Source organism: Strix uralensis, chromosome 29, assembly GCF_047716275.1.
Source record: "Strix uralensis isolate ZFMK-TIS-50842 chromosome 29, bStrUra1, whole genome shotgun sequence".
NCBI lineage: Eukaryota > Metazoa > Chordata > Aves > Strigiformes > Strigidae > Strix > Strix uralensis.
The window spans coordinates 1436374-1562169 of record NC_134000.1 but is presented as its reverse complement, the minus strand read 5'-3'; the positions used below and the strand labels follow the sequence as shown (position 1 = coordinate 1562169).

The window sequence follows — 125796 nt, the reverse complement described above, 5'->3', positions numbered from 1 at the left end:
TCCTCTGTATAAGCCGCACTGCATAGTGTCTGATTCACAACATAACTACAAAACTCTCCAGGTTTCCACACTGGAAGTCCAACCAAACAAGTGCGGAATGGATGGCTGATACTTCCTAAAGCCAAACAGAGTGATGACTGTCCTGTCAAGTTGGCCAACGTTACCCACACATTTTCCCTTGGCTGATTAAACCTCATCAATGCATCTATTGCTCCACTTAGTGTGAGGATGTAAAGACAAATTATACCTCTTTGTTTCATTGTTTTACCTTTTTCCCTATTGTTAGATATCGTCTCTGCATCTGTCCCCACCTACGGGGAGTAACCTGCATCCATGTAGGGATAACGCTATGTATGAAACATTCAGTCTGTAAGTGCACAGATTTTGATTCTTGCACTAGCCGCTGACAAGTATAATGACTCCTGATTTTCCCACAGATATAGACACTCTTGAGCTGGCTGTCCTGTGAACCTTGCAAGTGCCCTCAGTGGATTCTCATGAATCCATGCATTACGACAATTAATGCACCTTGACCCAAAATATAGCTGTGATTGATGTATCCAATATCTTTTCTCACACCCCCCACAGAATAGTTTTACCCAGGCCTTATGGTCTTGACTCTGGCAGCCTAAGCAAGCGTGACTAACACTTGTCACACTAACATTTAACCACTCAATAATTCTCCAAACGTCTGACAGCGTTGCCCAGTAAAGTGGATGTCCGAGTAGACTCTCAATCCCCGCTAGAACCGGCTGAATCTTCAGTCACTGTCGATGAGCTTGTCTCTCTTCCGGCGTCATTGGGAGGTGCGGCAGGTTTCGCCCATCTCGCTGGAACCCATGCGGTGCCTGTTGGTGTAGAGACACAAAGATATCCCCTTGAAATGACAGGTGAACAGTCTTTCTGGGTCTCGTACTCAGATTCAGTGTTAGCAGGGTCAGGCTTCCTGTGGATCCGAAGCCTTTGTTTCCGCGACTCTCCTCAGTCACTGGTCGTATTGTTTGAGTCACTTGTGGCAGGGGCACCAGCTGTGCAATCCGTTGTCCCTGTGCAATCTTTACTGGTGGATTCAGTGTATATGCCATAATATAGATTTCACCTTCATAATCTGCATCGATAACTCCCGGTAAAACAAATAGTCCACATTGTGATGCCGATGATCTTCCTAATAATAAATCTCCCATGGCTCTCCCATTAATGATGATAGGTCCTCGTACGTTCGTAGATATTGTTTGAGGATTATTTGTTAACAGGGTAACATCTACTGCTGCTGCCAGGTCCAACCCGAGACTTCCCCGGGTGGCGGGTTGAAGGACTGCGCTGCGGCTGCAACTTTCGTCGTCGCGCGGCGGCCGGCGAACGCGCTCCGTGTGGAGTTTCCCGACCGTCTGCGGCAAGCCCCCTCATTATGGGAGTTGGATCGGCAAGTTTGACACCATACATTTCTGGCTGTACAACTCTTTCGTACATGCCCTGGAGCTCCGCATCGGTAACACCGCAGCTGCCCCTTTTGAGGTGTTTGCACTCTAATTGCTGCCGAAGTCTGGAGAGGCGCAAGGGCTGCCATAACCTGACTTTGAGTAGCCTGAGCCTGTTCTTTCATTCCTTCCCCTAATTTCTTTATTGCCTCTACAAGAAAAGCCTGAGGTCCAGTGGGTATCAATGACACCTTTTCAAGTGCCTCCTCTACAGTCCAATTTGCCCCTAATGTATTCAGTAAACTCTTTGTAGCAGGATTGCCATTTTGTAAAATACATTGTTTTAAGAGAGCACCCTGCATGTAGATAGGTACTCTTGCTCTTTCAATTGCATTTACCAACTTATCTACAAAACTGCCCAAAGTCTCTTCTCTCCCTTGCTTAATCCCCATATACATTGGAACTCCGCCTGGCTCTTTCACTTGCTCTATGGCTTCTCTCACTAACCTCATTGCCTCTCTCACCTTATCCGGACCGAGCAATGCTTGAGCTTCTACTCTAGCATAAGGTCCTAACCCCATTAATTCATCCATTGTGATCCCTTGTAATGGATCTCCTGCTTGCCGCTGTACCGCTACCGATTCTAATACTCTCGCTTGCCAATGCGCATTAAACAACAACAACTGACTAGGAGAGAAAATTAACTTTGCTATACCCCGACAATCTGCAGGCAAAAGAAGTTGAGTGCTCCAGAGATAATCTAACATTTGACGAACCGGTTCACCAGTAACACCATAAGAACTCACTGTAGAGCGCAATTGTGACAAAAGCTTCCAATCTAATGCCGTAACAGTAGCATTTATTCCACCAGCTGGGTTCGGCTGAAACTGAACTGGAAAAGCCATTGCAGTCGCCATCTGAGTCATCAACTCATCCCCTTTTTCTAACCCCTCTCGTGCCAATGCATTCCAAGCCCGACACCTTTCTTTAGCGATCTCTATCCCCAGCCCATCTTCTGAGCCAGGAGTAGAATTCTCGCTTTCCGGCGTCACAGTGTGGCTGGACGCGTCAGGGCTACTCAGGGCAGGGGCGGGGGGAGCGGTAGGGAGAACTCGTTCTGAGCTTTCCTGTCCCGTCTCTTCGGAACGTAAAGGTGGTAAAACAAGCTCACGAAACGTAGGCGGTAATGGCCACCTAGTTTCCTCCTCCCCATATCTGGTGTTTTTCTCTTTTGCCGCAACTGCGCCCTGTGCAGCTCTTTTTTCAGCCTGATACCTTAGCAATTCATTATGAACCACCCTCCATAACTTTCCCAACTTTTTTGCTGTCTTATCATCGTTCAATGTTAATTCCCATAATTTATCTCCAAATTTTCGCCATTCCGATAACTCATGAACTGCATGTGGATTAATAAAACAACCTTGCTCTACCCCATAAGCTAAAAGCCCCTGAAGATCCTTTTTTACATCTATTCCCTCAACCCGGCGTTGTGTCAGCCAGGATGCAAATAAATCGTATGCTGCTTGCCTGTCCATACCTGAATTTTTCCGTTGCAGCCTTTCCAGGTCTCGGCAGCACGTATCAGCAGGGTTCACCTCTTATGACACCCAGGGCGCGGGCCTTTTCTCTTATTTCAGTCGCCTTTCGCCGTCCTCGCTGCTTAAGGACCTGAACCACCTTCACTGGTCTTTATCCTTCGTGGCGCCTTATACGTCCTTTGGCACGTATCACGTCGGGGTCACCATTTGTTGAAAGAACGCAGAGGGAGCCCAGCCATCATTTAATGCACAAAGGCTCAACTTTATTAGTACTCACACTTCTTTTATATCTACAATAATCAGTTCATACATATTGCAAAAAGCGAGCTCCCTATAGGTTGCTAAGGTTAGATACCTTGGTTGCTAAGGTTAAATACCAATCCCACCCCTTATGATTTCTGCAAGGCCTTCTACATAGTCTTGCTTCTGTTCTTTGTTCTTCTTTGATACTTTTCGGTATTTTCCCATCACGTCGCCGTTGTCAGCAGTTCCTCGGTGCTGTGCCCTTTCTCACGTAGCCAGTTGTTAGCAAACTGCTCCACACTCCAATATATCCCAGTATGTGCCAGTGCCCTGCACTACGTCCCAGTAACCCTCCCAGTGCCCCCCACTATGTCCCAGTGACCTTCCTAGTGCTCCATAATATATCCCAGTATGTCCCAGTGCCCCCACTATATCCCAATAACTCTTCTAGCACTCCCCAGTATATCCCAGTATGTCCCAGTGCTCTGCAGTACATCCCAGTAACTGCCCCTGTGTGCCCCAGTATGTCCCAGTGCCCCCAGTACATATCAGAGACCCTCCCACTGCCCCCCACTATGTGCCAGTGACTCTCCTAGCGCTCCCCAATATATCCCAGTATGTCCCAGTGCCCTGCAGTACATCCCAATAACCCTCCCACTGCCCCCCACTATGACCCAGTGACCTTCCTAGAGCTTCCTAATATACCCCAGTATATCCCAGTGCCCCCCAGTATATCCCAATAACACTGCTAGCATTCCCAAATATATCCCAGTATGTCCCAGTGCCCTGCAGTACGTCCCAGTAACCATCCCAGTGCCCCCCACTGTTGCTGTTGAGACGGACACGACAAACACCGAACTGTGCAAAAGTGGCTACTTTATTGTTCTAAGAAGCCCTTTTATAACTTTATGAAGAGTATGTGTCCATATCTGATTGGTTTAATTACAGACTAACAGTTCATGGTTGGATGAGCTCTTCTCTGCTGCAATCTCGATACCCTTCCTCTCCTTGCGGTCAGGCAGTTCCAGTCTGGCAGTTCCTTACTCTTGTTTACGCAGCTCCTCTCAGGATGTTCCAGCCTCTGAAGGGTACGTGGTTATCTGTTCAAGGTCAATATCAAACTTACATTCTGATCCCTCGGACCAGCCGAGGTCTCCCATAGTACCAGTACTGGTTCCCAGCTCCAAGCACGGAAGAGATGCTGGGCGGCTCAGGCCGCATGCTCTGCCCAAGCCAGAAGGTCACTGGGGCACAAGGGGCAGCCCTGGCTCTGAGCTCAGGGGGGAGCAGTGGGGGAGGCTCCCACGCCCCAGCCTTACCGTGGGTCCTGGCTGACGGTGGGATACAGGCAGGTACCCCTGCAGTGCACCTGGTACAGTCGCTTTGTCCCCAGGACCTCAAAATGCAGCGTCTGGTCAAACTGCCCCGGCACCGTGGAGCTGAACTGGACCTTCAGTTCCACCTCCCCGTGGGCAGGCACTATCCACCGGCAGCTGCTCAGCCTGGCAATTAAAGAGGAGGCTTCAGACATTGCTAACGAGCAAACGAGAGAAGGAGGAGGCTCATGGACTCGCCATCCCGTGGAGGCACCGGCAGAGGGTCCCTGCGGGGCTGGGGATGATGGAGCCCATTTGGCAAGATGGACGTGAAGCAGAGGGATCACCTCCTCCCTCACAGCTCACCTGACGGATTTCCCCCGGGATGGGACCCTGTCCACGTCGCTTTGGTACGCCTCGGGGGGCCGCGTGGGTGCTCCCGTGCCCGGCGCCTGGAGACCTCTCCTGCCCCGGCTGGAGCTCCGCTTCTGCCTCACAGCCTCCCGCCTGCCCGCGGCTTTCTCCTTCCCCGACCGGCCCCTGCTTGGCGTGACCTGCTCCTCTGACACCTTCACACCAAGGGAGAGAGGAAAGGGAGAGAGGTGAGACCTGCCCTGAGACACCCCCATCCTGGAGAGAAAGCTGCAGGTTTGGTAACAGACAGGAGAGAGAATAAACCACCAACCCCCTCTGCCCATGGATTTGGTCTTCCTTACGGGACTTTGTTTCGCCTACAACACCCCTCCTTGCCCAGGACCCTCTCCTCAAGGGAAGTTGAAGGTTTTAGCTGATTTTTTTTTTCTCTCATCTCACAGAACTGCCCTATGTCTCAAGCAGAGCTGTCTCTTTTAAACAGACAGGAGGGATGCCTGCAGACACGGGGCCCCGTCATGTCTTCACTGCCCTTCCACAGTGATCCTTTTGCATCCCACCCGCCCCCCATGCCCCCATCCAGCCTGGCCCCTGCCCTGGCACCTTCACTGCAGGCACAACGGGGACATCCAAGAAACTTCGGGTTTTCTTCTTTCCTTCTGCAGTGGCACCTTCTGGCACCACAAAGGCGAAGTGCTCGAGGTCTTCTCCTGCTGCAGGGACCATCCGCTTCTCCGGGTAGCGGATCACAGAGTAAAAAGCAGTAGGTGGAATGGGAGGCCCCGAGGGACCCAGTCCCAGGTCATCCAGGATCTAGAGCATAAGAGAAAACCCTGTTTATAGTCCCGTCGCCTTCATCCTCACACTTCCTGAAAGGCACCGAGCTTTTGGCAATGGGTTTTTTTATTTAGATGGAGCACAGTGCTTTTTTGTTCCCAGTGGGGTGGGCAGGCTCCAGAGCAGTGCCAGGACCTACAAGTGGGACCTAGAGAGAAATCTCAACTCTGAGTGACTCGGCTGAAGGAAACAATGACCAGGAGTTGCCCTGCCCTGGGACCATTTTTAATGATTTCCAGACTGGGAAACTCTCCAAACAGAGAGGATGTTCCAACAGAGAACCCTCCCTCTTTCCACCCATCTGAGGGATGGCAAGAACTTCCCCAGCCACGTGGCTGCTGTGAAGCCATTGTGGAACAGCATCAGTGGCCTGGACAAGGCTCTGTGCTGCTGTCACCTGGTGGGACACAATGCACCAGGGCCCAGACCACGGCAGGCTCAGCATCTGAGCCTCACAAGGGCTTTACCTGCTCTGCCGCTGGCAGCTTGCCACTCTCCAGGATCGCCCTAGTCACATCTGCCGAGCTCAGCACCTGGATGTCCAAGCAGGGCACCCCGACGTCCTGGCCTCTGGCTGACCCTTCTGCATCTTCCCCTTCCAGCCCAGATAACTTGGAGTCCTCAAGAGCCTTCAGTTTTTCCAGACGCTCCTTCTCTCTGTCCTTTCGGCTCCCCTTCCTGGATAGATGCTGGCGCTGGCCTTGTACTTGGTGCTGCACCACCTCTTGGTTCAGAGGGGACAGCAGGATACCCTGAGCCCTGTCCCAGGATGACAAAATATGTGTGACATCCCTCTGCGATGCCTCATAGATCTCAAACCTCAGGGCCAAGTTCTTCTCGCTGTCACTCTGCGCCTCGGTTTTGGTTTCCCCCTGTTCTGGGTCTGCAGGTTGCACAACCTCCAGGGGGCAGGCATCTGTCGGGGGAGCCTTGCTCTGCTTTTTCTTATCTTCCTTGTCACTTGCAAGAGAGTCTGGGTGCTCCTCTGCAGATCCCTTCTTCTCTCCCCCCTCGGTGACATCGGACAGGTTGCCGGTGGATGCGCTGGTGTTGCTAGTGGATGCGTTCGTGTTCTGGGCAGGAGGAGCAGGAAAAAGCGGTGAGCATTTCAAAGCACCAACTCAAATGCTGTAGGACAGCGGCGATCTTTGCAATAGCACCCCACGCCTCATCTGAGACCTGTGCTAGGTGCTCTACAAATCCCAATTCAGAACGCAGCTGGTACCCAGTTGAGCTCAACTGAAACTAAACTCCCCAGCACCAGACTGATGAGGAGTCCTGCAAACCAGCTGAGAAACAGAACAGCTTCCCCAACCCAAACAGGGACCTTAAGACACCCCCTTACTCCTGTGCAGTCCTCCGGGCACGTTTCTGGTGTGCTGAGCATCCATCCCTGTGTCTGGCTGACACTTTGGGAAGTCTGGCTGCTAATGAATACCTAAAGGGCCTGGTGGTATCTCCTGCCAGACAGGTAGCAAAAGACACCACATCCCAGGCGGGTCATGGCTCAGAGGTGTAAGTCACATGCAGAACGGGGAGAAATGCTGGACTAAAACTATCTAGGGCTTGGAGTTATGTGAAGCCATGACTCAAAGGCAGCACGACCCTAGAAGAACAGCTCTACCCAACAAACCCATGTGAAAATACCCCTGGTGAAGCAGCAGCACGATCAAACACCGGCTGCTGTTTCCCAGCACAGCCCCGTGTGTTGCTGACGGCCAGGTACCCACCCCCAGCACTGCGGGTGGCTGCTGGCTTCGCCAGGAATGGTACGGCTCAGCAGGAGGGTCCCCAGGGCTTTCACTCATCTCTATAAACACAACCACCCACCTGCCTGACTCCAGGCTGGCTTTTCTTCCTTGAAGCATTTTCTTTGTCTTTTCCAAGCTTTCTCTTGGCCCACTTAGACAACATCTTCAGCAATTCTTCCTCCCTCAAGCGTTCTAGCTCCCACCGGTGCTTTTCCTCAAGCTCTCGAGCCAGCCGCTCCATCTCCCTTCAGCAAGACAAACAGAAAACATCCCCGAGAGTCACCACCAGAAATCTGGGCTCGCTGCAATCCCAGCTGGCCCCGCACTTCATTCACTGACCCTAAGGCCAGGCACAACTGTTAGACCAGCTCTGTGGACTTCCCTCAACCTGGGGAGGCTGGGACATCCAAAGTGAGGGAAGTGGGAGGGGACCTCCAGGGCCAGCCAAATCTAGGCTTTGCTGTCACGAGGTCTAAATTGCACTACTTCTCCAATAAGGTCCACCTGGACACCTCCAGCATGCTGCCAAAGACTGATCCACCATTGCTCCAGACTGGAGCCTGAAGCTCTCAATATCCAGCTCACAAATCATTAAGCCAGCTCACCAATCACTAACACCTGCTTATCCCTGCACCAATACTTGGCTTATCCAGCCCTTCTCCCTGGGCACAGCCTGCTCCTTAGTGAGACTAGCCATATCAATCAGAAAGCAAAGGCTGCAGTAACTGCCCTCCTGCAAAACAGGCTCCAAACAACCAGGTTTCCTGCTGGAACCCAGCTGGGACCATGGGAAACTTGTGCTGCCTGTCCTGGAAATCACAGTTTGAAGCAGCCCTAGTGATCTCCTCCCAGGGAAACAAACTTCAGCTGGGGCTGAAAGAAGTGCTGAAACACAGGCTCTCTTTAAGCAAGTCCCTCCCCAAGTTTCAGGCAGGGGTTAATAGAGGCTTAAGCTTATCCTGTGTATCCTCTTGAACAGGGCTGCTTTGCTGGATCAGAGCTTCTCCCAGGCTCACCTGCTGCTGCAGCTGAAGGTGAGCTTTTGTGGCTGGTGTCACTCAGTAAGGAAAACCCTGGGAGCTCAGCAGTGCAAGGGCCTCACCTACGGCAGGACTGGGATCCAAACCAAGCCAGCACAGCTGCGCCTCACACCAACCCACACCACAACCCCTCTGGTTTGGTGAAGAAGGGCGATGAAGATGAGAATGAACATAATTAACTTAGAGACACTTGTAAGCACAGTGGCAAGGGAAGCACAGAGCCCAGCTCCCTGCAGCCAGTGTCGAAGCCGAAGGGCTCACCACTAAAACGGAGAGAAGATGTTCTCATCTCACCGGAGGAAGGTCCCTCCTCTGCTGGGAACCAGGGGGGTGGAACTGGCAATCCTCGTGCTGCTGGTAATTAATGCTTTTGGCCTTGGTAACCCCTCTGAGCACAACCAAGGTCTCCGGAGCAGGGAAACCCTTTGGGGACACTATCCTGGGGAGTCACCCATAGAAGGCTTACAGACCTTTTCTTCTTCTCACGCTTGACTTGCAGTATACTGTTATCAAACTGAATTTTCTCCTCCTCGGTGAGGGCATCATACTCGTCCTCTTCCATCTCCCAGAGACGTGCTTTCTCCCTCCTGGAAGCTTCTTCCCGCTCCCGTCCTTCAGCACAGACCAGAGAAGAAACCATCAGTGCCTGCAAGCAGAGCTTGCTGCTCTGGGTGAGCTGCCAGGATTCACAACTCTGTCCTGACCCAGCCTATCATCCTGCCAGGAGATACTGGCGAGCTCACATCCCTGCTTCAGAATTCAGATAAGCCCCAAACTATCACTGGTCAGTGAGTTCCCATGCCTTGCCTGGCTCACATGCACCAGCACTGTGGACAGCTGGCCAGTGATTAGTTATTGAGCCACAACAGCTTGCACTTGTGCCCAAGCTTTAATGTTAGAGACTGAGGTCAGCCTCAGCATTGCTGTATTTTAAGCAACTGTGAGCTGAGTGCTGGCTACACTGAGGCAGAAGGTGGAAGGATTAGTAAAAACATCTCTTACAAGTTCTGCTGGTAACCCAGATACACACGGGTAAGGCTGAGGGCTTGAGAGAGAAGATTTCAGAGTTACGGAGACGAAGAGTCTCACCTTCCTGCTCTTTTGCGGCCATCTCCCTGGCTTTCCAAGAAGCATAATCCTGGAACAGGTTCACAAAATAGATGTGAGGCCGATTTCTGACAGCTTTGAGCAGGCAGAGGAGAGCAGACGCCGTGTTGTGTGCAAAGGGGGTCTCCAGGCCATCAAACACCACTCCCTGGTAGCAGTCGCTCAGCTGCAGATAAAGTCGAAAAGGAAGAGAAAGTCAGCTGTCGCACGCATTGGGCTCTCAGCTAGTCACTAAAGCCTGATGTCAGAGATCACCAGCCATCACAGTTCCAAGTGCAGCAGCTCAGACAAGCTCTGATCTTTCCCCACGCTCTGCCAACTTACGGCATCTGCAGCTTCACCCACGGATCCCTGCACGCAGCCCAGGACTCCTCCAAGAGCAGGCACAGCCCTCCTCCTCTCTGAATTGTACCTCGCTGCCTGTCTCTCTGTAGCAAGAATGTACCATTTGCCCCCACCCCACGTACCTGCAGCCTTTCAGAGAGGATGGCCACCAGCAGGTCCTCGGGCAGCACGCAGCTCCTAAAGCCCAGCTCTCCTGATGTGCTGCCACTGATGCTCAGCTCTTGCTGCGCAGGAACGCAGGGAAGGGGAGAGAGGTGAGAACTTGATGAGCCCTGCAATGTTGAACACCACAAGAAAAATCAACCACTTTGGAAACCCCCAAACAATTCCAACTGCTGGGCTTGGAGCTGGGGTTTCTCACTAGCAGGAGACTAGAACAAAACTGCAGGCCAGCAGCTCCAGGGGACCACGCTGGAGGGTGCATCCATGGCCAGCAGAGACCCAAGCTCGCAAGCCCCCAGCGCAGCATCCCGCAGCTTTGCCCACCGCTGCAGCCACGTTAGCCAGGACTGCACTTTGCCAACAATCTGTTAAGATGCCGTAGAGATTTTCTGCCAGAGCACAGGGTTTCATTCCCACCCCAAGCCATGCCCAGCCTGCCCAGCTGGCTCTCTGCACTATAGGCCCCTGCACCAGGCTCTGGGTGACACAGAGCCTCCACTGGAAGCGGCCCCTTCACTTCTCAGAGGCAACAGAAAGGTCCCAGGCATTAACCAGTGCAGATCGTGCTTCACCTGGGAGCCTGTCAGATCCATCAGATGCTGTTTCTGGGATTGGGGTGTGGGGCCATCTGTCTTCTTCTTGCCCACTGCAGCGCTCACCTGGCCTTGGGACCTGACGGACCGCCGGCTGAGTTTGCCCACAGAGCTGGACCGTCTCATGTCTAGGCTGCGCTTGGCCTTGGTGCCGAACTGCAGGCTGAGGGACACATCTGCGTTGTGACCTGTGGAGGGGACAGACGCTCAGTGGGGAGCAAGCAGGCACCTTCCACTCCAATGGGCACAGCCCTGTGCCCTGGCAGGGACACGGCCATTGTTCCCCAGCCGGCTGGGCACTAGCAGCACCCATCTCCAGAAGCAGCTCCTGCCCTGCTTCTCTTATTAGCATGGTAAAGCACACCATCTGATACTGGATTATAAAGCCAGAGAGTTTTTAAGGCACAGCTCTGCGTCCCTCCTCACAAATGTGCACGCAGGTGACACTGCACAGTAGCTCCCCTATGGATCAAGCCAAGGCTCCACCCTCCAGGAGCATCATTTCTGTACCTTGCACCCATCCTGCATTCTCACATGGAGATGGTAACATGCAGCCCTGCCCCAGCTGCATCCCCCATCTCCACTGGAGCTAAATCCTCCGCATGGGATAACCCCACCCAGGGCCCAGACCCTTCTTCCTTCCACCAGCTCCCAACCCAACCAGGTTCAAAGCTGAGCAATGCAAAACTTCCCCCACCAGAACCAGAGTCTGGCCTCACCCTGCAGAGCGCGGGGCACCAACTGCCCAACCAGATTTTCTAAAAGTCTCTGGTCTCAGGTGGAGAACAGCACCACATGCACGAGCTGTGTGACCTGACAGTGTGTATAGGAGAACCTCTGGAGAAAAGAGCTCATCTGCAGCGTCTCATCTGAAACTCTGGGAGGTTATTCTTCCCTTCTTCTCTTATTCTTCCCTTCCTCTCATGTTCCTCTTTGAGTGAAGCCACACTCAAAGTCAGTTGTCTAGTGCTTAATGAGCAGCTTCAGAGGGCTTCTTGGTTGTTAAAGTGGGCAGCAGTTCTGCCTGATGGCCACGAGGAGCCAGCTGGATTCAGCTTAGAGGAAATATAAGAAAACCCTGAGAAAAATACAGGTGTGCTACACCACTCCTAGGAAAAGGAGTATGTGCTGAGAAGCCCAGAAGCAGCAAAAGTGCCCCTGTCTGAGCCCTTAAAACAGAGATTATTTTTTTTAATAACACGAGATGCTTTATGAAATGGCTTTGCATTTCTACATGCTGCACCCATGTTCCCTAGGAGACCCAAGGGCTGTCAGACTTCCTCTCTGGAGCAAGCAGAAGTGGATGGTCATGGTGGGTTTCTGAAGCGCTGCTCTGGGTCCAGGGTTTCTCCTTACCGGCACCCTCTGCCTCCTTGCAGCTCTGCTCGATGGCAGCCCTGATGCACAGCTCCCGGGCGCGCAGCCCTGCTGAGCTGCTCCTGTCCGAGATGGCTTCTCTCACCACGGTGTCGATGGACAAGCAGGCAGCGCCGTAATATTTGGACAGGGCAACCGCTGCCGCTGTCTTTCCTTGAGAGAGAGGAAGAGTGCTTGGTGACACTTGCACGTGAAGCATTTTCCTGTCCCCAGACAGGATTTCAAAGTTTCAAGGGCAGTCGGAAATCAAGTGCCCCTTTAGGGGAGACCGTGAGGGAGGTAGTTGAGCATGGCTAGAAGCGTTGTCCTCTAGAGCCAGGAGGATCTCCTCCACCTCACATCTGGCTGAGCACTTTGTCCCTCGTGGTGACCTCAACCCTGGGCCAGGACATTGTTTCGAGCCCTGTCCCGCCACCACTCAGAGCGTTCGCCAGCCTGTGCTGGCCGGCGCTGCCTCAGCCAATGTCTGGGCACGGTCTGGGGGTCAGTGTGGGCGAGGGACTGCTCCCATGAGGCAACATGGGCACTAGGCGCTGTGCTCCCACGAAGCAACGGGGACATGGCCACCCTGTGTGGGGGAACGATAGCCCAGCTGTGCGGACACAGGGTGAGCCACAGCACTTGCCCCAGCTGGTGAAAGCCTGGGACCATTTCATGTACCAGCAGAGCTGCGGCTTACCTCGCTTCGCTTCAACTGGTCAACCAAGCACCACGGCCCACCAGGATGTGTCTCTCCTGCTTCCCCCCTCCTTGCAGCCACGGGCTGCGGCTCGCCTACCTGTCAGGGGTGCCCCATGGATGATGACGACGATCCCTCTGCGGTTTCGGGCCGCGCGCCCCTCTGGAGAGATATCGATGCCAAGGTGGCGGGCGATGGCCCTATAGACAGGGCTGTCGGCCAGTTCTCCTGCGGCCGCCTTGCTGCTGGTGATGCTCTGCCGATGCTCTGCTGTGCAGAACCAGATAGAACAGTCAGCCTCCTGCCTACCTATGATCCTGATCATCCTCCCCATCCCCTCAGATCCTGGGAGAGAAGACTCTGCTGAAACCAACACCACACTGAGGTCTCACCATGCCCCTCCTTTAGGCTTGTGCAGATCAGGGTCTGCCCTAGATGGTGGTCAAGGTGCCTGTTCAGAGTATAGGAAATGGGGTGGCAGAAAGAGGAAAGAGCAAGCATTTGGCAATACCTAAAAGGACTGGGCCAAATCTCCCGTGCCCTGTCAACATGGTCCTCATGGGAGTTTGGTCCCAGGTCCTGCTGAGTAAAGGGGGGACAGGCAGAACCAGGCATTTTACACCGTCCCAAGGGAGAGGCTCCATTTGCAGATCAAGCGATTATCCAAAAGCTGGATGCTTTAGGAATATTATACCAGGAGATGTAGCTGGGCTCTGAATTCACCATAACAGCATTTGCAAAGAGCTCCCATCTTTACCCTTAGGAGGTCACCAAAAGCCATCTCGGCTTGCAGTGTCACGCAGGACAGAGAGCACGCTGCCCTGCGTAGGAAAGGGAACAGCATCATCCTGATCCCAGCAGCTCCTGGGGGAAAAGGTGCTCATTTGGCAAAACTGGGGAGAACCTCTCTGGCCTCTCACTTGTCCCTGCCCTGTCTGCAACATTACCCATCCCCTGTCTTTTCTCAACACCTTCCTCCTCCTCCGCATTCAGATTTAGAGTCCACCTTGTTGGACTGGCTTTCATCAAACACGGAGGGGAAAATGAGTGAGCTCTGGGATGAGACAGTGTGAATGACCCCAGCAGAGGACTTTCTTCCTTGATCTGACAGAGACTGGACATCTTCAAAGTCTGCTGAGGAGGAAGGACACGGGGAGGGAAGAAGAGGGTGGACATGGCCAGGCAATCTGCTCTTTGCCATTTGCCACTTTGCACGGCCACGTGCAAAAGATGGAAAGTTTCCCAAGGAGAAGTCTGTCCAGGCTGTCTCTGCCCTCGGGGGGATTTTGAGTTTGTGCTTTTGGTGCTGGGAAGGAGCAAATATAAGATAGCTGGTGGTATTAGACCTGGTCCTGCTGGCTGAAGAACTCATCCAATCCTATTTTTTGTGGTTAGGGGACACAAGAGGACAACATGATTATTTCCCCAGTCCATGGTAGGCAGATATGAGCTTGCTTTGGCTGCACTCAGGGCTGGTAGGGGATGCGTGTTACAAGCCACAGACCTTCACGCTGGAATTCCTCCACCAAGCTGGGGAATGGGTGGCTGCTAAAAGCCAGGGCTTCCCATGGAGAGCTCGGGGCGTGCGGGCTGGACTCCCCGCTGTGTCCACACTCAGGACAGCCAATGCCAAACCCTCACCATTGTCCTGGCCTGCCGGTTCCCCAGTCTTGGACTTCGTCTGCTCATCCTGCAGCCTCTTCTGGTCCTGATAATATTCCAGCACCTCAGGGGGCAGCTTCTCACCCGGGGCACGCGGAGGCAGCAATAAGGTGTTGTGGCAATCATAGTCTTTAAGCGTCTGCAGGATCTGTGCATGTAGGGAAAAGAAGCCATGTGCAGGACGTGTTTCTAAAAACACGGACTATCCAAGCCCCTCCACAGTCTGCCAGCAGAGCTGGCTAACCCTGAAATGCCACCAGACTTTGCCCTGGGGACTGTCTCCATCTCCCTGGCACGAACCCGGGAATGCTGGAGCACTGTGAAGCTACGGGAGCGTGCACATGGGGACCAGACCTTCCCTCTCACCTCCTCCTCAGCAAGGTACTGCTGGTCGAACTCCAGCAAGTAAAACTCGATGGGGAACTCGCATGGGTTCTTCACCACCACCGTCCCCTCTGCTCCACAGCTGTATGGCAGCAACGGTCCCAACTCGAGCACTGGGGGGCTGAACTCCAGCTGTGGCTCCAGCCCACGCCCCGAGACCTGCAGCTGGAGGTGCTGGCTGCTCTGGAAAATGTTAATCTTCAGCTCACTTCTGTAGGACTTCTGAAAAGAGAGAAGCACAGAAAACTCCTCCATGAAGTCCCACGTGACAGGGCCTCAAATTCAACTCTTGCCCCAAGGCAGGGGTGTCACCAGTACCTCTAAGGGGAATGGAAAACAGATATTTACTTCCAGCAGGGGCTACAGCATCTGCATGCTGGCTCTGAGTAACTGGGATGAATCCTGGTGTAAAGTGTAACTGGATATTTGGGTGTCAGATGAATCTAAAATGCACTATCAGATGTTTTCACCCAGTCACGAGGGAGTGTGATGCTCATGAGGAAGGTCCTCAGGGTAATGTTGCCCAGACACAGTCCTGGCACTGCTGCATCAGGCAAACATCAGCTCGATGAATGAGGCAGATGAGCTCTCACTGGCTAGAAATAAGGGTCGTCTTCTCTGCTCAGTGTTTGGCTCTGGTCAAAGCCAGACACAAGATGGTTACACCTCTACAGCAATTAAAACATCCCTGGGACTGTTCCCAGGCACGGAAGCACTTGTGTCCATCCTGTTACCCACTGCCAGTTTCCAAGTCACGGTGGCCACAGGCAAACTGCCTTTGGGAACACCCCATCATTTCAGCTGACTCCCAGACTGCCTGGGAACGTGCAGGCAGGCTGGGCCAGAGCCACAGGGACTGCTGGCAGCACACCACTCCAGGCGACTGTCCTGCTGTGCCCAGGAAGGTGCCTGGCGGCTGTTTTGTCTGCTGGTACCAGCAGCAGGACTTGCCTAGATTGGCCCTTCCAGGGTTATCCCCTGCAAGCGCACCAGCTGCTCTGCACCAGGGCGTTGCAGCCTCAAACAGGCCCGTGCAAGGGGGAGACGAGGGCAAACAGGCAGATTTCCCCCCATGCGCCGAGAGGCAGCCACCTCACCATGCCCTGATGCTGAGCAAGCATCAGGGGGGATTTCAAAGCCCCTCTCAGAAGAGTGTGCTGCAGGGGAAACTGAGGCACAGTGGGTACGGGGCTTGCAGAAAGCTCTCTGTGGAGGCAGACGCCATCTCCTCCTCCCTGTGCTGGGCTCTTGTTACCACACTGCCCTGCCAGATCTCTTGGTGGTGACACTCGCTGATCTCACCTCTTCTGTGGGTGAAAACCTGACTCGCACGTTGCAGCGTTGTCCTGGAGCGAGGGCTCCAGCCGAGGGCAGCGCCTCGAAGACACAGGGCTGGGCCTTCAACTTCTGGGGCACCTTCCGACGCATCCTCGCTGGCCAGTGTCTTTCCACCTGAGAACAAAAAAACAATTGTGTGAGGTCTCCTTGGTCTGCAAGGACAGACCCTCAGTTCCTGCAGTGCTCTGAGACACCGTCATGGTGCTGAGGGCATCCACAGCCAAACCAGCCGAGGCCACCTCTGGCCTAGAATGGGAGGGAGAACAGGCAGGGCAGGCAGATGGGGAGGCACCATTCTCAGAAGAGGAGGAACGGGGGAAGGTGGCAGAGAAGTGAAGCACCAGCTAATGCACAGGTCCAGGTGAGCCAGCCTTGCTCTGTACCCTCCAAAGCTTCCTCAGATGAGCTGTAGCCCAAGTGCTCACGCAGCCACAGGGGCTGAAAGGGCAAGAGAGGCAAAGAAAACCCAACTGAGAACTTACGTGTTACACATTGTCTGTGCTTTACCTTCTTAACAGGCTCATTGATAGTGATGAACCAGTTACAGGGGACCTGGAGCTGATTGTGGAGCTGGACAGTTTCTTCCTGGCACTGCCCACACTGGAGAGTGGAGAACTCCAGTCTGTCCCTGGAGACGCAGAGGGATGGCATGGCCACGCTGGCATGGAGGCAGACGTGGAATGTGGGGCCTCCTGCTACCTAGGGAAGGACAGAGCATCCAGCTGAGAGCCCCGGTGACATCTGCTGCTGTCACCGACTCTCCACCTGCCCCGAGAGGTGCACTGGCACAGCGGGGTGAGGAAGCACGCCGTAGGTACCTTGATGGGCAGGAGCACGTCCACCTCTCCCAGTGGCAGGTTGGCGCTCTGTGGGTCGAAGCGCACTTCAAACACCTTGGTCTCGCAGCAGAGCAGGTGCTTCACGTGGTCCAGATCCACACTGAAACCTTGAACAGATGAAAATAAAGCAGCTGAGATACACAATCAACATGAATGTGTCACAAGCACGTTAAGGCCATATGTCCTGGCTGACAGCTCTGTGAAGGACCCCTTTGTACCTGTGGAGAAGACTGCCACTCCTTCTCCCTTGTCACCACACAAGGAGAAAGGGCTTTCACAGCCAGAATCCAAGACCCACATGGTAAAAAGGAAACATCTCAGTTGAGGAGCTCCAACCATTCCTTCACTAGGCATCCCAGGGAAGGATGCACAGACCTCTCCAAAGGAGAATTTCCAACTAAGATTCCCCCATGCCATGGTGCTCCCTGAAAAACAATTTAGAGGAGGCACCTGATCGCCCTTCAGACATGGCGAGTCACCGTTTGCTGGTACTGCAGCCTTACGTCAAGGCCTGTTTCGAAAGCCTGTTTTGATACAACAGAGGGCCTCACAGGCTGTCTTCTCAATAAAGGCTGAACAGAAGTGCTATGGCATTATGAACTTTAAACAAAGCACTTCCAAACCACAAAGCGTCCATCTGTTTGCAACACAAGCCCACGGAGTGCCCATCAGGTGATGCTCATGGTAGCCAAGAGCAGAAGATGCTGAGAGGTGACCAAGGTGATCAGCCCATCCAGCCCCTGCAGGGAAGTGTTAGGGCAGGCACAGGCAGGCCGGGTCTCTGAGCACTGCTGGCCAGGAGAACTCAGGCTCTAAAGCACCAGGCAGAGGGTCCCAAGGAGGAAAAAGTTATACACACAAGCACTCAAAAAAACTCCCCATGTCCAGTGGCTTAAGCTAATCTGTCAGAGACAGCTGCTTCAAGCCCACGTGAAGTCTCTCCAGCACTGGTTACCTGTGTCACGCAGGACCCGTCTATCAGCGCAGAAGGACACAGGGAACTGCCCGGTGTTGGTGATCCTCACGACGTGCGTGGGGGTGTTACCGAGAATCACGTACCCAAAGTCCAGGAGGTACTCGGGCAGCTCAGCTCTGAAAGGAGGAGTAAGGACAGTCCTTAAACCACAGCCTGGCTACATTTCCAAGAGCATGGAAGATGCAAATAAAGTGAGTATTTCTGGATTCACTGCTGTAAAAACTCAGCTCAAGCCCATGAAACCCAAGGCCTGGTAATAAGACTTTGGTAAGTCACGAGGAGCATAGGACCTAGGTTTTATCAGCTACCAGTGGGACCTTAAAATAAAACTAGTTTAAAATGAATACTGGTCACAGCTCCTCTGCTATAGAAAGCCACTGTAGATAAGTCCAGTGGACCTCCACTGGTCTCAATGAAACTGCTAAGCCTGGGGTACAGCCCCAGCCTGAAACAGCTTCAGGACCTTGTCGTAAGATTCGCCTGCACAGGAAATCTTCACTGCTCTGCAACTAGATCTGTCCCCAAAGCAGCACCAACAAATGCAGTAATCAACAACTACAAGATTCACGGGAGGGTCCTTTTCCAGAGCAATCACACTTGGGAAAGCACATACGTGATCTGTTTTGCAGAGCATCTTCCTGAACTGGAGCCTACTGTGCCCGTGCCTCCTCATGAAGGAGCAGAGGGAAGTTACCGAGGTAAGCCCTGCAGTCCCACCAGCATCCAAGCCACCTGATTTAGGGTTTGTCAAGGGTGTGTCAACCTCTGCAGTTCCCTACTCTTTTTGCTCAGTGTGGTCTGTTAGCTGGAACAAAGATGCCAGCTTTGAGTTGCCTCTCTCAGAGCTGGTCAGCAGGGATGGTGTTGGTGCTCTCTGGAAGGGCTTGATGCTCTGCACTGGACCCCCTCAGCCCTAAGAGCAGGACCCAGTGCCTGTGGGGAGCTGAGCACCTCCAAAGCTCAGGGTGGCTCTGTGGAAGTGAGGACACTCAGCTGCTCACAGGGAGCATGTCAAAGCTACCAGGATCAGACCCTTTCTGAAGTCCCCACTATCCCCAGCTCTGCAGACACAAGGACCTCTCAGGAGCAGGGGTGCACTGCTGGGTGTTACCCTTGGGGCACCTGGAGATAGGGTACAGGAGGTCCTACTAACTTGAGAAGCCTCCGACGAGCATGCTGGTCAAAGGCCGTGGCCTCTGGGGGACCAGAGGTGAGAGCTTTCTGCTGCTCCAGGGCGTGTTCCTCCATCAGCATCTGCTCCATCTGCATCTGCAGCCGAGGGTCCAGCTGAGGGAAGGAAAGGCAGCGGCTGGTTAGCAACGGTCCTTCCCAAGGCTCCCCCCTGCTTGTGTTGAGAGGGGTGATGGGGTCCTTCTGTCTCACTGCTCAGTGTCTGTGACACCTCCTGCTCTCTTAGCCAGGGCCTCATCTCAAGGGCAATGAACTCCAGTATCTTCGCCTGCCCAGTCACTGTTACAAAAGCTGATCTGGCCAGACAAACAGACAGACAAGCCAGGAACCTTCCAGAGCTCCAAGTCTTTGCCTGCCCCCAGCCAGTGCCAAAGCAGCTCAGACAAAAGCTCTCTTGTAAAGGGAGACACGATAAAGCTGCTGTCTCTTAGAGATCAGCCCTGGCAGCACAGTCCCAGGGCACAGTCAGGCTGCTGCTATTAAGCTCTGTAAACCTGGCAGGGCTTGGGTTGTGAGCAGCAAATACCCCAGTGATGGCCTACATCTCCATCCCAAAGTACCATAAATTCAATCACTTGAGCAGGGTCTTCAGGATCTCTCCCTGGGGCAGCCCTGGGGGCAATGCTGAGCTGATGCAGGATCATGGGCAGGTTGGGCAGGGAGGTCCCAAGTGCCAGCAGGGCACCGGGAAGCCTGCTGCGGGCAGCAGGGGACCAAATGACACCGGGGGAGGGTGGCACGCGTCAAACGGGGCAGCAGCCATTCTCACCACGGCATCCAAGGGATCTGGGGGTGGCTCCGCAGCCACAGCCTCCCCCAGAACAACTGCTTCCTCTTTCTGGCTGTCTTCCATCTTTTCTATCACCTCCTTGAGGACCTTCTCATATTTTTCATTTCCTGAAGGAAGAAAACATCCACAAATAGAAGCGTGGCACAGCGCCATTCCCATTTAAGCTGGGAAGCCCCACTTCCCTGACTCTGGCCTCTCCCGGAAACACCCTCCTCAAGCAATGTATGGAAAGTAGATGCTGCTTTTCCTCTATCAACCCTGATGTTCATTCCCACCCATCTTCCTCCCCACATAGGAGCATCTCATCCCCTGCAATGTGATGCAAATCTAATCCTGCCAAAATCCCTGCCAGCCTGTGCTCAGCTTTCCCAAGCATTTCTGTCCAGCCACCACCTTCCCAGGACTCCGACACATCCTGGCAAGCTCTGTAGGATGGTTCCTGGGGCAAAGCCCACACGGGCTCATCTGCCAGAGCCTCAGGAAGCAACCGGGGGGTTGAGTGTTGGTCTGACAGCCCTGAAACCTCCAGGCTCCGTGGAGGCAGGTGTGAGCTGCCCTATGTGCATCTGACATGGGGGAGAAACAGGGGACCCTCCTGGGGAGCAAACAGGCCGTGCTCACCTTTGATGTTCCTGGGCAGGTCCAAGTAGATCCTGGGAAAGCTCCCCTCTCCTTTCAGGGAGATTTCTTCTGGTTCTAGGTGACCCACTTGGATGTGGAAAGTCCTGCAGAAGGCTCCAGGCACTCCTGGCAGGTAATAGACTTTCAGGACTTGCTCCTGGCCAGGTCCAACGTAACCCTGCAGGGTGTGGGAGAAGAGGGAGGGAATGAACCAAAGACGGTTTGGTGGAGGGATGGCTCAGACGACAGACACGCTGAGAAGAGAAGGCAGGTTCTCATATATAAGAAAGTATCAGACAACATTGCCTTCTAGCTTTCTTGTACCCAGAAGCTGAAGTCTCCTACACCAGGTCCTTCAGAGGGCTCGTAGGGATGCATTCCCCCAGGACAGACCCACAGACCACCCCTTGCTCAGCATGAGCACAGCTCTGCCCCTAGCGGTGTTTACCCTCTGCTAGCAAGAGCCAGACTGAAGAAATAAAAGCTCTTTTACCAGCCACTATGCAAAATAAGTGAAGTGCCCACACTCTCAGCATGGCCAGCAGCTCCTGCCACAGCACATCAGCGGTTCCCAGGCTGGTGTTGAAGGGTCTGACCCCTTATAATGATCCCAGGCAAACACCTCCTGCCTGTGCGGTTACACCGGGGGTGTGTGAGCCTATCCAGACTCACAGTGACCTGCAAACATGCATCTCTGGAAAGGCAGGAGCAGAGACTAGGACGAGATCTAGGGAAGGTGTTGCCAGGAAGGCACCTCCTCTCCGGGCTTCCAGAAAGGCTGCCCGAGCCCCAGGCTAGGCTCCCGCCAGCCAGGCTGAGAGCAAATGCAAGCAGACAGCAACACAGCCCTGGGTGACTGGACACAGCCACAGCTTTCCTCGGCTCGCCCTCTGCACACTGGGCTGGACCCTCGGCTCCCCACTCCCCTTCACGCTGCAGGGAGAAGCTGCTGAGCGGGACAGATCCTGCCACTTGGTCCCCTGAGCCCCTGGTGCAGCGCAGAACACAGCTGCAGCGAAAGCCAGCCCTGCCAAGCTGCCAGCGCCAATGGGGCTGTCACAGCAACTGGCTGCGCGGGTCCGAGCAGAGCTGGGTCTTTGGAAGCTCGCAGCAAGAGGGCATCAGTGTGTCACCCCTTGTAGGAGACAGGCATGAGGAAATGTGAACGCCTTTGGCTTCCTCTTCCCACTGCAAAAAGGGACTAGACAGGAATGCTGCTCCAGCCCAAAGACAGCCACACAGGACTGAGAAGTTGGGATGGTGGGATGCTGCAAACTCCTCTCCTCGCTGTTCCAGCCCTGCTCCTGCCTGGCCCCCTCACTGCCCCACAAAGCTGCTGCAGAGCAGCAAAGCTGGGGGAGTGGGGGACCGGTACAGGGGCTGCTACAATTTCTGGCAAAGCAGCTTCATGCCCAAGTGAGAGCATTTAAGTCCCACTCAGTGCTGGCAGGGAGCTGGCAGGGTGTGCTACAGGCAGGGACAGGGAGTAAGCCCTGTCCAATCACACACCCTGGGAAAGGTGACTCTCAGGAGAGCCGGCACAGTGCGGCCCCAGTGCCCGCACAGCCGGAGCACTCAGCAGTTGGGGTCCCCAGAGCCACCGAAGCGCTGGTGCCTCCGGCCGGTGGCTGCTGTGTGACAGCAGGGTCACCCGCCGGCAAAGGCCGTGAAGGCGTCGATTAGGACCGCGCTTGCTTGACCCTCCCTGCCCCCCAGCAGCAGCTGCTTACAGCCCTGCCTCTCCTGTCTGCTTTTGTGGGTTGTTTTTTTTTTAATTTTGTTTTTTTCCCCTACAACCCCCTCCTTGGCAGCCTGACCCAGAGCCAGGGTCAATCACTCGCACCATCTCCGTACTCACCGTGCTGGGCAGGACCAGGGGCACGCCGGGCAGAGGGCTGTCTGCGGTGCCCGCGCTGGGTCTGAGCACCACGTAGGTGAATCCCATCTTCCCGCTGTTCTGCAGGGTGACCTCTGCTTCGGTGACTTTGTTAAACAGCTGAAGAGAGGACAGAGGAGGGGGAAGCTGAAGTCACAGGCCTGACACTGGGAACCTCCTTCTGCTTTCATTGGGATGAGAGCAAATGAACTCAACACAGGAGAAAAGCAGAGGCAGAGGAGATATGGGCACTTGAGTCTCCCAGGTTAACCAGGGGAAGCCACCGCCACAGGGCACCCCTTAGCCCTACACAGGAACAGATACTGATGGCGGCATGCAGAGGGGCAGTGCCAACCACAGAGATCAGTCATAAGGAAACCAAGGAGGAGACAAGCTCTCTGCACCTCATGGTGTCATCTCACACCCAGCTGGAACAAAGGATGTGGCATCAAGACATTGCAGAAGAAAAAGCACCTGCAGTGACAGCAAAATGGGAGACAGGGCAACAGCTGGAAATGTCTGTGGGGTTCTTAACCAAAAAGAAGTAAAGTGGGGATTATTCTAGGACATTCTTTCCAGCTACAGTGACTGGGAAGCCCAAGTTAACTTCCTCCCTGGTTTATTTTGCTGATTAATCAAGAACATCAAAAGAGAGCACCTCCTTGGACCTCAGGCTTTAGGAGCGGATCAGCAGATGGATGTCTTGGGGCACGTCCCTCTGGAGATCACCACTGGGACCCTGCCTGCCCCAGGAGGCGGTGTTAGTTACCTTGAGGAGGAGGAATTCCCAGCTGGAGGGGGGTGGAGATGGCCATTAAAAACAGCTTGAATGCAGGACATATCACTCCAAGTTGTACTTCCAAGCCATAGAGCCAACAAAGTAGTTGGGAAGGGGAGAGAGCCCTAGCCCTAGGTGGGTAGCAACCCGCCGGTGATGGTTTCACGACAAGGACCTCTGCCAAGAGAAGCATGCGGTACCTGCAGCCCACAGTCGATCTCCGTGACGTCTAGGAGGTAGCTGATGAGCGAAGCCTCCCCACTCAGCGCGATCTCGTAGGTCGGGCCTCCCTCCACCCTGCACAGCGCCATGACATGGGCGACGATATTTGTGTGGCCAAAGAAGGTGAACATGACCCGCTGGCTCTCGCCTGGCTGCAGCACACCGTAGTGCGGCAGGACATCGAAAACCTGGAGGTAGGCGAGGAGAGATCAAGATGTCGAGCGTGGAAATTGATGCAGAAGAGCAGCCACGGCTTGGAGTGAAGTACAGACGTGGCTGGAGGGGGCTATTCCTCAAACACAGGCAAAATCACCCTAATCTCATCCTGTATCCATTCCACTTACCAGTGGAGGGGCCATGGGAAAAATCTTCTCCCATACTCACTAATGCATTAATTAATACACTACATATTAAAGTAATTTGGGCTGTCTCCTGGCAGCAAGAAATTCTCTTCACTGCAGAACTTGCCTTTAAAAGCACCTTTTACTGCCTTAAGAAAAACACAGTATTCGGAGGTGAAAGCCCTTAGAGCTGGGGGGAGGACTCCAGCCCAGCTCATCTGACTCCTGATGCTTTTCACTCTCTCCGATTTGCATGCTGCGCTCTCTCAAGATGCTACAGCAAAAACTACTGCAGAAATTTCCTGTTGACCACTTGATTAGCAACAAGATGAATAATGCCCTCCATAGCTGCTGCACAGGTCAACCCTACGACATGTCCTGCGTGGCCTCTCCAGTGACCAGTTGCTTCAGCAGCGCTGTGTGATGGGCTTGGAGGGACGTGAGGCCACTCTGCGAGCAGCATCGAGGGCCACCAATGGGAGGGGGGCTACATAACTGCTTGCCACACTGGAAACATGGCACAAGATGGATTCCCACTTACCTCCTCCATTCCCAAGGTGACGGGCTCTGCCTCCACAAACTGCATCAGTTTGTTGATCCCCACCAGGCTCTGAGTCTCCACAGCACCTTCCAGCTCCGCAGCAGTGGATGGCAGCAGCTGGAAAACAAGCACCATGGGCTGCAGTGAGCAGCTGGCTGGTCTGGGTGAGACCACTCTGCTGCAGGCTCCACCACCTCATCCAGCCAGGAGCAGCTGAGATGGGACCTGGGTGCATATCAAGTACAGGTATGTCCGTGCCATCCACTGAGTGTGGGTCCAAGCCCACCCACAGGTGAGACACGGGCTCCATCTGCACTTCTATGTGCAAGCTTGCATGGGGAAGCTGAGTGCACCCAGCCCTCAGTCCTGGCAGAGACCTCAAGGGCATTTTTCACCCTTGTGCCGGCCCAGCTTCGCTCACTCCTACCCAAGGAATGTGCCCAGAACCCCATGCTTCAACAGGTTAGGTTCTTCATGACAAAACCAGGAACACAGCTGCAAGTGAGAAGTATCAAAACCAGGAAAATAAGGACTTGGCACAACTATCCCATTTCAGAGAGTGCTTAGGCTTCATCTTGTGCACCCATCAGTGCTGGAGAGCTGAGGATCTCCACCAGGTCATTCTCTTGAACGACACCTTTCTGAAGAAGGCAGCCAAGGTGTTCTTCTGTCTCGCAGCAGCTGAGAGCTGGTGTTTGACCTCAGAGGTGCCATCTTTCAAAAGGAACCTCATCCCTGGGCTTCTGATCCCTAATTTAATAAGCGAGGGCTTTGTGAGTGCTTTTGAAATGTAGTAACACCTGCTTCTTCAGTAACGTGAAGAAGTGCTTTGTGCTGGGGCCTTGACATCAGCAGAATCTGCAAGAATATTTATGGGACATCTTTACACCTAATCAGAGGCTACATCTCCCCGGTAGATGAAGCTCAGAATCAGAAGATTCAATGCTCTTTCTCTCGTCTTCACATTTTCAAGCCTAGCAAAGCTTTGCCAAGCGCCTGTTCCCAAAGATTCTAACCCGCATCTTTCCTAGGCCTATGGTCTCCCACCTCCCCAGGGAGGGTATGTGGTACAGTGACACAAGCGGAAGATGAAGCTGCAATCCAGACATATCCTTTGAAGCACTTTTGGATCCTACTTAGCCATATCTACTTGAATTTCTTCGGTTTATTTCTGCATACATGGCAACAAAGCAGGAAATAAAGATGATTCCACCCTTCTATCCGAAAACATTCAGCCACACTGTTCTTTACGTCTACAGGGTATCATTTCTCCTGATTCAGAAAAAATGTGCAGTTATAATGTTAAAATGACCGATATTTGGATGTGAGCAGGTGCAACCCCTCTCCTTGAACTTAATGCCAACGCCAGTGCTTTCAGAACTTCCCATGCTTTCCTGCACCTTTTTTTTTGCCCCAGGAGAAGCCTCTGTCCCACACAATGCAGAACAAGGTGCCAGTTCCCACTAGCACGGACGTCAAGCTCCAAAGCACCGAGGTTCACCAGGAAGGTCAGCAGACCAAAGGCCATTTTCCATGCAGGAGGAAGAGACAATGACTTTGCAAAGTCTCATTTTATCAAAGACAGCTCTGTGGCCATCCCTGCAATACTGCAGGTCTCGGGTGAAGGCAGAGACATAAAAACAGGCGGCTCCAGCTGGGGTTGAGAAGGTGGTACATGGAGATCACAGTACTTGGCACAGCTTGATACAGGAAGGAAACTGGAAGCCTTCACATCATGATGCAGATAAAAGCCTCATTTTACAGTGTAAAAACAAGCCAAAAAAACCCAAACTCAGCATAGGTCCGTAGGATCTGAGTGGGCTTCTCCAAGCAAAACTATCTGATTTCTCCCTCCCCAGAAGCCCCGTGTCCAGCCACTGGCCCTGCTGCCCAGCCCGCCCTCAGGGCACATGACAGCAGGGCAGCAAAAAGGGGGATTGGCACAACCATGGCTTTTTGGTGGCAAGCTGGGGGAGGCAACGCAAGCGGTAGGTGTACAAGAAAATCTACCTTTGTTTCCAGGGAGTCATCTGCATCTGCTGGCTCTTGGGCAGGATCCCCTGCGGCTCCCAGGGCTTTGGCTGGTTCCTCCACACCTCCATCCCTGCAGCTCCTCCCTGCAGACACCGAGCGCTTGGACCAGGCTCCCTCCTCCTTTGGTGGTTGGGGTTTGATGAAAAATTTAGGTACTGGAGGGCTGAACCTGGAAAATAACATAACTTTGATTGTGGACCTGCAGTGGGAGGGAGGGAAGCCTGCACGAACAGCTCCTCAGCAGGATGCAGCCCCCGGCTGGGCACTGGTGCTGTGAACTCAGTAACGGGTCTGACCCAGCAGCTCCGAAACCAGGATGGAGCAGGTCAGCGTACGGGGCTGCCTAGGGATGACGCTGGTATAGCGGCGGCGCAGGCAGCTGGCAACTGGCTGCAAGGAGGAATGGAAGAGGACACAGGTGAAAGCCTTGTAGGGAGGTAAAAAGCACATCAGGAAAGGAAGAGACACACAAACTGTGCAAAAAGGTGAACCTGAGACACAAAGGGGCAGATCCGGACAGCAACAAGCCAGTGCAGACCCACCAGTGCCCTCCCGAAAGCACCCACAGCTGCAGACTGTGCCTCCCCCACCCAGAGGGCCAAAGCCAGAACTTCTGCAGCTCTACCAGGTGCTAATCTGGAATATTTCCCCTGACACCCACCTGCAGCTGCAGGTCAGCACAAGCAAGCAGCAATGCCCGAGGCTTTCTCCAAGCGCCGTAAGGCAGGAGCAGGGATGGAGCCCGGAGCCTGCTGTGCCCGAACCCCGACAGAGCCCAGCACCGTGCGGGGGCACCCACAGAGCCCGGCACGGGACACCCACACACACGCGGGGCAGCGTGGAAAGACACGCTGAGCAACTCCAGGCAGAGACTCACAGCTGAACAGCCCATTGATCCCTGAGGAGCACCGAAGCAGCAGCGATTGGTGCTCTGGGGAAAGAAGCTTTGGTCATTTTTAATCAATACACAGCAAACGCTGATGACAAGGTTCAGCTCCTGCTGTGCCACCGGTATTCCCTGGTTGTGAAACAACGGCTCCAACCGCACCTCGCGCTAAAAGAGCAGCAGGTCTGCTGAAACAAGGCTATAACCGATGTGGCACTTACCAACGGCATGATCACCTCCCCAGCAGTTTCTAAACACAAACCATTTGAGGACCAATTTGGCAAATGATTCAGCAAAGCGGTTCAACAGCTCATCTTACTGACAGGACTGAGTTGATAGTTGGACCAAGACGTGTCAGTAAAAAGTGTTCGGTTTAACATTTTCAAACATTCCCAGTGACTCAGACTACATTCCCTGTTTCAAATTGCAGCAGGTGCTCACAGTAACTCTGTTCACCCTTCTGATGCCCCTCCCTGTGGAGGGACACACTGGAACCATGCCTGCCTGTCACCACGCCTATCTGCAAGTGTTCCCGGGGGCAAACGAGGCCCATCTTTTACAGCAATGTGGGTGCTTCCTTCCCAGCTGGGAACTCAGTGCCTTTAACGACGTGCTCCCAAATGAGTATTTGTCTCTAGCTTTGCAGCTCATCATTTAAGGCTGGTTTCCATTTCTGGATTAGAGGCTCTGCGCCTCACAACCCCCAGGAGATCCCACCTGACTTGTCCTTCCTGCAACCACATGCAAGAACAAGGCTCTGCCCAGGCGATCTGCCCCAAGCAGGGACTGATGAGCAGCAGTGCTGTCACCCCTCCTCAGCCCCGCCTCTGCCTGCTACTGGGACCACATGGGGGACACCAAAGGTGACCTCGGCACCGTCCACGTGGAAGAGCAAAGCAGGACTGGAGGGGACGAAGGCGCGCGCTTGCCCTGCAGAGCATCGCCCATCTCCAGTCCCACCAGTGCAACCTTCGCTCCTCTCAGCCCAGGCACCTTAACAAGTATTGGGGTGCCCTGAGGGGTGACCCACCTGCTCAACACCTCCAGCAGCCGCTAACTTGGGCATCTGCCTCAGGATGAAATAAATCCACCTCATCTGCAACAACGGTGCCTCCAGGCAGCCTGCAGCTGAACGCTGCCTGTCCCTGGTGATAGGGAGATGCCCGCAGCGCAGGGGCAGACACATCCAGGGCCAGGAACACCTCAAAGCCCTCCAGCTACACACCAGTCCATGCACCAGTTCAGCGCATGGGTCTGGCCTTTGTCATGGTGATTGTCCCAAAACTGCTAGCTGTGACCCATCCTAGCCAGGAAATGAAAGCGTGGCTCTCAGAGCTGCTTGTGATAAATACATGAAAAGGAAGGGAGAGAGGAACCCAAGGTGTCAATAGAAAGCTGACCCCTGGGACAAGAAATCTTCCTGGTGCTGAAAGAAAAGGGGGTTGTCTTCAAAAAGGAGAAGAAAGGGGAAGATAACAAGATGCTCAGCATCAGCCCAAGCTTTAGGCAGCTCTTCCCCTCCAGCACCTTCTGGCCAAGGCTGTGAATGCAGGGAGGAAGGCAAGGAGCAGAGAGCAGCTCCTCCACCTGCAGAGGGGACCCATCCCAAACCAGAGGGGCCGAAGGGCTGTGGACGTGCCTCCACCAGCGCCGTGGAGCTGAGAGACGGAGCCTCCTGACATAAGCACGTCAGCCTGGAGCTGGAGGGGCTGAAAGCAAGGGGTTAAGCCCTCCAGGTCCATCTCACCCAACCTGGCCACCCCTCAGGTGAGACAAAATGCATCCAGGAATTAACAGTGGGGATTTAATGGGAGTACGGGTGGATTGACACCAGGGGGAGAGGAGTCCTTCCTGCTAAGGCCAGGACAACCTTGTGTCACCCACTGTCCCCAAGCTCCTGTTAAAAGTATCTCAGCCTCTCTCTTGCTTTCTGAGCCTGCTAGGGCCACAGCTTCTCACAGCTTCCCACACCCGCCTCCCAAAATAGAGGAGCTAGAAATCACACCACTTCTGCAAACTACACGTGAAGATTCACACAGGATGATGTGACCTGGCTGGCTGAGGCTGTGCGAGAGCCAGTAACATGAGGACTGTCCCCTCAACCCTGCAGTGCTGCAAGAGGAGTGCCCCAGGTCCCCACAGCCCCGGCCAGCACCAGGGACATGAGCCAGAAGCCACCACCCCTTCGCATTAAATGCCAGAGTTTTAACAGTGCTGAGACTGCTTCCCTAGTGCATGGCACTCACGTGTGGAGCATCCTTGCCCAGGTCCCCAAGAACCACCCGCTGGTGCCCCCACTAGCCATGGCACTGGATTAAAACAAGCCTCCCAGCAAAGCACGAGCTCTTCTCAGGTCATCACAGGGAAAAGCACCAGAGACCGCATGCCCATGAGGCACCTGAACAGGCTACAGGCCCCTACAGTGCACTTTTATTTCTCCTTCCGGCCATCAGATGCATATTAAAAAGGCACTTTGGAGCTAGCTACAGACAGCTCAAGAGTGTTTGCTGCTGAAAACAGAATAATATAATACAGGCGCAAACCAAAAGGCTTCCCAGTGCACCATGTGGGAACACTGGGCTTGAGCTGGGCCACCTGGCTCTGCCCAGGCACCCATGCACTCTGGGTGCCTCGTTACACCCTGCGGTAGCACGCAAAGACCTCACAACCCCTGGCCAAGCAACCTCCAGAGCACAGGGTCTCGCAGCTGCACCACAGGAAAAGCCAACCATGGCCCCTCTGCCCACCAGCTCGCATCACTGTCCCTGCACGGTGCCAAGAGCAGAGCGAGGAAAAGGAGGGAGATGCAATGACGGCGCATGTCCTGAAGTCCTCACCTAGAAGGAAACGTCCCTGCTCGTCTTGACAACACCTGCTGAACCTCAGGAGGTGTCTCCACCAGCCCGCACTGGTGCAGGCTGCCCAGCATGCCTGGGGTGGGCAGCGATGCCACAGCGCACCCTCCCAACGGCGCTCTGCAGCGGGTCACCGCAGGGAAAGACAGGAGAAGGTAAAGCAGCAACGATAACTAATGCAGAAGGAGAAACAAACCAAAACAAGCTCCAGTTTCATATACTTCCTAGGGTCGCATCCCCAGATCACCCAGACAGACACTGAAGCTCCACCCCGCTGAGTACGCCAGCACCACCATCCACCCCCTGTCCAGAAGGAGCAGGGTTTGTGCACCAGCAGAAATCACAGATTTAAGGCTGTGTGTGGCTTTCACCCTGTGTAAAAGGCGACTTAACATCACTGCTGGGTTATTATTAAAGGTCACTCCCATAGCACAACATAACTACCCCCTGCTTTACCAAGAGCAAGGCAGAAATACTCCCAGGAAATGTGCTCACAGTCCAATGGCCCCACTGAGCTCCTGGGGCCGGGGCAAGGGACGAGCAGACAGGATTGGCCTGGTCCAGGTGACACCGGGGACAGCTGGGGACGGCTGTGGGGTGATGGAGGCAAGTGGGTGAGGGAGAGGTGACAGGTACCACCGAAGAGGAAGCAAGCAAAGCAAGCTCACAGTTGGAAGGGTTTCACACAGAGGAGAAAGATGACTCTCCCGAGGGCAGAGCAGCTGAAAAGGCGGCATTAACTGAGTTAGGCACTCTCAAAATGCATGACAAGCCAGCTGGCCCAGATGGACCCCTGGGGTGCCCAACCCCCCGGGACTCCTGCCTCCTGCTACAGGAAGCGGACGGTGGGAAATAAACCAATCCTTCTCGCACCAGCCTACACCATTAACTCTGGGGTGGGCACCTCGTTGGGCTGCCCCGCTCTTTGCGGAGCCCCATTAAATCTCCCTGGGACCTGAAGTCCTCCCCAGGCTGCTGTGCTGTAGAGAGCTGAAGGTTTCCCCTCTCTTTGCCCCTGGCTGCCTCCCTCTCCAAGTCAGGAGACACAGATTTATGGTGATACATCCCAAAGTCCTCACCTGGGCTGTGTGAACACGGGGTCCATACTGCCTTAACACAATTGCTACTTGTTCTCTGAGTTGGCAAAGACAAACCACCTGCTTCTGCAAGCAGCGTGGCAATCTGTCAGAGTTCAAGGACAATGCTCTTAGTCATATGATTTCATTTTATGTGGTCCTGCGAGGACCAGGGAGTTGGACTTGATGATCCTTATGGGTCCCTTCCAACTTGAGATATTCTATGAATCAATGCTCCTGCAGAGCTACAAGGGCAGTAGTAACAGCAGGTCTTCCCACTGTGGCTGTTTTCAGGGATGAAGAGATGGACCAGGTGGATAAGAGATGATTTTTTTATAACAGGCTCATTTAACAGAGTCTATCACAGCATGGAGTGGCTCCTCACCTAGAGCACATGGAGCTGGTGGCTGTGGCCAAAGAAAACATTGGCAAAGAAACCATTGTGGGACCAAAACACTGGCTCTGGCTTTTAGAGGAACAGCAAGCATTGCTTCTGCTCCACGCCGGGACAGTCTCCTGTCTCCTCGGTGATACAAGAGGAAAACAGAGCACTGGCACATGCCAGGCAGATCCCACTCTTTCTGAAAAAGAAATACAGGATGGTGTTTTGGGAAATGATCTCCCTGACTGGTATTCTCCTCGTCTGCCTTAAACCAGCCAGTCAGAAGCAAGAGATCTGAAACCCACCCAAACCCCATCCTGCCCATCCACCATCCCAATATCAGCCTCTCGAGGGGAAAGAGTGGCTGTACAGAAGGAGGAGCACCAGTTTCACTGTCTTGTGAGTGTCCAGCCTCACGCAGGACAAAATCCCCATTCTCTGGAAGGGTTTTTGCTGCCAATCCGTCTCGGCAGCACCCAGCTCAGGGCTGATGATGGGACCAGCAGGGAAGCTGGGCTCTCCATCACCTCTGCACTAGGCAGCACCTTGCACTAGAAGGAATCAGCACAAAAATCCCCTGTGCAGATTTACACCCAAAAGGATGTGAAGATTTGGCACCTGCATTCAAATTTGGCTTGAGCCTCTTCTCCTAAGAGTTTAAAGATTTCTCACCTACCCTCTGAAGACAGGGATGCACCAGGAAAGAGCACAGCGATACTAGAGACGGCACTCTTGGGCAGAGCGACACCAGTGTGTTCAGATGGATTTTCCCTTAAGGAAAGCTGTTTGATGCACAGCTTGCTGGAAGCAGGAAAAGAGTGAAGGGTGAGAAACAGCTGGAGAAATTGCGAGAAACAAGGTCTGGAAAATTTTGTCACCGTACTCCTCATTGCCACATGCAGTGACAGCAGGTCAGCAAATAAAGAGGACTATAAATAGCCCATCCTGCCCCCCAGATTTCATCTGGTGGCTTCACTACTCAGTGCTCTGCCAGAGGGATGATGGGGAAGCAACAGCAACAGTCCCTGAATCGATGCTCTCGCTCTACCTCAGCCAGGCTATGACAGCAAGCCGTTCCCATGAACAACAGAAAAATTTAAAAAAAAAAAAAAAAATCAACATTTTGTTTCATAAACATTGAAGCTCTGCAGAGACCGGCCTTGAGCAGCAGCCTCCTGCCCAGAGGGAATTAAAGGAGGAGCCATCCAGGCCGCACAGGCGTAACATCATTTATAGGGAGCAGGATGTTGTTTGCAGTGCAAACGTACCTCGGGTTCCCGCTGCGTGCCCCGGGTAATGAAGATGTCCAGAAAGCAAAGACAGAAGTCAGCTGCTCCCCAGGTTTGCTAGCTGAACATCGCTGACAGAGCAAGACATCGTCACCTTCCAGACAGCGTTTGCTGACCGGCTACAAAACCAGAAGGCAACCCCCATCCCACCACAGCCTGCTCGGGGCGTGGGTGACACAGGGACACCTCCCACACTTTGTCCTGAGACAGTCAGCTGCTCGACAGCACCTTGGGTAGGACGTGCAGCGCTTTTCACCCAACCAATGCTTTCTCCTTCACCTTCCCTACCCTCAATCTGCTCCTCCAACAGCCTGGGGCTGCTCCCCAATCCCCGAGGCGAAGGACAGCTCTCAGGGTCTGTCACCCTGTGCAAAGGAGGAGGCTGAGCCTCAGAAAACCCAAGAGGAATAGTTAAAGCAATTCTCACGCAGCTGTTCTGGGCTCCAACCTCCACTGCAATGGCCCAGATGAAAGTCCTCCAGGTGTACGACAGCGTAATAGGCGGTCAGAAGCCCTGGGGCAGCAGAAGCTGTCTCAAACCTGCAGTCAGGCTCCCAGGAGCGCAACCAGAAGGTGCCATGCCCAGGCCTGGGGCAGGCTGGCTGACTCGCCAGCACGTGAGCTGGGAAAAGAGCAGCACCGTGCTGGAAAAGGCACGGAGATGGAGGGTGCATGGTGACAGCAGAGAAGAAAGAAGCTTACAGACATGTTGCAAATAGAAAATCATCACCCCCCCAACCTTTGTCCCGATAAAGCATCACTGTACCACACCTAGTATGCAGGTTTATGTCTCTAAGATAGACTTGGTAACAGCATATGCTCGCTTACACCTGGCTCCAAACCCCTCCCTGCCAATCATTTTATTTACTTTTCATTCTCTCTGGGTGCAACAGGCAGCAAATTTCCAGGTCTCCCTTGCTCCAGCTCCCCAGTGTCTCTGTCCGCAAGCACAGAGCCTCTCCATCAGCTGTTCACAGCAGCTGCACTGCCACCCCAGAGGTGAAGCCTGCCTGGCACCAGTCCTTGCTCCAAGACACTCCATCTCTGAGAAATAAGAGGCCACTTCTCCCTTACACCAAGCAAAACGCTTCTCTGCTGCTGCCAAACCACACGGAGCTGAAGGCCGCATTCAGCAGCACGTTTCCATCACGACTCAGCCCTTTTCTAACTTACCCACGGGATTTAAGCAGGAAAAGCAGCACCCATGGGGCTACCAAAGCCCAAAACGTACTACCCCGAGGAGCTGATGGCACTGGGGGGATGAGGAGGGGGTATGGTCTACTGTCACCCATCTTAGACTCCCCAGCACCAGGGGCACAGTGGATGGGTGCATTTCGGATGTACGTGCTCGCTGCTGCTGTTGCTACCTCTCCCCTCCGCTGGGATGACAGAGGACTGCTGTCAGATTTTTGCCTTGCACTGTTTTTCACTGCCTGCATTTTCCATTTCTTCTTTGTTACAAAAACAGCAAAGCAGAAACCCCATCAAATATAACAGAGAGTTGGGGGGTTTTCTGGTCAGTAACAAGGCTGGGATCTGGCTCGTAGGGTCCCTGCACTGCAACCTGCCAGGGGACATGGAAGGAGAGAGGGCGGAGGAATGAGAAGTTACTAACGCTGTAGGAAGACCCATTTGGGAGGAGAAAGGCTCCTGGTTGGTTCAAAACACATTGGCCGAGAAAATCCTGGATGGAAAGGAAAGAGTCATCTTCTACATGTTTAGCTCAACAAGCCCTTTCCCCAAAGAATCTACTGGCAATTCATTATGCTGGATTCGTAGCTACGAAGTTCCCACTCTCCAGACACGCCAGATCAATACACAGAGGGGGTTTGACATGTGCCACAGAGGTGCAGAGCTCCCTGCTGATCCATCCTGGCACACGGACTGATTGGTGTGTGTCAGCTCTGTCCCAGGGAGGAAACATGTCTCACGTGAAGGGGACAAAGAGGTGATGCAGGAACAGCAACGCTCAAAGTAAATGACAAGGCACAGGTCCTTAACAGAGGATGAAAACTCTAGAGAACAGCGAAGTTTGGGGATGAGCCTTTGGCAGCCTTTGTCACAGGTCTCAAAAAAAATCCTTGTATATCCTTTGGGATTTAATGTCTTCCTTTTGATGGGAAACCCAAACAAAGCTGAGGAGCTGGATACTGCCCTTAGAAAGGGGGACAAATCAGTCTTTCAGGAAGAAGCCTTTAAGGTAAGAAATATGATAAAATGTCCGAATTTGAGTCCAGACCTACTGTCTCCTGCTGGGTGACTCTGGTGACCCACTCCAACGCTGCAGAAAACATCTTGGTGCAAAGGCTTAACTCAGCTTTGAGCTATCAAAGGCCCAAAGGGTGAGGAGAACGTGTTCTCAGTCTGTCTCTAACCACGTAGAGGTCCAGAAGAAGAGCAACCATGAGAGATTTATGGCTCAGCAGTGCCAGAGAAGGGACACGGGTTGGCGTGAGTTGAGCACGTCCAACCACACAGCAATGGTTGGACTGTGTTGCTTGTATGATTGCTCTGCTCAAAGTAGCAGCAGTGATTAAAGGGTAAGTAGGAAAAACAGGTTGAACAATTAGAAGAAAAAAAGATCTAAGCACATAGTCTTGTCCAGGCAGAGGAATAACATTTTTCTCTCCTGGCCAAAATAAACGTGTGTGTCTGATTGATGGTGGGAGTCTCTGATGATCGGCTCCAGCAAGGTCAGATGGATGGATGGTTAAACTCTATTGATCTCACCTTCATGAGACCTGATGTTTGATTACCTCGATGTCAGACTGGGTGAGTTTGATCTGATAATTTAGAATACTAACAGTGCTTAATGTGGACCAGAAATAATATCTGACATGCTGCCCTTCTGCCAGGCTCTTAATGAGCAACTTGAGGTCTTAATAGCTTGGAGACCATCTTCATTTCCAGCTCTGCCACGGAGAATCACATGGTGTCTGCTGAGGGACCCACAGAAAGTACATTTCTGCTTAATTAACATACAGAGCAGAAAAGGGAGCTGCCACAACATCCCCAGTGCTAACGAGCCAGTGAAGGGGCTATGCCAAACCCTTCGGAGCAGAGGCTGCTATCCTGCCAGATGCTCAGGACCCTCAACTGCTACCGACTCAGCAGAGTTGGGTGACTCAGCATCCCCTGGAAGAACAAGCACCTGTAGGCTCGGGTCCTAAGCCAGTTTAGGTGGAGACGGGGTAATTAAAAGCTGAAAACTGATTCAGCATTCACATTTCCAAAAACCTAAATTGGTTCTAAAAAAAGAAAAGAGTAAAGATAAACAGGCAACTGGCCACCAAGTGGCCCCAGAAGAAATTAATTCCACACAGGCTTTGCTGTAATGTGCTTGCTTCTCTGTTATTATAAAATATATGCATTGTTCTATCATCAAAATTAGATTTTCCCTCTAGCTTGCAATTAAACCCTAATCTAATTTACCAGGAGATGACGGGGCCTCCAAGCAGAGCTTACAGTTCTGCTCCTCCTTCCCTGCCCACCTCCCTCCACCTGCTTTTGCAGGCTTTCCTCTGCATTTTAGGGTCTGTTCTTGAAGGTGCCGTGCATCAAGAAGGGCCACACTAAAGACTGGTTGTTACTCGGTACGATCCGGCTGTGAACAGGCTACCCCAGTGCCCAGGTCTTCTCCCCCAAGCTCTCCTCATAGCCATAGCTAATCTCCAGTTCCCAGTAGGTTGTGTCCTCTGAGCCAGATCCCAGTTCTCTAAACAAACCTGTTTACTGATGATCTCTATTATTTGTAATGGCAGCACTTCAATGCACAATGGTTAACTTTGCTCAGTTTCCTAGGGCATTATAGAAAAACCATTTGCTACTGTAATTAAAACTGCCCAGACTAGACTTTTGTGCTATGCAGAGAGGCCACAGCGGGAGGAACTGCTGGAAATGTGTTTATAAATGTGCTCCAGCACGACTGCAAGATTGCTCTTGGGCTTGGAAACCACAGCCCAGCACTGGATGGCCCCGCTTCCCACGGACGTTCAGACAAGTGCTCCCACCAACACCTACAGCTGTACCCAAAGCTGCACCAGAACCTGCCGTTTCCCTGTAAAACACTAAATAGCTGTTTGGGGAATGTGATGAGCAGTTTAACAGATGAAAATTCACTTCACCAGTGTGGTGTTTGCCTCAGGCCACAAAGGTCTGAGAAAGCAGCTTTCCAATACCAGCCTTCCTTCCCAGGGGAACCAGTATGGGGGCTACAGCAAAGCAGCAGCAAGAGACTGGGGCAGCAGCACATCGTTCTGGTGGCAGTGCCTGTGTAGGTTCTTAGTGTAAAATGACAACCCAGAGGGTTGGCAGGAAAGAAAAATCATATATCTGCTTGTCCCAGTGCCTAAGTATAGGTTTGTAGCTCCCGAAAAAAGGCAGGACTCTAGGCTATGGACGATGCAAAAAGTGTTGGTAGCATCTCACAGCCCCAGCTTGGCTGGAGAACGTTGTCTCCTTCCCAGCGTCAAACTGGTGGAGATCACTTATTCCCTGAGCACCTAAGCCCAACCACGGCTGGTAGGTGTTAGTCCCACAGGGAAAGTTGAAAGCAATTTGTCAGATCACAGGCAAACAGCCTTGGTCTTTGCAAAGCACAAACAGGACACGAGGAAGGAGAGCTGCACGGAGAGAGCAAAGGGGCACATACCTCATCTGGCTCACGTGGCTGTCCATCAGGAACGCCCAGTGGTACTGGACAAGAAGCGGGCTGCAGTTGGTCATCTCGATGTAACGCACGCCTTCAGTGTCGTTCAAGATGCAGCCAAAGTCCAGGGCCGTGGGCTGGATACGGAGATTCGGAAAGTAGACTTCTCCCCGAACCGTGACCTGCTCCTCATGAGGGTGCTCAAGAAATCGTATCTTCAGAACCTTCTCTACTACCCGGGTACACAAATCCTCTTCATAAGCAGGGTTAAATCTGATGGAGAGATGAAGTTCCTCCCCTATCTCCAGCTTCACGGGCTGCAAGGAAATGAAGAGTATTAATCACCAGTGTGATGAAGTCCCAAGGTCTGGCAGCACGAAACGTGTAAATGTTCAACGTGTGACCCCAGCGTAGGCTTCTCAGTTCATCCTGCGTTCCCTTCACAGTGTGCGCCTGACTGCAAGCCCCACCACGCTCTTGTCTGAGACTATCTCAGGCTCATCTCACTGTGCTCTGCATCAATACACGAGGAAAATAAATATTCTTCTGCTGAATTTGGGACCCACAGAAGCTATGTGCTAAATACACAACTAAATCAGCACTCTGGCACACCAGGGCCTTTTGCCCCAGCTCTAGAGGAACTCCTTTACCCTCACAGCACAAGCAGCATGGCACTGCAGCCTCACCCTTGCAGGGGCTAGTCACTGGCACAGCACAGAAGTGGTGGCCGTGCCTACAACAAGTGTTTATTAGCAGAGCCCATGTCCAACACCTTCCACCAACAACAGGGCAGGGGCCGGGCAGCGGCTGGAGGAGCTTCCTCAGCCTTCCTGAAAGCAGGGCTGCCCTTGAAGAAAGCAAGCTGCTCTTGAGGTTATCTGAGAATGGCTGCTGGAGAGCTCGATGGCTTCCAAGAGACACCTTTACTACACAGCTTGCCCAGACCTAGCTGCCTGCTCCCCTCTCCTCTCGTCTTAGAGTCAGGATGTATTTCCCCAGTTCAGATGATATTTCATTTCCTTCAGCAGCTCGTTTCAAATCTGATTTAGTTCAGGCCAGTCTACCGCTGAGTCTAAAGAATAAACTTCTCTACTAGAGGACCTCCCAACAGAAACGTACCACCACACTCCCCCCTCTTCAAACCCCACCAGCAGGAAGGCCCACGGCTGCTCACCTGAACGTCTGCAGAGAGGGGCTGCTGGTCTGCACTGCAGATTAAGAAGGGCTGCTCTAAGGCCAGGACAATGCTGAGTGGCAGGGAGGACGCGTTTCTTAAAGAAAGAGGCTGGTACTGCAGAGTTAGGACATCACTGGGTTGCTACAGAAACAGGACACAAGGAAAAAAAAACCAACGTGAAGTGGCCATGGAACTCCTTCCCTTTCTGATGCATTTCAAGTTTTTCAACCTCAAAGGGCATACACCTCTATTTACTATTTTTATTAGTTTCTACCCTTCCAGGTGGTTTTTCTCTAAGTATATCTGATGCCTTTCGTGTTTAGAAACCACACCTTCCCCCGGGGACAGGAAAACACTCTTGCATACAGAGGAGGGACTAGGACCCCGAGAGGAGGCAGCTGCATGAACAAGATCAATAGCAGAAAGTGAACCCAGACCACTTGTCTCCAGTTCTGTATCCTCTCTCGAGAAGAATGGCACAAGATGATTTTTCACTCACATACAGTAATTTCTTACAACCTTATCAGCTCTAGTAGCCTCATAAAAGCAGTGATGCTGGTCAGAGGAGAAAAGCGAGCAGGATTTGGCCCATAGTGGAGAGCCTGCAGCAGCCTAAGGTCAGCTTTGAACATCTACAGGCACATACAGCCAGCTAGAAACCTCAACAGTCGGGCTGCAACGGGTGTCCTGCTGCCTCTGCTCCAGTGACAAGCTGTCTGTAGCCTCAAAGCTCGGCTCCACCTAAGCTATTTTTTCCTGTTTATGCATTGCTCTGGGCTTCCTGCATGGTTTATATCAACTAGACAGTGTTTGGGAAAATGGTTCTGGATGTATCGATATCAAACAGCTGCAGCGTCATAACACTCGATAAATCAGAGCGCATGGCATCAATCAGACCACAGGCAGACATCAGGGATAGCTGAAAAGCTTCTAATTAAACCCAAACTGCCTGCTCACAGGATTTTGTGTCTCTGGAAGCCTGGGAACCAGAGGAGAGACCTGAAAACACAGAAACTAAATAATGAAATATCTTCTCTTTTTCAGACACCTCGCGGGAGAGGGAAAGGTGATGCAGCAGTCAGGATCCAGAGACTTAAGGGCATCTGCTTTGCGCTGGTGTTATCATCACTGCAGCTGAAGGATGTCTGCGGCTCCTTTGAAGAAGGTGAAGCTTGGGGAATTGCAAAGAGCTAGCATCCATACCAACAGCAGAGAAGGCAAAGAGAGACAAGAGATGACAGGTTTTTCTCATCAGCCTGAGGAGCTGACAGGAATCTCAGTTCTTCTCAGCTTCCCTACAGGATCGGTGTTCAGACATCATCGTGCCTTGGAGGATCCCCAAAAACCTCCCTTCACACCGAGTATAGGAACTGGTGTCTCTCTAGAAGTAGCCACGATCCCCCTCAGCAGAGCAGCTGTTATCTCAGTTTTACTTGGGTGAAGTTAAAAACCAGTCCCATCTCTAAAAACATCCTCACTTACTTTACGAAGCACCTCAGGACGGGTGAGGAGGGGGTTTAGCATCGCTCAGCTGCAGCACTCTGCTTGCCCACCTGCAGCCCCAGCACACGAGGTGGCTGTGCAAAGCCCACACTGTTCTCGTGGGTCCCACACATCTCGCCCTGTGCCCTTGGCTCAGCAGCTCAATTCTGTCTCCACATCAAGAAGGCAGAATACAGCTGGTGGGACTGCTCCCAATCCCAGAGGAGCGAAATATTGATCTCAGTGTTAATGGCAAAATCTTGGTCCAGCTCAGCTCAACAGTCAAAGTCCCACGGACTTGGAGAAGCCATTTAACTTCCTCCTTTGAACACAAGCACACGCCCCCACCAGGCTTTCAGTCATCAGCCATGCTCTTCAATGCCAGGATGAAATCCAGAGACTTACCTTCTCCACCCGGAAAGTGATTTCTCTGGAGGACATTTGCAGGACGGGAGCAATGAACTCGCACGTGACATCCACTTGCATTATCTGTGCCTTCCCTGCCTTGCTCCCCACGACGGCGTGGCACAGCAGCTGCTCCTTCACCACCTGCACGGAGGAGTCACCCGTCACCCAGCAGGGGCCAGCAGGGCGTCCCAAAAACGCACTGCATTTGCTACCCACCCAGCCACAGACCATATTACCGCCATCAAGTTACAGCCACTGGGCTCCTCAACAGTCCCCTTTTCTTTTTATGCTGCATCCTATTTATTCTGCTCTCAAACGTCCGTAATGCTACACCCCACTATCCACAAAAAACCCTCGTGAGTCATGTGCTGCCTACTATTGTAATAGTCCCTGCCCCAAATGATTACTGTTTTGATTTGTACCACTGCCAAGCATAATACTTACAGAAAGCTGTAGGAACTGATTTAAAAAAAAATAATAATACAACTATATTAAGGAAAACAGGTGATAGAAGGGCCAATGCTAGCAAACCCTCCCTTGGAAGCTTAGTGGACAGGATCCATGGGAAAAACCCAAATAGCCAGACTGCCTTCAGGTAAAGAGGGGGCCACTCATTCCTAGCAGGTACTGTGCCCTCCTAGAGCTGGTTTTAAAAGAAACCTCCCCAGGAAAGAGATGTCTTGCAGTTCACATGAAAACCCTCTGCTTAAGCTGGATGCTCTTACACTTAAGACTTTTTCCTGATTTCTCATGGTTTCAGTTCCCCAAATTCCTCCCTTCATTTCTCACTCGTCCCTCTGATACAACACCACAACCCAACTTCTCCTCAGAGTCTGCATACTCAAAATCATCCGTGTTGCGTGTGCAACGCAGGGAGTTGGGCTTCTGACCAACCTCAAGAGTATTAAGTTCTCAAGACCCGAGGAAGGTGGAAAGCCCACTCCCAGGGTCTTGGCTTTGACTGCAGGAGGCAGGTAGCCACAGCTCAGCTCACAGATCCCCTATCGACTTTCCAGGCAAGACAGCCTCACCTGCACCCTGATCACTTTATTTCCTTTCTGGTATCTTTTCCCTGTTTCAGCAAAACAAACTGCACAGGGACAGTCCCATCGCAGTCAACTAGGTGAGTAATCGAGTATTCCTCAAGCTACCACCAAGGCAATCCTTTAAAACACCTTTCAAAACACAAGTATCAGCAGGAGCTTGACGCAGATTTATTCCACATTCACCTAAATATCTGTGGTCAGCGGTCTTGGAGAAAGGGAATGCACACCAGGGTTAGCTGGCAGCTTCTCTGCAGAGTTGGATTTCCCTGGAAAGAAGGGTCCAGGGAGGAGAACACCCAGTGATCCTGCTGAAATCTCCCCCTCTGAGCTGCCATCCAAGGGTGCTGCAAGACCTGCCTGCCCTTGGGACCCCGGGACTGGCTGAGAGACTGGGGTGAGCTGTCATGGAAATATTGACAAAGGCCAAGCTGTCAATTATAATGATCCCTTCGAACAGTTTCCCACATGGATGAACATCACCCCGATCACTACAGCTGACACATTGTTCATTTTTCTGCTCCAGGTCTCAGTGCTAGACAAGCCCTCTGCCCATGTTTGTCTACAGAGGGAAAATGATGCTACTCCCAGACACTCCCTCCCTTCACAGGTGTTTTGTTTTACTCACTGCTTCCCCCAGATACATTACTTTGCACTTTTTTATTTACTTTCTGCCTGTGCTCCTAGTCTAAGCGTAACTTATTTTCTCTGCCCTTCCTTTCTGCCTCAGCACATGACACCTTGTAACCTGCCATTTGTCCCTGAACTAGCAATATTTCCTTCAGCCCGTGTTTTGGTATCAGCAGGTTGGGTTTACGGTAGCCATGGAAACATGAAAAAGCCTTAGGAACTGATGGTGGCCAGCGAGGAACTTGTGGCTCTTGAAAGGTAACTTGTGGCTCTTGAAAGCACTTGCTCCTGATGGGGAAGGCTCAGCCCTCGGGGGGGAACCTCACCTGGGGAGTGCTGGAGAAGCCTTCCAGCACCATCTCCATAGTCTTGCCCGGCATCAGCTCCACCCTCTGCGGTTGAACCTTAAACACAGGGCAGGCAGGTCTGGGGCTCTGGGAGGAACCTTGGCCCTTGGTGGTGCTGACAGCAGGGACACGATCGCGCTGGTGAAATGGGCCAAAACCTTCTGTTGACCAGTAGAGCCGATGGGTGTGCCGTCCTTTGTTAGTTATCTTGAAGTGGTAACAGCAGGGATCCAGGCTGGAAGAGAAGAAGAGATGGAAAATGCCATGGGAGCTGCTATCTCCCAGCGGTCACCCAGCTTCAGCACCCTGATGGCGTTATCTGACTGCACACTCAGCAATAAAAGCACCTCCAAAAAGGCTGACCTAGCTCAAAGCTTCAGCAAAAGCCAGACCTTGGTTGCCCCTAAGCTTATCAGCATCCAGCAGCTGCTCTGTTTGCGTACAGCAAGGAAGAGCTGCATGAAGATCATCATCTCAGCTGCTGCAGACAGAGCATCACCAGCCTAGAGACCCTCCGGTGACCTGGGCACCCCTTGCCTCGCTGGTGGGGCCCCTGCCCTGGCACCCACATTATCCCCTCACCCCCCATCCCTTAGGGAGCATCCAACCCTCATCACCCCCAACATGTCATCCTTTGCCTGAACAGTGCAGCTGGTTTTGTGGTTTAGGAAGATAAATGCACTGTGAGAACATAGGATCAACAGAAGTTTCCCCAATACAAACATGGCAGCAAGACCAGGTCTGGCTGCTGAGGGGACAGAGCAACAACGAGAGATGAATAACGAGAGCTAGATATAAACCAAAATGAATATTCAATGGAAATTGATTTCTTCATGTAAAGAAACACTAACTGCAGGCTAGTCTGGAGTAATTATTTTACCCTCTATAAATCTGAGCATGACCAGGACATGAATTGTTCCTGGAACAGTTACTGGTTTTTTGAAAAGGACAGAATACACGGCTTACAAAATGCATGTCTGCCACAAGCAGCTAAATACAGACCTGAGAGCATAGAACAAACCAGTCTTTGAAACAGACTGTTAAAACATGATGCGTACAAGCTTAGTGTGAAATGGTTTATGTGGTGGACAGCACAGATGAAAGCCTGGAGAAGCTCTGGGTGGATGCAGAATTTGGGGCTCTGGGAAAGCCCAACTCATCTGAGATGTTACCTGGGTCCCATCTCAGCTCACCTAGCGGCAGCTCTGCAGCCGACAGCAATGGCAACAACTCCAGAGTCTGCAGACCAAGACGTGAAGGGGGGCAGAGGACAATGACACAAATCACACTGACATTGTCCACTCCGTTGGGTAGCCAATTTGTGGCTGCACAGAGCACAGGACACGCTGGACAAGCGTCAACCTCCCTGCAATGTCCCTGCTTATGTGGGTGGCTTGTGCATGCATATTTAAACCCCCAAAGTCTATCCTAAAGAATAGGATCAACCTGCTCTTTCTACCCCAAAATTTAGGTATTGGACCACTGTGGACCCTCTTTGCAGCCAGGGGAAGGAACGGGCACCTCGAGAAGACTATTCTTCCTGTCCCAAGAGCTCCCCCACACAAGGCAGGCAGCACTTTGAAAAGGCTTATTTTCTCCCATTTACGGGAACATGACTGGTTTCAGACACAGGCGTTAGGACCAGTGAATCCCCTCCTTTGAGCTAAGCTCTTTAACTAACACTTTCAATTTATCCCACCCAAACTCAGTGGAATTCTCCTCCTCTCCCTTTCAGAGCTGGTCCTGCAGCCACCCTCGCCTGCCCGCGCCTCAGGCTGCCGCTGCGGCGGTGACACCGAGGAAAGCTGGTGGGAGAAACAAGGAAAGAGCGACTGTGTCTAATAAAGAGCAGCCTGGCAGGGGAGACAGGGAAGGCGAGCAAACTGAGGGATGGTACGGGGCAAAGAAATTCTGCTGCTCCTCCAGGACTGCGGGGCAGAGGGCAAACAAAACAGCACCATTAATTTAGTCAAGGACCTGCTAACAAGCTACCACCAAGGTTTTCCTGTTGCGAGATGATACTCCATAGTGAAGGGAAAAACAAGCAACATTATCGCAAAGGGAAATATGTTTATACTTGTAATGTAGCATTTTCCACCCAGAGGCTTCCAGGACCTGCTGTTTTCCTCCAAATCTTTATTTGAAAAAGTGAGGAAATATATGTATTATAACTAAAGACAAGTCAGTGACAATTTAACAGCTGGTTTCTATTTTGGTGGCTTTTGAGGCTATCTAACAACTTTCAAATGGCCATAGAAGGTTTCTAAAGGAAGCCCCGTGGCTTCAGGAGAACAGAGCCAGGACCTTGAGCGCTGAAGAACAACTAGCCTGAAGGACTACAGCAAAACTCCTTCTTGCTGAGCCCACGGCAGAAGCGGACGCTGAGAGATCCCCTACCTGAAGTGGGGTCCCAAGTTGAGCTCCGGCGCAAAGGGTTTGTCGGTGACAATCGTGGTGCCAGTGCCAACAGCCCGGACGGGGATAACGTAGGTGTGGCTGTTCTCTATGAACAGGTTCACCTCGTCCTTGAATTTCTCCGTGTCATCCAAGTTCGCTATGACAGCCACAGACACCTCTGTCTCGGGGGGAATCACTCCTTCACTGGGTTCAATCCTCCAGCGCGAGCATTTGTCAGCCTGTAAGACAAGCCAAACACTAACTTAGCATGGAAACCATGGACCCTGGTCTCTTGTGGGGTGCAGGAAAAGGAAGGACTAAAGATATGAGGCAATGCAGAGGCAGATATGTGTCTGTGTCTGTGAGCCCCCCGGGTACACCGCAAGCTGCCCGGGGAGGGAGGGACCGGGACAGCAGTGCCTGAGCAGCTCTGCGGGTCAGTGCCTGGTATGAGCACGCAAACCCCATCATTCATACACCAGTACCACCCACCCCAGGTGGCTTGCTCTCTGCAGAGATGGAAAGCAGGTTTTCACTGCGGAATCAAAGCAAGCTGCTCTGGGATCCCCCACTTTGAGGTTACATTTATCCCCCAAACACCTGGAAAAGCAGCACGAGGGAAATTCAGCCCCCTCCTTGGCCCAGGAGGCTGAGCCTGTACTCTCACACACTGCCTGATGCTCCATCCACAACACCAAGTCCACAGTGCCAGGTCTGGGCTAACCAGCCCCAGAAGTCTGACCCACCTAGCATGGAGAAGAACAAACCTCCTCTGAACCCGTTTTCAAGCCCCTCACAGATCCCCCCTCCAGTGGGGAGCACACCCCACCCAGCCTCAGCACACGAGCCTGTCCTGGCTGCATCAGCCCTGCTCCCCCTGCCAGGGAGCAACCCAACCTCCCTCGGCTACGCAGCTTCTCACACTACGCAGCTTCCATGAATTAAAGAGCCTTTTTCTGCAGCCAGTCTCCAGAGGTGCTCTGCAATGCGATGGAGTCCACCGTAGGTACACGACCCTTACACGTACATTCTTGTGCAACAACCCAGCTGGTCTGACCCCCAGTAGGTGTGAAACTCACCTCACTGCGAGCAGTTTGAGGACAGACCTCACACCTTAGTCTCTATCATTAACAGCAGTTCGACAGAAAGCAAATGCAGATCTAACAGGGAAACCGTGTGGAAACCCATGCCCTTTCAGGAGCAAAGGGTCACAGCGTTCTCTTGGTCTCAGAGCTCCAAACACATGACTCTTAGAGATAAACACCTTCCACAAAATAAAGGGAGAACTTGCAAAAATGATCCAGACTCATTTCTGCTCAAACATCTATGTAAATTCTCTGTTTTACTGAGGGGTCCCCCAGCTAAAACCGCCCCCAGAGCCAGGCTCCTCTTGCTGCATTGGGATGGAATACGTTGCTTTCTCAATCATATAGTGATATGCAAATGTTGCATATAAAAATCAAGTCACAGGTTGCTTGTCAGTCATTTTTGTTAGAAAATAGCCCCACAGATACTTACCATCTTTGCCCTGAAGGATGCAGGGATGACACTCTGATTGGAGAGGTGGAGAGTTCGGGAAGCATCTTGTATAACTTGGATACTGCCAAAATTTATCTTACTTGGATGCACGTAGACAACTGGTCCTTCTCCAGTGCTCACTAAATGGATTTTCTGCTCCAGAATGCGGGTAGGAAAGATCAAAAAAAACAACAGAGAAAGTTTAAAATGATTAGACAGCTCTAAGGGTACTCCTAGACTGGGGGATAATTATGGCTGTTTGAAGTTTTTTCAGTGTTGTAAAACCGAAACAGAAGGCCTGGAGCAAGTGTGGGACCTGGACTGATCCCATCTGAAAGCCACAAGCTCCCGTTATCAGGGGATAAAGAAACCCTGTTTCCCGTGCTTGCTTTTTCACACCTCCTCCACACTGTTAACTCTCCCTCCTCTACCTTGTGCCTGCTCCCACTCCTTTTACTGCTCAGTCTTGCCCCAGACCACCCTCCCTGACTTCTGCTGCTGCACAGCACACTTGGACAGGGACTTTAGTCCCAAAGCTACACCTGTGAAAGCCAGCACAAGTCAGAAGCAAAGCAGGCCCTTTAGAGTAGAGATCACGCAAGTTAGTGGCCTCTGATTTGCACATACGTGTATTCCTGGTATTATATGGATAATGGGCATTAATTATTAATTACATCATTCAAGCAGTATTTTTTTCTTTTGACAGTCTGAGACCCAAAAGTTCTGTTCTTGCAGAACTGGCACAGACTATTGCAGGAGGAATGTGGATCCCTTGGCTAAACCACCTTCTCACATCATTAAAAACATTCAGGAGGCATTCAGGAGATTTAGCAGCATCATTTCCACTTGTTTTATTAAAAGTTTAAATCCCTGTAACCACTTTCAAAATGTCAGCCTTTCTTTCTGTTACAGAAAGCTTAAGGTTCCCAGGAATCCTCTGACATCCTCTTTCATGCTCAGAGAGATGAGAAGGCGTTTTAAAACAGATGCTTCAAAAGTTGATATCATTTTAAATTAAAGTTTAATTAACTATATTTGTTCTCGATTTCAGCTAGATGAAGCCAGGACACTACAGACAACATTCTCTCACCTACATTTTGTTGTCATTGCTGCTGTTGTGTATGCCTGAATGTGAACATCATCTTTCAGGAGGCTTTAGTCCAGGAATGCTTTGCCTCATCCATTTCCAAACTTAGTAGAAAAAAAAGTCTCTGTGCTCCAGGTGCAAGCGGTGTGGAGACTCATGAGTCTTTGGCTGGGGCTCTTGGCAAAGAGATATGATGGATGTTTCTCAGACGTGATGGGCCTGACTTTCAGCATGGCCTCTCACACAGCGCTTGCTTTAGCAGGATTCAGGGATGTCCCTGCGTGCTCCTGAACAAAAGGCCTAACGAAGCACCAGTGCTGTTCATCTAATAGCACAGCAGAGTACGAGACCCAGGGGTTGTTCTGGGCTTCAGACTGGCCTTCTTATCCCGTCTGACCTACCGTAATTAAATGCTGTGTCAGACACTTAGATTACCACCTGGGATGATACATCCTTCCTCTTCTCTAGGTGAAGGGAAGTGGCTGCAAGTATACTTGAAATTACAAGACCTCCTGACCTTGTTGATGTATAGAAACCAGTAAAGTAGGACGTTTAGTTTTAACGTTAACCATCACTTGTGTTTCGCTAGCTTTTATTTTTCCTGTATTTTACTGCAATGTATATAATTTCATTTATACTCTTTTCCTACCTACCCTCTGACATCTTACCCACTTGTAAAACATCTTGAAACCTGTAACTCCTTGCCTAGTGGAGATAAAACAGGCCTTGGACACTCTGGCAAACTCCCTGAGTACATCCCTGATAACAGGGAGCTAAAAATGCAAGACAAGCGCCTGAGAAGACGCCAGTGTCAAGAAAAGCGACTGGAAGCCGGTTTAAACCAACCCCCTCGAAACAAACAGGAGCCGAAGGAGGGATGAGGTCACTCCATGACCATGTATGGACATGAGAAACCTAAAGTTCAGCTAGCAGACAGTGTGAGGAAGACGATGTGGACCACCAAGGCGGGGAGAAGACCCTCACTCTATTTTTACTACGCACGCTCAGACTATGTAAATGAATTCTGAGAACCCATTAGCATAAGACTGTCTTTTCTAGGAAACCTGATGCATAGGTATGCTTTTTGTGTGTGTTAGTCAGAGAGTTTTGTTAGTAAGTGTGGCACTCATGGTGGAGCGATCCCCAGCCTGCCCAGCGCTGTGAATAAAGAATCCCTGCTGAGCAGTTATACTCAGTTCTGACTGTGAAGCTCTTTGTTTCACAGGCATTAGCTGTTGCGTATGCCACAAACCCCTTCTTTCCTTGTCCACACCAGCATATATTACAAGTTCTTGCTTTCCCGGGAAGGATCCCCGGAATTAGCAACCCTGCCTTACGCTTCACACCCCACCAAGATGAGTCGCACAAAGGCCCACGTCCCCTGGAACTCACCAGAGGGGATCCTTCACTCCCAAACACTGCAACATGAGCAACAGTGTCCTGCTCTCCCGTCACCTGGGCCTCCAGGGTCAATGGGACCTCCACTGAGCCGCGAGGCTGGACAATCCCCCACGGCACGGGGCTGGAGTACCACACAGCAGCGTCCTCCTTGTGTTCCTGTAAGGGACAGAGTCAAACGCAACACACAGGAGTGACCTTTGAGGAAACTTTGAACTCCTCAACATCTACACAATGGCAATTCACACACATTTTCAAAAATCCCCAGGAGAAAGCAAAAAGGTACAAAGCAAGATGCAAGACTTGTGTGGGCTTAGCGTCCTCAGGAGGTCCAAAAGCTGCTGCACCCACAAACACCCACTCCTGTGCTGGCAGCCTCCTTGCAGCAGCTTTTCACAACCCTCTACGTTCTCCTGCATGAAAGCACCCCAAAGACGAGAATATAAACTGCTTCCTAAAGAGTTTAAACTGCTTCCTGAAGTTCATATTCAGGTAGCTTCCTCTTCTCAGCAACCTTTAGGTTTGAATATAAACCAGCAAGGTCTTATCCAAAACCCTTTTTTTCCCTGATAAACCCCTTGATAACATCTGAGGGCAGGAGGCGGATGCAATGCCAAACCTGAGGGAGAACCCTGTAGCAGCCTGGAAGATCGCTGTCGTTCACAAGGGTCAGCGTCTGCTGACAAGGGAATTTTAGAAAGCACCGTCCAAACATCACGACGGGGTTGAGCACTCGCAGCGGAGGAACCACGCATCTAGGCAAAGAGATGACCAAAAGGGAATTAGAGATACCGAGAGAATGTAGAGGTCGTTTACTCCCCAAGTAGTGTGAAATAGAGCATAACACATTTGTCAAATAGACACTTAATACCCCTACAGCGATAAATCGCCTTTAACTTCTTCTGACTCAACCACCTGGTTGGGGCAAAGCCCTGGGACTCAGCCTCGCAGAGGCTGCCAAGTGCCCAGGCAGCGCACGGTGCCCTGTCCCAGAGCTGCCTGATCAGCTCTGCCCACTCTTTGCCCCAGGAGGCTTGCAAGGACCCTCCCAACAGTCTCAGCAAGGCGTGAGCTCTGGGGGAGCCTTCCCACCAAGGACCAGTGCTCACCAAGGCTCAAAGAGCACAAGACTCCTGTGTCTCAGTGAAAACGACTCCCTCCTCTCCCACACCGCTGTTGCCTTGCCTGAGAACTCAGCCCTTTGCCCCAGCGATGGAGGGCACAAGCCACCCCCTGCCTTAGGCAGTGGGGGATCACCCTCTCCCAGTTCCTGCACCCCCACGGCTCCATGCACTGTCTGTCCCCATTTGCACTTGTTTTACAAAACTGCAGCCCAGGCACTGACTGGATGACTCTGCCTGGGAGAGGGAACAGCACAGTGAACTCATCCCTCTTGGAATTAAACCGACACCCACTGCAGCACAACAGCATTGAACCTGGCTGCAGCAAGAACAACTTTTGGCTTCAGTCTGAGAACATTAACGCTCAAAAGAACCAGAGGGAAGCAGAGAAACCTGAGCTCACCTTCCACATCAAGGACTATTTTCCCCTTCATACGATTGTGCTTTGAGCTCTCCCTCACCAGTCCTGCCATAAGCCCCTTTCCCATTCTCATGCACCTTCGTTAACTGACCCAGACACCAGCTCTCAGCAGGCTGCTCACTGCGGCCCAAATGAATGCTGTAGTTTGGCTGCAACCCAGCACAAGTCCACCACTTGCAGGAAGGAGGAAAGATGGCCCTTTGGAAATTTATTACACCTCAAGCACCAAAAAACATGCCCATAATGAATATAATTACTGTTCCCCTTAGAAAAAGGCTCAGGGCCATGCCTGTCCATGGAGCACAGGTGCTGCTTTCAGAACACTGCCGATCTCACATCTAGCTGGGCAGAACTAGCTCATTAAGCAACACTTGTCATTTGGAGATGCAGCCAGCAAACCACGTGCAAGGCAGCGTGGTGCTGGATGCACGAGGAGAGACGACGAGCTGCAAGGGAAGCGCCGATACCTGGCTGTGAGGAGCAGCGCCGACACCGCCTTGCCAACACCGCACACGTCCACCACCAGTGCCAGCTCGTAGCTCTTCACAGTGTTGGAACACAGGGTGACCTGGTGGAAGAGAAGAGCATCGAACACTTCATCACTCCCAAAAGCCATCGTCCACGTGTGCTGTCCTCCGGTTCTTGTTCCACGGGCAGGAAAGGGAGGATTTTGCCCTAACTCTTCTGCTGGTCCATGTACAGAGCACAGTTGCTGGGAGTAACAAAAGTCTTCTGACAAATCTGCTTTGTTAAATACACCTTGCACTTACCAGGGCATACGTAAGCACGATTAGATTAATGCTCTACTCACCACTGTATTAAAATTAAGGGACTAATTTTTAATCTCAACTACAACAGCATAAATCCAGAGGCAATCTGTTGACTTCAACATTCAGCTTTACGTTGAGAAGCTGAGGGCAAAATGCAGCCCAGCAGGTGCTGTGCAGTTCATGGCTGCCAGAGCTTTTTCAGTCCCCACTGGAGATCACCGCAGTGAATACAACTCATTCTGCTCATCAGGAGAGGAGAAATAAGACCAGGAAGAAAAGCAACCTGCTTTATACAATGACATCTCTCTTTTTAACAGCCACCTTCTGTCCTCATCCTTCCTCTGCCCACTTTAAATCAAAGAAACTGCTCAAAGCAGCTCTCAAAACCATATGAATGGCTTCTGTACTTGACCATATGGTACATGATCTTCAGCTTACGATTTTGGAAACAAAGCAGCGGTCCTTCAGAAAAGCCCCGCAGTAATGCAGCTAACAGAAGCCTAACACTAGTGCAGGTATCTTACTCGCGTTATGCTCAAAGCTAGCGGTGCTAAAGCCCTCTCATCCCTCAGAGAAGCTCCAGCTCCACCCGCCGAGCACGTATGGCCGGACTCTTCCCATACCTGGATATCCAGGAATCCCAGGGGGTGGATGGTCCCTCTGCGGGGCTTTAGGGTAAATTCGGTTGGCCTGAGGCGAGGTTGGGCTCCCTTTCTCCGGAGCAGGCGAGTGTTGTCTGACATCTGAACAGAACTGCTGACACTGGGCTCTCCCAAGCCGTCCCCAGGAATGCGAAGGTTGAAGGTCAGGGGCACCAAGGAGGTGTTAGTGAGGCGACACGACAAGGTGTGAGGAAAGCCTGGGAAAATGACACAAATATGAATTTATGCATCAACTGTCCTGTGATTCCTGGTGTAAATAGCCTGTTATGATAAAACTGGGTTTGGAGTTTAGCTCTTTTCAATCTGAAGTGCAGCTAACTGAGAAGCTACGCAAGGAATTAATTGTCACTTAAGTTCCCTTTTAGGCTGATGACAGAGATTGCTGCCTTGGAAATGCCCACTCTTAGCGATGCTGAACACCACAAGTTTCTCTCTCTCTAACTGTGAGGAGCTCTCTCACCTGCCCCCAAACCAGCACCAATTAGTTCTCACTTACGAGTGTCCATCCAGACAGACCATTTATTCTGAAAATTCAACCCGTAAAATGCCCTGTGAACTCTGCGAACACTCCTACAGTTTTCAGTATATAAAGTCATCGAGGAGAAGCTACAGTAAAAGAAAGGAAGGATGAAATTGGGAACGACAGCATGATGCAAAGCACTCTAATGCAGTTTCTCTAGGCAGGATCCTTAAGGCATCTCCTGTCTGGGGCTACCAGACTGAGCACATGCCAACTCCCAGCCCACCGCACTGGAGGCAAACCTGATGCTTGCTCAGAAATCAGCAGGAGCCATGTTCCACCTTCCCTAACGAATGGGACATGGCTTCCACACTGCACACTGGCCCGCAAAGGTCGACATCACTTTAGCTGTGATACTCGCCTTCCCTCATGGAAAACCAGCGACACAACCACACCTGGTGGGGTGTTCTGCAGAGACCTGCTCTGGCGTGGACATCTGGCTTGGCTGGCCAGCTCTGTGAGAAGGAGACATCTCCCGTGGCCTGCTTACCAAGCGTCCTTTGAATACAGACGGGGAGGAAAACCAACTGCAGCCACAGCAGGGAGTTTCTCCATGTCCAACAACAGTGACCACTGCCCACCTCCAGCAGTTACTCCAGCAGGGAGGCAGGAGGGGCACAAAAAGGACAAACACAGACTTCACAGTCCCAAACGAGACCAAAGTCGCCAGATGCAGGTCAACAGTCAGCAGCACAGTTAAAAGAAGCAAAAATACAATAGCTGCCTTCAGCTGAAAAGGCCTTATTAATGAAATGAGATTAGGGAGGATGAATCTCCTATTACATAACCACATTTCTGCCTGGTGTGTTTCTTGTTGTTTTATTCAAAAGAAAACAAAGAAGTGGCAGAGTGGTGATGGAGGGAGGGGAGAAGCAGCTCAGGAAAGGTAATGAGTCTTCTTAAAAAGTCCATGAACAGCTTGAAAACACAGAGGCATCCTGGGCACAGAATGATAATGGCCCTTCAACCAATCCACAATTGATTTCACCTTTAAACTGCAGATCATCTCAGTAAAAAGCCTTTTGTGAGACTGAGATGGAGAACCAGAATCTGCATTTCAATGGAGACGCTCTGGATGGTCAGCCCCTGGCTCTGTCAGCAGAGCTGGGCTTGTGGTGGGGAAGGAGGAGCCCATGGTCCGAGGACATCAGTGCCTGATTCAGAGCTACTGCTTGGGCATGTTACCTGGTGGGTGACGACGACGGGCCCTCACAGCGTTAATTAACATCTCGCACTAAAGGTCAGGCAGGTAAATGGTATCCTTGCCTTGCAACAGGAACATTTACCCAGAGCAGCTACAGGCCAGTACGTGGCTTAAACTCCCTTCTGCTGCAGTCCCGTCCCCTGGGCCCTTCTGGGACAAGGAATTTCACAGTCACTCTGCTGCCAAGGATTGGGAGATTGGGGCTGAACAGACTACGAGGACACCAGAAAATACTGACTTTCTACTCCTTTGGTCCTATTTGATCTCACGATGGCACAAGACCGCCTAAGCAACCAGCAGCCCTGGCTTTAACACCCTGAAGGCTGCTATGGAGGAACACAAGTGACAGATGATCTTATTTTAAAGTGGTCCATTTTGGTAATTCACAGAGCTCTCAACCCACGGCCCAAGCCCAGGGCACACTCACCAAAGGAGACATCTCCGAAGTGGAGGGCAGGGACGTCGAAATGAAAAGTCGGTCCAATGACACAGCCCCTGCAAGGACAAAGACGGGCAGAGGAGGCGTTGGCTCAGTTAGAGAGAATGGCAAAGCGTTCAGCTTTCCTTACCGCTCGGGTGGGTAAAAGCTGCTCTCGGAACCACGGTGGGTTTCAAATCAACCTGTCACCCCTGTGCTCAGCACAGCACCCATGTGGACAGCAGGCAGCCAAAGCAAAGTGGTCAGCAGCCAACAGCTGCTGCTGAGGCTCAGGGCACCACGGCAGGGTGTGCCCCCACGCTGCTGCTGGCCCCATGAAGGTCCCTGAACAAGGGATGGCTCTGTGCCTCGGTTTCCCCACCCGTAATGTGATGGACAGAGGTGTCCACACAAAAGGGGACTCATTGTAACTAGCCTTCCCAGCCACAGGTTCCCTGCTTTGGTATTTCTTAGCTGGAACTGGTGTTTCCATGGCGTATATGAACACCTTTCTCAGAAGACCTGATCCACACAATCATTACACATGCAGGACTTTGAGGCATGAATCCAGGGGAGCCCCAAACATCCATTGAGAAGAGCAGCAACAGTTCTACACAGCGGACAGCTGAATCTTGGAGGGAAGTATCAGCTTGTCACCAGTGCACCAGCTGACACATCCAAGAGCAACAGTCTTAAACCGCCGAACACGGGTGTCCCGAACCCACCACACCACCTCGCCCATCCTTAAACTCAGCAGACAGGCTCCAAACTCCAAAACTCACTCACATCCACTGAAATCAGTACTTGAAGCTGCACAACATTCATTAATTGACTTCATGGTTGATGACAATCAATGTCAGCTCTGCCTCAGTTAAAAATCAAGGGCCACAGTGAATAGTGCCTTCTCATTTTATTCACAGGACTGACACTGTCATTATCCACATGTTCTGCACACGAACAGACCCCAGCATCCCGCAGGAGGGACCTGCGTCCATCCGTGCTGTCCCATTTCCAGCATCCCTTTCCAAACACCAAAGAAACAAGCATCCAGCACCTCGTAAGGTTGGTTTCCAAGTAATAATAGTCACCTATGGTCTTGGCACCTTCTGACTGCACAGTCAAAGAGCACTCAAAAACTGACTTTCAGGAGTTTCCATCCAACACTACTTCTCAATTCTTGCAGCTGAATCAGCTCCTAAGAATGCGCCAGGTACCAAATCCCTGCTGATGGTGAAGTTCCTTCTTCAGGTACCTCACATAACCAGACTTGACCTCCCAAGCCCTAACAGCTTACTCTAGACAGAGCAAAGGGAGCAGACACGCTTTCTGTCACAGCATTTGCCAGGAGACGATGGAAAACTACCTCCAAACCAGCCACGACTGGGGATGACACCAGGAAACTGCCAAGGATGAGCCTTGCCAGGCAAGTGGGGAAATGACTGCCATTTCTGCTGAGTGCACCGAATCTGTGCTCTAGGAAGTTAAACTGGAATGACTGCCCAGAAGGCTCAGGCAAGGAGCCAACCCAGAGCTGATAACAGTACAGCTTGCAAGAGAATGAGGGAAAAGGCAGTGGTTTTGGCAACAACTGTGTTTTACAGTAGCATTAAGTAATGCATGCGTGAAGGGAGATCAGGGTCCTGGCAAAGTAGGAAGGATAACACAAGGCGGGAGAGGAACTGCTTGAACTCTCATCCCCGTTCCTTCCTTTACAGCCCAGTGTCCCACCAGCCAGCTCGCCTCCGTTCAAAAGAGCCAGAAGCTTTTCTCCATGGAGGACAAAATCCAGTGCACAAAAGCTTCCGAAGAGGGAGGCTCAGCTGGAGCTGGTGGGTGGACATCTCAAGGGCATTTGAAAACAAACAGCTTGAGCTGTGGGGCTGGAGAATGACAGAAGGGCTGGAGAGGGATCCTTGAAAAAGGCAAGACAGAGCTCAAGGAGGCAGATGCCATCTCAGGGAGGAGAGGACTGCAATGGGAATTGCTGCTGAGGGACAGCTGCATGGGAGTGGGCAGGTGTGCTGGGGTGCCATCAGATGGGCTGCACAGAAGCCACCATCCAGGGAGGAGGAGTATGAGGATGGGGAAGAAATAAATAAAAAAGGACCAGCAATCCTCTTTCACTGAGACAGAAGGTCTGCACTGAGCCCAGGGGGTGCTGGCCAAACAGGGCAGAGAGTGGCCACAGAGAAGGGGAGGGCATGCTGGGCACTGGGAGCCAGGGCATCACTGGGGAAAAAAGGACCACTTCATTTGGCTGTGGGGAAGCCAAAACACAACCATCCCTCCGACAGCTCCTTCCTTCCTTCCCCAGGAGCAAGGCCACTGCGGGGCAGAGGCAGCGGGCACTGTCCAAGCAGTACTGTATTCTACCTGTGATAAGTGCAGCCTTACCAGCAAAACCTGCCCTTGCTCAAGGAGAAAGCTACTCATGCAATAACACCCCGTGACCGATTTGGGGGAGGGACAGATGATTGTGAAATGTTCCCTCTTGATTTCCAAAAAAAGCAGCACTTTCCCTCCAAACACAAAGCCAACGTAATTGTTTCTCTACTGAGGTCAACAGACCTACTCACCACTCTTCTCTTGCAAAGTAATATCCTTTTTGTTCTTTTTTATCCATTTCCCTCACCTTATTGGTAAAGTCGACCACAGATTCCTCCCATTGCTTTACTGCTTTTGTCTAGTGCCTCCCAGCAGCAGCAGCCCAGGAAGCTGGTTGCTGAGGAGGCACAGGCAGCCCCACAGCTCCAGAGCACCCAGCACCAGCCTTCCTGCCTACACCACGTCATCCCACCAGCCCGTCGTTAAAGACCAGCTGGGACAAGTTTGCATGCTGCTGCGGTCCTGAGAAGTGAGCTTTGCCTCTCCTGTCATCAGCTTTTTTTCCCCCTTCTCCCCTTTGCTTGGTGAGGATTATTATCTTTTGCCGTGGCACCAGCCCACGGGATGATGCCCGAGTCCGTGTGACAGCACCTGCCGCAGAGCTCCCCGTCTCCCGCGTCAGCACTGCTCTGGCTGCAGAGAGGAGGTACCACAGCGCTGGCTGCACAAGAGGACAGCTTGTCCCAACCCATGAGCATGAGAGGTGATGCTGAGGCTGCTGGTACCCATTTGGGATGGATTATTAACAGAGGGTTTTAAAAACACTGCCTCTGGCTGCAGTCACCCAGGCTGGCCCATCCCCAAAGCCCTGCTGGCCTTGCTGTGTGTTCAGGGGGGGTGGCCCAGACCATCTACCGCCCAAAGCTGATGCCATCCCGCTGTCTGCGGTGGCCCAAGGGCGAATGAGCTACCTGTAGGAAGGAGTCACTCCAGCTCCTGGGTACCCGGACTGGGCAGCAGGCATCTCCGCACCTTTCCTGTACCACCTCCAGTCAAACTGTTTTCCAGCATGGGTAGTCACTTAAAGCCCTGGGGCCCTCACACAGAGACGTGTGAGAACCTGCTGCTGCCAAATTCTGTGCAAACAGCATCCTGGAAAGTCACAGAGCCACCCGCCTCAACCATGAAGGCAAAGCTCCTTCCCAGAGGAACCCAAGACTTTGAAAGTTAAACTGGGTATTGAGAGCACAGGAGGCATGGTCACAGGTGGCAGCAGGTCGAGGGAGCTGATCCTGCCCCTCTACTCCACTCTGGTGAGACCCCCCCCTGCAGTGCTGTGTCCAGCTCTGGGGTCCTCAGCACACGAAAGACATGGACCTGTTGGAGCGGGTCCAGAGGAGGCCACAAGAATGATCAGAGGGATGGAACACCTTTCCTGTGAGAACAGGCCGAGAGAGTTGGGGTTGTTCAGCCTGGAGAAGAGAAGGCTCCGGGGAGACCTTACTGTGGCCTTTCAGTACTTCAGGGGGGCTTATAAGAAAGATTTGAACTGGATTTTTAGTAGGACCTGTCATAATAAGACAAGGGGTAATGGTTTTAAACTTAAAGAGGGAAGATTCAGACTAGATAGAAAGGAAAAAATGTTTTACAGTGAGGGTGGTGAGACAGGTAGATGCCCCATCCCTGGAAACATCCAAGGTCAGGTTGGACGGACCTCTGAACAACCTGATCGAGTCGATGACGTCTCTGCGCATTGCAGAGGGGTTGGACTAGATGACCTTTAAAGGTCCCTTCCAACACAAACTATTCTACAATTCTATGATTTCCTCTCACAGACAATTATACTTCATTTGCTGCTGCAACTGCAAGGTTCAAACTGGAGTCAGGTTAAAAAGCCTTGGCTCTTAGCGTGGGGATGCTGGGATCCGAGCCAAGGCTAAGACCTTAGACAACACCTTTTTTTCTCTGTTTCATCCTAAAATGAGGTAGGTGGGAGACGATTACCCAGAGACAGCTACAGATGTGCCCACCAAGCTCCTATAACCCTCCTCACCTGATAGTCAAGGTCACAGGCTCAGGGGATCCGTTCACACTGAACCTGAATTCTTCTGTGAACTCCCCCAGGATGGTGGAACTGAAGGAGATCCGGATGACTTGCAGCCTGTCCGGCAAAATGATGCCCTCCTGGGGGAGGAAGGTGAAGCAGGAGCCCAGAGCTGTAGCCGGAGGGACCAAGTTGAAGACAGCATCGATGGCTCCTTTGTTAAACAGGACCACCTGCAGCAGCAAGAAAGCAAAATGGAAATACATAAGGAATCTTCCTTTCTTACAGAAGGATGATTTGTCTTCTGATTAAGCAATTAACGTCTGTAAAAAGCAGAAGATGCTGTGTGCTGCTGCTTGGCAGAAGCCAAAGAAAATGCAACAGGACAAGTTCTGCCTTTGGGTTTTTCATACAAAGCAGTGACAGCTTCATAGAAACAGTCACTCGGGGTTTATGCCACTGACACAGAGCAGCCCACTTCGACGTGCAGTGCAGAGGAGCTGCTCAGCATCACCAAGTCGATTCAGACCTGTCCCTAAGAGCAAGGAAGGGCAGTTGCAGCATTACTAGTGAATCATCACACAACTGATTCTGCTCCCGACGAGTCCGATCCTGCCGAGGGCAGAACACATTGCAGCCAACAAGTTTACTGCATGTAGAAGACACCTCAGGGCAGCACTATAACCAACTTCAGAAGCACTCCCCAACTCTGCTATGGCATGTAATTTAGTTTTCTTATTTTTTCGTTAATGGGATACTTTCTTAGTCTTTGCTCAAACAGACGTGTCAGGAAAGGATGAGCGTGCAGTGCACAGCAGCTCCATCTATTCCAAAGAATTTCTCTTTCCTAAATATTCACAGCCACCATCTAAGACTTTACCGTTACCAGAATAAACTGCAAATTTAGAACTAAGCCGTATTTTGTTGAACACTTGAGAGATCTACTGCCTCGATCAAGTGACACAATCCCGCAGCACTTGTTGAGAGTCAGCTCTTCTCACGTTGGGCGAGAAATGCCCACAGCTGCTGCGAGTACCAGCACGCTGTCAGGCACCAACAAACCCACCCGAAGCAAAGCGGTAAAGTTTCTGATTGCTGCGGGGTGATATCCTGCCATTTCCATGGACTTAACTATCTGCTTTGGATTTCTTTTCCCTAATTTTTGTCCTTGTAAAACCTGGTAGAAAAATTGAGACAGAAGCAGAGAGATGTCCCTTATTTTTTAATTTTGCAGCTGCTGTTAAAAATATTCATGTATTCAAGATCTGCAAGGGTAACCTGAAAACTACTCTCTCCTCTCTTGTCTTTTACCCCTTGGTGACAAATTGCACTTAGGGATCCAACGCTGAGCTGAGGTTTACCTCCAGTCTAGCTGCTTAGTACAGCACTAACAGTATCATCTACTTAGTCACATTTTCTCAAGTCATGAAAATAATAAAATGATAATCAATAAAGTATCACCATTACAAATGCATAGAGAGCACAATATTTTGGTAAGAAAACACCTTAATGTGTCCTTCCCTGCCACAGTCAAGCTTTTGAAAGTATTGCCTCATTTTCTACCTCTTTCAGTTGCCCTATCTTATTTTTTTGCAGAAGACACCATTGGCAGGGGGAGGCAAATATGTAGAAAATTCCTTTGCTTCATTTCCAGAAATGCTTTGCTCTTCATAGAGATGCAGCAAATCTGAAGAGTGGCGAGAGACTGGTCAGCAAGGGAAAGCACTCCCAGTTCCGTTGCAGGACACAGCTCTGAGCCAGAGGCTGGACAGCTTTCCTCCAACTCCCAGGAACCGGCAGCACGCGCTTAACCGAAAACTGGCTGCAGTGGACTGGAGTTCAAACACAGTAAATTTGTTCCAGCTGCTTTTTAACAGCCCGGGTGCAAAGGTGCATTGCATCCAGGGCTGAAACAAAAGCCTCTGAATATTTATCTTTTTGTCCCAGTGTTGCTTTCATGTGTCAAGGGGGTATTTTTTCACATGAAGCCTCCCAGCTGATCTCCAAGGAAGGTTGCCAAAAAGCAGGGATTAAGACTTCACAAGCAACATATGCACCTTTCAGATCCCATCAGAAGTATCCAGATTCTGGGAAAGCCCCCAGATTTGACTAGTATGTCAAATACTCCCTGCTCACAACGACCCGAGTTGCCAGAAATCCCACAGGTCCACGAGGCTCACTGCTGCCCTGGGAGCCATCAGGATCCCCCCCAGCCCCTCAGAATCCCGACTGCTCACCTCATAGCTGTGCTCTAATCCAACAAAAACCTTCCCGATGTCCAGCTGCTCAAAGCTGAAGCGGAGCCGAGGCCCTATGCCTTCCCCTTTGATGCGCAGGGGCAGCCTGGTCTCGCGGCCTGGGGAGAGATTTCCACTTCAGTACAGTAATTCCCTCTGTTATCCTGGACTGTCCAGGCTGCCTCAGTGCTAGTCGCTGACTCTGGGCTGGATGGGACCAGCTCTAGGTGCTCCAGGAGGAGATACAGGACTCTTCCCTGCCCTCAAGAGATATGCCTTGGGGCTGGCTTCTAATTTCTAACCAACCCCTCGGGCTGGTTTCTCATTTAGCCATCAGTTTGCACCCTGAAAAAGCGATGCTGAGTTTAAAACACAGTCTCTGAATTTCTTCCCATGTGCTTAGGATGAGCTCTGAAATCCATTCAGTGAAGGCACAAAGCTCGTGAAACAGAACTGAAGATAAAAATACACCATCTATACTGACGCAATCGGAGACAAGAGCACAGGAGCCAAGAAGTACGAGCCCAGGCAAGGCGAAGCTCCCTGCTAACGGCGGCATGCGCGTCTGAGAGCTGCCTCGAGCAGGCGGAGCATCTCAGCCACTGCCCGTGCCTGACACACAGCTCCGTGCCCAGGGCTCTGGGGCTCCCCTCCTGCAGCGGCACCTAAATAAGACAGGGCTTTGTGATCTCCAGAGAGAAGCACTCACCTATGCCCACCATGATACCGAGAGCTCAGCTTTGTAAAGACACCTTACCTGAAGCACGCTGAACAGTTATGGAAAACCTCACTGCTGAGGTCAGAGAAGCCATAAACATACTGCTAATACACACACCCCTTGATGCAAAGGAACTGAGACTGCAAGGCTTATAGCTAAACTCTAAGATGCTCATTTTCTTCTGTAAGCCTGCTAAGATGACAGTGTGGGATCTTTGTCTGAAGGATGCTCTGACCCACTGGAGCAGCCTCAAGTGCCTGAATCCTGGCCACTGTAGCTCTTTGGCCTCTACAGGCACCTGGCAGCAGAGCAAATGCTGGCAAACCCACGGCATGAAAACTTATCCCTTCACTGCCTTGGCTGTTCTGCGATCGGTGATCCAGGCTTGTAGCCACACATCCTGAGGGCTGGCCTTGGACAGGAGACCACCTGGAAACCGCAGGGACAGTGGGCACATGCCAGCACCCTGCTGACCACTGACCCTTCCTACCAACTACACGAGAACCGAGGGGGCTGCAAGACTACTTGCGCCTCCACTGTGGGCAACAGAAGCAGGAGAAAGGAGCCGTACCTGAGATGTCACAGTAGACCGTTTGTTGATAGACTCTGGCTTCTCGGGGTCTAAAGATCACATTAATTTCAGCTGAGGAATTTGGCCAGATATCTCCCTCCTGAAACAGAAGGAGACAGCAAACCATTTATCTTCAAACGTCACATTTCTTGTTTTCAACCACAGCCCTGTAGCCTTTATTTAGAGCATCAGTGAAGAGCGGGGAACAAGCAACACTTATCAACAAAATTTATGGGAGTTTGGAAGCAGCTGCAAAAAAACTTTATAAGTCTCCTACCTTTACTGGCATCTGGTAGAGGCGTTTTGTTAAATTAGGGCTATAACGAAGCAACCAAACTGGCTCACACTCCAGTAGCACCTCAGGAGCCAGCGGTCTGCCTGGGCTACGTGTTCTCTATAGGATGGCAGTTGAGTCAGAGCATGGAGAACCACCACGGATGGTAACCAGGACAGATGTAAAACTATGCAGTGCTGTGAACATGGTATTGCAACACTTCTGGCTGAAACACTTCTGGCCTCAGACAGGCTGCAACTGGCAGGTGGCATAAAATACAGATGGTGGATGTATGATGGTACAGCACAACCACTCCAGCTGTCGTACCCTGGCTTTGCTACAGCATAAAGCAAGGTGATACGGGAGGGGATGGCACACCGTGACTCACAGCTACACAAGTGGTCTCTCTGCAAGAGCCCAACCGTAAATACATGCAGATCCTATTTCTCCCTCAGCCCCTAAATAATGAGAATCTGCTAGATCTCCGCCAGTCTGAGTAAGAAAAAGCTGATCTTGAAAAGCCGGGCACCACCAACTGCTGGCCAAATCACCTGCTTTGCTTTGCAGAGGGGGAAGGCAATGGAAGGAAATCACTGCTCAAAGCAGTCAAAGAAACAAAAGGCAGAGCTGGCAAAAGAAGTACTAAAATGGCACTCAAAGTGCATCCTGTCAGCTCAGGGCACTTAGGAGAAAGGCAGTGCCAAAGCCAACAGCTGCCTCTTTCCATAAATAACTGAACCCACAGAGAGCCGTGGGGTGGACCACGGCTCCCACTGGAGATGGTGCCTTCCACCAAAAACCAAAGTGCTCTGCAGTAGCCTCTCATCTGGATGGGGAACAGCTTGGTTCCCCAGCTGAGGTGCAGATTTGCAACAACAAACAACAAACTGCAGCTGTGCCAACATTGGTGGCTCTCAGCCTTATATGGGATATAGGAGTAACTGAGAAGAGAAGATGATCCCCTTCCTTGAAAAAAAAAAAAAAATAGTTTCACCTATTTTAAAAGGAAGAAGAGGTTGAGATTATCCTAGGATTTACTCCAAGATGAAAAGGGATTTTGCATTGCTCGGACAGTGGGCATTCTTCATCTCAGACCATCCAAATACTCAGAACCAGGGCTCTGGCTGATTGAAGGATATGGGGTTTTGCTTGCATAAACAGAAAAAGCAAAAAAATTTCTGTACCTATGTGCAATGAAACTCAAAAAGTCCGTTTAAACCTGCCAGCCTTGTGTCCAGGCTCACAGATGACACTGGAAGGGAGATTCAGCCGTGGTATCCATCCAGGTTATGTGAAGAGATTGGTATGTCTGTGATCAAACTTGGGTTGAATTTGGCCTCCTTTCCACAGAGGACCATTTCATTTCTCAGGTCAATATGTGAACTGAGAGTGCTCTGATATCCTTTGTTAATCCCCATACGCTACGTGTAAGCTGTGCCCTTACTCATAATTACCGATAGCTCTCAACAGTGTAAGGACACTTATGAAGTGCCCTTAATTTATAGCCCTTGCAGCAGAGCTCAGCTTTAGGCAGCCTCTCGCTCTGTCAGGAGCCCACAGAAATGCTTTTTGCAACAAACTCGCAGCCTCACTAGAAACCTGGTGTTTTCTCTCGGCACATCAAGCCAGCTGATGCAGGGACCTGCCAAGTGACCACAGCCAGGGAGGAGAAGGAAGGGAGGTTCTCAGCTATCGCTTACCAGCGGCTCAAGGGTGAACACATCGTCGGAGAAAAGCATGGAGTCTCCTTGCGCCTTTGCCCGCTGGTTCTGGAAGGGGCGGGAGAGAAGGGAAAGGCGTTCTCGGAGAGCGGGCTCCCCCTTGCACTCCCTCAGACAACGATCCATCTCGTCCTCTTTCTGCCTCTGCAGCCTGCAGCCATGGGGAGAGACAAACCAAGCAGATAATTTAATGAGCAAAATATTTGCAGAGACTCGTGTGAGCGCAGGGGCAGCAAAGCGCTCGGGGAGGAACAGCAGCAGCTCAGCAAGGGGCTGACCCCAAGCCGTGGGGTCCCACACAGATCAGATTATCACTCGCTGTTCGCTGGCACGGCACGTAGTTTTACTCCATGCTTACAAGCTCAGAAGAGGTTTCTGAAAGCCAGCAGCCCTCGAGAGCCTCCCGGCTCAAAGTCTCTGCCACAACTGATGGAGAATCCACCAACAACCCCAACTGGCTTTTCCTACCACAGAGCTGCTTGGGGGAGGCAGATCAAGATGAAGGAGCACCCACTGCAGGGCTTCACTGGCAAGGGGAGACGCAGCTGGGTTTCAGCTGCAGGCTACTGGCATCACTCTTTTCTTCCCCTTTGGACCTGCAGGGATAAGCAAGCTAAATGTGCTCTCTGTGCCCTATACTGCCTTCCACCAGAGGATCCCAGAGCACTGTAAAAGCAAACCAATGAATTCAGGCATCGCACCACTTTGGTGAAACCAATGGCTTTATATGCATGGAAACAGAGGCCCTGAGAGGGGCAGGGACTTTGCCTAGCATCACCCACTAAAGAAGTCTGGACCAGCATCTCTGAATCCAAACCCTTACGTCTAGCCTTGAACCACCTTATCTTTTTCCTCTTTTTGGCCATCTCTGTAGGGCTTTGACGCAGTTAATCTCTCCCTTACTCGGTAGCTGTAGCAGAAATTATTCTAGAGTTTAAAGATCACAACCAAGAGATAAGGGAGCACGGCTACAGAGCAGTTGCTTCCTAGCTGGCATATCGCTGTCCCCTCTGCACGCTCCAGTCCCTGGCCATGAAGAACCAGCAGGTGACAACTCTGGGGGGATGAGTGGAAGGCTCCATGTGTAGCAGATCGAGGCAATGTAGTATAAACAGGATAGCAATCATCACCCACCTAAATTCAAATACAGTTCAAAAGGAAATACTGTCATGGACGTTACTAGCTGTACACAGACAGAGCCTCGGGCAAAGGCTGGCACCAGCGCCAAAACCACTTGCTTTGGCTCGCTCCCCTTGGAGTGCAGTGGGAAATGTTTCTCCATGGCTGACCTACAGTGCTGCGCGTGAGGAGGGCTTCCAGCCACCGATGAGCAACCCTCAACTCAACCTCCATCAACGGACAATAATTCCACCATTACATCCCAGAAAGTCCTGCAGGAGGGAGACAGAGCAAACCCCTGGATAGACCTTCTAATGATCCAGGTCTTCTGGGGTCACAGCCCAGAGCAGGGTCCTGCACTGCCTCCTCTCATGGAAAAAGTCCTCTCTGCTCTGAGATCTCAGAAGCTTCTCTGACAGCACGACAGTGGCCTTGGAGCTATGACCATCCCTGAGATTGCAAGTAGGAGGAAAAAAACATCCTGATCAGACTCTAGGACATAATCTGGCATGAGATCAAATGTAATTGGAAAAGAATCAGGTTGAAGTGAACTGTGGGGAAATCTGGTTGCCTCTGAGGGGAAAGAGGATCACTCAGGGTCCAATCTGAGACAGGCAGGTGAGAAGAGAGCGGTAAAGGAATGGTCCAGGCAAGTGCCCAGAGAAGGTAATGAGATTTTCTCTTAACGCACTGAGCTTGCATGGAAGTCACACACTGTGTAATTAAAAATAGAGAACAGTGGAAAACTAGTTTTGGCCTTCAAGGCATTTTTGACCTAATTATGTTGATCTTTATTGGCTCAGAAGCCCTTAGAAAGTGCTCCAGTTTAAGGCAGTTTCCTGATCAGCTATGAGCTAACTCCTATACACCTACATCCATGCAAGTCTGAAAAGTCCCACAAGGGTTCCCTTAATCACCCAAACTTTTAAGTGTCATTTCCAGTTCATCTCCCCGGGCTATAAGTGTTTCTCTGCTGCCTGAAAGGGGAATTTCAAAGCTTCACCACAGACACCGTTTGAAGAACCTGCCCCATCTCTCAGCACCATGAAGACACAGGCTGCTGCAGCCCAAATGCGCTCTGTCCTGTGCTGCCCTACCTTCCCTGCAGAACCCTTCACCTCCGAATTCTCCCCAGTCTCTGAGGAAGGGTAGAAATACCTCGTTGTGCTGGAAACCGGGACAGTGCAAGGCAATTCAACATCCTACAGCAGGATGGCCTCAACTTGCTGGGCCAACGAAGTACTTTACCTGCACATTACTGGAGAAGGAGCCTGCCACCTTATCAAAGCTGGAGTGGAAGAAGCTGCAGTGAATATCGTAACAGTTATGCTACCTGCAGCTATGTCAAGTGCTGCTACTCAGTGCAGTCCCAGGTAACGAGTGCTGACACTCTCCTCAGCCTCATGGACCCTCCATAGCCAGGGGTCTCTGGACCTCAGTGGTTTGGTGCTCCCACAAAGCAAATTTGCTCTCTGAGGAAATCCAGTCGTTGCAATCAGCCTTTCCTCCCCAAAACACCATCCTCAGCCGGAGTACGGATGGAGCTGGAATGGGAGGCACTGAGCTCCAGGGACACGTAACTGATGCCGTAGATGGTTTACTTGTCCTAAACCATTCAGTGCACCAACACCCCTTGAGGCCATATGTTAGTTTTACCCTTGAGCAGTGTATCTTACTGAAATGAATCTTTCAAACAAACCTCAGCTTCTGATAATCTTCCTCTTCCTGAGTAACAAAAGCCTTCCACTGGAAGTGGACTGTGATTTCACTCCGATTGTGGATGACCACAGATCTGTGGTTTGACAGCGTGAGATAAGTCTTCTCAACTGTCAGGGAGCTCCTGGCCAGCCCGATGTTGACATCTACAGCTGCTCCATAAAGGCTTGTGTGAATATCTTCACCTGGAAAAAAAGCATAGGGGAGTCTTTGCTCATCTCACTTGCTGATGGAAGTACGAGGAACAAAGCAAGCCACCAGTAACAGAAGAAATTGTTACAGCTTTTACCTGTATTAGCAGTTCCACAGATCAGCACATTTATCACATCCTGACAGCTGCCCGTGTACAGAATGAGGGTGTCCTGGGCACCACCGTCAGCACCTTATTTCTGGGTGTGTTTGTAGAGATTTATCCCCAAGGTCACAGTATTTACAGTGAGATTTTTCAGATGTGCTCAGGTGGCCTTTGGGTTGTCATCCCAATCAAGTCACAGGGAATTCTGCATCCAAGTCATTCAGGTGACTCTGAGGAGTCCCACCTCAGTCAGGGCTTGCCCAGTGTTGTGTCTCTCCTGACCCCTTGTTGCTGACAAGCAAAGATGCCTGGGGGCACGCGGGCAGGAAAGGGAGGTTCAGAGGAACAAGTGACAGCCCAGGGCAGGATGGGACACAGAAGAGAGCTTCACTGTGTTGCAGAAGCAGCGCCCTCACTTGCTGTGGGTTTGTGAAGACATGTCAAAACGAGACTGGTGGGGCATGGCCCACCCCAACCTGCCCATTACAGTCCTGCAAGCCCATTTCCTCAGCCGGGACCCTGTTGCTTATGCCTGAGTCTGCAAGTCTACACTGCGTCTTCCCAAGCTATCCAACGACCAGAGCGAGGGCATCTTTGCTTTCCACCTCAGACCCAGCCAAAGAGGGGAGTGTCCCGGGCTGTGCACATCAACTGACTAACGACTGGAGCCTTGCTGGAGTACCTGCCAGCACGTCACCCTCCCGAACAGACTCCCACCACAGGCTCCCTCATTTCCAGAGCTTTCAAACCTTCCTTCTTCCCAGCCAAGTAACTCCTGGCAGTCAAATGAGCTCAAACTTCAGTACCAAGCCCACTCTTCCTCTTGCAGGCAAGTGTTTCCCAGGTGAGATGCAAACAGCAAACATCAGACATGCTCTCTAGAAATGGCATTTCTGTGGAGTGGTGCTTAAAGCCTCAGAGCCAGCCCCAACGGACAAGTGCAGCAACCCGGCCATAGCCTGGAGAGCATCCCTCTGCAAAGGCAGAGCCTCCTCCTCACTGCACAGGTCACAGCAAGGCAGCCAGAGAATGGACCTGCCTTTAAACGGCTACCGTGCAACAACACAGGGAGAGAGCTGGATGTGCGCTGGGTGGACTCCTGAAATCCTAAGCCAGACACAACACTGCAGAATCACATTCATTCCAGGGAAAAAAAAAAAAAAAAAACGAGCCTCCTCTTTTGGGGGGGCACTGGGGAATGAAGCAAGACTCACCCTTACAACAGTAGATCTCTACAGTCATTCACTCATCTCCACACACAGAGAATTCAGCCTTCATGCCTGTATAGCCTCAATTTCTCTGCTCTTAAGGGAGTCTGGAGTGGTAGGGATTTGTGGCCAGAGATGAGTTACATTGCGAGGACAGCAGCAATGTTTACAAAGACTGGACAATCTGCTTTCTATAACGGACAATTGGCATACAAAAATAACTGACGTTCAGGAGGGTTACAGAGGTGGGTACGCTTTATAAGCATTGCCTCTCCCTCCACTGAGTCCTTGGCATATATTGGCAAGCAAAGGAGCCAGGAGCCAAGAAATGGGAGACATGCACAGTGCTTCAAGCTCGGGTTTATGGAAACATGAGCCAGCGCTCTACAACGATCAAGATGACAAACTACTGCAAAATAAACACCACGAAAACTATCATCGTCTCACTGTCTAAACCCATGGCCACATGCGTCCTGAAATACTGGGTATAGTTCTGATCTCAAAAAACAAGCTGAAGCCTTTGAAGCTAAATAGAGAAGGGCAGAAGGAACAATGAAAAGTATGAAGCAGCTTTTATAAGAAGATTGAATAGGACTCCTCATCCTAGAAATCATATGGGAGATAGATGGGAGAGGCTTGTAAAAGCATGAATGGCCTGGGAAACGTGAATAAGGAAAAATTGGTCACTATTTGTCATAAAACAGGAACCTGAGGGCCTGAAATAATGTTATTAGTCAGAAATTACACAAAAGTGGTAGTACTTTTCCAGGGAGTATTCCTTCCTTTGGAACACACTGCCACAGGAGGCTGTAGAGGCTAACAGCTGTAAATCCAGAGAGCAACTGGACAAATTCTTTGAAGATAAAGCCAGCAGAAGCTATAAGCAGCGATGAGAATAAAGCCTCCAGCACAGAAAAATGCTAACTCTAGAGCCCACGAGGGAGAAAGCATATGCACTGCCTGTTTCTACACAATTTGCTAAACATCCCCTATTGCTGCTCTCCCGGGGAGGAGCTGGGGACGCAGCCACCCCTGCGCTCCTGGCTGCAGGCACCGAGGACTCTTCTGAAGGCTGGAGGGTTTGCTGGAGCACCTTCTACCACAGAGAGCATTCGGCATCGTTCTGAATACATAAACCCACAAATCTCTGGGTCCAGGAGAGCATGCACAGCTGCCAGCGAGTCAGGAGGAAGCCACGGATCTGTCTGCCAGGCCGATGAGCTGACACAGAGAGCGGACCTGCCAGGGTCGGCCGTGGGCGGCTGCAGGCTTCATGACTTGGTGTCAAATTAGATGTGACATTTCATTTAAGACTCTTGGCTGTTTAATATATAAGTTTTTTTAAAAAACCCTCTGTACTGTAACAGTGACGTAGCACTAGGTATTTCACTTGACAGGGTAATGTCCATGGCGTGTGGTTTGGGATGCCTGGCTGCCATGAAAGCACATTTACTGAATCTAGATGTGTCAGCCCTATCGTTATTTACACAACATGGTCTTATTACAGGCTGTCAACTCTCCCATTCTTACACGTTTTTGATACATTTCCTACAGGTGGCAGGACACAGCTTTCTCTCTGCAACCTGAACAAAGCAATGCCTGAACTTGAAATTAAAAGCTAGACTTTTTATAGAGCAGTAGAGCAGACGCTTTGGGTTGTGCACTCCTGAGCGATGCTCTTTGACACAGCAGACACACCCCTGTGTTTTATCCCAGCATCCATCTGCGTGACTACGGACACAGGTATCTGAGCACACCATGATAACTTTTCACTATCTTGAAGTGAGAAATCTAGCATTGGGTCATCTTCTGTGGGGCTCCTGTTGTGCAGGGAAACAGACAAACAGAGAATTTACAGAACAGCTAAAACATCTTTCTGAATTCATCTAATACCACATGATCATCCTGGTGCAAGGGGGAATAATTTTCAGAGCAGTACAAACTGTTCTTAAACAGAAAGACAGATTTTGTTTAGCCTGAAAGTATAGCTCAATGAATGGATGAGCAAACCCTTGCACAAGATTTCAAAACAAATTTCAGGTTTTATGAAGAGTGCTTTCCTAGTATTCAACAGCTGGTACTTTCCTTCATTGATTACCGCTCTAAACATTAGGAAGCTGGTACCCAGATTGATTAGACTGAACAGAAACAAAACAGCACCCTGATGCATTTTGTCTTCACCAAGACATATTCTTCCTCTATCCCTGTGTCTCCCTCTCTGCTGAATTTGGATTTTAAATCTTTTTAGGAGTGAATGACAGTCAAATTTGGAATATTTAGGTGGCATGGAAAGCAAGTGTAATTTCATTTGCCCAGTTTGTCAGAAGACAGTGCCTTGCTCTCATCTCTTCTATGAACGCAGCTGGAGAGAGACAGGTCCTGCTGCTTTTTCACTGAAAATACAAGCAAGCAATGAAAGCAGAGCTCTTCACTCAAAAGGATGTTACTGTACCCCCATATCGACCTATGATAAGTAATTCTTTTGCTCCTGCTACTATCATACCCAGCTGCCTCCACTGCCGGCATATCCTTGTTTTTCAAACAGCGTGCAGAGGTCTCTGTTACCACTTCACCGCCGGAGAAGCGAGTCACTTCACCAGGCTAAGCGATCTCTGGAAAGCTGGAGAAGTCACCTACAGCCTGATCCAGCCCCCCCACCATGTGGTTTTTGCTGCGTCTCCCACAGAGCTACCACTAGATCAGAGCCAGGAGCACTGCTCTGAGCTGTTTCACTGTTGGGAAGCTAATGGCTTCACCTACAAGATGCACCGAGTCTCCGCCGGCCTGAGAAAGGCCGTCTGTCCGTCCCCACGCTTGTATTTCCAGCCCTAGAGCAAAACATAGAGCAGCGACAGTCATTTGTAAGTGCTCCTCCGAGGTGGTGTTCAGGAGCTGCCTTCAGACATCATTAAACCATCACGTTATTTACTCCAGACCTCGTTCACAAACCTCACCACTAAATAACTGCTGCTGCTAACACAGGTGTTTCTAAAGAACCATTCCCAGGCTACAACAAAGCTCAGAGCATCCTCGTCATTACTGTGGCCACAGGTATTGCTGTAACGGTCAGAGTCCCCAGCACGGCCCCGGCCTCGGCAAAGCACCCACTGAGCCCACGCAGCACAGTGCAAGAAGAGGGTCTCTACCCCAGAGGCCCTGCAAGGAGCCATAAGACAACAGATGGGATGAAAAGGGAGGTGGAGAGCAGTGACCAGCCAGCAGTGCTCCACAGGACAGGCTGCAGGCTCTTCAGACAGCTCTCCTGCACGTTAAGTCATCTCCTCTGCAGTCAGGCTCTTGCTGTGCATCCTTCTGTGACCGAGCACCCACAGCATTCCCCATCACCCCCTCTGCACTGTGCTTAGGAAGAACTGTTTGCCTCCTTCCAGGATGAAATACTCCGGCACAGGAATATCTGGGAGCCAGCACGGAGGCTTTGTGCTGCCCAGCATGAAGGAGCTTCGCAGAATGTATTGAAAAGGATGATGAAACAGTCGGATGATGAAAGACCACTGCCGCATACCCAGGATGCCGCGGCCTATTTTTAATCATTATTGCTACTACAGTAACGATACGCTGGGGTACCTGACTGGCTGAAACATTGCTTTTGGCCATGGGGAAAATAGTGCAGGAACTTCCATTCCGATTGCCTGGCAAAGACATGCCCAATAGACCGCCTAATAAATCAGTCACCCTTCAAGCTGCTCTTCTGCTTCTCAGCAGATGCTGATTGATCCACAAGGAAAGGAGGCTAATGAATGGTCAGTTCTGCCCTGAAACACATCCCCCGTTAATGACACTTCAGAACATGTCAGTGATTTCCACTGATGAGAGAGTAGACAAGCTGCGGTCAAGGATGACCTGCAAAGAGATGAAAACCACGTTCTTCCAGAAATCTTTCATGTGCTAAAAATGGGGTATGCACCGTCACGCAGAAGTCTGTTTCTGTGCATGCCTGAGGATGAACAAAACAGCCAGAGGAGATTTTTAACTTCCAAGTGACCCTCCTAGTACATACACCCCAGTCTGTGCTCACGCAGCCAACTCCATGGGTTGCTGAGCAGGGTTTTTGTTCGGAGGGGTGTTATGGAGTTGTGGAGCTACAAAGCTGTGCAAAGAAACCTCAAGCAAATGAAGCACAAACTTAATTCCCCTTCATCTACCCTCAAAGTGACAGATCATCTCTCTTGAAACACAAGGCCCTGGAGAGGGGGCCATACTCTGCAAGGAGCAGAACGGCCTTGTCAAAAACAGTATAAGAAAAATTCATTATTACAAGCAGTTCTAGAAGAGGGGAACAAAGACAGGAAACAGTTGTTACCTATTAGCTGTTTTGACAGAAACGAACACTTTGGAGACCAACTAGACTCACCCATCAATCTAAGTGATTTGAACTATAAAAGCATATAACCAATCAGTTGTATAAAGTATTAGTTACCAGTCCTCGGTCTGTTGCAGTGCTGCTACTATTAAGATGCAAAGACAACATATAATTGCACAAACTCCTATTTACACTTCTTTTGCCTACAATATATGACTCCCTCCACTCACTTTGAAGCAGACGTACAAGAACATAAAAGTCTGACAGAAACCAGCCACACTGCCGGGAATTCTCACAAGCGAAGGGAAAAAAGCACAACGTGCACTCACCACCTACGACAGGCAGAAAGAAAAATCCCTTTGCAAAGTTTTTAAATGCCTGATAGCCCAAGGCAAATCTAGAGAAGCCTCTTGAACAGCATCAGTCTGGCTTACACCTTGGGATAACACGGGAAACAAGATCTTCTTTAAAAACTCACAGAACAATGTAAGTTTCTAACCATCTGCCAGCACTAAACACAAATAAAAAAGAATTACATCGGTTAGTGCACTACAGGGAAGCTTTGGATTCAAAAGGGGCTGCTGCTTAGGAAGCGGAAGATTTCCCCACCTCTTAGCACTTGTAAGCAGCTACTATAAATCTGCCTGGTGTGGAAGGAATGGAGAAGTGCATGAAGATGAACAACTGCGGACTGGAGTGGCAGTGGCACACAGCGGTGGCCGTCAGAAGCTCACGGTCTGTTGCCATGAATTTAGCTCAACAGTAACTTAACGCTGCTCACGGCAACATCAGAGCCCCTGTAAACACTGGCACAAGACTAAGATTAAAACCAGAAAATGTTTTCGGTATTCCCACCCTGGTATCCTGCACAATACAGGGACGACTCAAGTACGTAACGAGGTAGGGAGTTTGCTCAGACAAGTACTGAGCCTCCTCCATTCTGGCTGAAGTCAGTGCAAATTGAGAACACTCAGCAACTTGTTGGAGTGATCTCAGGAATGGAAAATGCAGCACAACAAGGGCTAAACCTCAGTTAAACCCTGCTGCCTGGCCACATGCCTCAGTGGATTTACAAAGGAGAAAAAAGAGAAAGGAAAAGGCTTGATCCAGAGACTACATCAAGAGGATTTTCATTTCATTTTCAAACAAGTTCCTGGAAGCCACTGATTGCAATGCCAGCCTTGCAAGACAGATGACAAGACCCTTGGTCAACAGGGGGTTCTTAAAGGAAAGAGAACAGAGCTCTACAAAGGTGGTTGTTTTCTCCAAAGCCTACACAAAACCACAGATGACTATCACAGCAAGGCAGTGCTTTTCTCGGATGCTTTATCCTTCTGGGTAGCTGAGATGTTCAGAGGTGCTGGCACGTCCACGCTACAGTTACTTATTCAGCTTCAAACAGCAGTAAACAACCAGGGCTGGGATTTCATGAGTTTCCTGCATGTGTACACTAACACACTGCCAAGCCCTTGCATGGGTGGCCTCATTTACCAAAGTAAGCCGGTTCAGCCAAACCCAGCACCAATTTTTCCCGAAGAAAGGGATTCAGCATCCCGACACGTTTACATTCCCAGCTGGAGTATGAGCTGGGATTTTTCACACCCAGACCCATGTACATGGGGGAAATGGAGGAGTTTGGACATGTAAAGCAGTGAAGGTCAAATTTTCATTGTAAATCATTATGCTCTTAGCAGCAAAGACATTTTCTTCACAGTCACCTGTAAAGTTTGTAGCAACACGACTACCACCACATAGACAGTCTATCCAGGGGACAACACCTGTACTCCTAACCAGGACAGTCTAAAGGACACACAATTCTAATCAACCAAATAGCAGGCAAAGGGAAGAGCTCCATGTTTGCTTAAGCAATGCTAGGGACAGATTTGACTCAAGTTCAGCAAAAACTAAACCCACGCAACATGCACCTGATCCTGCGTCAGTCACACTAACAACAGTGTGATTCACTGAGAACTGCTGCCACTTGTGAGCAAGTCAATACAGACACACAGTAAAGCAAGGAAAACGCCTCCCAACACCCTACACTGATATTTTGCTCTTAGTGCCTCTGTTTCATAAGAAACAGTCTGTTGGTGGCTCTGAAAGAGCAACCCAGCTGCTTTTTGTATGCGAGTCACAGGGAGTCTGACTTAGCGCAGGACAAATCAGCCAGGTTGGGTAACATTGTCTGCTGCTCTGCACTACACCTGCAACAAGCAGCTTTTAAGACTGATTAAATGTTTGGTTTCACTTCAGCAATTAATCTCAGCAGCATTTTACTTATTTGTATGCTTCAAAGTTTGAGAGACAATCCCTTAATTATTCCTTGCTCTCCTTCTCAGTCTGTGGTTTATTGAAAAATAACTGCAGCGCTGTACTGACAGGCAGGAACGAATCCTGCCTTCATCTCCCAGGTGGCTGCACCATGTTCCGGGGAGGTTGCCTATCCCAGAGCCAGCAGACAGTTTGGTCCCTGTGGCCTATCCATGAAAATCACTTTTGCAAAGATTAACCATGGAGGAATCAGGTGTTTCAGTAAGAACAAGACTCAGGTTTTCAAAGCAAGCTGTGAAGATCCATCCTGGCCCTGGATTCTTCACTTGGACTTTTCATTTCTCATGGTATAAACCCCACAGCCCTAACCTCTAGTGTAGTTAGCCCTGATCTAACCCAGAAAAAGATCTGTCCCTCTGAAGTTTATCCTATAGGTTCCCTATATGCATACAAACGAGGCACCTTTTGTCGTTCTCTGAAATTTCAGTAGTTCTGTCAAGAAAGTGTTACCCAAACCAATGAGCTTCTCTGAGTGAGCACAAACCATTCTCTGTGAATGTGTCATTGACTGAAAAATATTAAACAAAGCTGTGATAACTCAGAAGCCTACAAAGACCATTTGGAAGACATAGGAGCATTTCTAGAACTTCTACAAACTCAAGACAATAAAATGCTCGTTGCTGGGCTAAAGCATCACAGCAGCACCCAGGTGAGGACATCACACTTCCCAGGACCGAAGTTCAGGAACAGGGACAAAACAAACTTCTCTTTCAGGCAAGAGAAAAGGCACACCAAGTGCATTCAGGCAACTGAGGAAGTGTCTCGACCAGCATCCCAAGATACCTCTGCTGAACCAAGGCAGACAGAGGCATTTTAACATCACACCTTTTTCTTGAGTTTTTCCCACTTACTCTTAAAGTGACTTATAAAGCTGACAGCATTTCTGTGGCCTGAGCTTGGCTTCTCGTACCCTAGTATAAATTTTATACCTATCTCGGGAGGCAGCGAGCACTCCCTGCCAAACCCCAAGAGCCCTCAAGTCCTGGCTGCTTCAGTCCTGATGCTGTGAAGTGTGGGATGTAGGTGGGTAGAGGGCAACATAAAAAAAGGGTCTGTGGCAAGACAACGGAGAAGCAGTACAGGGGACAGAGGTGTGTAAGAGACAGGGGGCATTTAGAGAGAGTCCAACAGAGACATGCATTCCCCACGTTACACTTCAAACAGAGCATTGTCTAGGAATAAAACTTCACACCTGCATGTGCACACTGCAATGGAGAATCAAGGTTCCTCCTTCCTCCACTCAGCAACTCCCAGCAAAGCAGCCTGCCAAAAATCTCATTCCTGCTTGAGGGGATCCACTTTAACAACCCCCTAAACACCAATTATTTGTCACTTTTTCCCTGAGGTAAAGGACAGGGGAGGCACACCTGGAGAGGGAATTAAGGTGGCTGCGGCAATGGGAAATGATGGTAGATGACTGTCACGGGGGGCGTGTTGGGTGAAGAACACCGTGCTGACACCAGGGATGGACCAGCACACAGCCACACAGGACACACAGAACAGACTCAGCCTTTGCCCCTTATCTGCTCCCTTCTAAGCACTGAAACGTGCAGAGGTTTTGAAAGAAAAGCTTTTAGAAGTAGTTTGCAAAGGAAGTTTAACATTATTCTGCTTAGAAAGGGCTCTGTTCTGAAGGATGCAGAGAGCGTGCACCACGCAGTGCCCAGCACTTACCTGTGTCATAGTGAACTACCAGGGAACCGGAATGATCCCCGGTCTTCAGCGGGTGAAACTCCACTGTTACTTGCATGGCATCGCCAATCCCAAGAGTCCCGATGGAGGGATCCACAGAGAAGGGGCTGCAACGCAGAGAAAGAGACACATCAGGGCTACTGTGGGCGATTCGGGGACTATACTCCTTTTGCAGTCTACTCCACTTCAGCTCACTTGTGCAAGCAAGAAGCAAACAAGCCACAGTCAGTAGAAAAAAACAGAACATAGAGGATCAGAAATGGCTCTACTGACTCTCACTTCTGAAGAGTTCCAGCTCTCTGAACATCCTGTGGTGTCAAACGACCTCAGCTCCCCCATACTCTGCATCCCCTTCTCTGCAGGGAGGCTCAGGAGTCCAACCGCTAGCAATACAGCCAGAGGATGGGTTTTGAGGAGCACAGAGATGGTGAGAGCTATCTGCCTGCACAACTTGACACTGACTTCCTCAGGAATCTGTCTTTTCCTGCCACCTATAAACTCCACCTCAAGAGATGCAAATGTCAGGGCATTACCTGTCCCAGGGAGACTGCAGCCTAGGAATCAGACAGGGAGAATAAGTGTCTTTCTGGAAGACCAGAGAATAATTATGGTTTAAATTGCCGAATTCATTTTTTTACCTTGAAAACATCCTAGTTTAGCCTAAGAAAGGGCACGTTTCATCGGCATTACAATGAAAGCTGCTCTACGAAAAGGAACAATCAGAAAAAGATGAATAAGTGCAAACGCAGATTAGAGCGACACAACAACATGGAAACAAGACACGGGAGGAGGATCCCATGTACAGCCTGAACCATTAAACCCCTGGATACATGAAGTGCCACTACCAGGAGCACGTCAAGGCGAGTTTAACAGGAGGTTTTCTGTGTATTCACAAGCACTGCAATCTGGGACTCTGGGTTGTAATCCAAGCTCAATAACTGTTTGCTTGGCCCACCAGGCAAATTCTGTGCAATGCATTGGAAATAATTATGAAAATTTGTTGGGGTACTTTGGACTTAATATGAGCAATTATGATTTGTCACCGGGTAAACGGCTCTTGTCTGACAGACACCAAACTCAGTGCTTTAATGCAAAGGGACAAGTCAGGTGAAACATGCTTCTGCAGCTGGGCTTCGTGGCTCTTCTACAGCCCCACTTAGAAAACAAAAGTTATTGGTTTTAGTGCTTTGCTGGTGGTCAATTTGTCACCTTAAAAACATGTTCTGGAGAGTTTCACCATGATTAGAGAATGCAACACACACAAAAATATTGAGAACAACTGGAGCCATGCGCAAGCTGAACTTTGTTCATGTAAGTAGTGACAGCTGATGAAATTGCTGGAGTTTCTGCTCATTAAGGAGATATCGCTGCAATTAGGGGCCTGACCTGCTCCCATTACAACCAGCGAGAGCATTGCCACCGAAGCACGGGGCCTGCAACGTTTGTGTGCTGGACCTGAGACTCTGGAGAGAGAGGAGGGAAGACAAGGCACCACCAGCCTCAGAACTGGGCTGTTCTACACGGTCCTGCATCCGCACTGATGGTTATGCCAGGACTGCTGCAGGTCTCTGGAGGGCTTGGGTGGGGTCATTGCCTGGTGTGGGAAAGGCAGAGATTTTGGTTTTTCCTTTTTTTTTTTTTTTTTGTTTCAGAAATGTTGCCAGAACAGAAAAGCTGCTAGTTAAGGGGGATCCCGGGCAACACTTCAGCACTACCTCCCATCCCATCACCTTCCTACTCCTTCCCCATGTCTACATACTCCTGCCCTCAGATGGATGGGATAGGATGGGAATAGCACTCCTGAAGATATCTTCATCTCTTCAAATTATCAGAAGAAGAGGATCCAACCAAGTTCAGGACTCAGTTCTCAGGACTGAGAAACGAAGCACAAATCAGACACTGCATGTCCTACATCCCACCCCATGCTGTACCCACAAGACAACTCTCTTACTGCTGTGGCAGGAGCTTGTTATTCCTCACATGGACCTGGTTCTCCAAGACCCAAAGATGCAAACTCCACGGTTAAACTTAACTCCCCTGAATTTCAGTCACCGTCACTAAGCTGTTGTCTACAGATAAGAAGAGATGCTAAGGAGACATCCCTGACACATTGTCATAGCCAAATGAAAACCACTGCCGAGAGATGACACTAGCGGGATAGACGCTGGCTTTTTATCCATTAAGTGTGAGCTGTTCTTTAGGATAATTCTCATCCTGTTAGATCTGCCCTTCTAATGAATCACTACTGCTCCTGAAAGACACAAAAGATAAGGTTTGGAGGTTTTTCAATAGCTCGATTTCTTCTGACATGCTTTTTAACTATGTCCATTTGTAGGTTTGCTTTGTTGTACGACATCTAAACTTTCACAAGTCCAGATCTCCCAATGGCACCTTGCAGTCCCCAGCTTGTATAAACTTATCTAGCCACACCAATTTAGGAGAGACCTGCCCATCAGTACTTGCCGAGATCTTGCCTGTTATTGCCCTTCAGAAAGAAAGCAACACTAGATTTGTAAGCAATTTCATAATGATATATTTTGGCATTTACATCTTGCTTCCTTTCACCATCTTGACAGTTGGGCATCCCATGATGATACCAAAGGCCAAATACTCCTGACAGAATTGAGAAACATGACTGACAAGTGAACAAAGCTGGCAGTTCTGTGGCCCAGGCTCTCAAACCACCATGCCACCTGTTCTCCTGCAACCACACCTTTGGCACATGCAGTGTGCAAGGAGGCTGCAATACACTTCAAGTGCCGTGGCGTGTTTATCTTCTGCAGCCAACCTTTCTTTGGTCTACTGGTGCATTATAAAATCATTTGAGTTTGGGAGAATTGATTTCATTACAAGCTACCTCCAAACCCAAGGAAGACAGTAAAATTACTGGTGATTGAATTGCCTCTTCTGTCCACTAAGATCTATTGCAGGAAAAAAAACAAAGGTCGTTTAATCTTCGCATATATTATTTTTTAGTAATGGTATAACAGCCAAAGTCAAGCAGTATAACTATTCCAGTAAACCCAGTCTGCTACAGTCAAAGCATCCAAGACTCCATCTCTGTGCTGAGAAATCCTGTGTGGAGTCAGCATCTCGCAAGTTCTGTATTTCCCTCTTTCACTGCACCTAGGCTCTATTTTCATGTCCTTGGATGGTCTTTGCACGTCCTATGGTAACTGGCCAATCTCACGCCTCCAGGTAGCGTATGGGTACTACAGGGAGGGATGCAAGGGGGCTCGAGGCACTGTGCCTCGCAGGATCATTTCCTGAGCTTTCAGAGCTTGGTGGGGACATTCCTAAATGGATCTTATCTCGGACTGATCCCCTCTAGCCCCATAGCATGGCATAGCACAACGTCAGCAATGTCAGGAAAAGGCAGTGCTGCACTGAGATCTGCTTCCAGACACCATTTTCAACTGGAATGCACTGGAATGACACTTATCTCTGTGAATGTCATGGAGCAGAAACTCATTATCCTGCCTTAACAATGCGACAACAGGAAGAGACTTTCTCTATTTATACTATCGTTATTTTTTATTACCATGCTATGCAGTTAAGAGCTGGGTATGGACATGCAGAGGGAGGAGAGGCACAAAGCCAGACTGCATAACAGGGAGGGCTTTGGTGGTTTTCTCCCTTCATGAAAAAGTGGTCAAAATGCAGCCATGCTTCTGGTAGAAACCATAGCAAGGGAGAGCTCCGAACGGGGAACAGCAGAAGGATGCTGAATTGGCCCCACGGCTTCACTTAAGAGCTCTTCCCTGGAGGGAAATGCACAACAGAAAACATCAAAGCCTTTAGATAAATGAGTAACAGGCAGGGAAAGTCATCATGAAGTGACCAGATGCAAGAGCTGAGCTCTCAGTACCGAGGGGAAAGGTTAGGATTGGAGATGGGCTGAAAAATGCACTGAAGGTGAAGGCAAACAGGTTATGCTTGGTGCCACAGAGAAGGAAATCCAGAGAAAAGCTGCAAAGAAACACGATATGAACAGCACGATGGACTAGGAAATGGTGGCATCTGCAGCTGACTTGTGAATGGGCAAGAGCCTGAATATGCTCAGGCCAGAAAGCACAAGTTTAAATTGTTTAGATAGAGAATAAAGGATACAGAGGTCACCTGATGGATCTAAGCTTAGACAGATCTCTCACTCCCTTCTACACCACTAATCATCCTCCTCCTCCTCCTCTCACATGCAAGCATGTGTTTTTAAATACTCTTTTAAGAGTATTTAAAAAGAAATCTGAATGAAAGTCAGGGCAACTTAATTAGAATAAAATGCTACTTATATTCAAAGATTTAAATCATCTGTTTGAAATTTCAAAGTGGCTTTCAAAAGTTCATAATGAAATGGAAGAGATGGCAGATGCCCTCAGCTGACAAAGGAAATCATACCAGCTTTCCATCCCTGTACACATGCAATCCAGTTGTTCAGAATATTTTTTGGTGTAGTTTGAAATAAAATGTTTGCAATGCTTCCCATTTCTTTATTGCAAATCAGGACCGAAATATTTAATTGCTGAAGTTCAGAAACTCTTAAAATCCATATCAAGCAGGATTCGACATGTGCTGTATCACTCAATAGAAGAGTTGGAGAGTACATTGCAAAAAGATGCTAGACTTCACTGAGTATTTATTTTGGTGGCAACAACTAGATCTGGAGATCCCAGAGGAAAACTGTGCAGTGATTTACAAGTTCCTGTCTACGTGTTTCCACAGGGAAAAGAAGCAGCCTCCTTAAATAGCATCCTAGAAGCCTGCTTAAATACCTTGCCAGGCTTTGGGGGAAGCTCCTCTTGAACCCTCACATTTCACAAGAGAAAAGTAAAGAGCAGCCTTTTGAGCCCTGTTTTCCTGGAGAAGAAGTTGAAGCAACTCAGGTGCACCAAGTCAGACCGCTGGTCTTTGCTGCATTCTTGACCTCAGCTCCTACACCAAGACCTCCGGGACCCAGCAACTCACCACGAATTATCAGCCAATTGAACCAGTCTCCCTGCAGCTGCACCACCCTCTCCCATTCAGCAAACCGGGAAACCGGTGACTGTCTTCTGAGACCAAAAGGAGCAGGACAGGCTGTCCACAACACAACTCATGTCAGGCATTTGATTCAGGACCACCGGAACACCACGTGCTTGCAGCCTCCCAGAGCATGGGTGTCTTTGGCCGACACTGGTGTGTAACCGTTTCAGAAGGTACTCAGGATCAGGAGGTTGCAAGCTGGATCCTTACAGATTCGAGCACTCTCCAGGAAATCTGGGAGAGATAAAGCTCTAGAAGAAAAGGCCCCCAACCCATGCACCAGACACTTGCTGCATCTTTTGCCTGTGCCCTCATTAGCATGCTGCTTTGGGGCTGTGGTGCAGTTTTGAAGCCAGTGTCTGCTCAGCTCCACCTAAAAGCTCATTCTACTTAATATTTGGTCCCAGGGACCAGACCAAACCTACTGGAAAACAAAGTTCCTGGACCACACAGTGTTCTTGTCAGGGCCTCAATACCAATTGCTTTGATCTACGATCTCTAAAGGCACTTGCAAATAAAGACACAGCTGCTGGTAAATTCTTAAATGTCTCTCTCACCAGCTCACAGCTTGCCCATTTCTTCACACCACGTTTGGTCTACAGGAACCGAGCTCCTAGAGCTGTCGCCTGCCACGCAGCATCTTACACAGCCCACGGCCAGCCAGGTTGCCTTCCTTCGTTTGCTCTTTCAATCTAACAGAATCACTCTTGCAAGATGCTGTGTTGGAGACACCACTGCAGTACAAAACCTCGCTGCAGCACGCAGAGTTTTATCAAAGGTTGTGTCACGCTTAAACACTATAAGCAACAGCAAACCCCACGTGTCCTGCCCGTTTCCAGCTACGGCTGCAATACAGCAGCTCAGATGCTCTGGTTCCGTGTTGTTACCAACCATGTTATCATGCAACAGTGTTTTGCACAAAGAAGACGAGCTCCTTTACCTCTCAGTGCTGATGCGGTAGCGAGCCTCCCGGTTACCGACGTTGCGAACCAGCAGAGTTTTCTGGGAGCTGTACTTGACTGGACAGACGGAGAAGTTCAGCTGGTCAGGGAAGTCCAGGATAGCTCGGGCACCAATAGCTCGGATCGGCACAATAAACTTTTCCCTTTCTGTGATGCAGGTGAGCTGGTAGAAATAATCCTGCAGGGAAAGAAACAATCTCAGCACAGTGCATTCAGTACCATCCCATGGCAGAAGGAAAACTGCTGTTTTCTATGACTCTAACAGTAGCATCCAGCAATGTCAAAGGACTTTTTACCTTAGTGACCTTTCATTCCTGCAGCGTGACTTCAACAGGGCTGTTAACTTGCAAAGAAGAAACAATCCCATTGATTCACCTGCTTTCACAGCAAGCTGGCAGAACCAGACAAAATTATCTGATACTTTGATTCGGAGGCACCAAAATAGAGCAATTTCATGAAGGGATGACAGCAGTAACAAGAACCCACTTCGATCACCACCGCAGATGATCAAAGGCTCCACTAAGCACCCAGTTGTGCCACAGCACTAACTCCAATCCCAGCAACGCGGCGACCTCACTGACGCTGGCCAGGGGACGCTCAGGTGCATTTTCAAAAGGACTTTGCCACGTGCACGACCAACACTCAGTCTTCGGTGAAATATTTAACAAGCTGGACACAGGAATTGTTTTAATGTCAGGTGAGTGCAGGGTAAGTGTGTATTTCCCACCCCTTCCCAGAGCATTATAGGGACAAGGCTGGGGACACACACCCTTAAAAAGCTATCTGATCTATCTCCCCACCCCAGAACTGGCTCAGCTCTACACCCAAACTATTCTTGCAAGATGTCTGACAAGTACTTAAAAGCACTAACAATTCCACCCCTGCCCTCAGCAGCCTATTCCAGCTCTACCCTAGACTTAAGAGTTCTTCCTGTGTCTAATCTCAGTTTCCCTTTCCAGCTCACCTAGCCTCAGGGGACGTGGGAAATAGCTTTGCTTCCTCTCTGCTGCAGGGCTGATGCCTTGTTAGCATGCCTGTCTGAGGCAGGTGGTAGCAGGAGCTGCAGATGGGAGACACTGGGACAGCCCTGCCAGAGCAAACTCAGCTGTGCTACTCCCTGGCATTGGCTTGTTCACAAAAGAGACAGACAGTCCCCCCAGCTGTCTGGCCTTTAGCAGTAGGAAGGCAAATCAAATCACCAAAATCATTTTACTGTAGGGAGGAGCAGATCCATCTCCAGATGGACGGTGTGGCATTGCAGTGCTGCAAGTATCCCCTTGCCTCCACTGAAATCACTGGTTAAACTGTTGCAGTGGGGCCAGGAGCCATTACCTCCAGCAGCTCTCTTAGCCATGAGTTGATGGAAGCGCTGCATCTTATCACTTACTTGCTGTCCTGATCTTTTTCCCTCGGTGCTTTGAAGCCATCTTTTATCATTGATATCATTCCCTCGGTGCTTTGAAGCCATCTGATATTTTTATCATTATTGAAGCAGCAAGCAGATAATTTGATTTAGGAATTGCACACAACAAACTCTCTTAACCAGAACAGATTCAGATTCCTCTGTGCTTGGGATTTCTTGCTCTCCCACACCCACCCCCCTCCAAGCCTGGAAGGGCCCTAAGGCAGCCAGAGGAGGCACAGACACAGAGCTACTGCTTGAACACAACAACTAACACCCAGCGCTACCCACCAGCTGGGGTTTAAGGTTGCTGTAACAGATGTTGTCACAGCCAAGATGTAGAAAGAATAAAGAAAGATCTTTCTCTCTAGACATATCAAATATTCACACTGGACCTTGCAGAAGGGCTTTTGCTTCTCGTATTTGGAAAGTAAAATACCAGGAAGGAAACTGCAGCAAACGACCTACAGAACTGAATATCACATTTCAGGAAAGCGTTTCATCTTCAGCAAGTCTTTCTGAATTAGCAATTTTGTACTCAATCCTGCAGCCTAAGCCATCTAAAATAAAAGGTACGGGCAGCCCATGTGAATTTAAAGCACCTACTATCTGGGTACTTCACATCCTGGACTGTTTAGGTCCTCAGATCATTGCATTAGCAAATGAAGAATCCTATTTACTTTGTTGTTGTTGTTGTTGTTACTGTGGCCACACTACTGTAACAAAGGCACTGTAAATCCACTTGAAAGCTGCCTGCCTTGTTACATCTTGGCATGCCATGTTTACTTCTCTCTCCCAGATGCCAGGTTGACAGAGGATGATGCAAGGAGTTCAGATCAGCAGGGAGATAAAGAAAAAAGAAACTTCAACAGTTGGAAGTATTTAAGGGAAATAATAGGAAACCATTTTCAAGTCACTGTCATTGCTAAGGAGCAAGTGGATCCACAGCAATGTACAGAAGAGCCCAAGGAATAAATGCCTCCCCCAGGTGTAACCCCCCCAGAAGCAAGCACATGCCACCTTCCCAGCTCTGGGGCCGGGGAGGGGCACTGGGACTGCCTGCCCCGGGAAAGGGACTTCTCCAGGTACACGAGGGCAAGGCTAAAGCAACGAGGATTTGGCCACAGAGACAACCATGACCTTGAGAGAGCAAGTTGCCTCTCGCCATTCATGCACACGCACGTTGCGTGCCGAGCCCCTTCTCCAGGGACGCCCTGGGACGCTGCATCCTGTACAAGGCTGGACTCAGCTCTTCAGAGTGCCCTGACCCTCCAGCCACACTCTGTGACCCACCAGAATGGGACCTTGCACCAAGCTGAACGCAGCCTCAGGCCAAAGCGGGGGAAAGCCAAGGGAAGAGGGGTGCCAGGCAGAAGCTGGCTGTTCAGGCTGCTGTGAACCCACAGTCCTGTGAGCTTTTGCAAGCTGAATCACCTCCCTCGGGAGGAGATAGAGGCTGCAGTTCTCCACTGCAGCACTGCCCTGCGTTACCAGCTCTGCTAGGCACTTGCTTACAGTCTGCGGGTACAGCTGGAACCAGTTTACAGCCTTGTTTTACTTTGCAACTGCAAACCCTTAGACGGTTTCAAACCAGGTTTCTAAACCAGCATGCCTGGGTGAGAGAGGGGTTGCATCACTTCCATGCTTTAAAGATTGTTTTTAGACCCACCAGCTTCAGTCTACAGATTTTCATGAAAATACAACTTCATCCTTCCTACAACTCCTCTCCCAGTTTCAAGGAAAACACCTGTCACTGTACAATGGTTCCTCTTCTCTTATTCACCTTCCAGAAGCAATAAGTTACAAGCTCTGGCCTGCAAAGTATCACCACTGGCATTTGAATTTGCACCCAATGAAATTAAAGAACTGCTTGTGTCTCAGAGGTGTCATTTCAGGCTCTTTGCAAACTCAGGCTAACATTAATTACTGTCACAGTGACAGCAACCCTAACTGCCCAGTACACCAGCAAACGAGGTGTCGGTTTTGCTGCGTAACCAATCCTAAACACTTCACTGAACTCCTTGCAGCAGACAACTGCAAAGAAGAGATCCTTGTAGCATGAGGCAACATAGCAAGTCAAGCAGGGAAAGCTCCCTGCTGAAACCAGGATATCATAAAGGCTGGAAAATAAGGGCCATGAGAAGAGAGGAGAGACTGGAGGGTGAAGACAGCTTCCCATGAGAAGGGGTGGCCCTTCTCCTGCCTTCCTCAGCCACCAATTCACAGGAGGCTTTGAAATCAGTCACTTTGCTCCAGGTTCATTTTGCACAGGGCCATTTGCCTTGATTTTCTGCCCCTTTCCTCCCCACAAAAGTCATCTTAAAAGTGTACTTGGAATAGCTTCTGTGTGCTACCAAACATCTAACAGCGCCCGACTGAATTTTAATTTCAGTAATGCAATAACTCATTGGCCTGCCATATTTCATATTAATGGGCATTAATTCAGTCTCCACTGAGCATCAGTAATGAATCTGGCAAACCTTACAGACTGAACTTGTATTGCTTGAATATATTGTATTGCTACAGCGAAAAGAGCGAGAGGACAAAACAGAACAAGCTGTGCTATGTATTTATATGCTTCTTGCTTCCTTCTTCCTTTAAGACAATCTATTAATAAGCCAAAGGACACCCACAAATGTATTCCTGTCTATTGCCAGTCAGTTCCACAATGGTTTCCAATTAGGCAGAGACTGTCAGACCATAATGCAAGGACACCCGAACACAGGGTGGCACGAGAACACCCACACCGTGCAGCTGAAGCCCTAACACAGAAATGTGTACATCAGAAGCACCAAGAGTAACTAACTGGAAACGTTGCCCAACAGAAAAATTAGCATTTCTTATTTCTAAGGCAAGTGCCAATAAACAGAGAGACATGTCAGCTATTTATTTACTTTCCGACAGTCCAATCCTGTGGCACATTCCCAAATGACTGCAAGAAAACAGGAAACTGCTCATTTTTCCAGCAAGCACTACATGGCACATGGCATTTCAGCCACTAACAACTCACATGGTCCTTTTATTTAGGGCTTAGCTGCAATTTTACTCCCTTGAATCAGGGGTGACTTCGCTGAAGTCAGACTGACCCCAGGGAAGAACAGATTCAAACCAACTCCACAGCAGGAGGACTGCCCAGCCCTGGCAGAGGGGCTTGTACCTGCGTCCCAGCTCACTGGGTGATCCACCATCCCTGCAGATGATGGCGCAGCAGAGGGGCAGAGGCTGTTCAAAGGCAGCACTCGTAAGCCTTCCACAACTAACACACAGGTATTCTGCATGCAAGCCACTGCAAGCCCAACACAGGTGGCTCTACAGAGCCATTTCCCAAAGCCTCTTTGCTAAGGGGTTTTCAAGGTGCCGTGCACCTCCTGACTGCGCTATTGACACATTTTTAGCTGAGCTACAGCACTCTGGTACTTCGCTGGCCCACACTCCATCAAGTACGAGACAAAATGTTCCATTCGTACAAAATTCTGACTCTGCTGTATAAATCCCCACGTGCTCCTCGCTGAGCAGCATGCATCCCTCTGCCCATGCCCTGCACAACCCCCAGTGCAGCAGAAACCACCAGAGTGTCACTGAAGCTGTGCAGAGGACCTCTCGCTGGCAGAGCTCCCTGCTCCATACACTCGCCAGTTCAAGGGCAAGACAAGGGACAAAGTATTGGACATTGGTGTTCTTGCGGGTTCTCTCACCCTACCTGTATTTGTGGTGATGTTCACGTGTTGCTCTGCTGACTCTCTAAACTTGAGGAGCAGCACTTTGCCCTTCATGGGCACCAATTTACCTCTGCCACCCCCAAAAAGAACACTAATTAATATGAATAAATCACATTTTGAAGGCACCGGTGTACTTTGCAAAACCTGCTTCAATGAGATTAAGCTCTTGTGTCACTTGGGTAGTTTGGAGAACTGCCCTAGGACAACATAATTTTAACCCTAAATATTAATGTTGTTAAATAATTGCTCAGTCCCTCCAAAGGAACAGATTATTTCACAAGCACGGGGAGCTAGGGACCACAGGGCATTTCCTCTTTAGTTTTCTATATCCATGCTGTTTGAAGATAGGACAAAGTGTTAAAACTATATCTAAGCAGCAAGTGAAAGATGAAAAAGCAGGTATGCCCAAAGAGATCTTGTACCTCTGGCTGAGTGCAGAAACATCTGCTGGCTCAAAGCTATCCCCTAGCCTCACCTCTCCAACAAAGTCATGCGAAGAACAGTGCTAAGAGGTAGCAGGATGCTGGTGGAAGGACTCAGCCTGCCTTTCCTTGTTTCCCTGCAATGCCTCCTCCCTTCCATGCCAGGTATTGAATTCTTCTGTACTAACAAGCCTCCAGATAACAGTATTGACCCTTCACATCACAGATCTGAGAATCAGACCTGCCAGGGCCACAGCACTGATGTGCAAACCTCTAAGCAAAGGCACGGTGTGTTTGGCATGGAAGAGGTGCCAGCTGACAGAGCAACCACAATAACACGCATGATGACACAGCCACACCGCAGGCTCTGGGTAATGTGTCTGCCTGCAGCTTGTACCTGCCTGTTTATTCCCGTACGTGCTCGTTCAGGCAGATGTCTCAAAGCCACCTGCAGCGCAACAACCTCCTGCCGAGTTAGGGACATCTAGAGCTCAGTGTGCCTGTGCCAGGCTGGCTCCCTACCACCTGTACAGCACTCCCACTGCCTCAGCCTCGCAGCTCCATCGCAGACAGCACAGCTGCAAGGCTTGAAAACAGAGGGGATGGAAAAGCACCATCTTTGCTCCAGTCCAGGGTGAGGCAGGGAAGTGGCTGCCCGTTGGAAACAGAAAATCTCTCTGGATCCATTTGCTCCTCTAGTATTTTCCATAATAATTAAACCCCTACCACTGGGTAGAGATGGCTAAACATCAACACCCCACCCTGCCATTTTCCTGCTCTTCCACGTGCATCTTCCCTCGCGAACGCTCAAGGAAGCGCAGGGAGGGAAAGCACAGCCCATCAGTCCCTGCTGCAGCAACTAACAGCATCCTGCAGTGCCAAGAGGGGACCAGCTGCAGACTGCCCGACCACAGCCTGGAGCAGACCCCACAGCAGGCTGTGGGCTATAACCAGTGCGTAAAAACCGCGATGACTTCAGACACAATGTTCCGCTGTCTCGCTACTGTGTCCAACATGCTAGGCATTAAGGTGACTCCAGTTTTCAAAGGTGGCGGTCCCCACTCTGATCAGGCTCACTTTGGGTCTTCCAAATAACAGGTCACTTTTAAACAGACCTCTGTATCTACCGTGAGTGGAGCAAACCCATAATCACACAGCACTGGACAGGTACCAGAAACCAACACCTTGGGAGGCCGCCCCACCACAGGCGGCAGACTCTCTTATCTCTGAAACCAGCAGACATGACATTAAATGTTCCATCACTGAAGGATAAAAATGGTCTGAAACACATAAGAGACTCCAGCCTATGAGAGCATAATCTTCACCATGGGGAAAGAGTTTCCCCCGGTTCTAGATCCAGGGCAACCCCACTGGAACCAGGACAGTCCTCGAAACCCACAGCAGATGCCCTGTTCTGAATCCAGCCCTGCAGGTTCAGCTTCCACTGAAGGCACCAACCTCTCTGGACCTCCAGTCTCACCTTGTTCTCCTCAGGGGTGAACTGGATGCAGAAAGTTGAACACATGCCAGGTGCTACCTTACAGCACACACCACCAGGGCTGGTCAACTTGAAGTAAGGTGACGTCTCCAAGACAACCTTCACCAGCCGAGGAACCTGCAGGAAAGACAGGAAACTATGATTTTGCCACTCATATGGAAACATGAGGAGAAAATACCTGGCCATGCCCTGGGGACATCTCACGTTAACCACCTTTCCAAAGCACTTTTAACTCCTGAGGTTGTCACAACCCGGGCTGGAAGCCTAGGAAGTCACAACAGTTCCGTGATCCCCTTGGGTTAAATTAAGGTGAAATGACAGCAAGCGAATGGTTAAAATGTTTTACTTGCGGTAGAAAACAATTTAAACTTGGAAAAGGATAATAAGCAATGTGATCTCTTATAAATCTGTAAGAAATAAAAGCAAGGAAAGAAATAGAAAGGTGAGAAAGAGAGTCAAAGAAATCTGGATCAGCACCCCTGGATCCAGAGTTGTCTCAGGTCCGACCATCTTGGGTGGTGGGTGCACACACAGCAAAGTTTCAGTTCATCTTATCAGCTGATTAACATACTTCTGCTTCTGGGGCAGAAATGCTCACCTCTTGTCAGGCCTTGTCGCCTCTTCAATGGTGAAGGCACAAAGTCGTTAGCAAGGCAAGCATGGTGTCTGGCTTACACAATAGAGCTACACAGTACCGGGCTTACACAGTGCAGCCAGGGATTAGCGGTCTTTGTGCTTGAGGGGAAACTTTCGGTTCCACTCAGTTTCCCCCCCCCGTTGAGGCCCACATAAGGAGTTTGTCAATACAACTGCAAGGGAGTGGGGGGTGCAGCCTTCCATACACTCCCGCTCCCTCGGGTGACATTCCTTAGACTAATCACAAAGGCCACAGCTTGTCCTGGAGGTTTTCTCTGTCGATGAATGTTTGAGGCATCAATTCCTTCAGTTCCTTACAGAGGTACATGCACCTAATACACCAGGATGGAATCCATCCTGCCAGGGCCCAGAATCAGCGTGGACCCCATGAATGGTCTCCCTTGGACAGGGGCACCCACGCTGCTCTTTCCAGTATTCCCAAGCTAAACGCCAGGCCAGGAATGGCGCAGGACTCTCCAGGAATAACTGAGGGACCACCCTGCAACTGTCTTTGCCAAAGGGTCTTCCATTTCCAACCATGTCCCTGTCAAAACCTGTTCCCTCAGAAAATACTTTGACTTCTCTTGCTGTTCCCCCACCTGCAACATGCCCTGACAGCTTTTTTTGTCCACTTGTTTGTTTTCCAACAAGACTGGTAGATTTGGAAGGGGGGTTAATTCACGTGCTCTCACGGACACTTCCCTCTGCCCGTCCTGCCCTCCTCTCACGTACACATCTTACTCTTCATTACAGAACAGTATCTTTAATTACACCTTTCTTTTTCTGAACATTCTCTGCCTCCAGCACACTTACTGTTACGTGTCAAGAGAAACCCTTGCGTGTATAATGTTCTCTCCAAGAGCACTTTCCCACTCAGCTCCTTTCCTCCCTCCTGTCTTTTCCCACCAGCTGCTCTTGGCACATGCCTCATTCAAGCAAAAGTTTCCCCTGCCAAAATTCAAAGGGTCTCTCTTTCCAGTGCAACAACATTGCTGGCATTTTTAAGCTTCTCCCTTCTCAGCTCTCCTGGGAAATCTCAAAACGATCACAATTTTTTCAAGTAAAGCTGGAGACCTTCAAGAGAACATTACTCTGGATGTGCTGTGGTTCTCCAAAGGGAAAGCAGAGAGCCACGTTGCTTAGAAAAACCTGAGCAGAACTGCATTAAGCTTAGCACGAGCCTAAAGTGGCACCTAAAGGCCTCCCACTGCTTCTGCTAAATCAGTCTGTTTCCCCTGCGGCTTCAAAACACCCTTCCTGGAGTGATAATGCCACTAACCATAACTTCCTCCAGCATGGAGAAGGCTCAAGCCCTGGGCCTTGACAGTGAGCCGCACAGAGGCAGCTAAACAGGCTGTGAGAGGCAGGGGTGCCCTGCCAGAAACTGAGATTAACCAGGGAGCCACCAGCACATGGTGCACACTCGAGGTAAAGCAGGAGAGCAGATAAGAACTGTACAACCCTCAACGTTCCCATCAATCCAGGGCTTTCAAGGGGAAGGACGCCGACTAGAAAAGCTCCTTTGTGTTAGATACCACCAATGTGTGGCCAAAATCAGGGGGAGAATCCCCAGCATGGGAAGATTTCCACCATCTTGCAGAATAAAGGTGGTGAGACATTTTATTCTGGGTGTGCTGTGCTGCAGCAGATAACTTGTTATGCTGTAAACCACAGGAATTACACTGCTCTCCTCTTCCAGCACAGTGTTAAACCTCCGCATCCCAGCACTTACCTTGTCAGTGTTCCTCAGAATCAGCGGCACTTCGTAGACCTCGAAGGGGACGTAGTTCTGAAATACCACCTCTGAAGGAAAAGGCTGAAACAAGCTCTGTTCCAGGTCAACTGCTGAGAACTGGAGAGGCAAGACAGAGCGGTGAGAGGAGGGTCAGCTGCTGGGAGAAACATTCATGAAAGAATCCTACACCGATCTCCAGTGGAGTACAGTCTCTTGGTGAGTATGTCCACGCAGCTCACGCTAGGGAAACAACCCCCCACCTGTGTTCTGAGCTGATCAAAAGTTTCTGGACCACCTGAGCAGGCTCAAGCTAAGAAGCTCTTTTGGCGGGTGTTCCTCCAGGTTTCCTTCTCCAGAATGCAAGGCAGCGCTTACTGCCAGCAGAGCCCTGTGCTGACATGGTCACACAGCTCCAGAGCACTTCCTGGAAGAGCCACGAGCACTCATGGAGCAGGCAAAACCCAAGAATTTACACGAGACTCCATGGGAAACAATTTTGGGATGATCTTTACTCTGAGACAGAGAGACCGAGTCCCACACATCCCTAAATACCTTTTTTGACAGAGAGCCTAGAAACCAGTTAGAAGACAACACTACCAGAGGAGGTAAGGCTAAAAAGAAAGTAACACAGTAGTTGGGAAAAAGACAAAGGAGGTGAATGCTGGATAGTGGTAAGGTTTAGCTCTTTTCTCAGCATTACTGGGCAACTTCAGTAAGACTGGACTTGGTATCTCCGTTTTCCACAGGCTTTAAATAGATGCTTTATTGTATTCCATTATTGCCATTTCATTTAATACCACTGCAGAAGCATGTCTGAAACTATACACAAACAGCAAATGTTCACAGAGCAGAGGCAATACTTGAGAAAATTCCTCCCTGCTTTGTCTCCCCTCTCCCAGCTGCACTGTTCCCACTCAAAAGACCCAGGCAGGCCTCCTGCTGCTCCACAGGAGCCATGCTCACAGGGCAGCTCGTGCCTGCAGCACGCTGCCAGTTATGTGTGCGCTCATCTGATGCGTTCCCAGCCTCCTGTGCTGCCTAGGGCAATCCTTAACCAATTGGTTACAGGTCTCTTGCTGGCAATTTTCCACTCAACAGCCTACCTCAGCGATCCACCCGTTTGGACTGTGTGCTATAGTGAGCAGTCCTGTGAGAAAAGCAGCTTAAACATACATCTAAGTAACCACTGATCCAGAGAACGCACTTCCCAGGGCCCTCTGCCCAGGGCCATTCCCCTGTATATCTGGCAGCCTGCAAAATCTAACACCCTGTAAAGGTCCCACACATTGTTCCAACCCAAAGCATTTATGCACTTGGTTTTGTTAAATCTTGAGTAATTTCTATAGGCCCTCAGCCTTCAAAGGCCAATGCTGCCACCGTTGAGGGAGTCCCATGACCCCAAGCATTTGACAGTGACTACACCAAAGCACGAGGTGGCTATTTCACCAGGAGGATGGAAAATGGCAAGCTCAAGCCCTTGTGGCCTGCCCCAGCCTTCCCCCAGTATCAGCTAAACTCCAGCAAAACCCACCAACTTCAGCAGAGGTTATTTATATTGACTTAGTGCAGATCAGGACTTCCAACCTCTCACCAGGGAAAAACGTTCTACCTTTCCCCAGCAGAAGGAACTCCACCACCACCAGCAGTTTGAAACGACAACATGCCCTAGCCACTGAGGTATTCAGATGAGCCGGAGGCACGCCTGTCACAAACACACACCCTCTTCAAATGTCACATCAAGCAGCAAGGAAAAGGGCAGGAAAAGGCTACCTTGTGATGGGAGGTTTCACCCATGTCTAGAAGCTGGGTAATCCGGGGCCGCCTCATCTCCCGGGTGCTGGCCAGCCTCTGCTTGGTGGTAAGAGACACCTCCTTCAGGAAGGCAGAGGGAGTCAGCTGAAATGCAAAACACCAGCAAGAGCTACAGAAATGCCTTTCTGCAGAAAGACTTTTCTCGTTCAAGTGCCACTGATGAGTAATTTGTGATCACAGCCACTAGGATAGTCCTGGAAGTCCTGTAAATTACCTGCTGAAATATTTAACATCAGTAAATTAATGATATAGAGCGGAATACACACGCTCTAAGCAAGTGACTCTGTCCCATTAGCTTCTCCTTCATGAGGTGATGCGACATGTTTGGGAATTTCTGCTCTTCGGGTATTTGTTCCCTCTTGAGTTTTGCTGGATTGAGCCAGAGACCTTTGGAGAGAGCGGGGAGGAGTTATCAGAAATCCCCTAACTCCACCCTTGCACAGTGCTCACAACCAACACGCAGGTGGAGATGGCACTGCTGGGTGAGTCAGAGGAAACCAGAAAAGCAGTGTTGTGCCAAGGCTGAGGTGGAGAGGAATGGGCCCAAGTTTTCATTATTTCTTTTCCGTTAGCACTTGTTTTCTCTCTGTTCTGGCCTCACAGACCCCTCCACAGAAGGATACAGAGATGTCTCCTTGACAGAGCCTCAGCACTGGGTCACCTCCAGTGAAGGGAGCTCCAGCCAGCAAAGGGGACAGTTGTGGGTGGGAAGGAGGAATCGCCCTGAATCCACTGCTGTTTGCAGGGCTGCATCTGTGCTCCACACAGGACACGAGATGCCATGAAACAACTCTTTTGGAAGCTATTCTATCTGGGACAGCCGTGTCCTGTCAAGACTCCAGGCAGTTTGAGCAGCCCACCACATGCCCAGCTGTCCAGCGGTGTGGCCAGAGCAGCACTGGCAGGTATGCCCACGTGACAGAAGATGTTACTGCCCACACAGCAAAGAGGACGGAAGGAAGCACATGTTTGTGCTTCAGCTGTTCCCGTGCAATGCCCAGTACATTCCTTTATCTCGGCTCCACTGGCACGTTCAGGCAAGACCCTGGACTTTCCCTGAAGCAACACAGTCCACCCCCCACTGCACCATGACAGCCCCCTCCAACAGAAGCACGGCAGCAAAGAGGTGGGGAGGTGGTGCCTGGCTCCACAGCACCCTGACAACAGGAGGGGAAGGCAGAGGAGGGACAGGGGCAGCTTCCAGCCTTAACCCAGCTCCTACCCGGCCCCCAGCAGGTACTTACAGGCACACGCTGCTCTGCCTCTCTGACCAGCTTCGGATAACGACGTACTGCCACCTTACTCTGGAGTCCATCAGCCATTTTGAAGGACCCCATGGACCGATGAATCTTGCCAGTGGCCATGACTAGGCAAACCTGGAAGGTGTAACAATGAGACTTTGAAAATCTAGAATCCCATTCACAGCAGACCCAAAGGATACACCTGTGTCTCCAGGCTGTGGCATCCTTCCTAAGTGGAGAACATAAGGCTGCCCCACACTGTTTCGTCATTAGACCATATTTAAGTGGCAGAGTTAAGATTCATAGAAGTAAAACTCCATAAAAATAGTCCCTGAACCAAAAAAGCCTTTTGCTGTGGGTGCAGTCCCACGAGCCACAACTATTTCTTTTCATGAACTTCATCTGTCAGCTGACAGTGAGATGCACCAAGGGTCCCTTCCAAGGGTCTGCTGGAGAGTCCCCAGCTCCACATATTCTCATTTACTGCTGTGGCTCCTGCCGTAAGTATTTACAGCACCATTTTCCCCTTCCCAGCATCCGATCTCTGCTATCCTGGATTGGCAACTTTGCATCTCCTTTTTTATTTACTCTTTTTCTGGCATCTGGACCACATTTCATAGAATTGTTTAGGCTGGAAAAGACCTTTAAGATCATCAAGTGAAACTGTAGACCTAGCACTGCCAAGTCCAACACTCCTTTCCCTGGATGTACGCAGGAACTGCTGCTCAGAAAATCCCTACGGATTTCAAATGCAGGACCGAGGGCCCCCTGCCCCAGGCACCCTCCTGCCCCAGGCACCCCCCTCTCGCACAAGGGATGCCCCCAGCCCTGCAGCGTGGGGCAGGGGGTGTCACCCTCCTTCGAGCTCCTCCGCAGCCCCGGTCCCTGCTCCGCCCCGCTCCCAAGCCCCCCCCCGCCCACCCGTGGCTGAGCCGCCCAGCAGCACCAGCACCCAGAGCCGCCCTCCGGCTTTCGGCTGGGGAGGGGACGCAGACACCACTCCCCCAGCATCCCCCACCTCTCCCTCTCTGCAGGGGCCGTGGGGACACACTCACGGGAGGATCCCCGATGCCAGACAAGCTGTTGTCCCCGTTGCCAGGACAACTGGGCATCCAGGCACTGGGCAGCCCCAACACTGCCATGGCAATGGCGGGGACACAATGGGGGGCGGGGGGGACAGCTCTGTGACACGGGGGCAGAGGGGACAGAGCTCCTCTCACAGAGCTCCCTGCCCAGGTACACGGGTGCAGCTGAGACAGGGAACTCGAGGGAGGACCAAGTCTCTTCCGGGTTTCTTCCCAATGACCCAGCTTATCGGTTCCAAGAAGGCTTGCAAGCCAGCCACAAAAGGAAGCATCAGCCATCTGTCCCCAGGGGAGATCCATGCTTTCAAAAAGAGAGCCCAGAAGCTGAAATTTCACCACCGAGGATGCTCAGGACCATGGAGTCAGAGGACGTACGGGGTTTATATCGCTGCCCCCTCTCAACTCCTGAGGTTGGACATACCCATCTCTGCTCCCTCAGGGACCAACAAGCCCCTCTTCCCTTGCCAACACTCTCTCTGCCCCATGAGCTCCCCTCTGCTTTCCTGCACAATATCCAACTGTCACCAGTAAGTTCAGCTTGGAGCCATCATTCCCAACTCACACTTGGCTCTCAGCTGGCTGCCTGCATTTCTGACTCCAAGAGGACACATGTGGAGCAGCCCAGGGCGTGGAGAGGGGATCACACTGGCACACAGCCCAGCACAGAAGCAAGCCAGCCACCTCAGCACTTCAGACAAGCCACCCTCCTCCATCCTAGCAGGGTCTGACCGAAGCAGGCTGCTGGCCCTGCTCTCTTCAGAGGCACAGGGAACTGTTGGTTCATACAGGGAGCCGCTCTACAGGGCTGAAAATCCTTCCCCCATCCCCTGGGAAATGCTGCTGACAGCTCTCATCCTCCTGCAGAAACACACGAGCGTACAGCCAAGGGCAGCAGCAGGCGTGTGGCATTATTAACCTCTCTCTTGCTGCAGTGCCAGAAGGACACAGGGCACCATCAGCCTGCATCCCCCCGCAGCCCTGCTGCAGGCTCCGAGACAAAGCCCCAGCACAGGCACTGCCCAGCTTCTGCACACCAGGACCAGAGCCCCTGGCGGGTAACACAGGCACATCAGAAACATCTTTCCTGGCATCAGTGCTGCACTCACCAGATCGAACCCACAGAGTAACTGGGCACAGATGGTGTCTTGTAGAGGACACGGAGCTGCAGCAAAGGCAAAGACAAGGGCTGCAGTGAGGACCCAGGGAGAGGAGGGCACTGCTGGCACAGACAGCTTACACCATCCGTGGGAGCATTCCCTTCCCCCGTTTTAACCCATGAAGGGAGAACTCCAGCGCTCAACGAAGGGACCGACTGCGACACTCAGACCATTTTAGATGCTATCAAAAGGTCTCCTACCAAATAACTGCAGTGAGATCACTTACCCAACTGCATCACCATGAAGTCCCAATCATGAATTCCCAAATGGGCAGCCCATAATCCTCTCTAATCCAAGCCGGGTTTGTACTTGTTTTCTTCTGAGAAAGAAGGGAAATAAAGTTGGCTCCTTTTAGCCATGTTTCTCCTGCCTTCCCCTGAGCAATGCAATCCCACATTGCAGGGGAGAACATTGATTTTTTTGGTAGCACACACCTCAACACACAGCCCTGGGTTTGCTTTCTCCCTTTTTATTCCCATGTTTGGAATCAATTTTTTTCCCTCACTTTCTGTTTATTTTACATCTTACTTCCAAACCCTGAGCTGGTTCTCTACTCCTTTTCTAAATCAAGACAGTATCTCAAATGCCTACATTTTGCACACCCTGACATTAGCAGTGCAACCATGAAATCCAAAAAGAGTTAACTCGTTTTTCCCCACTGCTTTTTGAAACAAATCAAAGTCCTTGGCCCCAACAAATGTAATGCCTCCTAGGTTTTCTTTTTCTGTAATACTATGAAACCATTAAATCCAGCCAGCTGTCTTTGCATAAATGCAGAAGAAAATTTACAAGCCTCAAGGAGTTAATCACAGCTCAAGGGGAATCTCTGACATGGAGGTTAGCAAGGCAGTAACTGTGAGGCTGTGACTGCCAGGAGACAATGCCACAGGAAGATGGGTCCATTCTGGATGGAGGTTCAGGCCTGACTCAGCAGGGTACTGCCCTTAGGCATCTCAGCCTAAACAAGAAAGTGGACAGTTGTCAAGGGCACTGATCACCTACACAGTTACAGGATGCTTCGATAGTTGTTCTGGGGCTCACTCTACCTTAATCCCAACTCTCCTGGCCTTGTGTTTCCTCTGGCAGCTAAAAACCACCTAAGTCCCCACCATATTGAGGGCAGAAACACGCTGCAGTACCAGCGCACTGTAGGAGCAGGGCTTAGTGGCCTTTCACAGTCACAGAGGCAGAGCAGGGGTCAGTCTCTCCTCCTCCACACCCAGCTCTTCTCCTCAGCTGGCAGGGTCCTGCCAGGGCACTCTCCATCCCACCCAGTGCCATGGAGCACCACAGGCTGGGGAGCACCAGGCCCTCCTCTCCTCCACCCAAGGAGGGCACAGAGCCTCCTTCAGAGCCCAAGCACATGGCAGCTCTCTACCACTGGACATCTCATGCATTTAAAACCATGGCAATACCTGAGCACCCACAGCCCAGCAAGATCCTCCCACGGTCAGCTCCAAGGACCACGCTAAATGCCACAAGTGGTCCTTCCCTCCAACGTCTCCAGGACAAGAAAAAAAACCAATATGCCTTACCTGGTCCACCACAGCTTGGTTGGCATTTGCAGCTTCTGGCTTCACTTGGCAGCTCCATTTGCTGTGGGACGGGTCTCCTTGGCTCCTGGTTTCACAGCAAATCGGTCATCCAAAGCCCCAGCAGGTCCAGTACCTCTCCTGCAGGGCACTTTCAAACACCAACATCTGGTTCTGTGATTTGAAGCAAAGGAGAGGAAGATTAGAAAAAACAAGAGCTGTAAGTGGGACACAGGGAAGGGACAAACCCAGCCCGTGACATGCATTTCAGCCTCAGCCCACAGGAGACCCAGGCACAGTCACGGCAGCTACAAAGCACCACAGCGTGTTCAGAAGCAGTGCTGGGAAAGGAGCAGCTTGCTTTCTTTATGCCTTGTGAAGCACTGAAGGGACAAGCTGGTCTCCTTGCCACTGCCAGGCCAGCGGGTGCAGCTCCCTGCAGCACACGGGCTGTGCCAAGAGGTGCTGGGGCAGCCTGAAGGCACCAGCTCTGCTGGGCGAGGAAGTTACAATGTGAGCAGGCATCAAGAAAAAAGGCAAAGTGGAATGTGGCTTTACCTGCTCTGGGCAGTTGCCTTCATAGGCTTAATACAACCACGCAACAGCCACAATTGCTGAGTTTGAACTCAAGCAAAATCCCAAAGCAATTGCTGGATTAGTCAAATATTTGACTGCATTTGTATCCAAAAGTCTTTTGCCAAAAAAACTGGGCGTTTTGTTAAAGAACAGTCACACAGAGGCAGTCCTGGGCTGGAACCTGAGCCAGGGCTTTATGATTTTTAAACAGGGCACCTAGTGCATCCCTTCAAAGAGCCTCTGCTCTCTGCTGTGGAAGTACTGTCAGACTCCACAGCTTTGACGTGATCGAGGTCTCCACGCTGACTCCCCGCACATCACATTTTGGCAGTGGGAGCAGAGGGGCAGGTTTTAATTTTCAACATAGAGATCGTCCAAGCTGAACTGTTAAACCAGCTCCTTGGGTTCTTCCTTTGAACCTCTTCCCATCCTTCACACATCCCAAGAACTACCATGAATCAAAGAGCCAGCAACAAAACCAGCCCCAAACATCTGCAGATTCTCCTTGAGAGAAACCTTCCCACTCATGAAAAAACAGCTCTGTAATAAGCATATGGCCTCGAAAGCAGAGGGAAAACCCCTTCAAAACACAAATCAGGAGTGGAGCCACTCATGAAATCAGACCGGTTGATCAGAAACACTGATCGGTCTGTGCAGGGAGCACCAAAGGCCTGAAAGAATGAATCTGCCAAGCCACTGATAGCATTTAAAACAGCTGGGATTTTAGAAGACAAGACAGTAGCCACATTAAAAAAAAAAAACAAAAATGAGGATAAAAAATTAAAAGATAGGCACCCCAGTGGGTCCAGAAACAGCTAGGTTTCCATCTCAGTGACCATCAGCACAAGCATCTCTGAGTTTCAAGGCTCAGCGTTGCAGGACAGACCCACCCAACCCGGAGCTGTCAGCCTCATGGCAGAGCTTTTGCTTCCCACTACCAGGTCTGTTATAGGAGCAGCTCAAGAGGGTGCAGGTTTGATTTGAGCAGCCTCTCTCTGTCAAGGATGAAAACGGGGTCCTGAGTACCCCACTTGTGACTTCCTCTCACACTGCAAAGTCTTCCTAGTGCACCCTGGCACCCGATCTCATTAAAAGGGAAGAGGGGAGCAGATGGAAACCAAAAGCAGCTGTCAGCTGCCAACCACTGACCCCGTCCAACTCCATCCCTCGACCCACTGCGGCAGAGGCACAACTGGCTGCTCCCGGAAGGACAACAACAAGGCCAGCAGGAGGCAAGGAGGATTTCAGGTGGGCAATAAACAGCAGGAGCAGATGAAATCTTGGTAAATAAGAGATCCTTTGTCAGGAAGAAATTCATCTGCAATCAGGAAAGACAACACGTGAGGACTGTGCCACGTCCGGGACCATCCTGTCCCTGCAAACAGGGAGGAGCGGTGTGCTGGCTGGAGCAGCCACCATGTCTCAAGCCTCTCCAGCACGTCTCTGCCTCCAGGCACCAGCAAACCCAGCAGCAAAGTCCCGGTACCTGAGCTGGGATCCCCGGCAGGGCCTGCGGGAATCACACTCCTATCGCACAGCCTCTAGTTCAGGTATTCAAGCATTCTAGGAAGCCTCAGCAGACCCAGGTGATGTCCTGTAAGCAAGAGCATAAGCTATCAAGATTAAAGAACGGTCATCGTGGATACATCACACTCAAGTTAAAGGAGCCCTGAAACAGCAACGCAGATCAAAATCAACCGGACCCCTGAGGCTCCGAATCCAACCAAAGGATGGACATTAATTATCAACATGATCGAACTATGGGGAGGGATCGTAAGTACATGGGACTATACATTAACACAGAATAGCTCCCTAATTCTAGGTAAGATCAATTGTTAGATATGTACTCAAATACCTGCTTTGATACAGCAAAGGAATTTGCTTAGGAAAAAAGAAAATGGGGGAATTAATACAAGGAAATGATCACCTGCTTTGCAACTTATTTACTTATAGCCACTTATAGCAACTTATAATGATTTCTGAATATTGCTTAATAATCGTGCTTGCCCTGACTGTTCTGTGAAAGCTTACCAAGGGCTACTGCTACTGTGTTCATCAAAACAAAGCAGTTTTCTGTGGAAACTTACCAAGAATTACTATGTTTGGCAAAATTAAGAGACATGTCCTTGGAAAGCAGATGGGTTCTAGCAAGTTTAGTCTTTGTAATGGATAGATAGCCATATATGGGCGGTAGAAATTAATAGACTGGTGCTTTTAGATAAGGTAGAGGTGGTAAACCAGTGGGAACCACTCTTGTTGTTCAAGAAATTGGCTAAGAGAACCTGCACATGCTCCGAGGAAAAGTACAAGGTGAGGAGGACTGTGAGCCTTCCTCCAACAGACCCCCAGAGACGCCCACCAGGAGGCAATGCGCAGGTGCAAAGAGAACATAAACTGCTGACACCAGCCTCTAGAGCTAACCCAGCCTCACTTATGCATATGGATATTTGTGTTATGTAATCCAATGAGTATCTATATCCACACTCTAGAAGTTTCTGGTAAAATGTGCTGTTGGGGTGAAAGCTTTGTGGAGAAATCCCCTTGCACCCCGGCACCGGAGTAAACATACCTGCTGTATAACTCTCTCTGAGTTGTAGAGTCTGTTTCTGCAAATCAACAGCTGCCTGCCTCCTGCCTCGGCCACCCACCTAAAAGCCTTGAAGAGGGAAATGGAAGGGCACCGAGCATCCAGCTGGTGCCTTCAGCCCTCAGCATCTTCCATCTCTAAAGAAAAACAGAGCAGGGCAAGTAAAATTATGCCCAGGCACCAGGACCTCCTAGAGGCATCCATCAGCTGAACTTCTGACTGAGCAACAAATATCTAGGGTTTCCCTTTAGCACAGCCTCAAGGCACATACCTTCTTTTAACCCTCCCTGGCTGTTGCTCCCGCCTTTTTAATCAGTAACTGGATGCTGACTTCTCCCAGACAGGTTCACAGTACCTCACTGGGCTGAACGCAGAAAGATGGCTTCTGTTTAATTTTCCTATGACTAGAAGACAGAGGTTTCCAAACCTGTTTGGAAACTTTTTTTTTTTTTTCCCTGTCTGGTCTCACCAGCACTGGGAACTCCTTTTACAAATGATATCTCATTAAAAATACATCTGGTATTAACCAAGCCAGCTACATCACACCTTCCCAAGGAATAGCTGGCCTGCAGGGGAGCTGATGAACCTCCTTATGGAGCAGATCTGGGTAACTAGCCCAGCAAGGAGACTGGTCAGGAAGCCAGCTTGTCAGTAACACTTCTTCTCCATGAGCAAGAGCAGTGACAGCTTTGCAGGCTGACTCTGGGAGGCTCCAGCTGCTGGCACAACACAGCTCCCTCCTCTGCTGGTTTGCAAGCCCTCCCTCCCCAGGCAGAGGCAGCAGATGAGGTAGCCAACCTCCCTTCAGACAGACATCTGAGTCTATAATGGCAGCTTCCATCCCTGGGCTTAGCTCCCTTCCTCTCCACAGCTCAGAGAGCTTTTCTGCCTCGTTGGACACACTGGTCCCTCCCTGCCCTGAACTCGGGAGAGGGCCCTGGGGAGGTTGGACTGGCCCCTCCATGATTTCAAGCTTGCTGGGCTGTATCTCTGTGCAATCCACAGTCCCTGCACATAAGGGCAGCCCTTTTTTTAGTCTCTCTGGCAAAGTGAGCTGAAAAGCAGCTGGGGAGAAGCACTCACTTGGGACAGTCGGATTTCTCCTTCCCAGCGAGCAGCATTTGCAGGGCAGCAGACAAACTGTCCAACATTTGCTGAGAGCTCTGAAGGCACACAACCTTCCAGAAATGCCCATCATTAGTCCTGATGTTCTTGGCCCACAAAGCTTGTCTGTCTCCCACAAAAGCTACAACACAAAAGCACAACCCTTGCACACATCCTGTCTCCCTACGCTCCTTCTCCTTGACTTAACTGTCCCCTTGAGCCCACAGGAAAATTTCAAGGCCTAGAAACACCTGGTATGAAATGAAAACAAAGGTCAGATATCAAGTGCAACCCCTCCTGGGGATGTACGCCCAACAAGAAACCCTCTCTCATCATGGTCATAATCCAGGTAAGCCTGAAACAGCTGCTCTTGAGGAAAGAAGCAGTACAAGGAGCTCCTCCCCAGCACATCGCTCCCAGAGCTCTGCTTGGTCCCCGGGCAGGGCAGGGGCTGCTGCCAGCATGGGCTCCCTGCCTTCCCAAATTCCCCCCTCGACATTCCCACTTGCCCCAGGTCTATGTACAGGTTCATTTGGCAACTTCACAGCAACAGCAGCTGTCTTTCCAGTCAAATAAATTCATCTAGAAGAGAAAAGGCAGCTAGCGTCTGCTCCCTGGCAGAGCTTGCAGCAGACAGCAATATTGCTACATTTCTTCATGTTTTCTAATGCTTTCTTCTCTTCCCTTCCCTCCTCATAAAGCAGACTGCATGGGTCATCAGCAGGATCAGGCACAGAAACATGGAAAAATTTAGGAGGAAGAGACTTTGGATGTCTCTGGTCCAACCCCTCTGCACAAAACAGACAATTTCAAAGTTCAAACAGATTGTGCAGGGATGCACCCAGCAGTGTGAAATATCTCCCGGGATGGAGATTCCCCACCTCTCTGGATCACAATAAACTTTTACCTGCCTTTTAAGTTACCAGACGTTTGTCCTCAGCTACAGCACAGGCTCCAAGAGATACTGTGTGTTGTGACCCTGCAGCCTTTGTTCTGGAAGTGAACCTCAGCATGTGCCTTCAAAGTCCTTGGCTCCTGGAAAAGAAGAGAAAGTCTCCTGGTTTGAGTGGGTTTATGTTTTTAAGTAGCCATCTGCTGAGACCAAAATGCCAGTTGCTTCATACCAAGGATAAAAGCCAAAGCCAGCGTACAGCGGAAAGGCAGGGAGGTCATCGACCTTGTGCATAGGAGTGCCAGATGTGCCATGGACCAATAATCCCATGGAAATAAAAGGTACCACTTGCCTTTAAATATGGGTGATTGCAACAAATTGGTGCAGACTTGTGTCTGCTCCAAGTACTTTAAAGTGCTAACGTCTGCCCTGGGGCCTTTTCAGTAAGAAGCCCTTGGAGACACAGGCTGCCAGACTTGTGCCAGCCAGAAGAGGAGAGGGCAGCATGTCAGTGATTCTGGCTGAACTGGCTCACGCCACAAAGTCGGAAGGAAGAGTTTCATTTTTTTGGTGCTACATCTCTTTGTGCTTCCCTTTCCTGGAAAAACTAAAGCTGATGGTTGGAGCAGTGACACAGAAAGGGCACGTCCCAGTCTCAGTCAGGGTCACCTACGTTATAGGAATGGTAAGGTCTGGTCCCCCAACGCCACCCGGAGCTCCCTGCAGTGGTAGGAGGGGGTTAACTGGGAAGCACCGATGCCTGTTCCACTTCCTGGTCTGTCAGCTGAGTACAGACAGAGCAAGTCAGAGATGGACATCCAGACAGACAGTTGCTTGTACAAACCAAAGTGTTTCAGCCAGAAAATGCTGAAGAGAGGCCAGAGTCCCAAACAACCTGATAGTAGAGCATGTGGTAAATGGGCTGATGGAAAGGAAAGGAGGAAAAGGGTTCCTGAAGCCCCCAAGGCCCACGGGGCAGGAAAAGTCAGAAAGCAGGCAGCATTCCTGAGAGTCAGGCCAGCTGTAAGTGAGCCCAGCTCATGGGCTCAGAAAAGCAGAGCTGTAACTCGTACTGAGTGCCAAGATCTGCTCAGCTAAGATATGTCAAACACTCAATAAAACAGCAGTTCTGGCTTGGTTTTTTTTCCCCACTGGATGAATAATCTTTTCTATCGGGCTGCAGTCAGGAACCCAACTCCAATTTGGCTGGGACAGCCTTTCCTCTGATCAGGAACCTGGAAATCTCAGCTCAGCCACTCACAAGTTTCTCGCTCGCAGGGAGACTGCTTATAACAGCGCAGCAGATTAAACACAACAAGCAGTCACTGCAAAAATCAAGGCAAACCCAGAGCTGCTGCTTGCCAGCAGAGCATTTTAGTTGAGGGAGCAGAGCAAAGCATCCTCCTTCCACTGATCCCTTGAAAGTATGCAACTGCTTTCCATCACTCATTGCCACCCAGATTGAGAAGGCTGAAGGGGTTCAGTTCTTCCTGGAGTCAGGGCCAAATAACGGGCACTTGTCACCACACATCTGCACTTGGGACTTGTCCACATCTGACTGACACAACCACTGCAATAACACAGCGCAACACCCAAAGTCTGTCCTAACACTTGATAACCACGCCTAGAGGGCACAGCTCATGGAACAGCATGGCCAACCCTGAAACAGAGATCTGCCCAGGGCATGGGGGAGAACGGGGAGGAAGATGCAGGGCTGGAAGCACTGGGTTCCTGAAGCTAACAGCAGCACGGATGCAATCTAGACAAAAAGCTCTGCCTGCTGCATTCCCATTGCGTAATTAGTGGGAGGTTGAGCTTTCTGTATTTGTAAGGTTGTCCTGTACCTTGCTAGAGGGGTATGTCTCGTGCAGATCTGCAGTAGGGGATGTCCCAATTCACTCAGCCCTGGCACATCAAAGCTGTCTCCTAAGGACAGAAAGCAGAGCTGAGCTGAGAGATGGGACCACTGTGAAAGCCACTGCCTGACGTCCAGGACAGAAGAGCAGAGGTCTCCAGTCTCCATCGCAAGGGGCCACTCCCAAAGTGCCTCCTACCTTCTGGTCAGTAAAGCCGTAACTTACAGACGGGTGACATCTTTGAGAAAGGGTCCGAAACCTCCACTACGAACAGCAGAGGAGCCCCAGATGTCTTCAGCACAGGGTTGGCTGGATTATTCACAGCCAGGGAATCAGCTAAATGCAGGTTAACTCATTTGCCTGCTTAATCCAGAGCACTTTTAAATCCCCATACACTGATCCAAGGTGCCAGAGGTATTTTAACCCCTGAGACCCCAAGATGCTAAACACTGGTTAAGAAAGCAATTTTAAATGCACAAATCTAATTTCCTTCAGTGTTTCAGTAACTGAATGAACTCCTCATCCATCCTGGCTACCAGCTCTTGCTACAAGGAGGATTCATTCGGCTCCATCTTGCTTAAAATACTGAGCTGAATCAGCAGATCCTGTCCTGGAGGAACAGGTGACCCTGCCCTGAACCTCTGTGCATCACGCAGCCCCAATCTGCCGCTGCAGATTAAGGGGCAGAAGCAAAACACAAACAGGACAAAGAATAAACTGACAAACTGCTGAATTTGGAGGCCTGGTATCCCCCTCCCAAAAGACACGTCCAAAGACACCTGGGCTAAAGGACTGTTCCTTCAAGTACAAGAGGTAATACAGGAAACCCCCTTCTTTTCTCTGGGATTTGGTCACCAGAGAGCTGCCCACCAGCCCCTGGACAGACGAGCACACATCCTAATTAAAGGCAACATGTAAAAGCACAAAGCAACAAAAGTAGAGATTCATTGGTGGCATTTGGCAAGTGACAAAGATACAGCAGCTTTTGGTAACAATTCTTTGAAGGGAAAGCCAGAGTTGATAGGCATCCCCGCTGGAAGGCTCTTACAGAGGAGAGTGTTAAATAGCGTCAACTGGCAGGTTTAAGCATTGTCTGGGAAATGTCAAACACTGTCAAGATACCACAGAGCTCTCTGCAGCCAAGCCCAGCGAGGGACTCCTGTGGGCTCATCTCTGAGAACACAGACTGATGGGCCACCAGCCCTGCCGACAGAAAACACCTTATTAGCAGCTGGTGCAGAGAATACAGCGCCCTCAAAACAACCAAACCAGCCAGGTCAGCCCACCCAGACACCCAGCATCTCCCCGCAGTACCTGCAGCCACATCTGCAGCCCAGCCCTGCTGTCAGGAGTCCTCTCGGACTGGTCGGGTCAGCGCTCCCAGCCTTCTAAACCCCGGCCTTCTGGGAGCTGCACTCAGCCCAGCTCAGGCAAAAAAGATGAAGACACCCCTTAACTCGATTTGGAGATTTCCAGGAATTCTCCCACCTCAGGGAAAAGGAAATGGAATGAAAATTTTTGTTCAGTTTTTCCAAAGCAAAATAAAACCCAACCACTGCAGCAGCGCGACAGCTGTCCCAGGAGTAGAGACCTTCAAAGCCCTGAAATAAATAGTCTTGCCTCTGGCTTCCAGCTGCATGGGATTGCTTTATAGCACCTTACACAAAACCCACAATAAAATACCTCTGACAAGTTATCAAAGAAACAGCATTAAGGTTGTCCACAGGATTAGGCATTGGCTTCTAAATCCCCCATTCTTTGGTACCTTCAGCAAACGGCCAGCTCTGATTCAGCCCTCGCTTGGTTTCCTGAAAGGGTGACAAAAGCAGCTTCAGCAAGATCAGAGTTAGACCACAAAATCTGCTTCCTTTAGAGATCAGGCCCTGCTGTCTCTGAGCAGCTCAGATCCCCCAACAGCCGCTGGGCCTGCAGGAACTGAACAGCTCGAGTCTGACCAGGGGACGAGGCAAAGCCTGGGGAAGAAGGACAGCTGTGAAACAGTTTGACAGAGAAGAGGAGAGAGAGAAAATGTGGGGCAATAGAGCTTCCAAAGGAGATTAAAAGAATCAGGGCTTCGTGAACCCAATCCATGAACTAGAGGTTTTGTATCTGTACAGATGTTACTGTACTTGAAATGGCAGAACACTAAAATCCATTGCCCAGGGGGAACAGAGAAGCTTTGGACATGAGCACAGAGCACAGCGCTGCCAACTCTTTAACAGCCAGCAGAGCACACCTCCTCCCGGGGGGGCCAGCTCTAACTGCCACACTGCTGCCAGTGAGGACAGGGGAGGAGAGTCAGGACAGCTGCAAAAAGTTCATGAGACTTCTCAAAGGGGAAAAAAAGGAAAGAGAAAATAACCAAGATATTTTTACCAGGCTGTCTGTGACACGAGCCATCAAAACATGAGAGTGGGTGATGGACAGCTGGGGAGAACAGTCAGGATTCAACAAAACAGTTCAGACAGCATGAAATCAGAATGAAAATGAACATTCATAAAAAAAATCTCTTAGTATTTGGCTTTGCCCTAGAGGTACCTGTGTCACAAGGTAAATATCCCATTCCGCTGCCCAGATGCAGATTTATTCCAACAGAGAATTATTCCACTAACCAAGGGCTTTTCTACACAATAATTCCCCACACAGTCAAACTACAGTTTCAGGCACATCCCATTTCCTGCCCAGGATGGAATCCCCCAAGTGCGACTGTTCCCAATTCCATTTTTCCCACAGGAAACAATGGGATAGAGAGGAATGTGTGCAGGCACTTCAGCAATGCACACAGCCGAACCACACAGGAACAGCTGGTGTGATGTGGAAGATGGTGAGACAGAAGCGAGACCTCTGGGGTTGTCAGCTGCCAATTCAACACCTGGGAATGACAGAAGTAGTAGAGGAAATTCTAACTGCTTTTAATATACCAAGAAATAACTGCTACTTGCCTGAGGTTTAGAGTGGAAAATCCCTTTATAACACAAAATTAAACTTCATGATGTCCTGGTGACCCCGTGTGACCCATCTTCAAACATCACCATTCTGAAACCTCTCAGCTGCTTCTCCTGTGACACTGAACACCTGACAACTCTTTCACTGCCAGTGGTCCTGCTGCCTCTCCTGATCCATCACATTTTCATCACCACCTTCAGATGCCTGCTACTCAGCAAGGTCAGTGAAGGATGAAGGAAAACAGGACCATGACAACAGTAACCAGAGCAGGGTATTAAAGAACTGACAGCAGAGCTCTGAAACAGAAGGGACAGACAGCAAGGCATTACTGTGCACAAGCTTTCACAGTGCAGATGCAGTATAGACAGGGTAAGAATCTGCTCCCCAGCTCTGGAAAACCCAATCCCCTCAGCAGCAGCACTACTGACACCTGCAAGCTTCCTTCCTTAAGTTCTAAGGACAGAGGAGCATCACCTGGATCCAGATGCAGCCCCCCTCTGAGTACTGCCATTCTGAGGTGTTGCATTTTTCATATCGATCAGCAATAACTTATACAACAAGATTTCAGTTAACTGTCCCAAAACCTAAATCCCCAACAGGAATTGCCTCAAAAGGTCGATCAGAGACGAGCCAGCTCCACCTGCTTCATGGCCTCCCTTGACCACCACACACAAAGCTCAAGACCTCCCCAGCCTGTCCCAGCCAGCGCCCCAGGAAGGTGCTGTCAGACCTCTTTGCTCCCCTGACAGCCCCCTGGCCAGCTCCCCGGCACAGGGCACACGCCGGCTGCAGGCTGCCAGCCAGCCTTAGGGACAGGGAGTCACTCCAGGAAAACTCACGTTTTCCCCAAAGACCAGGTTCTGCTCCGAACCCGAGCGACCGCTGCGAGCCCGCAGCACCCTGCCTCTCCGCAGCACCCGAGGGGTGCAAACCCCGACCCGGAGCAGACACCAGCCCTGTCCCACCTGCTTCACACGGCATCCCTGCAGCCACAGGCACCTCCCGAAAGGGGGGAACCTGCAAGAGCAGTTTTAAAATGTGTTTCCATGAAGACCAGGCAGTTACAGAAAACAGATTTCACAGGGACAAAATCAGGGAAAAGGAGGAGGAGGAAGTCGGTCTGCCTGGCTACATGAAATCGGGATGAGAACAAGCAGAGATGCAGGGCACAGCAGAACTGAACAGGAGCTTGAAGGTGACAGGAAGGAAAAACAGGCAAGATGAACTACACAAGTGTTCTGGACAGGAGACTTATTTTGTTTAAATCTTGATTAATTCTTCCTTATCAATTATTCTGATGATTAATTCTATTTCCACACAGGCATTTTGTCAACATTTAAGAAGAAGCACAGGAGACCACAGGAGAAGCCCCAACACTCACCTAGGAACGAGGTGACGATCTGCAGACTGACAGCACATCGGGCGGGACAAGCTTGCAAAGAAACACAGTGGCAACCGGTTACATCATGTTTACAGCAATCCACAGCTACATGCAGTGAAAAGCGACTATTTTATGCAGAGCTGGTGCAGAGCAGAGAGGTGAAGCAGTAGCTGACGGGGGAGGCTGAAGCAGTGCCACCCACGGCAGGAGCTCTGCCGGCTGTTTGCAGTCTCAGAGCAAGTGGTGCTGCCGGATTTCCCAACCAGAAGCACTCCCAGGATCCCAGCACACAGAAACTTGTCCTTTAATTACTTTTCAATTACTTCTTGTACCTTCATTGTGTGAGACTTCTGCTCTGCCCGCAGATGTCAAGAGATACTTTTCTGAAAGCGGAGCAGGTCGTTCCAACTTGAAACAAACAGGATTTGTCTTTTGGGAAAGGTGCAAATTAGAAGCTCAGCTCAGAAACTGAACTTTGTCCAGAAAGCCAGAGGAGCAGCAGGGCTCTGCAAAGGGGCTGGGCTCCAGCACACCCCCCTGCTCACCCCCCCACATCTCTCCCAGCACCTCCGAGCTGGGAAAATCTGTCCCACAGCCAGAAGGCAAGAGCCCGCCTGGGCCAGCTCTCGCCCTCGGGCTTAATGCCGGTTTCTGATCAGCACCTCTTGGCTCTGGTGACTGGCACCCTCTGAAGCACCACTCTGAGGGGTTTCATCAGACTGAACCCACCCAGCCCAAATCACCACAGAGAGCAGAAAATACTAAATGCATCACTTCTTTCACACTTGAAGTAAAAATAAAGGGCTAAAATTCACTTTTCCTGGGGTAACCTGACAGATAAACCCCGCAGACACAACAGACCCTTACAGACAGCAAAACTCCACCAAGTTCAAGGTAAAAGGACAAGCACAGTCACACATCAGAACATCTGAACAGCCTGAACTGTGACAACAAACCTTTTTCTTGACAAAAAATTAAGAACCATGAAAAAGTTTGGGTTTTTAGACCAAAGCTTTCCCCTTCCCTGGCAATCCCACCACCCCCTCCAGGGAAATCGGCCCCAGGCCCTGCACTCACCCACTGCTAGGCCGGGGCCACCACCTCTAGTGATGGTTCTGGGGCTGGTGCTGGTGCCGGTGCCACCTTTGCAGGAGAAAAATTCATTCAGCCATCCAGAACAAAGCGAGTGTTTTAAAAGGAGGAATTCCCACTTGCTGGGTGAACCAAATCTCTGCCTGGAACATCCCTCAGTGCAGACCCCAGAGAGCTGGAGGACCTCCTGCCTAGGCCGCCCCACTGCAGACCACAGAGCCCTGGGAGACTGTCGGCAGGAAGTAGGCCCTGTAGGGGCCAGGGGGACCCCCGGGGGGGCTCCAGCACGTTGTCCCCCCCCAGCACCTGCCCACACTCCTGCCTGTGCCGTGAGGGGGGATTGGGGACCTGGGGGGATTATTGGGGAGGTGTTATTGGGGTTCTGTGGGAGTTGTGGGGGTTATTGGGGCCCTGGGGGGGGTTATTTGGGTCCTAGAGGGAGTGTAATGGAGTTGGGGGGAGGGGGGGTTCCTGGAGGGGTTTGGGAGGGTTATTGGGGTCCTCGGGGGGGGTCTTGAGGGAGATATTGGTGTCCTCGGGGGGGGGGAATGGGGTCATCCTGGAGGGGGTTCTGGGGCAGATATTGGGGTTCTGGGGGTGTCTTGAGGGAGGTATTTGGGTCTGGGGGAGGGTCTTGGTGCTTGGGGGGTGTTATTGGGGTACTGGGGGTCTCCTGGGGGGGCTAATGCGGCTTCAGGGAGTCCTGGGGGTGGGCTGGTAGGGTCCCGGGGAGATATTTGGGGTTTTGGGGGGTAAAATGGAGAACTGGGGAGCCAATAGGATCTGGGGGGGCACTAATGAGGTTGGGGAGGGTTGGGGGGGCTGAGGGTGTTTTGGAGGGACCTGGGGGTGGCAAATGCAGTTTGGGTGGGTTGCAGGGGGGATTTGGTATTCCTTGGGGTCCCAGGGGTACCTGTGTCCCGCCCTCCGCGGGTGCTGCTGCTCCAGGGGTACCCCAAGAGCGTCAGTTCCGACTGCCTCCAGTACCAGTGCTGGGACGCTGTGGTGGTGGGGGACGGCACCTCCACCATCACCAGGGCCACCCTCAGCTGGGTGCTGCGGGGTGAGTCCCCCTGATCCCAAACCCCCCCTTTTCACCCCAGAATGGCCCTTGGTCCCCAGATCGATATTTGACCACCAAATCCCCCAGTTTTACCCCAGAATTTCTGTTTGACCTGATTCGCAGAAACAGACTCTACAACTCGCAGAGATTTATAAAGCACCAGTCTGGCGCCAGGGTGCAAGGGGATTTCTCCACAAAGCTTTCACCCCAACAGCACATTTTACCAGAAACTTCTAGAGTGTGGATATAGATATTCATTGGATTACATAACACAAATATCCATATGCATAAGTGAGGCTGGGTTAGCTCTAGAGGCTGGTGTCAGCAGTTTATGTTCTCTTTGCACCTGCGCATTGCCTCCTGGTGGGCGTCTCTGGGGGTCTGTTGGAGGAAGGCTCACAGTCCTCCTCACCTTGTACTTTTCCTCGGAGCATGTGCAGGTTCTCTTAGCCAATTTCTTGAACAACAAGAGTGGTTCCCACTGGTTTACCACCTCTACCTTATCTAAAAGCACCAGTCTATTAATTTCTACCGCCCATATATGGCTATCTATCCATTACAAAGACTAAACTTGCTAGAACCCATCTGCTTTCCAAGGACATGTCTCTTATTTTTGCTGAACATTGTAGTTCTTGGTAAGTTTCCACAGAACAGTCAGGGCAAGCAGGATTATTAAGCAATATTCAGAAATCATTATAAGTTGCTATAAGTAAATAAGGTGCAAAGCAGGTGATCATTTTCTTGTATCAGTACACTTCTCCCCTGCCCGTGGTTTGAGAATGAGTCAGCTGTATCAGAAAGCAAGGTTGTCCCTAGGAGCCTTGCTTTAATCTTAGGTCTAGTAAGGGGCAGGAAGAGGAAGGGGCAGCCTGAAAGCTAAGGCAGTTGAAGGTGATGTGAAAAGGCTTCTGTCAGTGCCTTTGCTGTGATGTCCCTCTGGATGCACTTTAGAACCTCTAGTTCATTCTACTCTGGTCCTGTTCCTCTCTGGCCACTCAGCCTGAGACGTTGTGGAAGGGACGCACGCTGTCAGCTTGACATCAAGTGAGTAGGGGCTGCGCTGTGAACGTGCAAACTGCTTTGTAAAATCACCCCCGGGTGATGTATTGTGCACCTCGCCTGTGACACTGAGCTCCTGAGAAGTGTTCCTCTTAGCCTGGTCTTCCTCGTGCAGACATTTGGACAGACTTCATGTGCACAGCGAATGAGCCTTTGCTGGGATGACTGTCCCCTGAGAACAGACTCTCAGTGGGCTGTGGCACCGTTCTGACAAGGGGTCTGCAGCACTGAAAACTGTCCCATAAGGTATCTGAGAGCCCCTCAGGCACGGTAGAAAATCAAAATAAGGAAGGGTAGTGCCCGCTGTCAGATGTGGACAGAACTTTTTCGATTTCTCTGGATGTTCACCAGTGGTAAGATAGCTACAGAAATCTCTTACTTTTCTTCCTCACTGCCAAGGTAAGTGCCTTATCAGCACTGACACTGATGGCTCGTTGTGCACTGCTGGTTCATTACAGCACAGGATCAGCCTCTGAATCTCTTGGCTAAGGAACTTTTTAAAGCCAGTATTAGACTGTACTAATGCCATACTGCTTGTAACTTACTAACAATTTTGTTTGGTTTGGAAGCAACTCGGTCGTTATACTAAGTAGTTTAGCAGTGTAAATTCTGTAGTTTATCACAGTTTAGGAAGAACATGAAAGTAGCAAAAAATATTTTCTTACACAGTCATCCGCTCCTTTACAGGCAGTTGAAGATGCGTATGTACCAGTTGTCAAGTTTGAGTTTGATGGCTTTGAGGTAAGCGTTTTGCTTTTGTTCTTCCTTTGGAACAGGAGAACTTCTCCAGGGAGCTGTGACCATACTGTTTTACAAGGTTATTGGTACCTTAGAGTGTATTTAGGAAACTGTAATTAAACAGCCTGAGCACAGCCGATCCCAGGAGAAGACGCTGCAGTAAAATGGGAGGTTATAGGAAAATAAGCCCCCAGGGAGCCTGGCAGGTGGGGGGACATCAGAGACACCCCTTTCTGCCCTGTGCTTAGAGCGGGGGAGCCTGCTGGAACGGTACTTATCTGCCAGGGACTGTGCAGAGTGGGAGCAGAGGCAGGGTCCTTGCTGACTCCTCCCAGCCCTGACAAGCTGGCTTTCTACAGAGGGATGGGTATGGGGTGGTTCACCGTGTGAATCATGTCAGCAGACTAAATGCTTTGTTGCAAATCAAAAATGAAGTGGTCATGAGACAAACAATCTGGAAAATGACAAGTAAAAGTACTCATGTGACTCCTGCCTGGGTTTGTCAGCTGCAGGAATCCTTGTATCTTGACTGCCTCTTACACGGTGACTGGAGACCTGCGTGCTGTAGTACCTAAGCAAGTCACTGCTTGGTACCACTCTCATGAAGTCACTTGTTCTGTGACCTTCTTGTGGCCTTTGTCCGGTGCAGACATTCACAGAATAACTTTCTTGCCTCAGACTGTGCTATGAACCAGATGCTTCAGGATCAAAAGGGCTTACTACATAGAGAAAATGCTCTCTCCTTTGCTGAAGTGTAGCTGAGGTGGTTGAACTTACGTCTGAATTCTATGATTAATTTTAAGCTCCCTTTTAATGGAAATTCTAAGTTTAGAGTAATCTTTTTCAACTTAAAACCCCCTTCCTTTCCCTAGCTTAGAAAGGGGGTTTTGTAAATGAAGGGTTTTGTAAATAAAATATGGAACTTCTAGCAATTTTCCTGAGTTTTTTGGCAAATAAATCTCTTGGGAGATGTATCTATAGTCACATAGTTCTAAATGCAAATGTTAACCACTCTTTTTAGATTTGACTAACCGTCCCCCACTACTGTGCTGTTCACAAACAGTGCAGCATTCTAACTCACGGTTGGCACTTTTTTTCCTCTTAAGATTGGTGTGGTGTTTGCAAGACCGTCTGTGCAAACTGTTTCTGATAATCTTGATCTCGGAGATGACTGGCAGCTGAGAAGCCTGGATAGGAGATGTGTATGAAGCTTAAATGGTGAGCATATTTACACATCTTTAAGAAGAAAGTGTTACTGAAGTTGGTCTAGAATGCACATGACACAACTCCAGTTTCTGTACAAGGTGCATAAGCTGGTCTCCTGTGTACTTGAGATCTGAGGAGGTGGTGAGTGGGCTTAAATTTAGATGTTTCAAGGAGCTGTGTGTTTAGATAGACCTGTATTTCATGTTTCTTGGATCAGGGTGTGTGCATTGTTCCAGTTTGCCACAGAGACTGCTTCAGGTGAATAGGCAGAGTACTTGATAGGGAAGTTATTTAAAATACCCAAAGCCTAACTTGCTCGCTGTTTAACAGTGGCTGGTTTAATTGTTCCTGGCTGTCAAAAGAAACCTGGCTTTCGGAATCCTCTAGAAAGGCCTTATTAAAAATGGTTGGTGATAGTCTATAAACCGTGACAAAGCTGTTGAGGGCACCAGTTACCTGGAGGGATACTGAATGTTATGTGTAATCTGTAATTTTTAACATACTACAAAGCAAGTAATCCAAACTTGTTTTCATAGATTTGAACGATAAACTGTAAGCTATTGATCCAGCGTAGCATAAACCAGACCTGTACCTGTTACTAGGAACTTCTGTCCTTCAACTTTTTTCTTAGAGTTACTGATGAAATGCTACATCTAGTGCCAAGTGAAGAGAACTTCTGGCTCACACTCTGTGCAATTAAACTGTGGGCAAAACGTGAGTAAGGTGATGGTTTGTAATCTTTAAGCTTTTCAGAGGCACCTCATGCTGAAACAATAAGACCATTAGAAGTACTTCAGCCATGGATAGCCATTTCAGTGACAGTTTTCAAACAAAAGCCAGATTTTTTGTTTAGACTCAAGGTCTGTCCACGGGGTAGAGTGGGTGTGTTTTTTAATGGGAATAGAGTGAGGAGAGGAGGGGAGTGCCTGCAAGACAAGGTGCTTTATTGCTTATCAGGAACCTGACTACAGATGGTAAAAAAGCCAAGTCAAGTATAAAAGCTTAATCCATGAGGAATAAGAAAGTATTGTTTGTGCATGTGGCTAGAGCAGGTACTAGAAGAATGGCAGAAATTTTGTCTTAAGGGAGGTTGGAGTGAAGCAGTAGCTGTAGCAGTAGGCAAATTTCAGAGAAGCAGTATTTTGGGAAGTGGTGTGGTAATGATCCTTTTTCTCATCACTGTTAAGGACCAACAGTTTTGGCCTCATTGCACTGCAATAACAACTGACTTTGAGGCTGAAGTGTACTGAGTATTCTATAGATTGTGAAGTTGGTGCTGCAAATTTGAAGGAATATCCTTGGGTATTGAAAGACTGCAGGCTAACTCCAGTGTATCTGCTCTAGGACACGGCATTTACTCCAACCTGCTGGGATTTCTTGGTGGGGTTTCCTGGGCAATGCTGGTAGCAAGAACATGTCCGCTCTATCCAAATGCTTTGAGTACTGCTCCTGTGAACAAGTTCTTCTCTTTTCTTCCAAAATGCTAAGAGCTATTGTTTATTTTAATTTGCAGAAAGAAGTAGTAACACTTCTAGAGGTAGTTCTTTATATAAGATTTACATTGACAACATTCAGTCCTACCCTGAATTACATGGCAGAGTTTTAGATGGACAGTTACTGGCTTTTCTTGTATAGGGAATGGCCAAATCCTGCACTGCTGACACAACCCAAAGACAGCTATCTTAATACACCACTATAGGACCCTAGGGTGTGTAAACATTGAATTCAGAAGCCTTTAAACTTTTTTCTAACCTAAACTGATGCTAAGCACAATTGTTTTAACATCCCAGGTGAACCCCTCAGACCGGTACCGTGTAATGGTCATCCTTGCCCCAGGCTCTCCACAGCAGAACTCAGCAGCACACAAGGGATCTGCATCAATGCCAGCGGTAACGGGAGAGGAGTTCAAACATGGTAAAGTCCTTCCCGTGCTTGTTAACTGGTTAAAAAGTGTAATTCTTGCTATATGAAACCACATTATCTGAGTTGGTACCTAAGCACAACTCACAAGTGAAACGATCCTGTCAGCACTTTTTGCCATCAAAATACTTGATCAGCAACAGTTCAGTGTTTCAAAAAAGAAGACATGAGAGCAATTAAAAAGTGAAGAGGGAACATGTATCTTGAAAGGCAATGCCTGCAGAGCAGTTAATTTGGAGGAAGGAGAGATTGGAAGAGATCTCCAGGCCCATCAAAAGGTGACTGAGCTCCATAGTGAGCAGTCAGGGGTTGACTGGTTGCTTCCTCTTTTCTTTCTTTCCCTTGGAAGGCTCTTGCAGAACCCAAACCTTCTAAGCATTAAGAAGTTTTCTTCCAGTTTGCAGCTTAAACTTACTCAGGGTCAGGCAGCACACACTTTTTCTGGTGCCCACACGCTTCAATGTTAGTAACTGTTCTCCCTAAGTGTTATTTCCCTCTTCTGCATTTACAGCAGTCACCCCACTCTTCTCCCACTTGCAAGGCCCAAGCAAATCCCGCACTCCTGACATCAGCACACATGTCCATCTTCCATGTCCCAGCGATCCCCACAGCTCTCCTCGCCAGTTCTTCCAGGGACAGTTCATCTTTCCGGTACGTGAAGGACCAGCAGGGCCACCACGTCAGACGAGCTGTGCTCTCGTCAGTGGCATTAACTCTCCTCTGCAGTTCCTGAAAACACTGTGCCTGACACATGGCAGTGCAGCGCTGTCTTATGCCCCATCACGCTGCTGGCTCCCAGATGCTCTCTTGTGCTTCCCTTGTGCTCCCTGTAGGTCTTCTTCCCTCTCTTCAGTTTTGGACAGCCAAAGAACATCCAATTTATGACTCTCAAATTCTTCCCACTCTTCTAAATAACTATGTGGGGGTCTCATCCTTCTGCCCTTCAGATCAGTAGCTTATCATAACAGGAGAAGGATAGCACTGTTTTTCCCCAGGTAAGCAAAAACTTAAACTGTTTGTTTAAATATAAAAATTAAGAGGAAGGAAAAATAACGGCCAAGTGGAAAGTGAAAGTTTAATTTGGTGCTGAAACAGCTTGAATACTTCTGCTGCAGCTGTAGCAGGGGGCTGGCACTTAAATGTCTGATCAGGATAAAAGCAAAAATCCTTCCACTAAGGTTTCAAATTACGAAATAACTTCATCTAAGGGAAGACAAAACTCATATATGTAAATATTGCGGTATGTTCATAGTGCCTTCTCGGCACAATGCTTCTCTTACGGCATGAAGAAATTACTGGTGTGAAAAGTTAAGAATTTTAAGTGTTATTTTGAAGTAATTTACAGTTAAATCAGCAGTAGTGAGAAAACAGTCAAGAATTTGGCTTGCAGAATGGGAGATGATTCGTGACTTTCCCCACAGCTTTTCCTGTGAATGACGTTTACAGCTCTCTCACTGTGTGGCAGTGCCAGGCTTTGTCAGGGTCAGTCTGGTCAGGACCTCATCAGGCTCCTTGTCCATCACTGCGATTCTTCAGTCAGCAAAGACAGAAAGAAGGCCGGGCAGCACTGCCGCCATTGGCCGAGTGAAGCCCCGCCCCCATGTGGCTCCTAGCAACCTGGGCAGCAGCACTGCTTCTATTGGCTGAGCGAAGCCCCACCACCATCCGGTTTCCTAGTAACCAGGGGAGCACTGCCGCCATTGGCTGAGCGAAGCCCCGCCCCCACCCGGTTTCCTAGCAACCAGGGCACCACCCCAATATGGTTCCTAGCAACCTGGGCAGCAGCACTGCTGCTATTGGCTGAGCGAAGCCCCGCCCCCGCTGTGTCCTAGTAACGCCTGGGATGCAACCAGCAGTGCCACGGCAGCGGCGATCATTTGAGGAGGAGGAGGAGGCGACTAGTGAGGAGGTGGTGTGGTGTGAGGAGGAGGAGGAGACAAGTAGTGAGGAGGAGGAGGAGGCGAATAGTGAGGAGGAGGAGGCGATCAGTGAGGAGGAGGAGGAGGTGATCAGTGAGGAGGAGGAGGAGGCGATCAGGGAGGAGGAGGAGGTGATCAGGGAGGAGGAGGAGACGGCGAGCTTCATCAGGACACAGCAACCCAGCTGCTGCGGTGAGTGGGGCCGGGGGGGAGCTCCGGGGGGGCCCAGGGATGGGCTTGGGGGGCTCCGGGCAGGGTGCTCAGGGGGGCTCCAGAGGGCCCAGGATCGCTCCGGGAGGACTCCGGAGGGCCCAGGGCCGGTCTGGGTGGGCTCTGGGGGCCAGCAGGGGCTCAAGGGGAGGCTTCGGAGGGCCCAGGGCCAGTCTGGGCAGGCTCCGGGGAGGGGGGTGGGGTCCGGGGGCCAGTCTGGTCACTGTCCCTCCCACGCAGTCCAGGGGGGTGGCGGCAGGGGGGACATGGGGGCCACGGTGCAGTCGGGGTCACCCCTTGCGTGTGAACTGGGTGAACTGGGTGGCCGTGCTCGTTTCACGGCCCCCGGCCTTTCGATTCTGTAAGAATTGAGCACTGCAAACAGCTGGAAGCCCTGAAGGTGTTTCCCGGCGCTTGGCACGGGCAGAGTCGTGGTTCTGGGTGAAGGGTTTGGCAGGTGGGAGCTGTCGGGCGCAGGTTGGCACCTTGAACCCGGCTCCTCTGCGCATCCCGGGCCCCTGCTCCGTGGTGACGGTGTGTGCCAGGAGCGGGGCCGCTGGCCTCAGGCCTTCCCCTTGTTGTTGTCCAGTTTCAGAGCTGCAGGTTGTGAGTTTCAGAGCAGCCAAACAGTGAGGTTAGACAAAGGTTCAACAGTCAGGTGAGACAAAGAGTAAAGGAAGTAGTGTGAAGCTTTTGGAACAAAACCCAGGTGAATGTGAGCGGTGTGTCCGTGGGGCAAGGTGAGCGGTGGTCTCACTGAGGTCAGATGGCCAGGGCTGAAGGGGTCCTGCAGATTTTTCAGCAAAGATACGAGGTGATTTGGAGAGACTGTGGCCTCTCCCTCCCGTGGTTATCACCTGAGTAAAATGGTGCGTGTGCTTAAGGGTTTGGTGGGCTTGGAAGAGACCAATTAATTATTGTTGGGCTCCAAAGCCCCATCAAAATGTCGCCTGCTGACTCGGGTCAGTTTTGTTCAGTAGTTGTGACCCGGCATGGTTTCTGACAAGCACGGCAGTAGTAGCTGAGGTTAATAACTGTGGAAGCCAAAGCAGTTCCTTGAGGTGAAGTCCCTGAGGCGCAGTGCGGGGCAGCGGGTGGCCCAGCCGCGGGCAGCAGCTCCCCCTCGGAGCAGGAGGGTCAATGTACACGTGTCAGAGCCCTGGCTCCTCACACAGCACCAGCCTCCTTTTGCGGAGACAGGGGATTGTTTTCCTGGCTTTTCATCTTCTGAATAGATGGCCCTCGGAGAGAGAGGAACCCACTGGCCATATTCGCTTGGCGTAAGCTTGGAAGCACCAAACAAAATAAACATTTTTGCTGAATAGTGTCATAAAGGCAGCAGTTACCTTCTGGATGCCTGTACTGGCACGTAGATGGCAAAATCCCGTTCTCTGTGATGGACTTGCACCATCTTTTGAGTCCTAGGCCCACATGGGCCTGTTAGGCCATTCCCAGCTGGGACTCACAAAGTCCTTACCGTCAGAACATAATGAACATATCAGAACATAATGTTTTGATGTTTAGGTTTTATAATCTGTTTTCACTGCTTTTGGTTGGGTACAAGTGCTTTGTTCTAAGTTCTCATCACCTTTATTTCTTCTTCTAGAAGAAGTCGGACCAAGCCAGTGAGTGGAACATCAGCCATGCCGTGCGTGCATTATAAGTTCTCTTCCCTGCTGCACTACGACACGGTCACCTTCAGCGGCCTCAACATCACCCTGGGCGACCTCAAGCGTCAGATCATGGGCCGCCAGAAGCTGAAGGTGACCAACTGCGATCTGCAGATAACCAACGCCCAGACCGGAGAAGGTGCGTGGGGGCAGCGGGCACGGGGCCTCGGGCACTGCCCGGCTGGCGGCGGCCGCAGCCTGGGGGAGCCACACTCTGCTCTCTGTGGCTTGTCCCCACGTGGCGTGAGTCAGCCTGGGGCCCGTCCCGCCGGTGTGCGGGGAACCGGGAGGGCAAGCGGCGCCAGCGATTCAGTGGGGTGGGAAGGGACAGTGCGATTCAGCCACCATCGGTAGCTGTGGCTTGTGTGTGGACCTCACAGAGCCGTTCCGATCTGTTGTTAGACACGGAGATGGGCGTAGAAGACTACATGGTCGATGTGCAACGTCTAGTGCTTGCAAAAGCCCAGTAGCCACTTACTGGCCATCACTGGCAGTAAGACAAGTTTTGTGCTAGAAGGGAGTAGGAATCAACATAGAGTTGGCTCCAGCTTTGTTGAACATTTCTGTTGGAGCTCTGCTTGGACAAGTGTGAAAAGTAGCCCTGTTGAGCGTGATGTCGCTGCTCAATCTGCAGATGTGGAGTCGTGGCGAGGCAGAGTGACACTGGTAGTTGCCAAGGCCCCGCAGCTACATGGGATGTTGCTGCCTGCGGGGAACAGGCTCCTGCTGGCAGATGCCAGTTTTGTCTGAGAGCTGTTAGACTAAGCTGGCAGCTGTTAAATTCAAAATGAGCAAACAGAAATTTCCGGGGACTTCAGGAATAATGCTCCAGCTTTAGTCCTTTCCTATTTAAAAACAGAAAAGTTAACTTTTAAGTCTACATTGTTTGACTTCACCAGATTTCATCATTGACACAGATTTCATCACCAAAATGAACTCAATTAATTGACGTGAAGGAAAAATAAATGTATGAAAGGCAACAGGTGTCAGGTCCCTTCACAGGACTACCTTGGCAGCGCACTCCGCTGTTTGTAAACCCTCTTCCACAAATTCTCTGCCTCAGTGACCCAGCTGGTGGGATGCTTCAAGTCCCACGTACAAATATGTGCCCTGATAAGTGTCCTGTGCAAATAAAGCCTTTACTTCACCAGGGTATTGTCACTCTTCAGTTTTCAGTTGATCCATTTAAATGTGTACTGATTGACTTTTAAGGGGAATTCATTTTTCTATCAGTCTGGTATTAGATGGCTGGAGGTCTCCTCCCTGTGCACTTCACAAGCAGATTGAAAACAAGCATCCCTCTCTCTGTCTATATATATCTGCATGCAAGGACAGTCTATTCAGAAGGCAGATGTCAATGATTCTCTTCTAATGGTCAATGAATGGTCATAAAATACAAAAAGAAGAACCATTCTTCTTTTTGCATCATACACCTGTTGTGCATGTTCCAGCTGACCTCTGCAGGCTTGCAGAATTGGCGAATAAGTGCAGTGGTTGCTGTCCTCATATACAGAGCCTCCCTCAAGGAGAGGTGCTGCCACCTGCAATCCTCTGCAGACCCACCACAACCCTCATCTGGGCACAGGTGTAGCAAACTCCTGCCTTTTTGTGGAGCCACTGTTACTTATCCTGTGCCTCTGAAATCTCAGTCCAGTGGTTTGAGATCTGGACCAGAAAGAACACTCTGTATGACTCCGTTCAGCAGGTGGAAACAGCTGCTTTGGGCTTCCAGAGCTGCAGCTGCCATCATCTCCCTGTTGCTTGTCAGCCTCAGTGCTGTTTGAGCTCCTCCGACACCAAAAAGTCCCATCTCAGGCCTTTCCTGACAGGTGGCTGTGTAATGGTGAGATTCCCCATTTGAGCAGAGCTCTAGGCGTTGGTTTCAGGGTATGACTTCTGTAAAAGCTTCGGGTTTTGTCATTAGTAGTACTTTCACAGCAACTTTGGCTTTCGGGCCATTGTTCTGCCTCCAAAGGTAAGGGCTTTTAACAGTTAAAACTGTAGGCAGATTACAGGGCATGGCTGCTGATGGTGCTTTAAAACATTTAGTCATATCCAGCTTGCGTAAGTACAATACATAAACACTTCTCATGGAGACGTCTTTACATGTGAGACTCACTCATGGGAGATCTTTACATTTGAGGCTCACTCAGTCAAAGTGTCTCAGGTAGCTCCTCCTCTTCAAAAGACGAACACAGTGTAAGCCAAGGCAAAGCATGGAGACCTTCAGGCACACTCTGGTTTCAAAAGGCTTTTCGGAAGACTTGTCTTCGTAATTAATTTCATTTGAGTCTCTCTGCTCTGCAAAAAGTGAATTGAAAGAATTCACGTCCCTTTGGCTTTTTCAAACTAGATGACTAGCTTAAGAGAGGAGATACCACTTTAGTTGAAGCCAGTTCTGCCCTACGTGTGAAAGCAAACTCAAAAAACCCCTCAGGTTTCTGTCATCCAAATTCTAGCACTGCCAGTTCCGTTTGCATTCGCATGTACAGCACTGAGCAGCTGACAGTGTGGCTGTCGATGGATGAAGCCCCGAGAAGCAGAGAGCTGGCGGCTCTCTTCTGTGTTCTGTCAGTCCCCAGCACTCGCAGCACAGGGGAATCGTTTTTAGTGAACAGCTTGGAAAGCAACGGTGCAGGGTTTTCATGCTTTAGCTGAGCGCCTGCTTTGTTGCAGGGCAAGCTGGTCAGACTTTAGACTCTGGTTTATGCAGGTGAGACTTTGCTGTGGTTTGTTTCTCTCCAAAGATCTCTCGGGTTTATAGCCTAACAGAAGCAAAAGCAACTTGAGCTAGGTCAGGAAAGAACCTCAGGCATGAGCAGATTCTCCTTTAGTGACCACTGAGACCATTTTGCTGCTGGCATCCAAGCTGTTTGAAAAGAATGGAAAAGGTTTTGCTGCTGGTGTTTGATTCTCAAACCTGAAGACTTCTTGAAAGGTTCTGTTAGTGTGTTGAGATGACAGAAGTGCCATGTCACATATAAAATTTTGCTTCTATGTCTGTGAAGGGGTTCTCTCAAGTGCTATGTAATGACATATTAATACACATTCTTACGAACTGACTAATGTTTTCTTCTGTATTGGTGTTCTTTTCAGAATACACAGATGATAACACCCTGATTCCTAAGAACTCCTCGGTGATTGTTAGAAGAGTCCCTGTTAGAGGAGTCAAAACTACCAGCAAAACACGAGTTATGTAAGTACCCATAAAGCACTGTAGTCTGTGAGGGGTTGCAGTGTGTTAGCTTTTTGTATGGAGATGAGTTTACAGAGGCATTCGGATGTTTCTTTCTTCTTTTTATTGCTTTTACAGTAAAGAGAGATACGCATGTTCCCCTCTCAGAAGAGTCTGTCAGGGTTTGACTGTGTCTTGCATTTGGGGGAGGTGGGGTGGGATATGGCAGGTATTCTTATGCCTCAGATCTGGCTTTCTGGCATACTGGCTCCAGAGGAGAGACCAAGGGTCGCTGTTTGGATGGTTGATTGTTTAAGAGCACAAAGCTGTAGCACAGACTTCATCGTTTTGATACTTACACAGCAGAGACAAAATATCTGAGGACTTCCTCTGGCACTGTTGTGTTCTAGAGCTGTAAGTCTGACACTAATTGCTGACAAACTAGAAATGGGATTTTTTTTTTTTTTTTTCAGTTGCACTGAATGTGCCAAGAGAGAACAGTTCATGTATACAAATACATTTCCACATTCACTAGACTATCAGATCATAATGTCTTGATGTTTAGGTTTATAATCTGTTTTCCCTGCTTTTGGCTGGGTACAAGTGCTTTGTTCTAAGTTCTCATCACCTTTATTTCTTCCTCTAGAAGTCGAACCGAGCCAGCAAGTGGAACACCAAAAGCGGTATGTAAAAACACAACCTCACACTTTTTTTCTACACATTGCACTTAATTCTAAACAACATAGCCTCGTATTAATCTCCCAAACATTAACTTCATCTGTTCTGCAGTAAGACATAGTATATGTTGTAGAGACCATGTATTTGATTCACAGCACAGTGAAAACTGAGTAATGCCATCATTTGCACAGTTCTAATGTGAATATTGGTATTTGTGCCTAGTGATGCATTGTGTTTCATATTGAATATGCTGGAATATTTCCTGAATGACTTTGTGTTGTACAGATAATGTAGGATTGGTTTTAGATCAGGTAGGTTCAAGGTTTGCACAATTCAATGGTGCTGTGTTCTACATCTGTCTGTCTAGAGCTAGTATGTTTGTATAGGCTGTCGTGTGCTCTTTGTTTCTTGCAATTAAAATTGTTCGGAGTGTATTTTTTGCCATGTTCACATTGTATCACTTAGCTTTTGTTTTTAAATACTTTCTTTGCCTAACAGTTTGGGAAGATGTTATCAAAACCCACTGAGAAACCATTGTTGTTCCACTTGGTACTGTTTCTTACTTTTGCCTTGGCGGTTCAAACAAATCCCAAAATCAACGTATCCCATAGGTTTTGAGGACAGTTCTGTGCAGCTAAGATTCCTTTTCGTGCCCTGAAATACTTGGGTATTTGTTCCTAAAGCTGTATAACTGCAGTGCTATTGTTTGGCCTCCTCTGAGTACTTAAAGGTCTCTAACGGATTGCTGTGAGTTTAAATGTTGTTGCTACCTGAAGTGGCATTCCTAAGTTCTGCATTTGATCTTTCCGTTTTATCCGATGA

General features: G+C 50.3%; 2 protein-coding genes across 2 annotated transcripts; one reads left to right on the top strand and one right to left on the bottom strand.

Annotated features, from left to right (window-relative positions):
- Positions 1-4234: 4234 nt before the first annotated feature.
- Positions 4235-95251, bottom strand: LOC141935864 (hydrocephalus-inducing protein homolog). The gene is made up of 53 exons (XM_074852511.1): positions 95132-95251; positions 93846-93971; positions 92073-92192; positions 89687-89821; positions 82642-82841; positions 76665-76789; positions 66824-67020; positions 63980-64105; positions 62006-62105; positions 60717-60835; positions 58489-58712; positions 54120-54187; positions 51930-52165; positions 51004-51104; positions 49614-49749; positions 48989-49153; positions 46510-46662; positions 44992-45230; positions 42574-42829; positions 40572-40715; positions 38682-38825; positions 37507-37824; positions 35103-35183; positions 28316-28474; positions 27339-27425; positions 26684-26761; positions 26348-26422; positions 24338-24454; positions 23434-23643; positions 22438-22575; positions 20580-20757; positions 19938-20065; positions 19131-19264; positions 17957-18093; positions 16981-17108; positions 16670-16861; positions 16127-16276; positions 14807-15046; positions 14420-14588; positions 13785-13909; positions 12878-13034; positions 12079-12252; positions 10789-10910; positions 10090-10179; positions 9605-9788; positions 8986-9127; positions 7555-7720; positions 6624-6797; positions 6192-6437; positions 5491-5700; positions 4882-5084; positions 4519-4701; positions 4235-4299 (listed from the first exon to the last, which is right to left on the bottom strand). Exons 1-53 carry the CDS (start codon positions 95249-95251, stop codon positions 4296-4298), a joined length of 8133 nt encoding a protein of 2710 aa, XP_074708612.1. The 3' UTR covers positions 4235-4295.
- A 25843-nt stretch (positions 95252-121094) lies between these two features.
- On the top strand, positions 121095-125027 carry LOC141935863 (E3 ubiquitin-protein ligase RBBP6-like). Its single transcript, XM_074852510.1, has 3 exons — positions 121095-121260; positions 124218-124317; positions 124943-125027. The coding sequence occupies exons 1-3, from the start codon at positions 121095-121097 to the stop codon at positions 125025-125027; spliced, it is 351 nt and encodes a 116-aa protein (XP_074708611.1).
- The last annotated feature ends 769 nt before the right edge of the window (positions 125028-125796 follow it).

Coding starts and splice junctions, on each gene's coding strand:
- LOC141935864 (XM_074852511.1), bottom strand. CDS start 95,251: ATGGCCACTGGCAAGATTCATCGGTCCATGGGGTCCTTCAAAATGGCT. Junction 26,423..26,683: donor CGCTGACCTGCTCCATCCTG/GTTTCGGAGCTG, acceptor GGTGTGGAGGAA/CCAGCCAAAGCCCTGGGAGC. Junction 20,066..20,579: donor CCTGCCCAGGAACATCAAAG/GTGAGCACGGCC, acceptor TTCTTCCTTCAG/GAAATGAAAAATATGAGAAG.
- LOC141935863 (XM_074852510.1), top strand. CDS start 121,095: ATGCCGTGCGTGCATTATAAGTTCTCTTCCCTGCTGCACTACGACACG. Junction 121,261..124,217: donor CAACGCCCAGACCGGAGAAG/GTGCGTGGGGGC, acceptor TGTTCTTTTCAG/AATACACAGATGATAACACC. Junction 124,318..124,942: donor ACCAGCAAAACACGAGTTAT/GTAAGTACCCAT, acceptor TTCTTCCTCTAG/AAGTCGAACCGAGCCAGCAA.